At 45.2% G+C, this 144,179-nt stretch overlaps 3 protein-coding genes across 3 annotated transcripts; 2 read left to right on the top strand and 1 right to left on the bottom strand.

Moving 5' to 3' along the window:
* The first annotated feature begins 29,490 nt into the window (after positions 1-29,490).
* Positions 29,491-88,599, top strand: LOC311246714 (NACHT, LRR and PYD domains-containing protein 3-like). The gene is made up of 15 exons (XM_084336934.1): positions 29,491-29,623; positions 30,951-30,988; positions 45,601-47,398; positions 48,630-48,794; positions 48,926-49,294; positions 49,385-49,555; positions 49,811-49,984; positions 50,116-50,165; positions 51,240-51,814; positions 52,308-52,363; positions 63,039-63,253; positions 68,105-68,364; positions 76,823-76,939; positions 78,703-78,844; positions 86,080-88,599. The coding sequence occupies exons 3-15, from the start codon at positions 45,612-45,614 to the stop codon at positions 86,406-86,408; spliced, it is 4,410 nt and encodes a 1,469-aa protein (XP_084193060.1). The 5' UTR covers positions 29,491-29,623; positions 30,951-30,988; positions 45,601-45,611; the 3' UTR covers positions 86,409-88,599.
* An 18,440-nt stretch (positions 88,600-107,039) lies between these two features.
* Positions 107,040-118,758, top strand: LOC311246110 (serum paraoxonase/arylesterase 2-like; the record flags this gene model as incomplete). Its single annotated transcript, XM_084336190.1, has 9 exons — positions 107,040-107,113; positions 107,929-107,999; positions 108,899-108,954; positions 109,397-109,562; positions 111,658-111,784; positions 114,906-115,106; positions 115,884-115,965; positions 117,407-117,538; positions 118,597-118,758. The coding sequence occupies 9 exons, from the start codon at positions 107,040-107,042 to the stop codon at positions 118,756-118,758; spliced, it is 1,071 nt and encodes a 356-aa protein (XP_084192316.1).
* Positions 118,759-118,955: 197 nt separating this feature from the next.
* LOC311246160 (potassium channel subfamily K member 5-like) lies at positions 118,956-143,633 on the bottom strand. Its single transcript, XM_084336276.1, has 5 exons — positions 143,409-143,633; positions 136,738-136,849; positions 132,428-132,594; positions 130,656-130,824; positions 118,956-122,471 (listed from the first exon to the last, which is right to left on the bottom strand). The coding sequence occupies exons 1-5, from the start codon at positions 143,595-143,597 to the stop codon at positions 121,783-121,785; spliced, it is 1,326 nt and encodes a 441-aa protein (XP_084192402.1). The 5' UTR covers positions 143,598-143,633; the 3' UTR covers positions 118,956-121,782.
* Between the last annotated feature and the right edge of the window lie 546 nt (positions 143,634-144,179).

Raw genomic sequence — 144,179 nt, 5'->3', positions numbered from 1 at the left:
ACCTCTGAGGCGTCACTGAAGACGTGCAAGTCCATTTTACATGTCTCTGGCCTCACCGTGGGTGGGAAGTAGCTTCGGCGCATATTAACGCCTGGGAGTGAGTGGAGCTCCATCTCCCACTCTCTCCAGGTGGATGCAAGGTGTGCGGGAATGGGGTCGTCCCAGCCCTGGTCCTTGTCCCACAATGCTCGTACAATCATTTTTGCCCTGGTGGTGTACGGTAGAATACATCCTAGCGGGTCATATTGTCGGGCGAGTGTTGTGTACACACTCCGTCTGGTGGTCGGCGCCGCCGCCGGCCTTCCCTGCTCCGTAGTCAGGGGCTTGTGTCTGTAGTGAAGCGAATCTGTTTTGAATCGCCACACCAATCCCAGGGTCATCTCCTGGGCTTCTCCCGGGATTGTAGCCATCCAGGTCTCGCTGCTGGCTGCCTTGTCCTCGGAGGAGAGGCTGCGCAGTACTTGCGGATCGCTGCTGGCCCACTGCCTGAGATCAAAGCCGCCTTTGATCAATGAGGCGCGGAGTTTAATCAGGAGAGCCTCGGCTTCTTCCTGGGTTGAAAGGCTTTGTAGACAGTTGTCTACGTAGAAGCTGTTCTTTACGCTGTGTCGGACGTCTTCGTCCGCTGCTGGGTCCGCTGCACGTCGTTCCGAAGGGGAGGACTTCCCATTGGTAGATGGCTGGGTGCTCATCTCCTGGCTTCTCTCTCCATAGGAACCGTAACAGGGGCTTGTCCGCCTCTACTAATCTCACCTGCAGGAACATTCCTTTAATGTCCCCGCTGATGGCCACCTTTTCCTGGCGGAAGCGGAGTAGAACGCCGAGTAGGGAGGGGCCGAGTGTGGGACCGGGCAGTAACTCTTTATTCAGATTTTGGGATCCGATCTGGTAGCTGCAGTTAAATACTATGCGATCTTTACCGTTGTGATGGACCTTGTGGTGGGGCACGTACCACGCTTCAGTGGTCTGGTCAGCCTCTTTAATGTCCATCTTTGTGACGTGTCCCGCTGTGATGAGCTTCTCAATCTCAGCGCGGTATACACTCTCTTGGGCGGGGTTCTTGGCTAAGCGCCGCTCCGTGTTCAGCAGGTACCGTTCTATGGCGTCTGTCTTGGCGTGGAAAGTAGGCATTCCTTCTCGCCGCAGGAGTGGCGTGGCGTATCTCAACACGCCGTTGACCGGGACTCTCTTGGTCCCTGTCTCGAGGAGGTGAATGGCGTAAATGTCATCTTTAGAGCGAATGTCTTTCTTTCCATTCTTAAAGGGCATTTGTTCCAAGCTCCATAGCCGCTCTACGTGTTGCAGGAGTGCGGTTTCTCCCTCTGTGACTCGGGAGTGGAGACATCTAGTGGCTGTACTTCGGTTGAGAGATTTGGCGAGCGGGCCTTGGAGAGTCCATCCCAAACGGGTCTCGACTGCTGCAGGACAGCCCCGGGGTCCGGTATGAACCCGGTCTATCGGGACAATGAGGTCTGCATGGTCGGAGCCTATCAACAGGGTCGGCATAGCATTGTCTATGAGCGGGATCGGTAACTTGCGCAGATGTGCATATTTCTCCATCAGCTTGGCGACGGGGTATGTGTACCGCGACAGTCCTATTTCTTGGCTGGTGAAAGCGTCTGCAATCTGGTACCGTCGCTCAGGCTGGCCGCTTGCTGCGATAGAGAATGAGACATTCTCGCCCTTTATCGTCTTCAAATCTCGTCTTATTGTCCGAATTGTCATTTGGGTTTCGCTTCCCCGCAGCCCTAGCTGGGCCGCAGCGGAGGCGAGCAGCAGGGTCTTCTCTGACCCGTCATCGAGGACGGCGTAAGTGTCCAGGACTTTATTCTGGTAGCTTAGTGTCACACGCACTACTTTTAGGAGTACTCGGGCTCCACTGCTGCTGGCGGGATCGATGTACATGACGCTCGCTTTGCGGCTGGATGGTGCAGGTGAAGGGCGCCGTCTGTTACTGTCGTGAAGTATGTCCAGATGGGCTCCATCGCACTTGGTGCACCTTTTCTTTAAGCGGCATTCGGCTGCCATGTGTGAGCGCGCACAGCGAAAACAGCGCTTGTTGGACTTTATCCATTGACCTGCTTCCTCTGCGTTCAGCTTGGGGAAGGAGTCACATTGCGCTAGCCAGTGTTCTTTCTCACAGTAGGGGCACACTATCTTCCACTTCTCCGTTCTGGAGGGGGTACTGTGGCTCTTGCTGCTCGGTACTGACTCCGATTGGTGCATCACAGTCATCGATCTTCTTCCATCATTTAGTCGTCTGGTTCCTTCTCTGGAGCCAGGGGTGCTCCGTCCGAATGTATCTAGCCGTAGGCTGCTGACTTCTCTCGCCAGGAAGTCTGCTAGATCGAGGAGGTTCGGTTCGGGGCCATTCGGGTCTCTGTGGTCCCTCTGCCGCCTAAAGCGCTCCTGACGAGCGGGCGGCAGCTTCTCCAGGATCCTTTCCACATTTGAGTTGGCGTAAAGTTCATACTTCCCCTTCTCTCTTTGCGCTCCCAACATCCCTACCAGGGACTGCACTCTGATGGACAGGTCGTCCAGTGCTCGATTGTCTATTGCTGGGGGTAAGCGGTCGATGTGTCGGATCTCCTGGATCACGTAATCCCATATGCGCCCATACCTCTGGTCCAATGCTACCAGCGCTGCTGTGTATGGGGTGGTGGAAGTCGCGTAGGCGAGCGCTATATTATGTGCGCGGGGCACCTTTAAGTGCTGCAGTAGGATGGCGTATTTGTGGCGTTCATCCAATACATCCACCAACATGGTCTCCAGACACATGCGGAGTTCTGTATACTGGGCCCGGTTCTCTTGGGTGAAGTCGGGTACCATAGGCGTGCCAATGTATGACGCTGACTGTGGATACATCGGCGAGCGTTGGGGGAGAGGCCTCCTAGGCGAGTCTCCTCCCGCTCCTTGGTATGGGCTGGTACCGGCAGTGTACCATGGCCCGCTTGTCCAGGTGCTGTTCCTCGGTGCGGGTCGTGCGTCGTGCTCACCCGTGTATAGAGTCGGGGGTCTGTAGCGCAGCTCCGCGGGAGTATAGCCTGGGCTGTACCGGACCTCCTGGTCCGGTAGAGTACTGTGCTGTCTTCGGGCGCGGTTCTCCTCCTCTTCCTCTTCGTCTTCAGTTAGGTCATCCAGTGCTTGTAGTCTCTGGTTTAGCCTCTCCACAGGATATGCTGCTCCTTCCCGGTTGCTAGGTCTCGCTTGGACCGGTGGGGGGAGGTGGTCTGTGGGGGGTATAGACCTCGTCTGTTGGTCAAGTTCAGGGTTGTTTACTCGGCTAGGGGATGCCGCCCTGGAGGTGTGTCTAGACGAGTTCCTGGAGCCTCTGGCGGAGGGAGAGGGTGTTGTCCGTCTGATCAGCTGTTCTATTAGTTGCGCTTGCTGTCTGTCGCGCTCTGCGTCCCGTAGAGCACCAGCAGCTGCTCGCTGGCTGTCTGCTCGGTCTCGGGCCACATTCTCTTCCATCTGAATGCGTCTTATTTCCAGGCGTATGTGCTCTTCTTCGCTCCGTTGCTGTATCTGCAATCGATCGCGTTCACCCTGGAGTCTATCGCGTTCAGTAGAGGCTTTCAGGCTGACGAGGAATGCCTGCTGTAGGGTCCTCTCTGCCTCGCTGGGAGAAGGCGGTTGTATAGGGGAGCCTTCCCTCGGGGTACTCCTTGCGGAGCCTTGGAGCTCTATCTCCACGGTGCTCTCCCCGTCTTCTTCCGTGCCGAGTTCTCTCTCGGTAGCGTTGTATTCCTCCCGGGACTCATCGGGGACTACTTCTTCAGTACTGGCGGGGTGTGAAGTCATGTCTGGTTCCCACTGGTCCCCACCGTGAACTTGGTCAGTTACATTAGAGCCCGTAGGGGCCTCTATGGTCGGGGTAGTCTGGGCGTTGGGGTTAGACATACTTTTACTTTCTAGTTTTACCGCGTTTACTGTTAGTAGAAGACTAGGTTGTTGACTGACAGCGTAAGCCTCTAAGTACTGAGGGAGCCGTCGTTCGCGCTGCGGGCGTTGGTTAGGAGGATCGTTTCGTGGAGTGTTCATCATAGGCCATTTCAATATTAATAACACTATATTAATATTACACTAATTACCCTCCGGCTAGAAGGACCAATTGTAACTGAGGGGTACAATTCCCTGACTGTATTACTAGATATGATACTTACTACCACTACCTTTGTACTTAATATTCGGCCACCCAGTACACGGCATAAATATATTATCATGAACACTCTCACGTAGATGAAACGGATCCAACACAAATGTACGAATTAGAAACAGGTCTTTATTTTCCTACACAGCGATGGTGTGTAGAATAAGCACTTAATCACTTAATTACATTTATGAATTGAAATAGTATGCACTTTTATGGCAAGGAGTATTCGTCGGTATATCAATAGATAATGTCCAATCTCTGAAGGCGCAGGTGGTAAATATACGACCTGGAATAGTTAAGGAATAACAGCAATGATACTTTAATGATTATAGGCTGGATACACTAGAGGGGGTTAATCCGGTCGCTTGTAAGCCGACAGGAGTAGGAGGGGGGGGGGGGTAGAATCCAGCTGCCTCGTCCGGCCAAGGGTATCCCAGGAGAACCCACTGTAGTGCCGTTCAATGCGCCGGCGATCCTTGGACCACAGATGAAAGCAGGTGGACTCTTTGTGGGCCGGCTCTCTCCGGTCCACGGGGGAGAGATGTGGAGAGACCTCGTCTTGCAGAACGTCTCCTCACCTTGTGTCCTCTCCAGGGGGGGGGGTTCCAACACACGGTAGTGTCGGGGGTCTTTATCCATAGAATAATCAAAGTATCCAAAGCATAATCCGTGCCTGGGAAGGCGGGCTGTCGTCGGTAGAATAATCCGGTATACAGGTCCACTCGCTCGTCGGCTCTGGGGCTCCTCGGGTGCAGCTTCACATAGGGTCAACCACCCTGGGTAAGCAGCCAGTTCTCTGCCCGAAACGATGGGGTACTGACAGGGGAGGAAACTAACTTTTTGGCTTACCAGCCAACTGGCGAGTATCTGATTTTTTTTACCAGCCAAACAGATTTTTTACCAGACAAAAAAAATCGCTAAATGTGATAATTACTTCTTTGTATGTCAAGCCGCGTCAATGTTGTGTATGCATCTGGGTAGGCACACTGTGCCTTAAGACAGCACGGTGGTCTTACGACAGTGCTGTGAAGTACCGTCAAGTGTTGTGGTAACGTCAGTTGGGTTGGTGTGCTGTTGTGCACAGTGCACTGGTTGAGCTAGCCCCTTTCGTGACTGCGATGTGCAAGCCAGGGGCTTTTGAGCATGAAATAAAATGTCTAACCTTACGTCGTAGTCCGGTGCTTTTTTGGAAACATTATAGTCATAACAGATACACCTAGCTGGCTGCTTTGAGCACACGGGGCTAACGTTAGCTAGCAAGCAGCTATAGCTAAAACGCTAACTAGAAGCTAACCACTGTATACAGTTCCAGTAGACTAACATTACACCTCTGTGATTTAAATGTGTCCTTAGTAACTTATACTCGAGGGTTGTACTAGGGTTGGATGCAGTTCCCCGTTGGTCAGTCTGTCTGTTTTCCATCTTCTGCTGTGTTTAACGTTATCTGTTTGCGAGTGCTCCTGATGGCTAGCCTAGTACCGCGGGACTTTTATTATTATATGTCCGCGGGTTGGCCAGTACTGCGCAAACGTTTATTAAACATTATATGTCCGCGGGTGGTCTTGTGCAGTGCTCTCGTGGCACTGTCAACTAAAGCGAACACTCAGAAGACGCGCACCGTTTGCCAGTGCAGTGATTGCAGAATTTTTTATTTTTTTGTATACTCGCCAGCAGGGGAGGAAACTAACTTTTTGGCTTACCAGCCAACTGGCGGGTATCTGATTTTTTTTACCAGCCAAACGTAAAAAATACTAGCATTTGGCCAGTAAAGTGGCCTAATTTCCTCCCCTGGGTACTGACTACGGTAGTATTCTCACCGCACGAAGCACTATATATTAACAGACTATTATTAGCTTAATAGACTACGTCCAACTCGACGATATAGTGCCAAATATGACTATTCAAATATTAATATACACAATGTCTCAATACCGATGGTAGGCGAACTTGGCCTTACTCCCACACGTGGCATCGCGGGGAGGCTATTATCTGTGACTCTATTGGAGGGTAAGAAACTGGACTGAAAAGAAAGTCCTACTTTAGTAGCGCAGTATATATACGCACTATGAACAAATAGTCCCATTAGTGGTGCGGTAGCCAAATTCCTACGCGGAACTAGGACTTGTTCGTACATGTCGAGCGGTACGTTTGAACTGGGTCTGAGGGGTATGGCAGCCTGGCACCAAGGTCTCGACCAATAGTAGAATGGAGACTATTATGGGATGTTCAGTAGGCTAGAATGGATATTCAATGCATATTGTACAAGGAATATACAAGGGATATCAGGGAATATTAGAGAATATACAAATACAATTAAATATATATATATAAATAAATATATATATTCGGTTTAATCTGGCCCTTCACAACAACCACCTTTGGCATGAACGACCAATTTCCTCCCGAGATCAATGGAAGACGTAAGCTATTATATCCTATCATGAAAGAACATCGAAGCCTAAACAAACATGTCTGTGGATAGACTATATATCAACAACCAACTGTTTAGGGACTCCAGTATCACTCCCTGGTTATTCTGAAACCCATTGAGACTATTGCTTTATGGTCGGTAGGCCTACTGATACTTCCTGTATTAAGCTAGGCTTGCATAAGGGTTTGGTTATAGCTCATATCAATGTGTGTAGCCTGAGAAATAAGATACAACAACTTCCTTACAATAACCATATAATATATAAATAGCCAACTAATAGGAAATAGGAGTAATTCCAGATATTGATACATACATTGATGCAGGGGTTCTCAACCTTTCTGCTGCCAAGGCACCCCTGTGTTCAATAAAATATTCCAGGGCACCCCTACATACGATAAAGACTTTCCCGGTCCTGTCTTTTTTGCTACAATGATGATACAATGACTCTTTATTTGCCGTGCTGTCGTTGAGATGTTTTGTTGTTTGTTTGTCTTTGTTGCTTGTTGGTGAATCTGCAAATATGAAATGCCCCACGCGGGATCAATAAAGTTGTCTGAATCTGATGACAAACGTTTTTTTTTTAAATACAGAAAAGGATCACTAAAGTGCTATCTGTTGCAGCTGCACTGTTCTCCATAAAAATAGCATATTTGGATAAGTTTGACAATTTCTCAAAAACAGAATCATGTATTTTTTTTAAATACAGAAAAGGATCACCAAGTTACCATTTCTCAAAAAATATAAATAAATACAGAAAATAAGCACTCGTTCACTCAGTGGACATTTCTAGCTCAATGCGAGGTCCGCTGCTGCTGGCTAATAATACGGTCAATACGTGGGGAGATCTTTGACAAGGCAACACGCATGTCATCATCAAGGCTCAACTTGGCCCTATATTTTGTTTTCAGAGCTGTCATGGATGAAAAGCCAGCTTCACACAGATATGTGGGGCTGAATGGTATCAACACCTTAACTGCTGCATCATGAGATACTTGGTACTCAGCACCACACTCTGAAACTAGCTCTCCAGGTGGTATCAGATGAGATTTCAATGAGTTCTTCCAAGAGTTTGGATGGAGATGTGTCAGGAAGCTTTGTCTCAATGTTGTCTGTAAAGTATTTTTTTTATCCAGAGTAACTTGGTGATCCTTTTCTGTGTTTTATTAAATAATGATTTTCAGATTTTTAGAAATGGTCAAACTTATCCAGATATGGTATTTTCATGGAAAACAGTGCAGCTGCAACAGATAGCACTTTAGGGATAATTTTCTGTAATCCAAAAAGAATTTGGATTCACTATAAAGTGCCTGTTCACTATAAAGTGCCACGTTTTGATATATTGAGCTTTAAACTTTAAGTAATTTTTTTGGAACACGCAATCTAAAACACCTTCCTCTCCCAAACCGTTCCTGCAATTGTTTTATGTTGCATGATGATCATGGATACATTTATTATGTATTGTATTTTTTATGTTTAAATATCAACATAATCTGTCTGTCCACCCTCAGTACATTTACTATCAATATAATATAGTAGTCTGACTTCATCATCTTTTCAAACGCACACACATAGAGGGAGAATGCCCCCCCCCCTCCTTCCCAGTCCTCCTTCCAACTAGTCAATTCAATTTCAATTCAATTCAATTCAAATGGGCTTTATTGACATGGGAAACATACGTTTACATTGCCAAAGCCAAACAAAACAAAACAAACCAAAACAATCAAACAGAGAAAACAAAAGAAATCAGTACATTACAGACGGAATTTCTTGTACAGTCTTTATGGTGGTTGTATTTTGCTAGTCCCCACCCTGCTGTTCTCTGTCGCTCTGAACAGGGCTTTTAGCTTGTTGTAGCTTATGCTAACGGGACATTAATTCCGGTCTTAAACACAACGTGGTCATAAAGGAATGGCAAGGATTGCAAAGCATGTTATATGCATTTGACCCGTTGCGGAATAAAACAGCAGGGATTTGTTTTGGGTCGCAAAAACACTACCCTTGCTGTGTTTCAATGTCCGCGTTCCAGATCCAGACGCTACTACTGCTGAGCTGAGAGACGCTACTGCTCAGCCTGCTGTGTGGAGATGCATCCTATTGGCTGTGTGCTGGAGCGGATATGAGTCACGACACCACGGATTTTCAAAATAAGAGTATCATAATGACCTTAATGTTGCTAGCTTTCGGAGCCTAGTTATTATAGCTGGAGCTGCGCGTGGGCATAAATGAGACCCGCTATAGGATTTTCAAAATAAGACTGTTGTCATTCTATATTTTTAAAGAACACTGCCAGGCATCTCGCGGAACCCCTGGCAGCTCTCCGCGGAACCCCTGTGTGCCGCGGAACCCCTGTTGAGAACCGCTGCATGATTGATGAATACAAAAACAGGGCTAATTGTATGGCAAAACTTTTATTTTATAAACGGAAAGGTCAAAATAAACACAACACATGATGTATTCTTAATCTTACTAATAGGCTACATAAAAGCCTAAGAACAGTTTAATAAACCAATCATATGGCGAATCGACATGGGTTTAATGCGTACACCCCCCCCCCCCCCAGTATCGCTGCAGCATACGATGAATCACGATGGCGTTTATTCTTTGAAAACAAAACAAAGTTTCATCTATTATTATTACACAGTAATTAAGATAAATAATTTAATCCAAGCGGCGTGTAATCCTCTTCCGTTCACATCGCACTTTCCCCTCGAAGAGGGCAGCAGGAGGTCGCAGAATTCAAGAGAGACGGATCGGTTCCCCGTCGCCGTGGTCCAGAGAGGAAGGGAAGGTGTGCGATGTGGACGGAGGGGGTTCAGTCCTGCGTCAGAAGAAGCAGCGGAGTGCGTGTAGAGTAGAGGACAGGGCCTGCAGTGCTACTGATTCAGTTTAGTAGTATACGCCATATTCCTGGTGTTCCTCTGTCCAGCGATGGCCTTCTTGGTCATCATCCCCCGATATTCCATCACACATCAGCTGTTCTCTCTGAAACCTTAAAGAGGAAAACAAAAAAAACATTTAGTTTGAAGGTAGAATCTGTAACTTCGCCAAACAGTGACCTCTTCAAGTTCAAGTTTCAAGTTTGTTTATTAGTTGTCATAGTAAAATACAGAATACTTTATCATGAAATGCTTTTTCCTGTATGAGCCCCTGGGAGTGTGCTAGATAAAAATAGATAAAAAGTATCAAATAGAAAAAGTCAAAAGTACATGAAATAAAGTGTTCAGTCAATATATACATATATACAATATACAATACAGAGTAAAAAGAGTAACAGTGAGGTACAATGCAGAAATGGGATGAGGTAAAACTTAGGGTAAGGTGCAATGAGGTATGAATTGTAGTGCAAATCTCTTTGTTAATAAATATAAATTAAATTGTGTTAAAGTGTCTAAAGTGGGTGTTAAGTGTTTATTAAATTTTTTTTAATTGTGTTTTTGGTAGGTTTTTATTTGTTTGTTCCACCGGGCAGTCTGGCAGAGGGAGAGAGAGAGGAAGAACGGGAGACAGAGCGGGGAGAAGACATTCGGCAAAGGACGCCGGGTCCGGGAATCGAACCCGGGTCGGCCGCTTCGCGACGCAGTGCGTTAGATGGGTCGCCACTTGGGTGCCCAAGGTGAGTGTTTATTTAAAGTGAGTGTGTGCATGTGGATGTGTGTGCTGTGAGTGTAGTCATGATGGGTTGTTAAATAGTGTCATTGTCGTTGAGCATCCTGATGGCCTGGGGATAGAAGCTCCTTCTGAGTCTCTCTGTACTGGCCATGAGACTCCGGTAGCGCTTGCCTCTACTGTATATTATTGCAAGGTGAATTTCTCCAGACCTCTCTTGGCAGAGCCTGAGGTGAGGCCAGCAATGGGAACACCCCCCCCCCCCCCCCCCCACCAGTCAACTCCAACCCACTCATACAGAACCAAGCATTTCACTGTAATGTACATGTCAGTGTTGTAGTCGAGTCACAAAATCTTGAGTCCGAGTCGAGAGTCCCCAGTGTTCGAGCACGAGTCCAAGTCCCGAGTCACCAAAGAAGAGCCCGAGTCAAGTTCGAGTCGACTCCCCATTACCCTAGTCCGAGTCCGAGTCATCGAGGTTGAGTCCACTCCACTCTGGCAGTCAAAGAGCTGACATGCAAATAAAAAAAGGTCTACGTTAAACATAAATGACACAGCGGTCACCGTTTCAAAGGGAGTTTATTTACTTTGTGACACAATAGCCAAACAAAATGCACTAGCCATCAATATCTTATGGCAAATGATTAGGGCCTATTACAATAATTTTTTTTTAATATAAATAACTATTTATCAATTAACAAGTCTCAGTCCTCGTCTGCACCTTCCAAGTCCAAGTCTGAGTCATCAGTGCTCAAGTTGAGTCACGAGTCCTGAAAATCAGTCCAGTACTACAACACTGGTATGTACCTTATATATGTGTGACAAATCAAACAAAACTTGATTTCTGATTCCTGACCCCTGACCTGCATGCTGCTGTAGAGGACGAGACGTGCGGTGACCGGAAGCCCGCTCTTCGTCAGCGCGTCGTAGCCGCCACCCCTCCACCAGGAGTCTGAGGGGCGACGTGCTCCTCTTCATCATCGCCACCACCTCCTCAAAGAACTCCCTCTCCACGTTGCGTCCGTTCACCTCCACCACGTCCCCCTCCCACAGCCCGGCCCTCTGGCCCGAGCCCGCTGGCACCACCTGGTGGACGGAACACAGAGCTGCACTCAGAGCTGATTGATTGAAAATGTTATTAACAGGTTGCAGAATGGGTACAATACAGTACGGCTCAATACACACAATTGTTAACACTATGGTCGCCAAAAATGCCGTACCACTTCATTCCCCGCCATGCTCATTCTGCCAAAGACGCCGTACCACGTCTTTGATATCAATATTTCTAAAATCTGTGATCGCAATCATATTTCTCCCCCGGAGACTTGAGATCTACTGTTGATCCCCTCTCAACTCTCCAACGGTTCAAGAGCGCCATCTGGTGGCGGATCGGCGGATCGCTCAAACCGGAAACAGGAAATGGAAGCTGGTGCTCATTCCAATTCGGTCCGATCACTCGGTAATAGTCCCAGGACTCGAGCTAGACACAACGGATAGCAATCCGTTACCAATAACTCGATAAACAACATGATTTGGACATATATACTATTATACAACCTGGAGATGGATCGCATATTTCTACATCCCATAATAGGAATATTTCTGCTCCACGCTCATCGCCCAACGGCCCGAGGAAGCTACGGTAAGATTCAGCGTTATTTTTTAACGTGTTCGATACTAACTGCTATAATGATCATATCACCCACACTAGATGAATCATCTAACGTTGGCCACGGAATTATAAACGACCCCCCCCCCATCCGGTCATCATCAGATGATAAGTAGTAACTTCTAGAAGCACGTCCATTTGAAATTTTTTATCTTGCGCCGATTGCTATCAAACTGTATCCAATCATCAATATAATGCATTTGGGGCTATAAATCACGTTCTGAAGAAAGCTGCAGAAAACGATAAAAACATACTTATACTTTAGACCGTATTTTAGTATGAATATGTGAATGAAAAAGTATAACGTTGCTACACCCTGAACAATAGATACTTTTTAGCACCCTCGTACATTTTTGATCTCCTGTTTTTTTATGTCCCCTCACAAGCCCTAAGGTCCTCCACAGCTGGTCTTTTAAATGTTCCTGGGGTGCCCCAAGGGAAGATTGGGGCATCTGCTTTTAATTTCTTTCTATTCACCACAGCTGTGGAACACAATCCCAAAAAATAGGCTGGCTCAGTGGACATTTTTAAACAGTTGAAAACATACCTTTTAATAATTTTTTCATCTATTTGATCCATTTTCTTTGCTTGTGATTTTATACTGTGTGGTTTACTTTATGTAATTTCTTTTAATCTGTTATTATTCATTGTTTTATCTTTCTTTTATCATGTAATGTGAAGCACTTTGTGCTGCATCTTGTATGAAAAGTGCTATATAAATAAAGTTATTATTATTATTACTACTATGCAATATACTATACAATATACAGTTATACTATATCTAGCTATGCTATACTAGCTATACTAACTATACTATACAAAAACAGTTATGTTTTTCTTTTCTTTTTTGTAGGGAAGGAGGCTTGACCACTGTTATTGTGATGTAAATCTGATTCTCGTGGATTCCTGATGCGTTATAAAATAGATTATACAATTAATTCTTTAAAGGGGAACTATTTTACTATTTCTTTCACTATTTGGGCACTTTTACACAATTCCTGTGAGTCTATGGAACACCTCTGTTTTTTTTTTTTTTTTTTTTTTTTTTAATTCAGTGTTTTGTATTTCTAATCAAGTACTCAAAAACAGCATTTTTCTACCTCAAGATCTCGAGCCGTTTTGAGGCTGGGCTCCAACCACTGTGGGGCCTGGTGCCTGAGGAGCCACATTATCATGCAGCTGAGTCTCTCTGACATCACAAATCAGCACATTTTCAGATGACTCAGTTTAGTGAGTGTTACAAAGGGTCAGATTAAACCGAATATATATATTTATTGCCTGAGATCCCATGTATAATATTTGTATATCGTTTGATATCCCTTGTGTATTCTTTGTACATGTACACTGAATATCCCTTTAGTCTACAGGACAGACCATAATATTCGTTCTCCTATTGGAAGCGATCCCCTAGGCGCCAATGACTTACCCCCTAGACCCGACTTGAAAGGTGCCGACGAACATGTCCCAACTAGCCCCGGTTCCGCGTAGGAATACGACTACTGAAATACGAATGGTACTATTTGTTCACCGTGCATATAAATAGGGCGCAAGAAATGTAGAACTCCTCTTAGTCCCTTGTCCCGTTCAGTCTCGTTCAGTTCCAGTTATCCAAGTGACGTCTCTCCCCACTACGCAACGTGGGCAGAGTAGGGCTCGCATCGCCCCAAGATAGAGTCTCGGGTTATCCTAATACGTTTGTTTAACGTATCGTTCGCTATTTATTAGTAAACCTTCATTACGAGTCAAAGACCACGTGAAGTGGGTAATTGTGCATCTACATAGAGCACTTATAGCCGCGTGCAGATAGGATAGAGTAACGTCAAGTTCAACTGTGAACCACGGACCAACCGGAGGATTTACCCCGGTGATTGCAGTGCCACTTTCGGGCAGGAGTACTATTATTATTCTTCATTCTTCACCAAGCTGCTGGAGCAGAGAACCGCCTACCCCGCTGCTACTGTGGGATCTACACCTGCCCGTGAGACCATCACTCGAGCCCGTCTCTGTCGTACCAGAGGCTCCACGGCTTTCATCTGCGCGGAGCGCACCCTGGGATTACCACTGCCTCTCCCCGCTGACTCAGGGAGCAATATACCGTCTCCACAGGTGCCTATTGAAGCTCCCTTTGGAGCCATTGACTTTCATAGAGCATTGCCCCCCCCTGCTGGCTTACAACCGGTAGTACACCCCTTTCCCAGAGTACCCTAGATCTAATTACTTAATATTCATTATTGATTTGCCTGCACATTCTTTGCCTTATAAGCGCATCTAAAGTGAACAAAGTAATGTAATATCATATTCTTAATGTAATAAATATTCTAAATGAGTATTTGTGTGGAAACCGTGTTATTGTGGAAGTGTTCTAATCTGATATACCTTTGTACGGTATTGGCCAGTAATGTACAGGACGGTAGTAGTTTAATGATACTAATACTTGATTAATACAGTCAGGGAATTGTACCCCTCAGTTACAATTGGTCCTTCGAGCCCCGGATAATAATTAGCGTAATATTAATATAATATTAATATTGACATGGCCGATGACGAACACTCCACAAACGGTTCTCCTAAGCTAGATCGCCCGCAGCGCAGACGGCAGCCACCTCCCTATCTAGAGGCATACGCTGTCAGTCCAATACCTAGCTTTAAAGGGAAGTTAAACGCGGAAAAAGTAGAAAGTAAAATTATGTCCGACCCTAACAACCAGGCTACCCCGCCAACAGAGGCCCTAGTGGGTTCTAATGTAACTGACCAAGCTCACGGTGGGGACCAGGAGGGAACTGACACGACTTTACCCCCAGACAATACAGAAGAAATAGTCCCCGATCAGCTCCGGGAGGAAGACAACCCTAAAGAGACGCGCACCCAGGAGACGGATCTCCTCGGTACGCAACAGGAGAACGGATCTCCAACAAGTACTGCCGGGAGCCGATCGCCCCGAACGGCGTCTTCCCCCAGCGAGGCGGACAAGATGCTGGCGCAAGCACTCATCGCCACCCTGGCAGCCTCCACCGAACGCGATCGACTTCAAGCGCAACAGACGTGCGAGCGCGAACATTTTGCAGGCGAGCGAGAGCGCTTCCAGGCGCAACAAAGGAGTGAAGACGACCGAATAAGACTGGAGACCAGACGCCTCCAGACAGAAGAGAACATCGAGAGAAGCCGCGCCGACGTCGCAAATGCACAGCTCCACGCCGCCCATGCCAGCGCCAATGCCCAGCGCGACGTCGCCAACGCACAGCGCGACGCTGCCCAGGCCAGCGCCAATGCGCAGCGCGACATCGCCAATGCCCAGTGCGAAGCCGCGCGCGACGCAGCCCATGCCCGGCGCGAGGCAGAGCGCGACCGGCTGCAGGCGGAGCTGATGGACAAACTGGTTGCCATGGCGACACCCCCTCACTCCACACGGAGCTCTCAGAGATCGTCAAGACATGGGTCTAGGACACATTCCCCTACCCGACGAAGCGACCCGGGACCCCGCCAACAGGAGGATCCTGTCCACGTCTCCGAACCCCCTCCCCAGCCGGTCCATACGAGACCCAGCAACCGGGAAGAATCGGACCACGCCGAGAGACTGAACAGAAGACTCCAGGTCCTAGCAGAGGGAGAGGAGGAGGAGGAGGAGGAGTGTCAAGCCGACCAGCAGCAACGTGCTCTGGCCCAGGAGGCCCAGTACAGCCCCGACCAGCAGCAACGTACTCAGGACCAGGAGGTCCAGTACAGCCCAGAAGTCAGCCCCGAGGCCCTGCGCTACAAACCCCCGACTCAACTCACGGGTGAGTTTGACGCACCGTCAGCCCCGAGGAACAGCACCTGGGTACCCGACCTTCGGTACCCACCAAGTACCAGCCCAAGACGACACGCAAGAGGAGACTCGCCTAGGAGGCCTCTCCCCCAACGCTCACCGATGTGCCAGTCATCCATGACATCATACATTGGCACACCGACGTTTCAAGACTTCACCCATGAGAATCGAGCACAGTATACGGAGCTCCGGATGTGCTTAGAGACAATGATGGTGGATGTCGCTGATGAACGCCACAAGTATGCAATATTACTGCAGCACCTGAAAGTGCCCCGGGCGCACAATATAGCGCTAGCCTATGCCACCTCTACGACCCCATACACCGCGGCTCTAGCAGCGCTGGACCAGAGATATGGACGTATATGGGATTACGTAATAGAAGAGATAAGGCATATTGACCGCTTACCCCCAGCAACAGACAATCGCTCACTAGACGACCTGTCTATAAAAGTACAGTCCCTGGTAGGGATGCTGGGAGCGCAACGAGAAAAGGGTATGCACGAGCTATACGCCAACTCTAACGTCGAGAGGATTTTAGAGAAGCTGCCGCCCGCCAGACAGGAGCGCTTCAGGCGGCAAAGAGACCACCGTGATCCTAACGGTCCAGAACCATCCCTCCTAGACTTGGCCGACTTCCTGGCGAGAGAAGTCAGCAGCCTACGATTGGATACGTTCGTGCGGAGCACACCAAGCTCCAGAGAGGGACCTAGGAGAGTAAACGATGGCCGAAGATCGGTGACTGTTATGCACCAAGCCGAATCAGTACCGCAGCACCAGAACCACAACACCCCCTCGACGAAAGAGGACCAGTGGAAGATTGAGTGCCAGTACTGTGAGGGAGAACATCGGCTCTATCAGTGCGAAGATTTCAAGAAGCTGACCACGGATGATGTGAGCCAGTGGGTCAAGGACCACCGCCGCTGCTTCCGCTGCGCGCGCAGCCACCTAGCAGCTGAGTGCCGCTTGAAAAAGAAGTGCAGCAGGTGCGGTGGCACCCACCTGGAGGTCCTGCATGACATCAACAAGCGTCAGCCAGGACAACCGAGTGGGCCCGTCGCGGTAATGTACCATGCTGAGGCGGTGGCACCAGAACCAAAGTTCCACCAGACCGCTCCCTGGTGTCCCGACTGCCACGGCAGACACTGGGAGTCAAGGTGCGACTCGCACCATATAGAGTCTACGTCACCACCCGAGACAGGAGTGCTCCACATTGACCAGCACAGCGGGACCCCCCGTGTGCTCCTCAAAGTGGTCAGAGTGCTCCTGAGCCACGAGGACAAGGTCCTGGACACTTACGCCGTCCTGGACGATGGGTCCGAAAAGACTCTCCTCCTCGCTTCCGCAGCAGCCCAGTTGGGCCTGCGAGGTGTCAAAGATACGATGACCATACGCACCATCAGAAGGGACCAGAAGACCATAAAGGGTGAAAAGGTCTCCTTCGAGATAGCAGCGGTGGACAAGCCCGAGAAGCAGTATAGTATAAGTAACGTCTTCACCAGCCACGACATAGGCCTGTCGCAGTACACCTACCCCATCCCACAGCTGATGGCTAAGTATGGGCACCTACGTCAACTACCTATACCGCTTATCGACGGCGCCACACCGACCCTGCTCATCGGCTCCGACCACGCGGACCTCATTCTCCCAATTGAGGCGGCCCACGTCGGACCCAAAGGATGCCCGGTCGCGGTTCAGACCCGACTGGGATGGACGCTCCAAGGCCCCCTCTACGGACTTGACAGTCAACCCACGTCTACAAGCTGCCTACACACAGAGGCGAGCGACACCGGCCTCTCCCCCGTACAGCAGAGGCTATTGACATTAAGCGAGAGGCCCGTGAGAGAACCGTGGGTACCAGAGGGAGTTCGGAATTCCACCCCCCTCAGCTGCGCTCCAGACGTAGCTGACCTCGAACCCAGCACCCCAAGCGACTCCTTGACGGGGCGGCCGGGACCGGCCCCTCCTCACACGGGGTACAGAGCGAACAAGAGAAACAGACGGAGGAGGAGAAAGCACAGCCAAGCACAGACCAAAGCAGTCTCAGGCCCGCTCCCCCCTAAGCCCCCCTTCATCCAGTCCAGTCGTCATGACCATAGACCAGTCACCACCCCGAGCTGCGTGGCCGGCCGGAAACCGTGTGATTTTATACTGTGTGGTTTACTTTATGTAATTTCTTTTAATCTGTTATTATTCATTGTTTTATCTTTCTTTTATCATGTAATGTGAAGCACTTTGTGCTGCATCTTGTATGAAAAGTGCTATATAAATAAAGTTATTATTATTATTACTACTATGCAATATACTATACAATATACAGTTATACTATATCTAGCTATGCTATACTAGCTATACTAACTATACTATACAAAAACAGTTATGTTTTTCTTTTCTTTTTTGTAGGGAAGGAGGCTTGACCACTGTTATTGTGATGTAAATCTGATTCTCGTGGATTCCTGATGCGTTATAAAATAGATTATACAATTAATTCTTTAAAGGGGAACTATTTTACTATTTCTTTCACTATTTGGGCACTTTTACACAATTCCTGTGAGTCTATGGAACACCTCTGTTTTTTTTTTTTTTTTTTTAATTTTTTTTAATTCATTGTTTTGTATTTCTAATCAAGTACTCAAAAACAGCATTTTTCTACCTCAAGATCTCGAGCCGTTTTGAGGCTGGGCTCCAACCACTGTGGGGCCTGGTGCCTGAGGAGCCACATTATCATGCAGCTGAGTCTCTCTGACATCACAAATCAGCACATTTTCAGATGACTCAGTTCAGTGAGTGTTACAAAGGGTCAGATTAAACCGAATATATATATTTATTGCCTGAGATCCCATGTATAATATTTGTATATCGTTTGATATCCCTTGTGTATTCTTTGTACATGTACACTGAATATCCCTTTAGTCTACAGGACAGACCATAATATTCGTTCTCCTATTGGAAGCGATCCCCTAGGCGCCAATGACTTACCCCCTAGACCCGACTTGAAAGGTGCCGACGAACATGTCCCAACTAGCCCCGGTTCCGCGTAGGAATACGACTACTGAAATACGAATGGTACTATTTGTTCACCGTGCATATAAATAGGGCGCAAGAAATGTAGAACTCCTCTTAGTCCCTTGTCCCGTTCAGTCTCGTTCAGTTCCAGTTATCCAAGTGACGTCTCTCCCCACTACGCAACGTGGGCAGAGTAGGGCTCGCATCGCCCCAAGATAGAGTCTCGGGTTATCCTAATACGTTTGTTTAACGTATCGTTCGCTATTTATTAGTAAACCTTCATTACGAGTCAAAGACCACGTGAAGTGGGTAATTGTGCGTCTACATAGAGCACTTATAGCCGCGTGCAGATAGGATAGAGTAACGTCAAGTTCAACTGTGAACCACGGACCAACCGGAGGATTTACCCCGGTGATTGCAGTGCCACTTTCGGGCAGGAGTACTATTATTATTCTTCATTCTTCACCAAGCTGCTGGAGCAGAGAACCGCCTACCCCGCTGCTACTGTGGGATCTACACCTGCCCGTGAGACCATCACTCGAGCCCGTCTCTGTCGTACCAGAGGCTCCACGGCTTTCATCTGCGCGGAGCGCACCCTGGGATTACCACTGCCTCTCCCCGCTGACTCAGGGAGCAATATACCGTCTCCACAGGTGCCTATTGAAGCTCCCTTTGGAGCCATTGACTTTCATAGAGCATTGCCCCCCCCTGCTGGCTTACAACCGGTAGTACACCCCTTTCCCAGAGTACCCTAGATCTAATTACTTAATATTCATTATTGATTTGCCTGCACATTCTTTGCCTTATAAGCGCATCTAAAGTGAACAAAGTAATGTAATATCATATTCTTAATGTAATAAATATTCTAAATGAGTATTTGTGTGGAAACCGTGTTATTGTGGAAGTGTTCTAATCTGATATACCTTTGTACGGTATTGGCCAGTAATGTACAGGACGGTAGTAGTTTAATGATACTAATACTTGATTAATACAGTCAGGGAATTGTACCCCTCAGTTACAATTGGTCCTTCGAGCCCCGGATAATAATTAGCGTAATATTAATATAATATTAATATTGACATGGCCGATGACGAACACTCCACAAACGGTTCTCCTAAGCTAGATCGCCCGCAGCGCAGACGGCAGCCACCTCCCTATCTAGAGGCATACGCTGTCAGTCCAATACCTAGCTTTAAAGGGAAGTTAAACGCGGAAAAAGTAGAAAGTAAAATTATGTCCGACCCTAACAACCAGGCTACCCCGCCAACAGAGGCCCTAGTGGGTTCTAATGTAACTGACCAAGCTCACGGTGGGGACCAGGAGGGAACTGACACGACTTTACCCCCAGACAATACCGAAGAAATAGTCCCCGATCAGCTCCGGGAGGAAGACAACCCTAAAGAGACGCGCACCCAGGAGACGGATCTCCTCGGTACGCAACAGGAGAACGGATCTCCAACAAGTACTGCCGGGAGCCGATCGCCCCGAACGGCGTCTTCCCCCAGCGAGGCGGACAAGATGCTGGCGCAAGCACTCATCGCCACCCTGGCAGCCTCCACCGAACGCGATCGACTTCAAGCGCAACAGACGTGCGAGCGCGAACATTTTGCAGGCGAGCCAGAGCGCTTCCAGGCGCAACAAAGGAGTGAAGACGACCGAATAAGACTGGAGACCAGACGCCTCCAGACAGAAGAGAACATCGAGAGAAGCCGCGCCGACGTCGCAAATGCACAGCTCCACGCCGCCCATGCCAGCGCCAATGCCCAGCGCGACGTCGCCAACGCACAGCGCGACGCTGCCCAGGCCAGCGCCAATGCGCAGCGCGACATCGCCAATGCCCAGTGCGAAGCCGCGCGCGACGCAGCCCATGCCCGGCGCGAGGCAGAGCGCGACCGGCTGCAGGCGGAGCTGATGGACAAACTGGTTGCCATGGCGACACCCCCTCACTCCACACGGAGCTCTCAGAGATCGTCAAGACATGGGTCTAGGACACATTCCCCTACCCGACGAAGCGACCCGGGACCCCGCCAACAGGAGGATCCTGTCCACGTCTCCGAACCCCCTCCCCAGCCGGTCCATACGAGACCCAGCAACCGGGAAGAATCGGACCACGCCGAGAGACTGAACAGAAGACTCCAGGTCCTAGCAGAGGGAGAGGAGGAGGAGGAGGAGGAGTGTCAAGCCGACCAGCAGCAACGTGCTCTGGCCCAGGAGGCCCAGTACAGCCCCGACCAGCAGCAACGTACTCAGGACCAGGAGGTCCAGTACAGCCCAGAAGTCAGCCCCGAGGCCCTGCGCTACAAACCCCCGACTCAACTCACGGGTGAGTTTGACGCACCGTCAGCCCCGAGGAACAGCACCTGGGTACCCGACCTTCGGTACCCACCAAGTACCAGCCCAAGACGACACGCAAGAGGAGACTCGCCTAGGAGGCCTCTCCCCCAACGCTCACCGATGTGCCAGTCATCCATGACATCATACATTGGCACACCGACGTTTCAAGACTTCACCCATGAGAATCGAGCACAGTATACGGAGCTCCGGATGTGCTTAGAGACAATGATGGTGGATGTCGCTGATGAACGCCACAAGTATGCAATATTACTGCAGCACCTGAAAGTGCCCCGGGCGCACAATATAGCGCTAGCCTATGCCACCTCTACGACCCCATACACCGCGGCTCTAGCAGCGCTGGACCAGAGATATGGACGTATATGGGATTACGTAATAGAAGAGATAAGGCATATTGACCGCTTACCCCCAGCAACAGACAATCGCTCACTAGACGACCTGTCTATAAAAGTACAGTCCCTGGTAGGGATGCTGGGAGCGCAACGAGAAAAGGGTATGCACGAGCTATACGCCAACTCTAACGTCGAGAGGATTTTAGAGAAGCTGCCGCCCGCCAGACAGGAGCGCTTCAGGCGGCAAAGAGACCACCGTGATCCTAACGGTCCAGAACCATCCCTCCTAGACTTGGCCGACTTCCTGGCGAGAGAAGTCAGCAGCCTACGATTGGATACGTTCGTGCGGAGCACACCAAGCTCCAGAGAGGGACCTAGGAGAGTAAACGATGGCCGAAGATCGGTGACTGTTATGCACCAAGCCGAATCAGTACCGCAGCACCAGAACCACAACACCCCCTCGACGAAAGAGGACCAGTGGAAGATTGAGTGCCAGTACTGTGAGGGAGAACATCGGCTCTATCAGTGCGAAGATTTCAAGAAGCTGACCACGGATGATGTGAGCCAGTGGGTCAAGGACCACCGCCGCTGCTTCCGCTGCGCGCGCAGCCACCTAGCAGCTGAGTGCCGCTTGAAAAAGAAGTGCAGCAGGTGCGGTGGCACCCACCTGGAGGTCCTGCATGACATCAACAAGCGTCAGCCAGGACAACCGAGTGGGCCCGTCGCGGTAATGTACCATGCTGAGGCGGTGGCACCAGAACCAAAGTTCCACCAGACCGCTCCCTGGTGTCCCGACTGCCACGGCAGACACTGGGAGTCAAGGTGCGACTCGCACCATATAGAGTCTACGTCACCACCCGAGACAGGAGTGCTCCACATTGACCAGCACAGCGGGACCCCCCGTGTGCTCCTCAAAGTGGTCAGAGTGCTCCTGAGCCACGAGGACAAGGTCCTGGACACTTACGCCGTCCTGGACGATGGGTCCGAAAAGACTCTCCTCCTCGCTTCCGCAGCAGCCCAGTTGGGCCTGCGAGGTGTCAAAGATACGATGACCATACGCACCATCAGAAGGGACCAGAAGACCATAAAGGGTGAAAAGGTCTCCTTCGAGATAGCAGCGGTGGACAAGCCCGAGAAGCAGTATAGTATAAGTAACGTCTTCACCAGCCACGACATAGGCCTGTCGCAGTACACCTACCCCATCCCACAGCTGATGGCTAAGTATGGGCACCTACGTCAACTACCTATACCGCTTATCGACGGCGCCACACCGACCCTGCTCATCGGCTCCGACCACGCGGACCTCATTCTCCCAATTGAGGCGGCCCACGTCGGACCCAAAGGATGCCCGGTCGCGGTTCAGACCCGACTGGGATGGACGCTCCAAGGCCCCCTCTACGGACTTGACAGTCAACCCACGTCTACAAGCTGCCTACACACAGAGGCGAGCGACACCGGCCTCTCCCCCGTACAGCAGAGGCTATTGACATTAAGCGAGAGGCCCGTGAGAGAACCGTGGGTACCAGAGGGAGTTCGGAATTCCACCCCCCTCAGCTGCGCTCCAGACGTAGCTGACCTCGAACCCAGCACCCCAAGCGACTCCTTGACGGGGCGGCCGGGACCGGCCCCTCCTCACACGGGGTACAGAGCGAACAAGAGAAACAGACGGAGGAGGAGAAAGCACAGCCAAGCACAGACCAAAGCAGTCTCAGGCCCGCTCCCCCCTAAGCCCCCCTTCATCCAGTCCAGTCGTCATGACCATAGACCAGTCACCACCCCGAGCTGCGTGGCCGGCCGGAAACCGTGTGATTTTATACTGTGTGGTTTACTTTATGTAATTTCTTTTAATCTGTTATTATTCATTGTTTTATCTTTCTTTTATCATGTAATGTGAAGCACTTTGTGCTGCATCTTGTATGAAAAGTGCTATATAAATAAAGTTATTATTATTATTACTACTATGCAATATACTATACAATATACAGTTATACTATATCTAGCTATGCTATACTAGCTATACTAACTATACTATACAAAAACAGTTATGTTTTTCTTTTCTTTTTTGTAGGGAAGGAGGCTTGACCACTGTTATTGTGATGTAAATCTGATTCTCGTGGATTCCTGATGCGTTATAAAATAGATTATACAATTAATTCTTTAAAGGGGAACTATTTTACTATTTCTTTCACTATTTGGGCACTTTTACACAATTCCTGTGAGTCTATGGAACACCTCTGTTTTTTTTTTTTTTTTTTTTAATTTTTTTTAATTCATTGTTTTGTATTTCTAATCAAGTACTCAAAAACAGCATTTTTCTACCTCAAGATCTCGAGCCGTTTTGAGGCTGGGCTCCAACCACTGTGGGGCCTGGTGCCTGAGGAGCCACATTATCATGCAGCTGAGTCTCTCTGACATCACAAATCAGCACATTTTCAGATGACTCAGTTCAGTGAGTGTTACAAAGGGTCAGATTAAACCGAATATATATATTTATTGCCTGAGATCCCATGTATAATATTTGTATATCGTTTGATATCCCTTGTGTATTCTTTGTACATGTACACTGAATATCCCTTTAGTCTACAGGACAGACCATAATATTCGTTCTCCTATTGGAAGCGATCCCCTAGGCGCCAATGACTTACCCCCTAGACCCGACTTGAAAGGTGCCGACGAACATGTCCCAACTAGCCCCGGTTCCGCGTAGGAATACGACTACTGAAATACGAATGGTACTATTTGTTCACCGTGCATATAAATAGGGCGCAAGAAATGTAGAACTCCTCTTAGTCCCTTGTCCCGTTCAGTCTCGTTCAGTTCCAGTTATCCAAGTGACGTCTCTCCCCACTACGCAACGTGGGCAGAGTAGGGCTCGCATCGCCCCAAGATAGAGTCTCGGGTTATCCTAATACGTTTGTTTAACGTATCGTTCGCTATTTATTAGTAAACCTTCATTACGAGTCAAAGACCACGTGAAGTGGGTAATTGTGCGTCTACATAGAGCACTTATAGCCGCGTGCAGATAGGATAGAGTAACGTCAAGTTCAACTGTGAACCACGGACCAACCGGAGGATTTACCCCGGTGATTGCAGTGCCACTTTCGGGCAGGAGTACTATTATTATTCTTCATTCTTCACCAAGCTGCTGGAGCAGAGAACCGCCTACCCCGCTGCTACTGTGGGATCTACACCTGCCCGTGAGACCATCACTCGAGCCCGTCTCTGTCGTACCAGAGGCTCCACGGCTTTCATCTGCGCGGAGCGCACCCTGGGATTACCACTGCCTCTCCCCGCTGACTCAGGGAGCAATATACCGTCTCCACAGGTGCCTATTGAAGCTCCCTTTGGAGCCATTGACTTTCATAGAGCATTGCCCCCCCCTGCTGGCTTACAACCGGTAGTACACCCCTTTCCCAGAGTACCCTAGATCTAATTACTTAATATTCATTATTGATTTGCCTGCACATTCTTTGCCTTATAAGCGCATCTAAAGTGAACAAAGTAATGTAATATCATATTCTTAATGTAATAAATATTCTAAATGAGTATTTGTGTGGAAACCGTGTTATTGTGGAAGTGTTCTAATCTGATATACCTTTGTACGGTATTGGCCAGTAATGTACAGGACGGTAGTAGTTTAATGATACTAATACTTGATTAATACAGTCAGGGAATTGTACCCCTCAGTTACAATTGGTCCTTCGAGCCCCGGATAATAATTAGCGTAATATTAATATAATATTAATATTGACATGGCCGATGACGAACACTCCACAAACGGTTCTCCTAAGCTAGATCGCCCGCAGCGCAGACGGCAGCCACCTCCCTATCTAGAGGCATACGCTGTCAGTCCAATACCTAGCTTTAAAGGGAAGTTAAACGCGGAAAAAGTAGAAAGTAAAATTATGTCCGACCCTAACAACCAGGCTACCCCGCCAACAGAGGCCCTAGTGGGTTCTAATGTAACTGACCAAGCTCACGGTGGGGACCAGGAGGGAACTGACACGACTTTACCCCCAGACAATACCGAAGAAATAGTCCCCGATCAGCTCCGGGAGGAAGACAACCCTAAAGAGACGCGCACCCAGGAGACGGATCTCCTCGGTACGCAACAGGAGAACGGATCTCCAACAAGTACTGCCGGGAGCCGATCGCCCCGAACGGCGTCTTCCCCCAGCGAGGCGGACAAGATGCTGGCGCAAGCACTCATCGCCACCCTGGCAGCCTCCACCGAACGCGATCGACTTCAAGCGCAACAGACGTGCGAGCGCGAACATTTTGCAGGCGAGCCAGAGCGCTTCCAGGCGCAACAAAGGAGTGAAGACGACCGAATAAGACTGGAGACCAGACGCCTCCAGACAGAAGAGAACATCGAGAGAAGCCGCGCCGACGTCGCAAATGCACAGCTCCACGCCGCCCATGCCAGCGCCAATGCCCAGCGCGACGTCGCCAACGCACAGCGCGACGCTGCCCAGGCCAGCGCCAATGCGCAGCGCGACATCGCCAATGCCCAGTGCGAAGCCGCGCGCGACGCAGCCCATGCCCGGCGCGAGGCAGAGCGCGACCGGCTGCAGGCGGAGCTGATGGACAAACTGGTTGCCATGGCGACACCCCCTCACTCCACACGGAGCTCTCAGAGATCGTCAAGACATGGGTCTAGGACACATTCCCCTACCCGACGAAGCGACCCGGGACCCCGCCAACAGGAGGATCCTGTCCACGTCTCCGAACCCCCTCCCCAGCCGGTCCATACGAGACCCAGCAACCGGGAAGAATCGGACCACGCCGAGAGACTGAACAGAAGACTCCAGGTCCTAGCAGAGGGAGAGGAGGAGGAGGAGGAGGAGTGTCAAGCCGACCAGCAGCAACGTGCTCTGGCCCAGGAGGCCCAGTACAGCCCCGACCAGCAGCAACGTACTCAGGACCAGGAGGTCCAGTACAGCCCAGAAGTCAGCCCCGAGGCCCTGCGCTACAAACCCCCGACTCAACTCACGGGTGAGTTTGACGCACCGTCAGCCCCGAGGAACAGCACCTGGGTACCCGACCTTCGGTACCCACCAAGTACCAGCCCAAGACGACACGCAAGAGGAGACTCGCCTAGGAGGCCTCTCCCCCAACGCTCACCGATGTGCCAGTCATCCATGACATCATACATTGGCACACCGACGTTTCAAGACTTCACCCATGAGAATCGAGCACAGTATACGGAGCTCCGGATGTGCTTAGAGACAATGATGGTGGATGTCGCTGATGAACGCCACAAGTATGCAATATTACTGCAGCACCTGAAAGTGCCCCGGGCGCACAATATAGCGCTAGCCTATGCCACCTCTACGACCCCATACACCGCGGCTCTAGCAGCGCTGGACCAGAGATATGGACGTATATGGGATTACGTAATAGAAGAGATAAGGCATATTGACCGCTTACCCCCAGCAACAGACAATCGCTCACTAGACGACCTGTCTATAAAAGTACAGTCCCTGGTAGGGATGCTGGGAGCGCAACGAGAAAAGGGTATGCACGAGCTATACGCCAACTCTAACGTCGAGAGGATTTTAGAGAAGCTGCCGCCCGCCAGACAGGAGCGCTTCAGGCGGCAAAGAGACCACCGTGATCCTAACGGTCCAGAACCATCCCTCCTAGACTTGGCCGACTTCCTGGCGAGAGAAGTCAGCAGCCTACGATTGGATACGTTCGTGCGGAGCACACCAAGCTCCAGAGAGGGACCTAGGAGAGTAAACGATGGCCGAAGATCGGTGACTGTTATGCACCAAGCCGAATCAGTACCGCAGCACCAGAACCACAACACCCCCTCGACGAAAGAGGACCAGTGGAAGATTGAGTGCCAGTACTGTGAGGGAGAACATCGGCTCTATCAGTGCGAAGATTTCAAGAAGCTGACCACGGATGATGTGAGCCAGTGGGTCAAGGACCACCGCCGCTGCTTCCGCTGCGCGCGCAGCCACCTAGCAGCTGAGTGCCGCTTGAAAAAGAAGTGCAGCAGGTGCGGTGGCACCCACCTGGAGGTCCTGCATGACATCAACAAGCGTCAGCCAGGACAACCGAGTGGGCCCGTCGCGGTAATGTACCATGCTGAGGCGGTGGCACCAGAACCAAAGTTCCACCAGACCGCTCCCTGGTGTCCCGACTGCCACGGCAAACACTGGGAGTCAAGGTGCGACTCGCACCATATAGAGTCTACGTCACCACCCGAGACAGGAGTGCTCCACATTGACCAGCACAGCGGGACCCCCCGTGTGCTCCTCAAAGTGGTCAGAGTGCTCCTGAGCCACGAGGACAAGGTCCTGGACACTTACGCCGTCCTGGACGATGGGTCCGAAAAGACTCTCCTCCTCGCTTCCGCAGCAGCCCAGTTGGGCCTGCGAGGTGTCAAAGATACGATGACCATACGCACCATCAGAAGGGACCAGAAGACCATAAAGGGTGAAAAGGTCTCCTTCGAGATAGCAGCGGTGGACAAGCCCGAGAAGCAGTATAGTATAAGTAACGTCTTCACCAGCCACGACATAGGCCTGTCGCAGTACACCTACCCCATCCCACAGCTGATGGCTAAGTATGGGCACCTACGTCAACTACCTATACCGCTTATCGACGGCGCCACACCGACCCTGCTCATCGGCTCCGACCACGCGGACCTCATTCTCCCAATTGAGGCGGCCCACGTCGGACCCAAAGGATGCCCGGTCGCGGTTCAGACCCGACTGGGATGGACGCTCCAAGGCCCCCTCTACGGACTTGACAGTCAACCCACGTCTACAAGCTGCCTACACACAGAGGCGAGCGACACCGGCCTCTCCCCCGTACAGCAGAGGCTATTGACATTAAGCGAGAGGCCCGTGAGAGAACCGTGGGTACCAGAGGGAGTTCGGAATTCCACCCCCCTCAGCTGCGCTCCAGACGTAGCTGACCTCGAACCCAGCACCCCAAGCGACTCCTTGACGGGGCGGCCGGGACCGGCCCCTCCTCACACGGGGTACAGAGCGAACAAGAGAAACAGACGGAGGAGGAGAAAGCACAGCCAAGCACAGACCAAAGCAGTCTCAGGCCCGCTCCCCCCTAAGCCCCCCTTCATCCAGTCCAGTCGTCATGACCATAGACCAGTCACCACCCCGAGCTGCGTGGCCGGCCGGCCGCGTAAGCAAAGTGACCACTGGTGCCGACGGAAAGGTCAGAGTGGCAGAAGTGCTCGGCCAAGGGCGGATCTACAACCGACCCGTGGCGAGGCTGATAGAGTCGCCAAGGCTCCCCGACTCGCCTAATGACGACCATGACCCCTGACTTTGTGAACTGCCCGACCCCTCACAGACATTGAGTAGTGGACAGTGCGGTTAATCTGTCTCTGCTTAGCTAATTAGGTGGGACTAATTAGGGGGCGGCTGTTACAAAGGGTCAGATTAAACCGAATATATATATTTATTGCCTGAGATCCCATGTATAATATTTGTATATCGTTTGATATCCCTTGTGTATTCTTTGTACATGTACACTGAATATCCCTTTAGTCTACAGGACAGACCATAATATTCGTTCTCCTATTGGAAGCGATCCCCTAGGCGCCAATGACTTACCCCCTAGACCCGACTTGAAAGGTGCCGACGAACATGTCCCAACTAGCCCCGGTTCCGCGTAGGAATACGACTACTGAAATACGAATGGTACTATTTGTTCACCGTGCATATAAATAGGGCGCAAGAAATGTAGAACTCCTCTTAGTCCCTTGTCCCGTTCAGTCTTGTTCAGTTCCAGTTATCCAAGTGACGTCTCTCCCCACTACGCAACGTGGGCAGAGTAGGGCTCGCATCGCCCCAAGATAGAGTCTCGGGTTATCCTAATACGTTTGTTTAACGTATCGTTCGCTATTTATTAGTAAACCTTCATTACGAGTCAAAGACCACGTGAAGTGGGTAATTGTGCGTCTACATAGAGCACTTATAGCCGCGTGCAGATAGGATAGAGTAACGTCAAGTTCAACTGTGAACCACGGACCAACCGGAGGATTTACCCCGGTGATTGCAGTGCCACTTTCGGGCAGGAGTACTATTATTATTCTTCATTCTTCACCAAGCTGCTGGAGCAGAGAACCGCCTACCCCGCTGCTACTGTGGGATCTACACCTGCCCGTGAGACCATCACTCGAGCCCGTCTCTGTCGTACCAGAGGCTCCACGGCTTTCATCTGCGCGGAGCGCACCCTGGGATTACCACTGCCTCTCCCCGCTGACTCAGGGAGCAATATACCGTCTCCACAGGTGCCTATTGAAGCTCCCTTTGAAGCCATTGACTTTCATAGAGCATTGCCCCCCCTGCTGGCTTACAACCGGTAGTACACCCCTTTCCCAGAGTACCCTAGATCTAATTACTTAATATTCATTATTGATTTGCCTGCACATTCTTTGCCTTATAAGCGCATCTAAAGTGAACAAAGTAATGTAATATCATATTCTTAATGTAATAAATATTCTAAATGAGTATTTGTGTGGAAACCGTGTTATTGTGGAAGTGTTCTAATCTGATATACCTTTGTACGGTATTGGCCAGTAATGTACAGGACGGTAGTAGTTTAATGATACTAATACTTGATTAATACAGTCAGGGAATTGTACCCCTCAGTTACAGTGAGGGTGAATATTGTGAGAGGAGAATTGGAAGAATGCGCCAATATGAGAATTAGAGACATAGATCCTATTAATATAAGTCCATATAGCTAGGAAACAATGCTAAACACTGAAAAAGGCCATTTATAAGATAGTTCCCCTTTAAATGATCATATTTCATATATTTTTTTTATTCTATTTATTTTTGGGCTTTCTGTATTTTTTACCCATCCCAATTTAGTCGTTATGCCAATTCCCTTCCTCGTTTAGGTTTTGACAATTGCATACCCAAAGTCATTTGCGATTTATTATACTTTATATCTATAGCACATGCATGAGAAAAATCACTGAGTGCTAATTAAATAGAGTAACAGAGGTTTGAACACAAATGAAGTAAAAGTTTTGTGTACTAATTTCTTTTTACTGGTGGCCAGATGCCGGTTTTTAAGTTCCAGCTGAGAGGTAGGAGCTGGAAAACATAATGGTTACATAGCCTGAAGTATTGTGTAGTAGAGGTCCAAAGTTTATAAAAATCCCACGGAAAAGGAATGTTTCACAAAGGTTTTTGTAATGTGTGTGTACCAGTAAAAATGTTGCATGATTATCCAAAATGGCCGTCCACTGCCATTCATTTAGAATATGAGCCGTCCGATCCTTAAATGGTTCCAAGTAGTGGTAAATATGATGACAAGAAAATGATTGTCTTGGAGAGACTGAATTAATTTGATACTCAACCATTAATCTGCCTAAGCTACTTGATAAACACTGAACAAGCAACAAAAGAGAGGTTAGTGTCACCCAATATGTCGTGGCCCCACATACCATCTGGTCATTACGTTCTCCAATCTTACGTGTTTATATACGTATTATGTTTGTCTTGCCCCTCTTACTGTACATTTATCAGTTTGACTACATACTGTGCTCTACTGAGCACACCTTTCTAGTTTCCCTAATGTTTTTCCTGGTTCTTTCCTTGATACAGATTGAATCCGAAAGACCCCACGGCTACAGAGAGGAGAGGTGAGAGCAATTATAGAGTCAGCTAAATGACTAAATGTAAATGTTATCACCCTTCCTAAGCTTCCTAAGATGCTTCCTAACACCCTTCATGTGCTCCCTTACATCCTTCCTATACTACCTAACATCCTTCCTATCCTTCCTTTCTTCTTTACATCCTAAAGTAGGAAAACTCCCTCACGAAAGAAGGACCTGTGTGAGTATAAAGTAGGAAAACTCCCTCACGAAAGAAGGACCTGTGTGAGTATAAAGTTGGACAAACTCCCTCACGAAAGAAAGCCAGAGGAAAGAAGATTTATGAATGAATGAATGAAAAAAAGTTTAGTTTTCTCCATATTCCTCCAAACAAATCACAATATCAAGCTCTGTTATACATAACAATCATAATGAAAAAGAAATTAAACAAAAAGTCAAGAGCAATGTAGTTCTATATCATACTGGCTCCGCTCAGCGTCATCTGCACTAACCTCACTTTGTGCACAGCACTGAATAAAAATACCAGCATCTGTCTGGCCACACCCCTATCCGCTACCTTCATAAGCAGGTGTGTGGTCACCTACTTGCCTCCTTCTTCACTTTCACCACAAGGAAGTGCCTGTTGTATACCCCACTTGACGAGGTTGTTTTAGCTGAAGAAAGTTGAGTTACGTGTTTACATTTTTTCTTGCTTTTTTCTTTCTCTCATACATTTTAAAAGAAAAAGCTAAGTCATAATGTTTACCTCGGAGGGTCGCGCTAGCAACGTTACCCTTCACCAGCGGTTCTCCATTGCCTCCTCTGTCGTGCGTCTTGGAGCGGGGTTGAGGCCTCTTTCGTGGTCGGCAGCCGCGCCTGGTAGGCGTCCGATAGATAGTTTGCCTCTCCAAGGAGCTGGTGCACCAGCGCCGTCCCCTGTGCGATGGCCTGGTTCCGGCTCTGGTTCCTTTGCCTCCGGAGAGTCGTCCGCTGTTGGGCGGCCGGCTCCTCTGGTGGCGGAGGATTTGAGACGCAAACTTTTTGCGTCGGCTCGCTCCCGTCGTAAGATGGTGGCTTGTAGACGCGAACGGCCTGGTTTTGGTGAGTTGCTGGAGCCGGATGAGGATGCGTCTGATTCTCCATGGCCAATGGAAACAGAGGACTACATGGTTGAAGCGGACGGGTTCTTGTTCGACGCCCCGGTGGAGACATGTCCGCCGCCCGTCCAGGTAACACTGGAGGGGGATGATAGGTCTCCTTGGGGTTCCTCGTACGCGGATGTTGGGTTAGAACCTCCGACTCGGCGGCGGGATGCCCTGCTATCAGCCACATCAGAATGTGGCTCCTTAACCGGTAGTCTGCTGCATGTGAGGGACGCAAGCTCGATGGGGGAAAGTATGCAGGGGGAAGTGCGTGCTTTGTTCCCCGAGCTCATGGCGGCGGCGGCAGTCGCAAACGGCGTGCCGCTCGCGCAGCCACTGCCTGTTCCTGTCCCTGATGATCTCATAGGTCATCTATGGCAACGCCGTCCTGTGAGAGAGATGTCCATTTTTCCCCTCGATGGAGGCCTACGTCCGTCAGGGACAGGTGGTCTCCCACATCATGGGCCTCACCCCCGCCTATGTGCGAGTCACAAGGGTGGTGGGTTTGGTAGACGGCATGAAGGAGGGGGTGCCTCGGCTTGATAGGCCGATGGCAGCTCTCCTTTGTCCTGAGGTGGTGTGGGAGCCGTTACGGAAGCCGGTTCCCCAAGGGAAATCGGCGAGGCGGTTGGCTTTCTGGAGTGACCAGTCATTTATCTCCGCGACTCAATCTCTGGCTGCCACTTCTAACATTGCGCAGCTGGCGAGATTCATGTCCGGGATACTGACGGGCGGTACGGAGCTGACTGATTTGCAACATGATCAGCTCGCCCAGTCGGCAGGAGCCATCCTGCATCTGATCCAGCCGCAGGCCATCGCCCCTGGGAAAGTACGCGCCCTGGCCACTCTAGTCCAGCGCCACCTTTGGCTGGAGCAGGCGCGTGTGCCGGAAAGGAAGAGGACTCCACTTCTGACGGCACCCCTCTCCGATGCTGGACTTTTCGGGTCGGCACTGCAGTTGATGACCTCGACCTGCAGGGAGATGCAGGAGGAGCGTTCCGTGCTCCAGCCTCATTTCCCCCCGCCCGATGTCGCCGGTGGAGTCAGACGGCAGGCTCGTCGTCGGGGTTCCGCCGCCGTAGCCGCCACTGCTACCACCGCCACTGCTGGACCTTCGGCAAAGAAGGCCAGGAGGAGAGAGGGCGCCTCTGCCACTGCAGCCGGCCCATCTACGCCCGGAGGTGACGGTAGGGATCGTCGTGACCAGCCTCCTATCCTTTACCGTCCCTCCGGGGCTCCCCGGGGTGGCAAGTCCCGAGCGGCTCGTGGCAGGCGTCGCTGAAAAAATGACCTTTTCCCTCTGTGGTCCCCCCCTGTTCCCTTCCCGGCCCAAATATGATTTTGTTTATGAGAAATAAAGAGTCCCTCCTGATTGTTGTTACAAACTGTGTGTTTATTCACTAAACATATGATGGGGATACGACGTGTGAACCTTTCGCTAGTGTGGGTTTGATAGGAGGGCTAGACTTTAAGTCTTGTTGGTCGCTACATTCATGTTAGAGCTTAAGCAAGGCCTGCAGCTTACACTCGGTTGAAAAAGGTTTTTTCTGCCTCGACCTGAAGGTTAGGTCTTCACATAAAGGTAGAGGTTAGTTGTGTGCTCTGTTGCTTAAACAGTGATATTGAGCCGCAACACTGTTGTGTTGGTCTGCAGTAATGCTCGTGTGTGAAAAGATACCGCGGTTCAGGCCGCTCTCTCTCTCTATCAGATTTTCTGTGTCTTGCAACATAAACACGGGTGTCGGGTTCACACATACATAACTTGGCCTTGTTATAAACCCTGTTCACAGACTTGTCTGTGGCTAGCGTGCATTGAATTAGCTTTGCGCTGTTCATTAACATACTGGCTACTTAAAGTGGAGATGAAGCAGTGAGCAATGTGATCCTAGTTTGTTTGTTGTGTACCTTGTGTAAGACAGGGTTCTATAATCAAATGTGAAATCTATCTTATTTGTCTGAAAAATATAATATAATATCCCTGTTTTCAACATGGGCGCCGCCATTTTGTTGCTGACGTCATGGCTGACGTCATGCCGTGGGTTGGGTGTATACACTCTGGTTAGCTGCCTATAGTGAATGGGTCAGTCAGCAAATAAAATGTTGCCTACAAAACAACGGGACCGCGGTGGTTCTGTTTGTATTGCTCCTGGCTGTTCAAACTAATTTTACCATGTGAGAGAGAGGAAAGTTGGTTAATTTCCACAAACTACCAGTGAAAAAAACAGTGTTGTTGACATGTTGGCTCGGGCTGGCTGCACTCAGGCGGCGCGACCAGCCTGTTGGACAGGGAAGGAGGATCTGCAGAGAACACTTCATTGCCTCGGATTATGTTGTTGGGGTGGGATGTTTGTCCAGAAGACCACTAATCAGCTGAAGCCGGACGCGGTTCCCTCGGTCTTCGACAGACAGACCGGCGTTAGCTCTCGGGAGCAATCGCTAGCTAGTTGGCACCAGCCTAGACCCACTTCAACCAGCGTCGCGGAGCATTCAGCCTGCTGGCTACACAGCTTGTCGGTGTGCTGGAGCCTCTGCAAGCTAACGGTAGCTGGCTCCAGGCTCCAGCACACCGACAAGCTGTGTAGCCAGCAGGCTGAATGCTCCGCGACGCTCCGGTTGCTAACGCTAACTAGCTAGCGAGAGCTAACGCCGGGCCCCGGCTGGTGCCAACTAGCTAGCGATCGCTCCCGAGAGCTAACGCCGGTCTGTCTGTCGAAGACCGAGGGAACCGCGTCCGGCTTCAGCTGATTAGTGGTCTTCTGGACAAACATCCCACCCCAACAACATAATCCGAGGCAATGAAGTGTTCTCTGCAGATCCTCCTTCCCTGTCCAACAGGCTGGTCGCGCCGCCTGAGTGCAGCCAGCCCGAGCCAACATGTCAACAACACTGTTTTTTTCACTGGTAGTTTGTGGAAATTAACCAACTTTCCTCTCTCTCACATGGTAAAATTAGTTTGAACAGCCAGGAGCAATACAAACAGAACCACCGCGGTCCCGTTGTTTTGTAGGCAACATTTTATTTGCTGACTGACCCATTCACTATAGGCAGCTAACCAGAGTGTATACACCCAACCAACGGTATGACGTCAGCAACAAAATGGCCGCGCCCATAATGCTAAATGCTTCAGAAATGTACACAACAAATCGTTTTTTCTTAGAAACTGCTTATTTTTATAACGTGACTTCTTCTGTGGCTTATCTAAATACTAATGTGATGCTATGAATATGTATTTATCGCACTGCTTCATTTCCACTTTAAGGTATCATATGGCTATTTGTTGTTGTCGTATGCAAGGGTTGGGCTTGCGAGGGGGTATCGGATAAACCCCTCCTTCCCTCTTCTGATTGGTCGGGGGGTTTCTTGGACTCTCTTTTCATTCGGTCAGGGCCAAGCTGTTAGGCAGCTTGGCACGGGGGGGGGGGGGGGGAAGGGTTTCCCTGACTCCGCACCTATCACGGGTGGTTGAGTCATGGGTTTCCCCCCGTCATAGGAAACGTCACTAGGCACGTTTCTATTGGACGACGGCTTCCGTGAGTTTTTTCAGACCCGTATGTAGGGTCTGTCATTATCAAGTTGTCGGGGCAGAGCGTAGGAACTTACTGTTCTGCTACGCTCGATATACGTGTAACTTGAGTTTGTTGGTCACATGGCTCAATGTTACCGTGACTTTTCAATCTGTGGCTCACGTGGGAAGTCTCTCTGAGGATTCCCATCTCCTCTCTGTGGTGAGGGTGGCGGGATGTAAGAATGTAAACCATTTTTACCCTCAGCCGCGTCACGTGGGATTCATGTCAGTCGGTGTTTCTTTCTTTTTAATAATAAAAAGAGTGAAGAATATGAAGCACCTTGTCGTTCTCCCAGGCGACTTGAAGGACCAATGTCTGGTGTCTGGTTAGACTATCCATTGATGTGTTTGGGTCTCAACGCGTACATAGTGCTGGCTCGGGGTGTTTCTGATAAGAATCACGCAGGAGGCTAGTACGCCTTGGTTGCTCGTTATTAAAACAGTGTTTTTATAGGGCAACTGGGATGGAGGTTTTTCTCTTCCGAGCACCTGTTACTGGGTCTCGACGGATTCTCGTTCATATCTGGGGGATGTTAACGGAATAGATCAGAACATAGGTAGAGGGGTCTCACGCCCTTGGGGTGGGCCACTGAGCGCGGTACGAATGGGACCGTCTGGGTGGCGCCCTCTTTTCATGTTTTAGATCGGCACGCGTACCTACCCCCTCTCTTGGAGTGGGGATGTCGGCGTGGTTAGGGCACGGGACTGGTTCTGGTCACGCTGGTCCAGGTCAGTTAACCCATTGTCCGCCGGGCACGCTGATCTGCTGTTCTGGTACCCTGAGGGACTTGTGCTTTTTTCGGGGGGGAAAATGCCGGGTCGGCCTGGGTGTCACAGGGTTGGGTGTTATGGAGACCCTTTGTTGGGTACATGTTGTACCTGGCACTATCATGAAGGGGCTGGTTCTCCTTTCTTTTCGCTCCTCTCTCACGCATGGCGAAGAGGGGGCTGTTGGGGTGGTCTCTTGGACCTCCTCTGGTGACCCTGTGTGCTTCCTGAGCCGCCGGGCCTGGTCCGAAGTAATGTTTCGTCGACCCGTAGGCCTGGAATAACCCTTTTTGAAAACTGAAACACTTGTACTGCGGTATAGCCAGTGTATACCCGCAGGTGTGTTTTGGAGGTTTTTCTTGAGGGGTTATAGGAACAACCACCGCATGTGGTACCAAGAGGGTGGTTGATTCCCTGGTGTGTTGGAGCAGAGTCAACTCCCGGGTTACCCGGTTGAGTGTGCCCCTGCACGTTCATGACGTCTGCCAATCGTGTCAGCCTTCTCTTCCTCGACCCCTCTGGGTCGGGGTTTTTTTGGTGGAGGCTTTGTCATGGTGCGCAACAATGCCAGCATATGCCCCTTCCGCCGGGGTGCTGTTTTCAGTTGACCCCTTTGGCGCCTGTCTCGTCCGCAGTGCTCCAGGCTCGGGTCAAACGCCTGCTGCCTGGTTTAAGGGATCGACCCCTCTGGGGTCGTCTCCCCGGTGCGCTGCCTGCTTCCGCTGTAGTATAGCCTTTTGAGTGCTTCAAGTTACGGCCATGCTGACTGCCTGTGTTGCAGGGTCAGTGTGCCAGGCGGCGTACTAGTGGGGGAAAGGGCCCGCTCTTGGAGGGGCCCTGTCCGAATACGCTGGCGATGTGGGGGGCGGTGTCACTAAGTGACCGCCTGGTGAGGTCTTGATGCTTTGGCGTCATTGACCTCTCCGGGCCCCCTTTTTCCGGGGGATCCAGTCCCTTCAGTGGGTCTGGGTCTTCCTTCGCGCTCCGCTGCTACGGCCTTGCCACGGGGTTGAGTTTGCTCTTGACCTCGTGATTTTGGGGGCAGTAACAAGGGTTGTTCCTTCCGTTCATTCCCTGGTGGCATGCGGGTTGTGCGTGTGCGTAGTCGTGGGGTCAAGCCACGGTCTGCTCACCCTGTGCGTTGAGTTGCTCGAGTTTCTCTTCGCATGGTCGGATCCGTCTCCCTCCCGTCCTCCAATAGGGAGGGTATCCACCATTAGGGAGGGTCGGGGGCTCGGTCCTCTCCGGTCTGATGGTTGTGGGGGGCCTCAGCGGGGTACATTTGTCGAGCTTCAGGCTCCCGCTCAGCTCCTGTAGTGCAGATGACGCTGAGCGGAGCCAGTATGATATAGAACGTAAGGTTATGTATATAACCAAGTTCTATGAATACTGGTGACGCTCAGCGTCGAGATGCCACTGCGGCCCTTGACCTCGCCTTGTGGTGAAAGTTTGGGAAGGAGGCGAGTAGGTGACCACACACCTGCTTATGAAGGTAGCGGATAGGGGTGTGGCCAGACGGATGCTGGTATGTAAAGGTACATTGTGGATTTTTATTCAGTGCTGTGCACGAAGTGAGGTTAGTGCAGATGACGCTGAGCGTCACCAGTATTCATAGAACTTGGTTATATACATAACCTTATGTTAGTTAGTTAGTTGACATGTTCAAAAAAGGAGTAGAGGGAAGCTAAGCTTATTGTTCCCTACCCCCTTACATTTACATTTTTTTCTTCCATTAAATGTTACTTGATATAACATAATTTAGTATAATACATTATATAATATACTTTTACTTATAGTACAAAAAGAAAAAACTTGAGTCGCTTGACAGCAATAAATACAATACAACACTGCATAACACAATATAACATAACTTTGTTTATCCGCATTACTCATTTCTGTATTTCTCTAATGTGTATTTTTTAAGCTGCTAAACAATGTTTTTATTGTAAATTTTTTCTTTTCAGTACCTGATTAGAAATATAGAACAATGATCCTCCTACTTTCCTCTTTTTTCTTTTTTTTTCAAACCTTTCAGAGGTGTTCCATAGACTCACACGAACTGTGTAAAAGTTCCCACACCGTGAAAGAAACAGCAAAATAGCTCTCCTTTAAATTACCTACAAGAAATCACGGAAATATCAGCACAAAAAAATAAATAAAAAATAAACCAATATAAAAATACAATACAAGATACACTAATAAAATAACATAAAATGATTAAAAAAAAAAAAGAAGATAAAAATAAACAACTGTCCTTCGGCTTCTCTACCTCCATCCACTTTTCTTCTTTATTTGTATTTTTTTCTTCCCCTAAACCTTTCTCCCATTTTCCCTTTCCTCTCCCTTACCTTTCATGTTTCCTATCTCTCTCCTTTCAGATTCTTACATTTTCCAGGAAGTGTATAAACGATGTCCATGTCCTTTCAAACTGCTCTGTTTTTCCCTTCTGTATGTATGTTAGTTTCTCCATTGCTAAGTTTTCTGACACTTCCTTTAACCACTGTTTAGCTCCTGGTCTCTGTATCTCCTTCCAGTTCAAAGCTATCACTATCTTGGCCTGTAACAAACAAAAATTAATCAATTTCCTCTTTCTAATATAAGCTGGGAACTTCTCCGGGTATAAGTGTAGTATACATAACTTAGGATCGGTCGGGATTTCTATCTCTGTCATCTCCGATATGAGTTCCAATATCTCCTTCCAATATTCCTGTATCTTCTCACATTCCCACATACAGTGGTACACTGGTACAGGGTCCCCACCTCTACCCCACACCTAGTACATTCATCCGGGATCATGGGATAAAACTTGTGTAATTTCTCTGGTGTCATATATGCTCTATGTATCCACTTATATTGTAGGAGTTTACATCTGGTATTGATTGAAAGTGTCTGTGACATCTCACATGCTTGTTCCCAGTCCTCTTCTGCTATTTCTACCCCCATGTCCCTCTCCCATGCCCGCAAGCTGCTCAAAGAGCTCTCTTCCGATCCTGATAACACATCATAAAACTTGGATAATTGTCCTCTTCCCACCATATTGTTCCTCGTAAGTCTTTCTATTATGGATGTGGGTGGTTCCTCTGTGCCCCCGTTCTTTGAGACTACGTAGCTCCTGATTTGAAAGTATTTAAATCTATGTGATCTTGGGATTTCAAATGTGCTTACTATCTGTTCGAAGGTCATCAATTCTCCCTCTAAGTATACGTTTTTAATCTTACCCAAACCTCTTTCTGCCCAATTTTTGAATCCCCCATCATTCCTTCCCGGTTTAAATTCCTCATTTACACCCAGATTGGTGTATACCCCGATAACTTATCTCTTCTACCTAAGTGTAAGTGCGCCTTGTGCCAGATCCTTACTGTATTATGGAGGAACGGGTTCTTTGTATTTTTTATCAACAAGTTACTCTGTCGTGAATATATATATGCGTCTAGTGTCATCTTTGTCTCTTCTTTTTCTATCTCCATCCAAGCCGGTATATCTGCATGTTGAAAGTAGAACATTGCTGTCCTGAGCTGTGCCGCCCAGTAATAAAGCCTCATATCTGGAAGTCTAAGCCCTCCTCTGTCATACGGGAAGTAAAGGAGTGTCAGTCTCAACCTGGGTTTTTTATTGTTCCATATGAAACGTGTAAACATCTTTTTCAATCTCCGAAAGAAAGTTTCCGGTAAGGGCATTGGGATTGACTGGAATAGGTAAAGGAATTTAGGCAATATAGTCATTTTAATAATATTCACTCTGCCTATCATTGATATTGGTAATTTGCTCCATCTTTCAAGGCTATTTTCTACATCTGTCATTATTGGATCGTAATTGCTTTGTACTAAGTCTTTAACCTCCGGGGTTATCTTTATCCCCAAGTACGTAAACCCCTTGGGGGAGCTCGCAAACTGCGTGTGCACCGGCGCTTTTTCCCTTTCTCTTTTATTAAGTAACATAAGTGCGCTTTTATTTTGATTCGTTTTATATCCTGAAAATACTCCAAATTTCTCTAGTATTTTGTTCGCATTTCTAATTGAGGTATCCAATTTTGTTAAGTATAGTATTATATCGTCCGCGAAAAGCGATAGGCGATGCTCCATTCCCCCTATTCTCATCCCTGTGATTCCCGGGTCCTGCCTAATCGTCATTGCTTTTTTTTTTTTTTTTTTTTTTTTTTTTTTTTTTCCTCCATTTTCCTCCGATTTTCTCCCATCCCAATGTTAGTCGTATGCCAATTCCCAGTCCCTTCCTGGTCGCTGCGCTTTACCCCCCACAGTCAGATCATTTGGGAGAGTGGAGGCTACCACGTGCTTCCTCCGACACACGTCCAGCCAATCACCGCTTCTTTTCACCTGGCAGCGCGGATTCTCATTGAGAGGGCGTAGCGTGTGGGAGGACCACACTATCCCCCTCACGTCCAATCCGCGCTTAGCAGGCGCCCCGACCGAACTGTAGGAGTCGCTGTTTACAACGACCCGGACCCACCCCGCCAGCTTCTCCCACCCTCTGATACAGCCAATTGTATCAGTGCAGACGGCCAGCCAAGCTGGTGACAACCCCGGAGCTGTGAGCTGGATTCGAACAGGCGAACCAAGCTCACAGCTCCGGGGCTGGTGACGAACGCATTCTCCGCTCGACCACCTAACCGCCTCCTAATCGTCATTGCTAATGGTTCGATTGCGAATAAAAACAGCAATGGAGAAATCGGACATCCCTGTCTGGTAGATCTCTGTAGTTTAAACGGTGTCGATATTTGGTTGTTTGTAGTTATTTCGACCAAGTGTTTCAAACAGATATCCCCACTCAATCCTGTCAAATGCCTTTTCGGCGTCCAATGACAGAACTGCGTGGTCTTTTTAGTTTTTCTTAGTGTGAAGAACATTTAGTAATCTCCTAATGTTATGAAATCCCTGTCTTCCCAATACAAATCCGTTCTGGTCATTTTTTATCAGATGTGGAATCGACTTCTCTATGCGTCTAGCTAGCGCCTTACATACATCGTTTAATTCTTCTATTGTTAGCTTTTTGTCAAACTGTTTCTGTTCCTCCTCCGTTATTTTTGGGAATTCTAACTTGTCCAGGAATTCATTTAGTTGTTCTGTGTCCTTTGGGTATTCTGATTTATATAATTTTTCATAATATTCTTTAAAGGCGTTATTTATTTCTATTGGGTCATTCGTTTCCACCCCATTCCCTAATTTGATCGTATTTATCATCCTTTCCGTTTGTGCCTTTCTAATTCTCCATGCCAGTATCTTGCCTGCTTTTTCTCCTTGGTCGTAGTATGATTGTTTTAGCCACTGTAAGTCCGATGTTATCTTTGTAGTGGATAGATGCTTGTACTGGGCCTTTAATACCCGTAGTTCTCTCTGTTTTGCTGGGTCTTCTCCCCCATTTTCTATATTTTCTCCCATCCCAATTTCGTATCATCCAATTCAACCCTCCCCTGTCACGGACGCTGTTTCTTGCCTCCCACAAGCCGGCTGCAATGTGGACTAAGTCATACATAGCACAAGTCCCCTCCGGTACTTGAGGTAACAGCAGTCGCATCTTTTCTTTTCACCTCTCAGTGGCGAGGAGTAACGCGTGGGAGGCTCACGCTGCCCCCGACACTTCCTGATTCTACTGCGCAGGCGCACCAACCGACCTGTAGGAGTCGCTGTCCACAACGCCCGATCCCCACCCATCAGTTTCCCACCCCCTAATACGGCCAATGTGTATTAGTACGGACGACCAGCTAAACTGAAAGCAAATGTGGAGCGCTGGGCTCGAACTGACGAGCCCAGCGTCTCCAGCATTTCGTGGCGAGTGCCTTGCCCACTACACCACGTAGCCGCCCTATGGGTCTTCTCCCTTATATAGCTGTTCTTCCACTTCTTTTACCCGTCTTTCTATGTCCTCCATTTGCTTATAGTGTTCCTTAGATTTATGTTTAGTATAGCTTATCATCTCTCCCCTTATATACGCCTTAAATGCCTCCCATCTCATCGTTGCACTTGTCTGGTCTGTATTTATGGGGAAGTATATGTCTATTTTTTCATCTATAAAAGTCATACATTTCGGGTTGTTGAGCCACTTGGTTTGGAGTCTGAATCTAGGGGGTGCCTTCGCTATTTCCGGCATGTTCATAGTTAACGTCATCGGAGAATGGTCAGACAGTAATCTACTGTCATATTCACTTCCTGTAAATTTAGATATCAAGCTTGTCGAAACAAAAAAATTGTCTATTCTAGAGAACGATGGCCTACTTAGTCATTTTGAAGCGCACGAATATTCCCTCTTGCCTGGGTTTAGTTTTCTCCATATCTCAACCAAGTCGAGGTCTCTCATAAACATATCTATCACTTTCCTTGTTCTTCCGTGGGAGGTATCCACTCCCCCTGATTTATCTATTTCCGGCCTCCTCACGCAGTTAAAGTCTCCCCCATGATGAACTGGCCCGTGAGATATGACATTTTCATAAACAGTTCTTGGGTCATCATTGTTTGGTCCATATATATTTACTAGCTTCACCTGCGTGGAGACTATAGTACCGCTTAATATTATAAATCTCCCTCCCGGGTCTACAATTTTACTTCTTAAAGTAAATGGTATCGACTTGTCTATTAGTATCATTACTCCTCTAGCTTGTGAGTTGAATGGCGCCGAGTATACCTGTCCCTTCCATCTATTCTCGACCCTCTTGAGATCTTCCCCAGTGCTGTGTGTTTCCTGTAAATAAACTATTTTTGCTCCTGATCATTTTATCTTCCCTAGAATCTGTTTTAGCTTAATAATGTGGCTCATCCCCCTCACGTTCCAGCTCATATATTTTATTTCGTTCCTACTCATCCTTATGTCCTATGTTGCCCATTCTCTTCTTGCCCTCCTACCCCCTCTCTCCTCTATTTTTGTGATGTGGTGATCCAGCCGAAGTGTCCTGTAATAATAAATAAAAAAAGAGAAAAAACACAAGTACCCCCAAACCCCACATATAAAGCTAACGTCCCCCCCTATTGGGCACGGACCTCTGACCCTCCTCTTTTCTGACTTCCTGCAGGTCCCTTCCTGCTTCCTTTTGACAGGATGCATCTTACCTGCCTTTCTCCCTTTCCTACCGCTCTTCCCTCCTAGTATGCTCTAACCACATGCTCCCTTTTTCTCATTTCTGCTATTTAAAGTCTAATTTGACTAAACTATCTTCAACTTGATCCTGTATCCCTACTTCCCCCCCTTCCTCCTCTCGTAACCATCTCGAGGAACCCTCTATTTCAGCCTCTAAACTCCTGGATCTCTATCACCTTAAAACATTGAAACATTGAATCAAAACCATTGAAACAAAACCAAATCCGCCACCAACCGGGCATCGACCATATCCAATACCTGTTAAGAAAGGGGATATGACCTACAAAAACCTCTAAGCTATACCCTTTACCTGTTAAGAAGGGGGGTATATTTTGTAGAGTTAAATCAGAACTTGCTGCACCTTTATGTATTATACCCTTCCCCTTCCTCCCCAAATCCTAATTATCCACTCCTCCTCACGCCTATGTTGGGTCCCACAAGGAAGCATACTAGGACCGCTACTATTCCTAATTTATGCAAATGACATGTCGTCAGCTTGTGACTGCAACTTGTTCCTGTTTGCGGACGACTCAGCCCTGCTGGTCTCTGACAAGTTACAGGTTGAAAAAGCCCTCAGCTCGGAACTAGGCAAAATCTGCATATGGCTCGCCGACAACAAACTATCATTACACATGGGCAAAACAGAGTCCATTCTCTTCGGTTCAAATAACAAACTCCGCAAGACCGACGGCTTCTCGGTTACAGTGGGTGACAATATTGTCACAAGGAAAGATGAAATTACCTACCTGGGTTCCATCCTAGAGGCTAATCTTTCCTGTGACAAAATGGCATCCAATGTAATAAAAAAAGTCAACCAACGAACTCGATTCTTGTACCGGATCTCCTCTCTGGTAAACAGGAATACCCTGAAGACTCTAGCAGGAGCACTCATTCAAGGGTACTACGACTATGCTTGCACCTCATGGTACCAAAGCACCTCAAAGGCACTAAAAAACAAATTACAAACATCTCAAAACAAGCTAGTCAGACTACTGCTTGACCTGACTCCTAGAACCCACCTCACCCCTGCCCACAACCTAGGATGGCTTAGAGTAGACGACAGAGTACAGCAACTTGCAATGGGCCTGGTCTACAAGATACACTACGCGACCAAGGTACCCATGTACATGTCAAAATACTTCCCAAAGGTCAGTGAATACCACGATCACAACACCAGAGGGAGCTCCACAAATCATGTTAAACCCAGATTCGGCTCAAACAAGGGACTAAACACGTTTTGCAATTATGCCACATCAATGTGGAACGCCCTACCCAAAGCTGTAAAGGAATGTGAATCACTACCCACTTTCAAAGACACTCGGGAGACTGCAATTAGAAACTGGCCCCTGTAAATGTCCTAACACAACCCCCTCCAATGTACAATAAATTACCAAGTATGGTCTTGTCAATATTCCAATGTACAGTTTTGTTTGTACAGTTGTACAGTGTCCCCCACCCACCTCTCCTACCCAACCTCCCCCCCCTCACTCCTACCCAACCCCCCCCCCCCCCCCACCCACCCAACCACCTCCAATGTACAGTCCCCCCCCCCACCTACCCCAATGTACAGTTTCTACGTCAAATGTATATACTTTTTTTTCTGGACTCTTTTTGTATCACAAACCGTACTGTATTTGCAAATCTGGTATGTCATAAATATATAGATGTAGCAGTACTGTCTATCTGTATGTCATGTATGTCATATATGTTACGATGAATTGAAAATGGGGGACCCTGATGTAAACAAGACGAAAGTCTTTCTCTGGTCTGCATCCCCTTAACAATTGTATGTATTGAGCTGTACTGTACTGTACCCATTCTGCAATCTGTTAATAAAGTTTTCAATCAATCAATCAATCAACACAATCGCGGAGTGACGAGCGGCCACTACACTTCCTATGCTTCCTAACACACTTCCTATGCTTCCTAACATGCTTCCTATCACCCTTCCTATCCTTCCCATCACCCTTCCTAACATCCTCCCTATGCTTCCTATTGAGGGGATGAGAGAAATGGATGACAATGAATGAATGTGAGAGTGATTTAAAGTCCAAGTAAGTGGAACGTGATTTTGATTTCCGAAAATAGTTTTCTTCTAGTGCAAGACGGCATGGAGAGAGTTAAAGGCAAAGCCAAAGGCCGTCTGAGGAACAAGTTCACATGTGTCTATGAAGACACAGCGGCTGGTCAGTCCCCCCTGGAAAAGGTCTACACACGACTTTACCTCAAACGGGACAGTGGCGAAAACGGTCAGGACTTCCACGAGAACCTCAACAAGTTCAGGTCATCAGACACACCCGTCAACGGGAGAAGGCTGTGGCACATGGGTGATGAACAGATTGACTGCATTGGCATGTTCGACCCCCAACCTGGAAGTGAATTACCCGTCAGAAGAGTGATGATGAAGGGCATTGCTGGAATTGGGAAGACGTTTGTCATCCAGTGGTTCTCCCTTCAATGGGCAGAGGGAAAGTCCAACCAGCATATTGATTTCATCTTTGTGCTTCCTTTTCGGGAGCTGAACTTGCTGAAAGAGGGCGAGCACTCTCTGTTTGAACTTCTCTGTCACTTCGCCCCTGATCTGAGAGAGCTAGGAGACGCAAAGTCACTTGTTGACAAGCAAGTGCTCTTCATCCTTGATGGTTTGGATGAAAGTAGGTTTTCATTGGATTTTGCTAACAAGACTGTTGGCAATCCAGACCAGACATCGACCATGGATGTGCTGCTGACAAACCTCATCAAGGGGAACCTGTTTCCCAATGCTCTGCTCTGGATAACCTCTCGACCTGCAGCAGCCAATCGGATCCCTCCTCAATACATTAACCAGACGATGGAAATCTCTGGTTTCACTGACCGGCAGAAGCAAGAGTACTTCAGGAAGAGATTCAGCGATGAAAACCAGGCCAACAAAATCATCTCTCTCACCAAAGGAAGCTTATCCTTCATGAGCTATATCCCAATCTTCTGTTGGATCATTGCTGAGGTGTTTAAGAAAGAAGAGGATGAACAGAAGAGAGTAAACATCACAACTGTGACTGAGTTGTACATTCAGTATTTTCTGATTCAAACACAACGGGCAGTAAAGAAATACGAGGAGAACAGGACGGAAGAGATGGATCACAATTTGATTTTGGAATCCAGGACTTTTGCCATGTTTCTTAAACTGGCCCAGTTCGCATTTGAAGAGCTGCAGAAGGGGCATATTATATTCTACGAAGAGGACCTGAGAAGATGTGGAATTGATGTTGACAAAGCATCAGTGTTTTGTGGACTGTGCTCAGAAATGCTGAAGGAAGAGTGCGGCCTCTATGAGAGGAAAGTGTTCAGCTTTGTGCATCTGAGCTTTCAAGAGTTCCTTGCTGCTGTTTACATGTTCCACTGCTGTCTGACCAAGAACATTGCTGCTCTGAAGTCCATCGTGGAGGACGTGTCTGCAGATCTGCCCTGCCATGAACTGATGAAGAGGGTTGTGGATAAATCCTTACGGAGTAAGGACGGACAGCTGGACCTGTTCATCAGCTTCTTTCTCGGCATCTCCCTGGAGTCCAACCAGACTCTCCTACAAGGCTTTCTGCCACAGACAGAGAACCGTTCTGAGACGGCTGAGGAGATGAGGAGATACCTCACAAAGCCACATGGAGGGAACATCTCACCCGAGAGGCAAATGAATCTGTTCCTCTGCAAGTACGAGATGAAGGCACAGAGAGTTCAGAATGAAATACAAATGTTCATTAACTCTAAAGTGATGCTGTCACCCATATACTGTTCAGTGCTGTCCTCCATGTTGCTGATGTCAGAAGAGGTGTTGGGTGAAATCAACCTGGTAAATAGTAATATACCAACACTTGAGGGGCATGAGAGACTTTTGCCAGCTATAAAGAACTGCAGAAAAGCCAAGTAAGTATCAATGGGAGATAACACTTTAAATGCATAAAAAACACGTTCATAACATCTCAATAAGTGATTTGTAGACAGCCACCTGTCATTTATGGCACAGGTGTATGTCGTTTTGAAGATAAGATGCAACTGTGAAATAAGTAACTAAATGCACCTTGATTATACTAGCATGCTAGCCTCAGTACTGCCTACCATCCTCATGCTGTAGTTACTTTGGGGCATTGGGACTTTGACCAGATCATTGAGTAGAGTGTAGAGCTATTTAACGCTTATTTTAACAAAAAGAATACCACTTACAGCACCGTAATAAACCAGAATCCATTTGTGATAGTTTGAAATGAAGACCATTGTAGACTCACTCAACCATAAATAATGTAATTGTTGAGTCAACACAGTCCTCAATGTTATGGGTCGCCACTGTGGACTGTGTAGAGTAATTAACGCTTATTTTAACAAAAAGAATACCACTTACAGCACCGTAACAAACCAGAATCTAATTCACTACTATGTAAAAATGTTATCTAAACCTAGGATTAAATTTGGTGGCATAGATGGAATAGAATAGAAGTACTTATGTTTCCCCTGAAAAAAAAATCAGTTAATTATTAATCCCGTAGACTCCCGCTAAATGACATGGTCACGGTTGAGTATGAACGTAAACGAATGGGCAGCCCCAGTGCCAAAAAAATTATAAATGGGAACATAGACATATTTCCATTATCTAGCTGACTGACAGCTCTTGATACAAGGTCTAACGCTAGTCATTGGGTAAATATGAGTTTTAATTAAATGTATTATATGGCTGTAAAAGTTGGTTTGTTAAAGGAACACGCTAACATTTTGGGAAATGTTAGAGAGAGACAAGAAGATGGATACCAGTTTCCTCTCTGTGCGTTCAGTAGAAAGCTAACTGAAGCGGCCATGTCTGCTTCCATTCATTGTGCTAAGCTAGGCTAACGTGCAGCCAGATAGCTTCTGGAGAAGACGATAAGCGAATTTCCCAAAATGTTGCTGTGTTCTTTTAAGTTGTTGGTCATGTTTGTAAACACTGGAGCAGAACATATTATCTATGTACTTATTTACAATGGGTTGAGAAAGTCCAAAGTGGCATATCCACCTACAGATCAAACTCTTCAAGAGTGAAGGAGAATATACCCCACATTGATGTGGTAAAAGAAAGTCACAGATTTGGGGATTATAATGTTTTTTTGTTTTTCTTTTGCCAATACAGACTGTGGACCTACACATGTGAAGATAAGGATGTTCTGACCTCCATTGTTCAGTCAGCAGACTCCTCTCTGAGGGACCTGCACCTGGTGTATGCACGTAATAGCTTCCATCTTGGACCCGTCCTTGCTACTCTTAGAAGTCCTGGCTGTAAACTGGAGACACTGAGGTCAGATGTAGATCAGAGTCTAAACAAACCATTTCTCTTCTATTCGTATAACTACACATCATAATTGCTGTTCATGCTGTCTGACACTACACCCGGTTCTTTACCAACGATGCACCATCCTGTTTCTACAGATTGTCTGGGTGTCCTCTAGGCCATGAGGAATGTGTGTCACTGGCCTCTGTCATCCAATCAACACACTCCCTTCTGAGAGAGCTGAACTTGAGATACTGCTTCACATGTGATTACGATCTGGGTCAATGCGAGGCAAACTATGACGATGATGGCGATGAGAATGGTGATGACGAAGAAGATGATGATATCGACGAGGATGAGGAGGATGATGATGATATCGACGAGGATGGTGGTGGTGATGAGGAGGAGGACGACAACAGCAATGATGATGAGGATGATGGTGATGATGGCGCTAATTGTGATAACAGCCTTTTGACTGTTCTTCCTGCTGCACTGAGAGGGCCAACCTGTAATCTGGAGACATTTACGTAAGTGTCTTTGTTAGTGGTGGTGGGGTCCTCTCCAGTCTTCTCCAAATATTACTCTGCATTTAACAATGTATTTTTGTCTCTTTTTAGGATGATTGGCTGTCGGCTAACACACGAAGACTGTGAGCTGTTTGCCTCAGTTCTCAGTTCAAACTCCCACCTGAGAGAGTTGGATCTGAGTGACAATGACTTGCAGGATTCAGGAGTGAAGCTTCTCTCTGCTGGACTGGGGAGTCCAGACTGCAAACTGGAGATACTGAGGTACTAACATACAACCATTCACAGTCCAATATTTATTAGCTGCGACCAGCAGCTCTATAGCTTGCTCGCTCGGTCCACCAAAGTGTCCCCGCCCTCTAGTGGACACGTCTTTCCCCCTAAGGAGGCTGAAATTTGGCACGGTGGTCAAGTGTCTGTGTCTGTGGATGCATGTGCGTACGTGGTCGCAGCTATCGCAAATTTGCATTTGTTTATAAATGTTTCCCTTCATCGGAATCACATCCCTTCATTCTGCAGGCTGTCAGGCTGTAGGATCACAGAGGAAGGATGTGCTTCTCTGGCGACAGCTCTGAGCTCCAACCCCTCCCATCTGAGAGAGCTGGACCTGAGCTTCAATCACCCTGGAGACTCGGGAATAAAGCTGCTCTCTGACAGACTGATGGACCCAAACTGCAGACTGGAGAAACTGAAGTTAGTACAATGCACGTACTGTTACTGAAAGGGAATTGTTACTTTGGTCAATTTATTAATGTAGACAATACCACTTTTCATAGCCAAGCTGAAGGTCCCTGGTTCATTGTGCGATTCACTCTCTCCCACAGTGTGGACCATGATGAGGAGCACTGGACTAACCCACAGCTGCTGAAGAAGTGTAAGGATTTGATGAGTTGGATTTTTTCTTACCCGTCAACATTTTTAATTGGTATACCAATGTATTAAGTATGGCTGCCCCCATTAACAATGTCACTAAGTCCTCCTAATCTACCCCACAAAGCATCTAAATCTAAGTATCTAATCTATTTACTGCATATATATATATATTTATCCATATCTGTCTGAATATACCTGCATATAATCCTCCTATATACCTACTTATACACCTGCATATAACCAATATAACTCTGTATGATGGCATGTACAATAATGCTGTATATACCATATATTTATAATTACCGTATATATCTATCCACCTGTCTGTACATACCTGCACATAATCCTTTTACATATCTGTAGATAAGATACTATATCTATATCTGTACATATCCCTTACCTACTCCTACTAGTTACGCTGCTGGCCAGTATGACCTACTACTGTAGTGTCTTCCTGTATCACTGTACATATTAATACTACAACTCTGTACATACATCTGATTAGCACTACACCCAGTAGTACTAATTTATATATTTTATATCCAGTTGAATCACCTGTGCATTGTATATTACTATTGCACTTTACTGTTACATTTGCACTCTGGTTGGATGCCAAACTACTTTTCGTTGTACTGTACTTGTGCTGTATAATGACAATACATTTGAATCTAATCGAATCCTCTTTTGCTGTTAGCTAGTGTTAGTACTAAGCTATCAACATTTGAACTAATGTCAGCTACCAAATGCTGGAGTTACTGTGCTACACTAATTAGCTGTAACATTTGGTAGCTGACATAGCATATCTAATGTTTGATAGCAAATGTTAGCGCCAATGCTCACTAACGGCAAAAGAGGATGTTAGACACTTTGCATTGTGGCATAGATTGAAAATCTTTGACGACGTAAAACGTGGGGGCAGCCATACGTAATACAGTACTCCATTTTGGTACAACAACGATAATATGTGGTAGAAGTGTAGATGAATATCCCTTCAACAGCATCAAAACATCCCTGTGTCCTTGCACACACTTCTGATTAATTAGCACTTTTTCTTTTTTTCTTTTTTTCTTTTTAGATGACTGTCAAATCACAATGGATCCCAACACAGTACATAAAAACAACTTGCTGTCTGAGGGGAACAAACGAATCGATTGGGTATCAAAGGAACAGCCATATTCCGATCACCCAGAGAGATCTCCTTTCACTCAAGTGTTGTGTAGAGAGAGTCTGACGGGACGCTGCTACTGGGAGGTAGAATACCCAAGAGATTCTTCCTCAGAGACTTTTCTAGGAGTGGCATATAGGAATATCGCAAGGAAAGGACAACCTCTCATTGGTTACAACAACGAGTCCTGGTGTTGTCGAACTGGATATGGGAAGCTTAATGATGAGTTTTCTTTCCTGCACAATTGTGAAGGCGATTGTGTGTCTATCGGGCAATGCGAGGTCGGTGGTCGGCTCCATAGACTTGGAGTGTATCTGGACTGGCCTGCTGGCATTCTGTCATTCTACATGGTCTCCGCTGACGCCATGACTCACCTTTATACATTCAAGACCACATTCGCAGAACCCCTCTACCCAGTGTTTTTCGTGGGCGGTGCCTTTGGCCATTTGACCTTGTGCAGAATACACAAGTTCACAGTTAATGAAGTGAGTCTTTTTTTTGGTACCTTCCTAGCAAAAGCTGACCCGTGTAGAATATATCATTGTCAAATAAATGTTGATAGCATGGATTAATTACCGCGAAGAAAATGCTAGCATTACTGAGAAATTTGCAAGCATAAAATATAGTATGGTACTTCATGGTTTAGGTGTCTCAAGCGATAATCTCCTGTGCAATAATATACATTTCCTTAGGCGTTTCTCTTTTCTTTAGAAAAACATTTGGAACTTCATAGGTGATCATACCTGGAGACAACTGAATCAAACCAAAAGATAAGACCGTTGCTGTTACATGTTACAGTGATGCTTGCATGTCATGAAGATAATAAACCCACGCTATCAAAATACATTTGTCTTTGATATATGGAAATTATACTTTGGTCAGCTTTAAGACACGATTGATTGATTGATTGATTGATTGATTGGTGTCATTGGTGTCTTTAGAAAAACAAAACGAATTCTGTGCCTTTCTGTATTCCAGACCAAGACGAGCTTCACACCTGAAATGTCAATGGACTCCTATACAACTGTATACAAGTAACCACATTCTAATACATACTTTTGTATTGCCCTTGACCTTCGAGATGTCAACATCTGTAATTCTAAATAACAATTTACTTTGAATTGCTGTACTTGGTTAAATTATAGTTGTATGGAAAATAGAGTATAGATACACACTTTAGAGTCAACATAATTGGTGTTAGAATCTCTAATACTGTTACCACCATTGTGCAGCCCCAGGTTGGTTATACTATTAAAATAAAAACATATATATATGGTTATGCTATTTACCAGTAGCGGAGTCGCCTTGCCTGAAGCCTAATAAGCCTAATATCTCCCCTAGACTGAAGTCTATAAGACTTAACATCTCCGAGGCTTCCGGTTTAGCTGCAATATGTAGCGCACGCAATTGGTTACAGCTCCGCTCCCGTTATCGTTAATTTCGTTTAAAAACCTTATTTGGACAATACCAAAAGAGATTAGACCACATCGTATGTATTGATGAGACCCTCTACTAACTATATCAAAAGACAACATGGATAAGGATAAGAAAAAGGGTGGAAAGAAACAAGACACAGCAATTCTAACGGCGCCGATTGAAACACGTTCAAGGAAAATGACAGGCGACGCTGTGGCAGATCCGTTGGTGACAAGCCCCGACGCGGGGAATATAGAGGAGAATACACAGGCACCAAGGACAACTGGCCCCGAGAGGGAGACAATAGATGACAACATAACAGGAACATCAGAAAAAAGTACTGTGAAGGATAAAGCAGGCGATTTTGAGAAGATAATAGCAAAAACATCCATCGGATCCCTCACTGCTCCAATAACATCAACTGACACAAGCAGTTCAATTACACAACCCGACTTCAACTCTCTGACTATCCTGATAAAAGAACAGATGGTCGCTTTCAAAGCACACGTTGAACACATCGATACTAAATTCGAAGAGGTTATGAGAGCGGTCGCTTTACAGTCCATGCGAATCACGACAGTGGAGAATACGGTGACAGAAATTACACGGGCAGTCAAGGCGAACGAAGGTGGCATGACAGAGATGGGAAAAGAGATGGAAAGTGTGAAAGAAGAATACCGGAGGGAAATACAAGGGCTTAAAAACGAAGCGACGGAGAGGCTACTAGAATCCCAACGCTACCACAGGCGGAATAACATCCGCATTGTGGGGCTTGATGAAGCAGTAAACTGCGAAGATCCCAACTTTCCAACAGTGTTATCAACGATTTTGGGTAACATCGATCCAAACACAGTGCCAGAAGTGGACCAAGTTTACAGAATCGGTTCTCGGGGGCAAAGAATCAACGGGCCAAGTGTCATCATTGTCACTCTGCGGAAGACTACAACAAGGGATGACATCATCAAATTTGCTCGCAACCAACGTGGGAATCTGAATTATGGTGATAAACCAATATTTATCTACGAAGATTTGAGCAAAGATGCCATCATCCGACGTCTACCATACAAGGAGGTGATGCAAAAGCTGTTCAAAGCCGGTTACAAGCCAAGGCTATCATACCCGGCGCTGTTATCATTCTTGGGCAGTGACGGCCGCAGGTCAGGTGTATACACACCTATTGAAGCTGAGGATTTTCTGAATCGAAATGGAGCAAATAACCCAAGGCAGGACGAAAATGCCGGAAACAGATAAGCCTCTTTCTCAATGTATACCAGTGTTAGAATGACTTTATTGTGTTCATCAAGGTAGCAGACGATATGCAAGCCGTCTATAACAATGTGTACTGTGTATAATACGATTCATAATACATTATAATTTCAGTCTCTGGTCTCTGAGGAGACAAATACATATCATTGCAAAAAGATCTATCTGGAATATTCTGGGTTTATCGCTCAAATGCCCTGGGTCTCTTAGATCATTCTGGAACATAAAATAGTCTAGGCACTAGTATACTCTACAACCTTCTAGAATATAAGGCACCATGACAACGAAGCCTACAACTCTAACAATAAACATCCGGTGTGTATACACATAGCAGATAATAAATTAAATGAAGTTCAATCAGTCCTTAATAATACTTAAAAAATTAACCACACCTAAACGTATGAACACTACAAGGTTATTCTAACAATTTAAGTAATCACTCCATTGAAGGCACATTGAAGCTCTAAAAGGCGCTGCTTTTCTATCTTATCTAATCTGTTAATTCGGTTCTAGTGGCTTCTCCACGTTGATAATTATTCTATCTCTCATTCCTTATCTATATCTTTCCTTTGATTTTTATTTTATTTAATTTTCTCTTCTCATTACTCTATATTTTTTAAATATATTTTAACTTACATTGTTCTTTTCCAACGTTCTTCACATTAAGGTGTCAATATTGCTCTACAATCTTTTCCTTTTTTCCTTTTTTCCCACACGTTAGTAGAGGGTTCAAATGAATATGTCGATGAAAGTTTATTCTCTTTTTTTATTTTTTATTTTATTTTTTTGTCATTTATCACAATACTTCATTACAGTAAGGGAAGGTGCAAGACCAAAAGCGACATTCTATTGCAATAGAATGGAAATGTTAGATCCTATGGCAATTAGCATAGGAAGATTAAGATTACAATGCTCAGTTTGGGCAATCCGGTGGACCATGGGAGAAAGTCAATCGCGGAGGATGTGTTCTTGGAACACAGGCCTGTACGACTTTCTGGGTGAGGGGAAAATAGGGTATTTTTATTTGTATATATATATGTTTTTAAGCTCAGCTCTCAACGGGACCTCATTAATTGGATGTACATCTATTGTAGCTTCACACTCCAGAAGCATTACCAAAAACTACACAAAAACATGCATAGATTATGGCTAGTTTGAATATAATGGTATGGAACACCGGTGGGATAAACAAACAACACAAACGCAAAAGCGTGCTCACACTGATGAAAAAAGAACATGTGGACGTGGCTCTATTAAGCGAAACGCACATTTTAGAGGAAGACATAAATACGTTAGCGGATAACATATACCATAATATTAGTCATTCTTCTTTTGTTACGAGAACTAGAGGGGTAGCCATAGTCGTCAGACGCAAATTAAATATCGAATTGAAAGGGGTATGGTCGGATGCTGAGGGGCGCATAACTATAGCTAGGATTATACACAATAACAGGAAAATTGCATTGGCAGCGGTATATGCCCCAAATTTGTACGAAGTGGGTTTCTTCACTTCACTAACCGGAGAAATGTTAAACCATCCCGAGTACTCATATATAATAGGTGCGGATTTTAATGCCATTTGGAACCCAAGGATGGACAAAACTTACCTTACCTTTTCCAGCGAACAAAAAAATTCATCTAAAGCATTAAAAGATTGGTCGAAATCAACAGGGGTAACTGATTTATGGCGTTCACTTAACCCCATGACCCGCAAGTACTCCTGTCGTTCGGCGAGACACAACACACTATCCAGAATTGATTACGTCTTTGCATCCCCGAGAATATTTGATAAATATGAAGTGGAAATGACACCCAATGCGCTATCAGATCACTGCTACTTAATCCTGAAAGCAACATTTGGTACACTATCTTCCCGGGCCCCAAGATGGCGTTTTAATTCTATGCTGCTTAACAACAAGGAATTCATTACACAAATTAAAGAAGCTCTCACAGTATTCCTACGGGATAATGCTAACTCGGTGCAAGATCCCAGAATATTATGGATGTCGGTAAAGACTATGATCAAGGATTTCACGGATAGATTTTCCTCCATATTGCGCAAAAATCAAAACACAAAACTGTCTGAAATGGAAACGCTTTACTCAACGCTTTTTAATTCTTTAAAATACAACAACTCTACTAGACTAGAAAACCAAGTTAACATTCTAAAGACAGAGATCAAAGCAATATACAGACAAAAATCGGAATTGCAAATACGCAGCACAAGACAACAGCAGTACTTCCAAGGCTCTAAACCTAGTCACCTATTAGCCATGCGACTAGTTTCAAGTTTCAAGTTTCAAGTTTCTTTAATAGTTGTCATACAGAAGTACAGAATACTTTTGTACAAAATGCTTCTTACTGTTGCGCTCCAGAGACTGTGCATGACAAGATAAGTATGAAATAAAAACATAGTAAAAATTAGAAGTAAAAAAAGAGGTCACAGTGTTCAGTTTAGACATATGTACAATGTTCGTAGACGTAGTTACCATACAATATACAATACTGTGCAGTGTACTAATATACAATACTATATAGTGCAAGGCATAAATGGACGAGGTGCAGTTTAGGTACAATTCACAGTAGGTGTACGAGTTGTAGTGCAAATCCTTTATCAATAAATATAAAGTGTAAGTGTGTTTGTGTGATCTAAAGTGTGGAGAGTGGGTGCTGCAGTGTGTTGTTTGTTTGAGTGAGTGTGTGCGTGTGGGTGTGTGTGCTGTGTGCATTTGATGGTTGTTGCATAGTGATTATTGTTCGTTTAGCGATTATTTTCGTTTAGCAGCCTGATGGCCTGGGGATAGAAGCTCCTTCTGAGTCTTTCTGTGCTCGCCATAAGACTCCGGTATCGCTTGCCTGACGGCAGCAGTTCAAAGAGGCAGTTGTTCGGGTGGCTCGAGTCCTTAATAATTCTCTTAGCCTTCCCCTTGCACCGCTTGTTGTAAATGTTCTGGAGGGTGGGAAGCCCCCCTCTAATTGTGCGTTCGGCTGAACGTGTCACTCTTTGTAGTCTGCTACGGTCTTGTGCAGTGCTATTCCCAAACCAGGAGGTGATGTTGCCGGTCAGGATGCTCTCTATTGTACATGAGTAGAAGTTCCTAAGGATCTTCTGACTGACTTGGAACTTCCTTAGGCGCCTGAGGAAGTAGAGGCGTTGTCGTGCCTTCTTCACAACACTGTCAATGTGTGTGGTCCATGTCAAGTCCTCGGATATGTGGGCTCCGAGGTACTTGAAACTGTTCACTCTCTCAACTGGTGCCCCGTCGATGCTGAGGGGGCTGTAGTCCTTGACCCCCGACCTCCTGAAGTCCACAATCATCTCTTTTGTTTTGCTGACGTTCAGGGAGAGGCAGTTCTCCTGACACCACTGTGACAGGTTCTCTACCTCTTCCAGGTAGGCCCTTTCGTCGTTGGCAGAGATCAGGCCCACCACTACTGTGTCATCAGCAAATTTGATGATGGTGTTGTTGTTCCGCTGTGCTACGCAGTCATGTGTGTACAGGGAGTAGAGGAGGGGGCTCAGAACACAGCCCTGGGGGGCCCCTATGTTGAGCGTGATGGATGAGGAGGTGCAGTTGCCGGCTCTTACCACCTGGGGTCTGCCCGTCAGGAAGTCCAGGACCCACTGGCACAGGTCATAGTTCAAGCCCAGGTCCCTGAGCTTGGCTATGAGTTTGGAGGGGACTATGGTATTGAATGCTGAGCTGTAGTCGATGAACAGCATTCTCACATAGTTCCCCTGCCTCTTGTCCAGATGTGATGCTGCTGTGTGCAGCACATGGGCTATGGTGTCCTCCGTGGACCTGTTGGGGCGATATGCAAATTGCAGAGGGTCCAGGTTGATGGGGAGGGAGGAACAGATGTAGCCCTTCACTAGCTTCTCAAAGCACTTCATGGCTATGGAGGTGAGGGCTACAGGGCGGTAGTCGTTGAGGCAAGCGGGCGTAGATTTTTTGGGTACAGGGATGATGGTGGACTTCTTCAGACAGGTGGGGATGACGGCCTGTTCCAAGGACAGGTTGAAGATGTCAGTGAATACCGGGGCCAGTTGGTCGGCACAGACTTTTAGGACGCGGCCGGGGATGCCGTCCGGTCCTGCTGCCTTCCTGATATCCACTTTTTTAAAGATCCGTCTCACCTCATGCTCTGTTACCCTGAACACTGAGTCTCCATCAGCAGACCCCCCCCCCCCCATTGCCGTGGTTTGTAGGCTGGTGTTGTTATTCACAGCCTCAAACCTCGCATAGAAGGAGTTGAGATCATTTGCTAAGAATTAATGCAAAATTTGCAGATATAACTACCATTAGGAAACAACAAGCTCTAGTAACAGAACCCAAAATAATAAACGATACATTCAAAGAATTCTACTCCGATTTATATAATTCAGAAACGACCTTTGATCAAGACAAATTAGACACATATCTTAATCAAATTACTCTCCCTAAACTTACGGAGGACGACGCTAAACAGTTAGAAGTACCGATCACATTAGAAGAACTCAAGAAGGCCATATCCGGAATGAAAAACGGCAAGGCTCCGGGAATTGACGGTATCCCATCAGAAATGTACATTTCTTGCTGGGACATATTTGGACCCTTATTACTAAATATGATCTTATACTCAGTCAAAGAGGGAAGCTTCCATAAACACCAAAATATCGCACTCATTTCAGTTCTTCACAAAAAAGACAAAGACCCCACTGAGTGCGGTAGTTACCGTCCTTTAAGCCTCCTCGGAACCGATGTCAAACTGTACTCTAAGATATTAGCCATCAGATTGCAAAAGCATATGACGTCTTTAGTTCATCCGGACCAAACAGGCTTCATAAAAGGTCGCCTGATCAATGATAACATAAGGCGAATACTGCACGTACTAGATGCAGACAAAGAGGACACCACACCTAAGGCGATACTATCCCTGGATGCTATGAAAGCATTTGACAGGTTGGAATGGTCGTTTCTATGGGCAGTATTAGAAAGGATGGGGTTAGGAAAAGGATTCATTGATATGATTAAAGTACTATACAAGGACCCATCGGCCAGGATTACAACAGGCACATTCATCTCCGATATCTTTCCGGTATCACGCTCAGCCAGACAGGGTTGCCCTCTTAGTCCCGGACTATTCGATCTATCATTAGAACCTTTAGCACAATTTATAAGACAATCCCAACACATAGAACCAATAGTAATCAAGGGCACACATCATAAAATTAGTTTATATGCGGACGACGTAATATTGTTCATGCAAAACCCCAACAACACATTGCCGCATATACTCAAGTTGATAGAGAACTTTGGTGATTTATCGGGATTTAAAATAAATTGGCCTAAGTCGGCTTTTCTTCCTCTTAACACCAGTGCAAAAAAAGACACGACCCTCCCAGGTGCGATACCCATGGTCAAACATTTCAGATGCTTGGGTGTGGAAATATTTCCCACCATAAGACAAACGGTGAAGCACAATTACACAAAAATACAGAACAAAATCAAAGACGACCTGGACAGGTGGGCAAAACTTAAAAACTCAGTACAGGCAAGGGTATCAATAGTTAAGATGGATGTATTACCAAGAATCAATTTCTTCAGCTCAATGCTTCCGTTACCTCCTCCAGAGGGCTACTGGAAAAGATTACAAACCTCCACATACAAATTTATTTGGAATAACAAACCACCTCGCATAAAAAGATCCACCGCACAGAGAAATAAAGCAGACGGTGGCATGGCAGTCCCAGATTTTTTACAATATTTTAAGGCCTTCACATTAAGACCATTGAAGATATGGTTTGACCCCCAGGCTTTGGTATCTTGGAGAGAATTAGAAGAAAACATAGTAGCCCCACAGAGACTGAAAGACATAGCACACACTAAACTTTCAATCAAGCATTGTGAGCGAGAATTTGGCCCAATAATTACCCATGCAATCAGAACATGGCGGGAAACACAAAAGAAATATCCTAACCCTCAAGAATGGCATAATCACACTCCCATATTCAATAACAATGCACTCTTAATGGGAAAACGACCTATAAGATTCCCTATATGGGAAGAGAAAGGCATACACTCATTAGGGGATATTTTTAATAACAAGGGCCTCTGTAGTTATGTCGAAATATGCATAAAGTTTAACCTCACCGAGTCCACATGGCTTTTTTACATACAGTTACGACTTTGTATGAGATCTCACGGTGTTCCATTACTCATACCAATTGAACACCACAGATACCACAAATTTTTCTATGAAAGAGATACATTGGGAGGTTTTGTATCAGGTTTTTATTATCAATTACTAACGTCCTCGTATGAAACCCTTCAACTAGACACTGTCTGGAGGAGGGATATACCAGACCTGGAATATGACTTTGATTGGCAAGGAGCCTGGGCAAATGTCCGACTTACATCAAGGAACCCGGATCATCAACAAATCAATCTGAACTATATTCACAGGACATACTTGACTCCTATAAGGCTGTGCAAAATGGGGCTTATACAAGACTCCAAATGCTCCCAATGTACAAATGGGGACGAAGGAACATTTATGCACATGTATTGGGACTGCCCACCAGTTAAGGCATTCTGGAAAGATGTGTCCCAACAATTATCAATACTCGTATTTTGGAATATACCTGTACACCCCGCGGTATTACTATTGAATGATGTTTTTGAGTTTGCAGTGAATCCACAACTAAAAAGATTGGTTTTATCGGGTATCACAGTAGCTAAAAAACTGATCGCATCACGTTGGTTTCAACCGGAAAAAATGTGCCGAAAAGTGTGGTTTCTTACATATCTCGATGTGATATATCAAGAAATATCTACAGCAAGAATTCTGGGGCTCAATGAATCCAAAATGTCAATGTGGTTAGAAGTGGTGGAGAGAATAAAAGCTAGCTTATAATGGTAGTGTCTGGTTAGGAGTGAGGGATAATGGAGGTACTATCCAAGAGGGGGTCCGGGAGGGGGGGGTTTGAGCTGGAGCATATGTGTGTAGGGTTTTAGAAAATAGGTATTAGGGGTATATTATATACTAACATTTATATAATTGTAATTTCGCTGGATATACACTGTATACGGTTAAAATGTTATTATAGACTATTTTTGTTTTATCCTGTTTCTGTACTTGCATATATTTTAACCACCTTTACTGAAAGTTTCATTATGCATTGTGTGTTGAGTACTGACTTTTAATAATTTTTTGTTTTGCAATAATAAAAAAAATATAAAAAAAAAAAAGACTTAACATCTCCTTTTAGTCTGAAGCCTAGTAAGCCTAATATATCCCTTAATCTTAAGCCTAATATGTCCCTTAGCCAGGGGGAAATTCCCTTTTGAGTGACTGGTAGATGTTTAGTTTCCCATCTGGGGGACCCAGGTTCAAATCCATGTGGGTTACACACAGACCCACGGCAAATGTATAAAATGTAATATCTGTATCTTTCTCATCAGAATTAAATAAGTAGCATCATTTCCACATCAATAGCATATGCTATAATCATAAACCAGACAGCATGGAATCATTTCACAAGAGGCATACTTGAGTAAGATACAAAATATTTTGTTTTAGTCACCAAACATGAATGAGGGTGGATGTACAGCTCTGCTGTTACGAAAAATAGCTAATCAGATGCAGTGCTAATCTCTCATGGCTTCATAGGTGCAGAATTGGGGGGTGTTGCAGGGGACATATCCCCTCAATAATGAGAATAGGTGAATGTGTCTCCCTCAAAGATTATAGCTAATATGAAAGACAATCCCCTCCACAAAAGAGGTTAAAAAAAATAAGGGGGTCAAAACATTTATATATCCTCCTTACCTCTAACTATATATTAACCAACCATTTCAGACACCCCTACAGGACCATACCACCTCAACCCCCAAAACACATGTGCAGAAACGATACAGGAGAATACATATTTGAAAGCAATACAGGATGCCTGAGAGCCTTACTGCATTATATTCCACTATATTTGTGTCAGCGGGTACCTGAATGTTGTCTTTTCCTTTACATAAATAAAGACATTTCCACCATAAATTGATGTAGAAAAGTACACCAGAATGCAGGAAATTAAGTGTTTGATACACACAACTTCTTGGAGGAGGACCCCCTTACCCCCCACTTAAAATTGTTGTCTCATTGTTAAACGTCACAGAGGGAGTGAGTGAACTACAGGTACCAACACACCGACCGACCTGAATCTGCAGTATACCTGGCACTGCTGCAATGTTAATTATGTTTAGGGCAAGAAATAATACACTGCCAGAAAAATTACAAAATATTTTTCATTTAGAAAGTGAGTTTAGTAGGAGGAAATAAAATGTTAAACATCAGTTTGCACGTACCACACTTAAACAGATGTGTCCTTCAGTTATTGGTGTAAAGTTGTGGAATTATCTCCATAGCGAGCTTAAGGGATGTAATAGTGTTTGTCAATTCAAAAATAATTATAAAAAAAAATTTAGTCAGTATGAAAGTCAAATGTGATCTGAATAGTGAGATTTTTTCTTTTTTTTCTTTTCTTCTTTATTATTATTGTAAAAAAATGTCTTGTTTAATCTGTGGATTGTATGTTTCTTTGTATATGGTATAAATTATAATTGTTTTAAATTAGGTTGTATGCCGACCATCAAGTAATACTTGTTTAGTTTAGGAATAGGGGGCAGGTAACTATAAGAATTATTCTTCTTCCTGCTCCTTTTGACCATGGTATGATATTTATGATTTTGTATGAAAACTCTATGATTGTATTGCTTCCATGTGGCAAATAAAACTCTGAATCTGAATCTGGATAACCGATATTAATATAAATCAGATATTTTTCTAATACAGGTGTTCCTACCTATGGTGTCTCAGGTTCAGGTTATATAAAACACATAATACTACAGAGCCAACATTATAGTCGTTTGAATCTCCCTAATACAGTTGTTCATATTGTGTGTGTGTGTGTGGCCCAGGTTCAGGCAGGTGGTATGAAGCAAACATCATAGTTGATTTAATCTCCCTGATACAGTTGTTACTATTGTGTGTACACAGGTTCAGGTTTCCCAGTGAAGGCTTGTTCCAGTGTGGTTTGACTGGGCTGGTGTTTGGAGTGGAGGGGGAGGGGGAGGTGCAGTACAAGACTGTCCAATGGGATGAAAGCCTCCTCCTGTCAGCTGGCAGGACTCCTGCAGGACCCCTGTTCAGCATCCAGTGTCCTCAGGGCTCTGTCTCCCAGCTACAGATCCCGCACTGTGCAACTTCATCCGGTAAGTGTCAAAGTGTTTGTTGATGACATTACCGGTATGCTAATTATTTGCACACTAATAATCGTATAACCTTTTATAAAACCGTCTTATCGCAGACACTTTGGCCAACGTTGATGACATGACCTTTTTACGTCTGTAAATTATATAATGCCCCAAGTCTTTATACAGTCCACTCTGCAACATTTGAATAGGCGAGATTCAAAACACAATGCCAATAATGAGAAAAGTTTGACACAGTGTTAGTTTGATACAGCTCAAATGAATCTACAGCTCAGCTTTCTCATGGTGTACATATTCTGGCATCAACTATTGACCTGTCCTTGACCCTCCCCAAGATCCCCTGCCCCTACCCCCCAACTACTTAAGAGGAGCTTAGTCCTCAGAGGTTTAATTGATATTTGGTCATCATTTGTCATCAAATCAATAATTGAATGAATACATTTTTGCCAATGCAAGGAATGCACTGGAATTTGCCTTGGTGATATTCAGTAGATGTACAACTTAGTACAACAGATAGGCCTACTGTTACACATGCACTCCAAGCTTGATCAGCTTGTTGTAAGCATTAACTAGTGATGCACGGCTTTGGGACTTCTGGAGTCAACCCTGACTCCGACTCCTACTAATTACAGTTAAGTGAAGTTGACTCTTCAAATCCATCTTTCAGGCATATTTTGGCCTTTTTGGGAACTGAGCTGACTAACCCGGAGTCGACTCCGGCACTTAAGACTGGTGAAGATGGAGGAATCTTTTGGAGTCGACTCTCCATTTGATTGATTGAAAACTTTATTAACAGATTGCAGAATGGGTACAGTACGGCTCAATACACACAATTGTTAAGGGGATGCAGACCAGAGAGTCTTTCGTCTTGTTTACATCAGGGTCCCCCATTTTCAATTAATCATGACATTTATGACATCCAGACATCTATGACATACAAGATATACAAATATACAGTACTGTTTAAGAGACAGAGTTTCTAAAAGAGAATATATACATTTGAGGGGGATGAAACTGTACATTGGAGGGGGTTGGGTGGGGGAGCGTTTGTACATTTACCGGGGCCAGTTTCGAATGGCAGCCTCCCGTAGGTGCTCTTTGAGAGCGGTTTTGAAGGTGGGTAGGGATTCACATTATTTTATGGCTGTGGGTAGGGCGTTCCACATTGTTGTGGCATAATTGTGAAACGTGTTTAGTCCCTTGTTTGAGCCGAATCTGGGTTGAACATGATTTGTGGAACTCCCTCTGGTGTTCTGGTTGTGGAATTCACTGACCTTTGGGAAGTATTTCGACATGTACATGGGTATCTTAGTGGTGTAGTGTATCTTGTAGACCAGGCCCATTGCAAGTTGCTGTACTCTGTCGTCTACTCTAAGCCATCCTAGGTTGTCAAAATGGGCAGGGGTGAGGTGGGTTTTAGGAGTAAGGTCAAGCAGTTTGTTTTGTGATGTTTGTAATCTTGTTTTTAGTGCCTTTGGGGTGCTTTGGTACCATGAGGTGCAAGCATAGTCGTAGTACCCTTGAATGAGTGCTCCTGTTAGAGTCTTCAGGGTATTCTTGTTTACCAGAGAGGAGATCCGGTACAAGAATCTTGTTCGTTAGCTGACTGTCCATCACTAGCATTAGCTAGCTAGTTTCCTAGCTTGATTAGCCTAACTACTTATACAAAGAGAGTGGCCATTTCTGCATCACTGGAAAATAATTTTGGACTCAATTCTTCTCTGTACTCCTGTCCTTTATCCTTTTCGCTCTGGTCGAGCTGCTACTGTTCTTGGGTCTGTCATTGCAAATGAACCCTCTGGGGGGGGCGACCTTTCAAGTAGGCGAGTGCCATGTTAAATATCAGTCTGTGTAATAATAATAACAACTTTATTTGTATAGCACCTTTCATGCAGAAATTGCAGCTCAAAGTGCTTCACAGCTGTAAAAAAGACAGGCATAAAAGGAGCAATGCATAAAGTGTAGCAGCAAAGTTTTTTCACATTAGGATCTAACATCCCAATAGGCCTCTTTGTTTACCGTTTGATTCCATTTTTAAGAGTAAAATAGAATAGACGAGTAAAATAGTGCAATAAAATAGTTAGTAAAATAGAATAGACAGTAAAATTATGATGGGTACCGAATTCGGTACTTTTGAGGTACCGAACCGAAACACGTCGGTACTACCGAGTATCGATTCAAGTGAGATACAGAATTTTTATATTTAAAAAAAAAAAAAAATGTTTTACCTTTTTTCTTTTCATGTCAACGTTCACACGCACAATATATGCTTACCTAGGATTTGACTTGATTCAACAACAAAGCAGTCGGAGCAATGGCAAGCCGAAAACTGTCGAAATTAGACTAAAGTACCGAAAAAAGGTACCGTTGGGTACCGGTATCGATTCACAGGTACCGGTACCGTATCGGTTCAAATGTGAAAGGTACCCATGCAGTGCAATAACATAGTTCAATAAAATAAAATAGCCCTCATTTACGGTACAATAATCATCGTTTTTTTTTTTATCCACTTTTTCTCCCATTTTCTATTTTTATCCCATCCCAATTTCGTATCGTCCAATTCTACCCTCCCCTATCTCGAACGCTGTTTCATGCCTCCCACAAGCCGGCTGTAATGTGGACGTGTAAGCCATACATTGCACGAGTCCCCTCCGGTACTCGAGGTGGCAGCCATCGCATCTTTTCACCTGCGCAGCGCGATCTCTCAGCATCAGGGGTCTGCGCTTTGGAGGGACGCCGCCCCCATCGCTTCCTGATTCTACTGCGCAGGCGCACCAACCGACCTGTAGGAGTCTCTGTCCACAACGTCCGATCCCCACCCATCAGTTTTCCCACCCTCTAATACTGCCAATTGTATTAGTACGGACGCCCAGCCAAACTGAAAAAAATGTGGAGAGCTGGGCTCGAACCCAGCGTCTCCAGCATTTGTGGTGAGTGCCTTGCCCACTGCACCACCTAGCCGCCCCCAATAATCATAGTGTTGATGTAATGAGTCTAGGCGGCACAACAGAGCAGTGCATCGCTCTTAACTTTATAGAACAACAGAGCAGTGCATCGCTCTTAACTTTATAGAACAACAGAGCAGTGCATCGCTCTTAACTTTATAGAACAGAGCAGTGCATCGCTCTTAACTTTATAGAACAACAGAGCAGTGCATCGCTCTTAACTTTATAGAACAGAGCAGTGCATCGCTCTTAACTTTATAGAACAACAGAGCAGTGCATCGCTCTTAACTTTATAGAACAGAGCAGTGCATCGCTCTTAACTTTATAGAACAACAGAGCAGTGCATCGCTCTTAACTTTATAGAACAACAGGGCGGCTAGGTGGTGTAGTGGACAAGTCACTCGCCTCCAGTGTGGAGACGCTAGGATTCGCGTGTTCGAATCCAGCTCTCCACATTGTTTTTCAGTTTGGCTGGTCGTCCGCAGTAATACACATTGGCCGTATTACGGGGAGGGAAAACTGAAGGGTGGGGATCGAACGTTGTGAACAAGCGACTCCTACAAGTCGGTTGGTGCGCCTGCGCAGTAAAATCAGGAAGTGTCGGGGGCAGCGTGAGCCTCCCACGCGTTACTCCTCGACACTGAGAGAACGAGCTGCGCAGGTGAAAAGATGCGACTGCTGTTACCTCAAGTACCGGAGGGGACTTGTGCTATGTATGACTTAGTCCACATTGCAGCCGGCTTGTGGGAGGCAAGAAACAGCGTTCGTGACAGGGGAGGGTTGAATTGGATGATACGAAAAATTGGGATGGGAGAAAATATAGAAAATGGGAGAAAAAGTGGATCAAAAAAAAAACTTTATAGAACAACAGAGCAGTGCATGCTTTTGAGTTTCTTTACAAAGTTCAGTTCTAAATTACAACAGAGCAGTGCATCGCTCTTAAAGGTGACATGTACTATAAATGTCATTTTTCAGTCTCTAGCATTGTATTATAGTAATAGGAGTTCGTATCAATGTGTTTTAGTGTCTAAATACCATATTGGCGGATTGCTCTGATTCAGCTCAACCCCTTTCCTCCTCCAGTAAATCAGGCCATTTTGATTTGAACAGCTGATTTACGTCATTCGGCCGCTGGGTAGCAGACAGTGATGTGATTGGCTCTGTGGTTGTAGCTAATGCCCGCCCACATTCTACCTAGACTGACTGTACACAGCGAGTGGAAACCATTTCCTCATACTCTGCATGGGGAGAGAGAGAGAGAGAGATAGAGAGCACTTGGGGGGGGGGGGGGGGGGGACCTGCCTGCCACGCGCCACACACCCGCAAACGGGAGATTGAAAGAAAGGGGGAAAAAAAACCACAAGCTGCCGCGCGGACTCTCATCACCGAGAGGGAGAGAAAGGAAGAGAGAGGGAGGGAGGGAGAGAGGGGGCCTTGTCAATAACGGCCTGTCTTTTTTTCTCTCTCTCTCTCTCTCTCTCTCTCTCTCTCTCTCTCTCTCTCTCTCCCACCCCTTCCCTCTCTCTCTCTCTCTCTCCCACCCCCTCCCTCTCTCTCTCTCTCTCTCTCTCTCTCTACCAGACCAGTGCAGACTGTGTGGACTGACTGTCACTCAAAGTGCTTATGGGCGGAACCAGGCCATAACAGCCTGAAATCTTGAGGCTGAAAAATGATGGTTTTGAGTACTTGATTAGAAATATAAAACAATGCATTTTTTTGGGAAAAAAAACTTACAAATGTCTTCAATAGACTAACAGGAATTGTGTAAAGTTGCCCAAATAGTGCTAGGAATAGCAGTACATAGCCCCTTTAACACTTTGAGTTTGCAAAGGTTTCCGAAATAAGAGAATTCCATGCGATCACACAGAGATACGAAACAAACAACGTTTTTTGTTGTCCTCCACAGCTCTGTCCTGTGACGGCCTGTCCGTCGTCCACATCACCGATGACGGGTTGACCATCTTGGAGCCACTGCGGATTACCCAGACTCACGTGGTTGTGAATGTACAACACCTCTCAAGCTTCGGTTTGACATGGCTCCTCGAATGTATGTTCCCCTCGACCAAAACTGTCAGCAGCCAGGTTCTGCTTCTCCTCCGGCCGCCGGGGAGGCGAAGACGAGTCCTGTATGTGTTCATGCTAGCGAGCAACGTGCCACAACAAGAGGTAAACCTGATCACCCGGGTTTTCTTTCTTTCAAAGGTGTTTGTATTGTTCAGTAGGAGTGAATAGAAACAAACACGTCATTTGTAATTATTTAGTGGCAAAGTTGTAGCCATTATCTCTATGCAATTATCTAGTGGCGAAGTTGTAGCCATTATCTCTATGCAATTATCTAGTGGCAAAGTAGTAGCCATTATCTCTATGCAATTATCTAGTGGTAAAGTTGTAGACCAAGTTTAAAGCTGTGGATATTCTTTAGTTAAAATAATTGTTAAATAGCTCTATATTCTAACAGCCAGCACTGATATACTGTGTAGAGTGTTTGGTCAGTAACATGGGTCTCCCAGTCCCTCCACTCTGCAGTAAATAGAAAATAGATTTTCTGGTATCCCTTCCCACTTTATCCAATCAGGAGAGAGAACCCTATATCTTTTTTGTTTACCCATTTCAAGAAATCTTGCCAAGCCAAATGTGCTTACTGCACTGGTAGATTATTATGCTTGTTTCAAGGACACATTGCTTAAAACAATATTTGAAAATGTTTGCAGTGTGGAGTTCTCTCTCCTGATTGAATAGTGAGAACTGGATACCAGAAAATATATTTACTGCAGAGTGGAGGGACTGGGAGACCCATGTTACTGACCACACACTCTATATCAATGGCTGTCGGAGAGAGGGGCGTAGCTGTAGATTCTGGGCCCCATGAAAGAATTTATTAGTGGGCCCCCAAGTAATGCGAGCGCCATTTATTTATTGATGAAAACGCATAATATGGTTTTTACCTAATACATTCGGATCAGCAGTTCAGCACCTGCACTGTTGGTGGGTGAGCCTAGTAAAGGATGTCGCATTGCGTTCATCTTCAATGAATGGACCAATGCAATAGTCTACCAAAGAACCTTGAGTCGCACTAGGCTGGGAACAACCCTGGGTCAAGTGATAGTAAACTGGACTGGATGAACAACATCGAGGCCCTACAGGAAGGGACAGAGCAGACTGTTCTTCCTGAGAAGGCTCAGGTCTTTTAATGTCTGCAGAAAACTGCTGCAGATGTTCTACCAGTCTGTGGTTGCTGGTGCCCTCTTCTTCGCTGTGGTATGCTGGGGGGGCAACACCAACACACACAAAATAAACAAACTGGTCAAAAAAGCAAGCTCTGTGGTGGGAGCGGACCTGGACAGTCTGAATCACATTTTTTTCTTTTTTTATACCTTAAACATATCTTTTTCAAGTTCCAAGTTTTAATACTCTTATCAACATGCGAGTCAACAAATGCTTGCTTTATGCAGCCATTTAACACAAAAGGATGACCCTCATGCATTGCAAATTTGCATCAAATTCAAAACAGAGTGATGCACAAAATAACTTAAAAGAAAATAATAATTTAAAACAATGAATAAAGTGTGCATGAAATAATAGGGGAAAGAAAACGTTAGGAACTTGTTACATTCACCCACACAAGGGCTGAGTAATCACCCCCCCCCTCTCTCTCTCACACACACTCTCCCAACTCTCTTTCTCTCTTACCCCTTCCTCATCTCTCTCACCCCCCTCTCTCTATATATCTCACACACACACACACACACACACACACACACACACACACACACACACACACACACACACACACACACACACACACACACACACACACACACACACACACACACACACACACACTTCAGAAACAAACATAGTATCAATGAGAGCATCAATCATACACCTGAGTGATGTCTAGTAAAAAAATAAATAAAAAAATGTTGGCCCCCCCCCCCCCCCCCCCCCCCCCCCCCCCAGTGCTGGGCCCTTGGAATCATCCTAAGCTACCCCCCCAGCTACACCCCTGAGTAGAGCTATTATTTTAACATGTAACCAGAAACCGTGGGTGGATAGTACTATCAGAGCAGCTCTGAAATCCCGTACCACTGCCTACAACCTGGGCAGAGAGTCAGGAAACATGGAAGAGTATAAGGCTACAGTCTATACTCTGCGCAAGGCTGTAAAACTTGCAAAACGGACATATGCTGATAAACTGGAGACACAAATGGCACAAAATGACACAAGAGGCTTATGGCGGGGACTGAGTGAGGACAATAACTGACTACAAAGTCAGCGCCCCCTCAATGGGGAGCGACGACGCCTCTCTCGCGGACAAACTCAACTCTTTCTACACTCGGTTTGGTGTAGACAGTGGCGCCGCTAGCTCAACGGCTAGTGACGTCACTGGCGCGCCGGCTGTTGTCGAGGGGGGGGGGCAACCGCGGGGGGGCGGGGACGCTCTCTCGTTGTCGGTACACAGTGTGAGAAGAGCATTTATGCAGGTGAACACCAGAAAAGCTGCTGGCCCAGATGGTATAACAGGACGCATACTTAAGTCCTGTGCCAACCAGCTAGTCCCTGTGTTCACCGCCACATCAATCCCTGGCGGAGTCAGTGGTCCCTGCCTGCTTCAATATGTCTACCATCATCCCTGTACCAAAGAAACCCTCCCCAACATGTCTCAATGACTACAGACCGGTGGCACTCACCTCTGTGGCCATGAAATGTTTCGAGAGGCTGGTCAAGGATCACATTTGTGCCTCCCTCCCCAGTGATATGGACCCTATGCAATTTGCATACAGGCCAAACAGGTCCACTGACGATGCGGTCTCCCAAGTACTGCACAGCACCCTCTCTCACCTTGACCGCCAGAAGTCATTGACTACAGCTCAGCGTTCAACACCATAGTCCCCACCAGACTGGTGGACAAGCTGATCGAGCTGGGTCTGAGCTCCGCTCTGAGTGCCTGGATACTGGACTTTCTGAGTGAAAGACCCCAGGCGGTCAGGGTGGGGGGTCAGACCTCCAACACCATCACCCTGAGCATCGGGTCCCCCCAGGGCTGTGTTCTGAGCCCCCTGCTGTACTCACTTTACACACACAACTGTGGGGCCAAGTTCAGCTCCAACTCCATAGTGAAGTTTGCGGATGGTGGTGGTGGGGCTGATCTCGGACAACGACGAGAAGGCCTACCGGGAGGAGGTTGAGGTACTGGAACGCTGGTGCCAGGACAACAGCCTGCTCCTGAACATTGGTAAAACCAAGGAGCTGATCGTGGATTTTAGGAGGAGACAGCAGGAGACACATACACCACTGAGGATAAACGGGGCTACCGTGGACAGGGTGAGCAGCTTCAAGTACCTGGGGGTCCACATCTCAGAGGACCTGACATGGACAACACACATAGACTCAGTCGTAAAAAAGGCGAAGCAGCGCCTCTACCACCTGAGACAGTTAAGGAAGTTCAGAGTATCTGGGAAGATACTCCAGTCCTTCTACTCCGGAGCTGTAGAGAGCATCTTGACTGGAAACATCACTGCCTGGTATGGCAACAGCACGGCACAGGACAAGAAGGCCCTACAGAGAGTGGTGCGCTCAGCCGAGCGTACCACGGGTATTGCACTACCAACCCTGCAGGTCCTATACAACAAGAGGTACAAATCCAGAGCCTGCAGGATAATGAAAGACCCTCACCACCCCAACAACAGCCTGTTCATGCTGCTGCGGTCAGGCAAACGCCTGCGAGCACCAGTAACGAGGACAGAGAGACTTAGGCTCAGCTTCTTCCCCCAGGCCATCAGAGCCTTGAACACTGAACTCTCCACGCACAAGCACACATGAGCACACACACAACACACACACTGTACACGCTCACACACTAGCAGCCACTTTAACATGAGCACACACACACTCATGCTGCACACGCTCACACTATGGACACTTTACAGAAAGAAAGATCACTTTAAGAATAGTATAGCTTGAGATCGTATAATATAGCATGTATAGCAGTGTACATAAAGACCCAATGCCTCATCCGTAGCTAACAGTGTACTGCACTGCCACAGGACCTGTGGCATGCTCTGTAAATAGCCCATGTACAGATACCGATATGCCTACTTTGTTTACTTGTTTTTTGCACTATGTCGCTCTATTGGTTGGACTCTTATATTATTACTTGTATTATGCACATCGTTGCGGGCGAGACCCCCCGCATTTCACTGTATACCTGTATGCCGTGACAAATAAAACTCTTGTATCTTGTATCTAAGTTGTACATTTTGATCTTTGATAAAAAAAATTATCTAGGATCATGGCAAGTTTGTGTACTGTTTATTTTTGTGAGTAGCGCCACCATGTGGCCGAACGACACAAGACTTGGCACTAGTGTTGTCACATTACCAAAATGTTCACTTCGATACCGATACCAGCCTAAGTATCACGGTACCGGTTCTAAACGATACCACGGCAGAAGCCTAAAATATCAGGAACAGTAATGGAATATAATATTATAACTGAACATGACAAATTATTAGAGAGAGAGATTCGGGGATGTCTATTCAGCTGACGCTGGTTGCTCAACTGCATCAGGCTTGTAAAGGCCGATCCATACTTACTCCCGCTAGTCGCATCCGCGTGTGCGCATTGGTGCGCGTGATGTCATTTGTGTAATTCTCATCGGCGTGCTCATCCGCGCGCATCAGGCGCGCGTGGCCGCGTGCAGCCCAGATTTTGTAACCGCGCGGATACCGCGCTTCTGTCGCGTGCCGACTGCGCATGTGCCAGCTGTCAAAACAAAGGCAGTCCTCGGCGCGCCGCTTCCGGACGCCTGTATCCTTTCGGCAACAAACCTTCCCTTCCGCGTTGCTCTGATTGGCCAGCGATCTACGCTCGTTTCGCCCCTACGCCGGTAACGCACGCATGCGCATTTAGTTTTTACCCCACACGCTCATTTTGCCCCCACACGCCCACACGCTCACACACACACGCAGGTTTAATAATGCAGGTTTTTCCGCCACGCCGGTAGACAGGGACGCGAGAAGTCCGCGGGGAGTGGGGGTGCTGAGATATCGATCGTTTTTGATTACTTTTTTTTTTTTTTATATAATTTTTTTATATATAAAATATATATATTATATAATTATACTTGTAGTTGTATTGTCTGCGAGACATCGCCACCACGCAACACGTCAAAATGCTTGCTATCTGCAAACAGCTCCACTGTCTGTCACGTCATAACCAACACTCTCGTTCACTAGAGGATACTATGATGAATTGAAAATGGGGGACCCTGATGTAAACAAGACGAAAGTCTTTCTCTGGTCTGCATCCCCTTAACAATTGTATGTATTGAGCTGTACTGTACTGTACCCATTCTGCAATCTGTTAATAAACTTTTCAATCAAACTTTTCAATCAAAACTGCTGCCCAACTCCGCGCTCTGAGCGTGCGAGACAAGTAACCGTTCTGATGCACACATCACAGCCCAGCTTACCCCACCTGGCTGTTGCGCCCTCCCTCTGCAATTCGTTCCCTGCATACATGATCGCCTACATGCAAAAGGTCTTTGATCACCCTCCCGGGGGCTCGGATAGTTCTGCTGGCTTGTTCATATATTCCTTTACTGCGAATTCACCGTCCCAAAAGTTAACTATCCCAGGCAGGGCGCAGCCGCTGTGTCTATTTTTTTTTACCAACGGATTTCCAGTTCCGCGTTGACGCTTCCAGGCCGCTACACGCTGTTAATAACACTGCATTATCGAGACAGCGCCCCTATGACGATCTGAATGAATTCCAAGAGTAGGGTAAATCTGCAGTGCCGTTCCGCTCTGTTACAGATTGACAGGTGGTGACAAAGCACAAGACTGGGCATTTATTTAAAAAACCCTAACCACATAACAGATATTTAAAAGGTAATTAACAGGCATGTTCTGCAACATATATCCACTCTTGAACAATGAAAAACTCCTTTTTCTTCTATTTACAAATAAGAGCAGCTCTGAAGGCTCACGGAGATGAACGTTATTTCGATTGATATGAATAGCTAGTTACGTTAATATAGAGAGATGATAAATTAATTAAACGTAAAAAAAAAAAAAAAATTGAACTAAGAGTGATTTGAACTTGTGACCATAGGCTCCACAGCAAGCTGGTGAACGAGTTGAGCTAAGTGTGTCGATGTTAAAACTGAGTGACGAATGTATAATTTACACTTGTGCCAATTGCGTGCGTTTGTCTAAGTATTATTATTCTAAATATTATTATTATTATTATTATCTACCGGCGTGGCGGCAAAACCTGCATTTCTAGGCGTGTTCGAGATTGATTTCGGCTCGCCTCGAAAGTAGACGAGAGTAGCATGCGCGCGCTCGCACGGGCGTAGGGGCGAAACGAGCGTAGATCGCTGGCCAATCAGAGCAACGTGGAAGGGAAGGTTTGTTGCCGAAAGGATACAGGCCTTCCGGACACGAACACAGAGTATGAACAGAAGCGCGTGCGCAGCGTGTCCGTGTGCGCATGCGCGTCACTTTCCGAGTATGCCAGAGGCCTAAAGGGCCAAAATGGATGTAATTAGGTGTAATGGATTTATGTGACCATGGGGTGGCGCTTCTGTTATTTAAGCGCCAGGTACATTGTAAGAGGTAGGAGTTTGACCTGGAAAGGGCAATGGTTTTTGACCGCAACACGCAGGTTAACGCAGGTTGTAGGTCACAGGTCGCTGTTTGAACAAGCCGCAGGGCGAAATGTTTGTATGCAATTAGTTATTATATTAAATTATTTATCTGTTTATGGAGCCCAATATATGCTGTTTTGCACAGTGAAGCAAAATAAATATATATCGTTTTCCAAGAAGAGCAGCCTGCATCCGAACACTGACACACAGCGAGCTGACGGTTTGGTATCAGACCAAACAGATATAACGGCGCGTCAGCCAGGTCCATCTACAAGATCAAATTGCTCAGTAGCTCCGTATAAGACGGGAGCTCCTTTAACCCATTCTCCGCCAATCACGTGTTAAGGCGGGTTTCTCCGCCATGCGTTGTCTGCCAATAACTCCGTAAGGCGTTTTTGAGATCAATATTTCATATTTTCGTCATGGTATTCATATTTCACCCACGGAGTCTTGGGTGATGCTGTCTGAGCCATCACAACTCTGCAACGCTTCAATACCGCCACCTGGTGGCCGATCGGCGAGTTGCCAAACCGGAAGTGCCCATTGTAGCTCGGTCCGTCCCCTATTTTCGTCTGGCCACTTGCTTATCGTCCCGGGGCTCAATACAGACACCGTCGATATGGATCTTTGCCATAACTCAATAATCAACATGATTTGGACGTGTATTAGTAATATACAAACCGGAAATGGATCGCATCGATCAACATCCCATAATTGGGATCTGTTTGCTCCACTCTCATCGCCCAACGCCACGAGGAGACTGGGGTGAGTTTCAGCGTTTTTCTTTACCATTTTCGATACAAACTGCTCTGATCAATATATCACCCATACTACATAAATCATTTAACATCATAAGCTTTCACTGACACATAAGGGGGATACACATGTATATAGGAGACACACACATACGTAGCTGAGACGCACATATATATACACATCTGAGATATACACTCACATAGGGGGCAGAGGCGCACACGGATACGAAACACACACAAGAGATAGGAGTACAGTCACATACCAGGAAGATGCACACACACACATATGAGGCATGTACACATGCTTACGTGATACACGTACCCACATACATGTGTCGGAGACATGCGTGCATGCATGTTATCATGCACAACTGCATATGTCTGGGGCGCTTTCTCTCACATGCAATATGGAGAAGGGTGGCATCCCGATAGAGGATGCAGCACATACCTGCTCGAAGGTAGTTCGGTCTACATGCAAGGTATATATATCAGGAATGTATACGCATATTGTATAGTATAGTATGTTTCTTTTTTCGTAAGTCTTTTTTTATTTTCCATGTCAGTTATTAATGTATTTGTATGAGTCCTTTACATGTTTTGTATGTTCTTACAAAAAAGAAAGAGGCAAATCCTGGAAATTGTATATGATGATGTGGAAAGAGGTGTTTGGAATGTTGGAGAGATTTGTGCAAAAAAAAAAAATATTAAAAAAAAAAAAATCATTTAACATCGGTCATTGAATTATAAACGACCCCCCCCCCCCCCACGCCTTCTCAGGAACTTAGCATGTCTTTTTTTTTACCATGCATATCTTGTGTCTTACCTATTTAATTTCTTTCTATGCCTATTTGTATTATTGTATTTTGCACAATCAATGCGGGCATGACCACCCGCATACCACTCTATGCCCTGGTATGTAACTTACAGTATGTGACCAATAAACCTCTTGGTTCTTGATTCTCAGATGGGATGCCACAGTGTCTGGTGGGGCTTCCTGGTAACATATTGGATGCCTTGAAGCTCTTGAAACCATGTGATTTTTGCCATTTGGAGCTTGCAACACCTTAAATGTGCTGGCGCACTTGTGTCTCTTGTGAAGTACAAGCAAACAATTGTCTTGCTAACTCGTGATAGTAGAATAATGTGAAATGTTCTATTTCTGTTAACTGAATAGTAATAATACTAAACTATCTGATCCACTTGTTCTGATTTGAAGGTAAAAGCACAACATGAGAAGACAGAATGCCTCACCACCACATCCAACTGTGTTCTGACCATCGGCGAAAGATACAGCCTGCGCTGCACTCCAGAGACGTATGAACTACAACCTGAGGTAAGGATTACACACACATGCACACATATACATACACACACACACACACACACATACATACATACATACATACATACATACATACATACATACATACATACATACATACATACATACATACATACATACATGCATACATACATACATACATACATACATACATACATACATACATACATACACATACACATACACATACACATACACACACAACACATATACACACACACACACATATACATACACACATACACTTAAAATCTTTATTTATGTCCACATAAATACAATGGCAAATGGCTGCTTTTTATATAGCGCTTTTATCCAAAACGCTTTACAATTTGTTACTCACATTTTACCCATTCACTCACACATTCACTCACACACATGCACACACCGACGGCGGAGGCAACCATGCAAGGTGCCAACCTGCTCATCGGGAGCAATTAGGGGTTAAGTGTCTTGCTCAAGGACACATCGACACGCTGCCCGGGAGGAGCGGGAATCGAACCGGGTCAGTGCAATTGGACATGGGTTATTCTGTTACATTCGCGGCCAAATTGGCAATGGCAATCAAAGTTACACACACACATAGGATGATGAATCAGGCAAGTAGTATACAGCACACACATACACACACACACATATATACATACACACACACACACACACACACACACACACACACATATACAGACACACACATACACACACACACATATACATATACACACACACACATAAATACACACACACATACTGTACACATACAGTACACACACACAAACACGACACATTACGATCACAGTTTAAATTGGATTGTAGACGGTTTCAAAGTGACAACAGTAACATTCTAAAAGGACCCATGTTTATTTCCTGTTGCAATGTTTGCTGATGCAATAACTTGCAGAAAATACTGTTCCCTAGCAACATAATTCCAGTGAAACCATGGTTACCGCATCGCTGGTCCCTGGCTGTAACATTTAACACTATGCTATGCTAGCTACCTATCACAGCCGGGCAAATGAAGATCCGTCAGACAGCATACAACAGGACATACAATCATTTATACATCAAACTACCATAATACATATTTGTAAGGGAATATTACTTTGAGCTCATTTACAAGCTCTCATTTAAAAAATGCATGTTTTTGGATCATTTGGAATGAGGACCATGTATGATTATGTGGAATAAGTGTAATTTATGGCAATAGGGAACACAGACTAAATTCTGCATTTATTCTGTGTAATTGTACATGGGTTGTGTCTAAGCGGTCCTCATTCGAAGCGATCAAAATTCATTAGTGCATCATTAACTCATTGAGCGCCACGCTCTTTTCCCATCTGTACTGCCTGGCGCCAGTTTCTTTTTTACCATTTTCACGATATTTCACGATCTTTGCGGAGCTATTGTATATTATAGCTATGGAGACAATAGTATATATAATAGGCTCATTTGACAGACACTATTTAAATTTTATAGTCCAACATGTAAAGAAAGAGTTTGTTTCTACATACCCTCGTTCGTTCACAATCCCAAGATAAACATTGCCCTGTTTCAAAATAATCCAGGCTGGTTTTCTAGATTGTGAGATAAAGTGTGTTTTTTGCAGCGTATGCGCAAATCTTGCGGCTGCTCGCTTGAAACCTATATTATTGCCAGGTGAAAGGTAAACACATGACCTTGAGTTAAGGAATATTAATTTATATAAAGAAATCTTAATGGTTTTGGTCTATTGCAATTGCTTTGTCATCTGTTCTTAGAGTGAGCTGTTTGATCTGAACTATGGACCAAATTTCCACCCTACATTTGAAGTGTTCCTGGAACCAAATGCAGATTATCTTGGCATGTCGCTAGAGAGTCTGCATGGGAGGATTCCTTGGCTTCGGAGAATTGACCTGACAGGTAAACCTGTACTCCTTGAATGGAAGGATCAAAATTATCACTTAAACAAAATGTTCAGTTATAGTTTGATTCGTAGAATTGCAGTCATATCTACAGTGTCAGTAAATAATAATGTATTCTTAACTCTATATAACTGAGCATCTGATAATGACACGGTTCATATTCTTTGCACAACACTGCACAATTGCACAGCCCTGTTCTGTATCATTAAGGGGTTCCGCTTGGCATCACTCATGCACTCCCTCGCGTACGTGCATGCGCACTGAATAAATTCCACAAATGTACCTTTAATACCAGTATTAGTCTGACCACACCCCTCATCAGCTTACCTTCATAAGCAGGTGTGTGGTCACCTGCTCTCCTCCTTCTCGCTTTCACCACAAGGAAGTGCCTCGGTAGTACCCCACTTGACGTGTTGATTAGTTGAAAAGAGTTGTGACAAGTCTACATTGTGCTTAATTTTTTCTTCTCTCATATCTGTTGTAAAGAAAAAGTTTGGGTCATAATGTATTCTGCGGAGAGTAGACCCGCTAGACCTATTCTTCACCAGCGGTTCTCCATTCCCGCCTCCGTCGTGCGTTCTGGTGCTGGGCTGTTGCCACTTTCGTGGTTGCCGACCCAGCCCAGGAGACAGCCGATGGATAGTTTGCCTCTCAGAAGAGCCGAGGAGTCGGTGCCGTCGCTCCGGCGATGGCCTGATCTCGACTCTGGTTCTTCTGGTTCCAGGGAATCATCCGTTGGTGAACGGTCGGTTGTTTTGGAGCCGGAGGATTTGCGACGCAAACTTTTCGTGTCTGCCCGTTCACGTCGCAAGATGGTAGCATGCAGGCGCGAACGGCCTGGGTTTGGGGAACTGCTGGAGACCAGCGAGGATGCGTCCGGCTCTGGATTTCCGATGGAAACTGAGGAAGAGGCGGACGGATTCTTGTATGATGGTCCCGTGGAGGAGAGTATCCCTCCTCAGGAAACACCGGAGGGGGGAGAAATGGCTCCATGGGGCTCCCTGTTCGAGGATGTCGAGGAACCACCTTGGCCTCATCAGCAGGATGCCCTACTGTCGGCCACATCAGACTGTGGCTCCTTGACCAGTTGCAACCTGCTGCATGTGAGGGATGCGGGTTCGGTGGAGGAAGGTCCGCAGGGGGAACTGCAGGCTTTGTTTCCCGAGCTCATGGCGGTAGCCGCCGCCGCAAACGGCGTGCCGCTGCCGCTGCCATTGCCTGCACCTGTCCCTGATGATCTCATAGGTCATCGCTGGCAGCGTCGCCCAGTGAGAGGGGTGGACGTTGTCTACCCATTTTTCCCCTCAATGGGGGCCTATGTTCGTCAGGGTCAGGCGGTTTCCAACATCATGGGACTGACCCCCACCTACGTACCAGTTACGCGGGTGTCAGGGTTAGTCAAAGGTATGGGGGAGGGCGTGCCTCGGCTTGACAGTCCGATGGCCGCTCTCCTCTGTCCGGATATGGTGTGGGAACCCTTATGCAAGCCGGTCCTCCAGGGGAAATCGGCTAGGCGATTGGCTTATTGGGGTGACCAGTCATTCATCGCTGGTACACAATCGCTGGCTGCGGCGTCTAACATCGCCCACCTGGCTAGATTTGTATCGGGGATTATGACGGGCGGCACGGATCTGAACGAGGTAAAATGCGATCAGATCACCCAGGCGGCAGGAGCTGTCCTGCACCTTTCCCAGGTGCTGGCCATAGCCATGGGGAAAGTGCGCGCCCTGGCTACCCTGGGCCAGCGTCATCTTTGGCTGGAGCAGGCCCGTGTGCCGGAACGGAAGAGAGCCCCTCTTCTGACGCCCGCCCTCTCCGACGCTGGTCTGTTCGGGAAGGCCCTGCGGTTGATGACCTCAACATGCAGAGAGATGGCAGAGGAGAGATCCATCCTCCAACCCCATTTTCCGCCTCCCGTCCTTGCCGGTGGAGTCAGAAGGCTTCCGCGACGTCGAGCTGTCTCCGTCGCCCCTACCACTGCCTCCGCCGCCGCTGCTGGCCCTTCCAAGAAGGCCAGGAGAAGAGACGGCGCTTTTGCTACCGCCGGCCCATCCACGACCGGAGGAGACGGTAGGGAACGTCGTGACCAGCAGACTGTAACCTACCGTCCCTCCGGGGCTCCTCGGGGTGGCAAGACTCGAGCGGCGCGAGGTGGCAGACGCCGCTGAGAGTGACTTTTCCCCTCTGTGTCCCCTCTCCTTTACACCCTCCCCGGCCCCTCTATGATTTTGTGCCTTAAAACATTATGATAAATAAAGAAGTTCCCCGACATAAGGGGGACTATGTTTTGGCCGAACAAACTGTGTGTTTCTTCAACAATTCATATGGTGGGGTTGTGTAAATATGAATCTGCACTTTTACGTTGTGAGATGAGTCGTGTTGTGTTACGAGGTTAAGCAAGGTCTGCAACATACACTCAGTAATAGGTTCTATTAGCTTGATGCTCCACATGCAGGTAGAAACTGGTGTTATTCCATTGCTTGAACTAAGTATATGTGTCTCACAATGCTGTGTTGTTAAGTTGCAGTAATACTCGTACACGCACGTTCCACGGCCTAGCCGTTACTCTCGGTCAGCGTTTTTTGCTATGTACGACATTGAATCCTGTAGGATTCACACACATGCGACTTGTTTTTGTTGTAAATCCTGTTCACATTTTGTGGGTAGCGGGCATTGTATTAGCTTACGCTATACATTAGCATTCTACCGGAGGTTTTCAAAATGGCTACGGTTGTTTTCTGTGTGTAGGGAACGAAGGGTTTTTTGTGAGGGGGTGTCGAATAAACCCCTCCTTCCCACTTGATTGGTTTAGGGGATTTTTATCTCTTCTGCTGAGCCAGTCAGGGCCGAGCCGGTGAGACGTCTTGGCGGGGGGGGGGGGGGGGGGGGGAGGGTTATCCTGCCAACTCCTATTACAGAGAGGAGTCAAAAAGGCAGCATTTCCCCCCGTCATAGCGGTGTTGCTATGGCGATGCCTTCCATGAGTTGGGCTGTCTTAAGGTGTCGAGTTAGAGCGTAGGGCTCACGGGTCTGCTGCGCTCGATTTATGTAAACCTGAGTCAGTTGGTCACGTGACTCACGGTTTGCATGTCTTTCTCATGACTACCACTTGTGTGGGAAGGTTTTCTGGGAGGGTCTAGTCTTTACTCTCCGATTAAAGAAGAGTGACTGGATGTAAAATCATATGAAAACGGGTTTTTTACTCCCAGCTGTGCAGTTGGGTTCATACGGGCGATGCTTCTTCTTTATTATTATAAAGAGTTGGATGTGTCTAGATGAATTGGAAATGGGGGCCCCTGATGGAAACAAGACTAACGTCTTTCTCAGGTCTGCCTCCCCTTACCGATTGTGTGTTTTGAGCCGTACTATGTTGTACCCTTTCTGCAATCTGTTGGTTAAAGTTTTCATTCATTCATTCATGGAGTTGGTTGCATCCCGCCCTCTTGTCGTTCCCCTGGGCGTCTTGGGGATTCAATAAGATGGTCTAAATAGCCTATTATTGATGTGGATATGCCCAATGCACACATAGTGCTAACTCAGGATGTTCTGTTGGACATTAGGTAACTGACTGGCGCGCCTTGATTGCTTGGGGTTAAAACAGCGTTTTTATAAAGCAATCGGGATGGGGGTTTTTCCTCTTCCGACGCCCTGTGTGGTTGTCGACGGGTTCTCGTTCATATCAGGGGATGATGACGGAATGGATCTGAACATATGTGGAAGGGTCTCACGCCCTGGGGGTGGGCTGCCGGGCGCGGTTCGCACCGGAACGTCTGAGTGGCGCCTTCTTTTTATGTTTAAGATCAACACGCATATCTGCCCCTTCTCCTGGAGTTGGCATGTCGGCGTGGTTAGGGCACGGGACTGGTTCTGGTCACGCTGGTCCGGATCAGTTGAACCCGTTGTCCGCCGGGGATGCAGATCTGCTGTTCTGGTACCCTGAGGGACTTGGCTTTTTTCAGGGGGAAAAATGCTAGGTCGGTCCGGGTGTCACAGGGTTGGGCGCTATGGAACCCTTGTTGGGTACATTGTATTCTACTCTGTCGTAATGGCTTACGGCTGTGCCGGCCTGTACGCGTCCGATCTCGTCGGATCTCGGCCGCCATACAGGTTGGTCTTGGTTAGTACTTGGTTGGGTGACCTCCTGGGAATACCAAGTACGGTGCTGGGGCTGGTTTTCCATTCTTACGCTCTTCTCTTACGCATGGCGAAGAGGGGCCTGTTGGGGTGGTCTTGACCTCCTCGGGGGACCCTGTGCTCCCCGTATCACCGGGCCCGGTCCGAGGTAATGTTTCGTTGACCTGTAGGCCCGGGATAACCCTGTTGGAAACTGGAACACGGGCTGCGGCAGCGCAGGTGTGTTTTGGGTTTTTTTCCTGAGGGGTTATGGGACCAACCACCGCATGGGGTAACACCTGGGTGGTTGGTTCTCTGGTGTATTGCTGCGGTGTCAACTCCCGGGTTAACCGGTTTGAGGGTGCCCCTGCACGTTCATGACGTCTGCCAATCGTGTCAGCCTTCTCTGCCTCGACCCCTATGGGTGGGTTTTTTTTAGATGGAGCCTTGGTCATGCAACTACGCCAGCATACGCCCCTTCCGCCGGGGCGGCTGTGTTCAGCTGTCCTTTCTGGCGCCTGTCTCGTCCGCAGTCTCCGGGCTAGGGTTCACAGCCTGTTGCCTGGTTTTCCTCGGTGCGCTGCCTGCTTCCGTTGGTTAACCTTTTTGTGTGCTTACGGCCATGCTGACTGCCTGTTGCAGGGGCAGTGTGCCAGGCAGTGTAGGCAGTGTACTATCGGGGAGGACTGGGCCCGCTCGGCTGAGGGGCCTTTGTCCGAATACGCTGGCGATGTGGGGGGCGGGGCACTGCGTGCCCACCTGGTGGGGTCTTGATGCTGGCATCATGGACTTCTCCGGGCCCCCGTTCCAGGGGGTCCAGTCCCTTTGGTGGGTCTGGGTCTTCCTTCACGCTCCGCTGCTACGGCCTTGCCACGGGGTTGGGTTTGCCCTTGACCCCGTGATTCTGGGGGCAGTAACGAGGTTGTTTCCTCCGTTCGTTCCCGGGTGGCATGCGGGTTGTGCGTGTGTGTAGTCGTGGGGTCAAGCCACGGTCTGCTCACCCTGTGCGTTGAGTTGCTTGAGTGCCTCTTCGCACGGTCGGGTCCGTCGCCCTCCCGGTAAACCTCTAATAGGGGGGGTGCCCTCCATTAGGGGGGGTCGGGGGGGCTCGGCCCTCCCTGTTCTGTTGGTTGTGGGGGGCCTTCAGCGGGGTGTATTTGTCGGCCAGTGGCTCCGCTTGGCCTCCCTTTGTGCATGAGTGATGCCAAGCGGAACCCCTTAATGATACAGAACGATAGGTTATGACTATAACCAAGTTCTGTTAATTAGGGGTGACGCTTGGCATCCGACGCCGCTGCAGCCCTTGACCTCACCTTGTGGTGAAAGCTTGGGTAGGAGGAGAGCAGGTGACCACACACCTGCTTATGAAGGTAAGCTGATGAGGGGTGTGGTCAGACTAATACTGGTATTAAAGGTACATTTGTGGAATTTATTCAGTGCGCATGCACGTACGCGAGGGAGTGCATGAGTGATGCCAAGCGTCACCCCTAATTAACAGAACTTGGTTATAGTCATAACCTATCGTTACCAGTGATGGGAGTAACGGCGTTAGTTTTTTCAGTAACGAGTATTCTAACGGATTACTCTTCCAATCTTAACCCATTCTCCGCCAATCACGCCTTAAGGCGTGTTTGAGATCAATATTTCATATTTTCATCATGGTATTCATATTTCACCCACGGAGTCTTGGCTGATGCTGTCTGAGCCAGCACAACTCTGCAACGCTTCAATACTGCCACCTGGTGGCCGATTGGCGAGTTGCCAAACCGGAAGTGCCCGTTGGAGCTCGGTCCGTCCCCTAATTTCGTCCGGCCACTCGTTTATCGTCCCGGGGCTCAATACAGACACTGTGGATATGGATCTTTGCCATAACTCAATAATCAACATGATTTGGACGTGTATTAGTAATATACAAACCGGAAATGGATCGCATCGATCAACATCACATAATTGGGATCTGTTTGCTCCACTCTCATCGCCCAACGCTACGAGGAGACTGATGTGAGTTTCAGCGTTTTTCTTTATCATTTTCGATACAAACTGCTCTGATCAATATATCACCCATACTACATAAATCATTTAACGTCGGTCATTGAATTATAAACGACCCCCCCCCCCCCCTCCGTTCACCCGCAGATGATCAGTCATGACGTTTAGGACCATGTACAGTTGACATTTTTAATATAGCATGGATCGGTATCAAACTGCATTTGATAATCTAATATATGCATTTATGCCTATATCTATATATGAAATACTGCAGAAAACGATAAAAACATATTTATACTCTAGACGGTATTTTAGTATGAATGTGTGAATGAAAAAGTAAAACGTTCCTACATCCTGAACGATAGATAATTGATGTTGAATGGGCCATAGTAATGTCAATTTAGCAATACAATTAAAAAAGTTATAGCCCTGCAAAGAAGATCTCCATAGACAAATAGCGCTGGCAGAGGATGGTTTAGGATGATCAAAGTGGTGGCAGAGAATGGGTTAATAACGCTGTTACCGTTACTGCAAAAAAATGCGGCGCGTTACTATGAATGAAGCTCTTTTTTTTCATCAGAAAGGTCTCTGCGCCGAGAGGCATTCTGTCCTTCTCAGCCAACCTCAGCGCGCGATTGGCTGAGGTTGAGTAAAATGTCATGGTAAGCCAATCAGAGGTAGAGGTGGGCGGGTGTCTAAAGCATCCAGAGTCTGACACACAGCGTGACAACACAAGCGATCAGTCAGCGTGAGACCGCGGTCCATGGAGTGTACGTTTTGAGCCCAAATAATCCAAAACGAATCCAACGAACAACACGAGCGACTCAGTCAGCGTGAGACCGCGGGTCCATGAGCGTTTTTTGTTCACTCTTGTTGTGTTGCAGCGCAGGGCACTATACAGTAGTGGAGGCTACTGCTGACAGCCTTATCAACAGTGCTGCACTTCCTGGTTTAATAGCACAGTCTGGTGCTCAGAGATATATATCTGTATGTCATGCATGTCTTAAATGTCATGATTAGATTAGTTTAGATGATTAGATTCTTATATCTGTGTCATGTATGTCATAAAAAAAAACTGGTGACTGAATTAATTTGTGCTTAGCTGGTTTCTTAATAAAAGTCTTTGTCCAGATTGTCTTCTAGATGATGTTCCAAGTGGACAAAATGTGCAGACACAGATTCTCTCATCAGAGAAGAAACTGCTTTCCGTGAGGACGGAGTTCATCAAGAGAGTGTCCGATCCTGTTCTCAACAGCTTGCTGGATGGACTTCTCGCACAGCGTGTCATCAATGACGAAGAAATGGAGTCTGCAAAGGAGAGAATCAGGCAAGAGAAAGCACGGGACGTCATTGACATGGTTAGACGAAAAGGAACCAAATCAAGTTGGATAATGTTACAATTGCTTCATCAGTTGGATTCTAACCTATATGAACAACTGAACTTGATGAACTTGTTCTGACACGGAAATGAGAAAGCATTTGTTAATGATGATGACACCTGTCTAGAAGACCGGATTGGTAGAGTGATTCACATAGTGAAACAGACAGGGATTCAGCCTGGTATTCCTGCTCTTTATGACAGAGGGATACTGTATTAAACAAACACTGGTATTTGTTAATTGTTAAGGCCCTTATTGGGAAGCTACTTCCTTATACTACATTATTGGAAAGGAATTCTGGAACCTATGGAACCCGTTCTAGTAACTGGCTGGTCCTTAACACTTTGCATGCCACGCCCGAGATTTCTCGGGTTTACCCCCTGCGGGTTGAATGCCCACTCACGAGAATTCTCGTATTTTCTCTTTTTTTTTTTTTTAGCGATCTGAAAGCATATTTCATCAACCAAGTCTACCGTTGGAAATTCAGCTACCTCAGGCGCTCAGATGTGAAAAAAGCGCCCCCTATCGTCTCCCAGGTGGTAATTCACCCTTTTGGATTGAACTCAATGAAAATGAGAAAAAAAAAACCGCACTCCACATTTTACTTCTCACTCACGCAGCCGGCATCTACCAGCTTCATGCTGGACTCTCGGAGCCGCGGGGAATATGTGTTTTACTGTATACACGGTGAATCAATAAAAAGATCGATTTTTTCGAATGGCGATCAGGAATTGGAATAATCCATTTGGATACCATCTGATCTCAGGTAAGGAATCTATGTTACAAGTCTAAGGATAATCAGACTCGTTTTCACGGATATATAAGCTTTTATGTGATTATGTGATATGGCTGTTTGACTATGCGCGCCGTCAGGAAATAGGAGAAGCGATTTTCAGCGCGCGCCACGAGCGTGCACATATACTATCGATAATCTAGCGTTTATTTGAAAACGATTCATAAATAGGCCGAACAATGACAACGTTCTAGAATATTCCAGTAAAAGGCGATCATCATGGAAACCTCTTTTCTCCATGAAAACGAGGGTTTTTCTAAATGCTATGAAACGGAAATGAACCGATAAAAAAAAAATCTGCTTCGACAATGTTGACTGGAAATAGGTCATTGATAATGCAACGGGCAGATTAGACACATAATTTAAAACATAGATTAGGCGATATTAACGTTAACATTGAAGTGGCCTTGGGCATTCAAGGGGGTAAAAAGGAATTAAGCTTGGGCAAGTGTTAAGGTCTCGTTGAGTTTGCTCAGAACAGGGTAAATCTGCATTTTGCTATGATGCCCCTCTAGCTCATGGAATTAACTCAACAGTCCTTAAAGCTTGTGGTTCAAGTCAAGTCAAGAGTTTTAATTGTCACGGCATACAAGTATACAATGAAATGCGGGTGGTCTTGCCTGCAACGATGTGCAATACAGTGGTACAACATATAATAGAATCCAATAAAAAAACAACATTGTGCAATAAACAGGTAACAGGTAACATGGTGTGACATCTCGGTATCTGTACAACTCTGTTGCAGAGTTTAAGACCTTGATCTCCAACATTTGTCAATCAAGTTCTACCCGTTTTAATTTATTTGTTATCCTTACTTTTTGCCTCATCTTATTGTTCTGATTTTATATGCTTTTTTGTTGCTTTGCTTATTTCTGTATGTACACTTGACGTGACTGTAAACGAGGGAAAACTCTGTTGCCTTTCGAGTTTAAATAAAGGTTTGAAATTTGATTATTATGGCTTCATTGGCTTACTACTAATAGTATTTCAATTTGTACTGTATTTTGGGGGAAATGTTTGAATGGCTGAATAAATTGGTTTAAATGTATAATCTGTTACAAATGGGAAGCTGGGACCGTTATCAGGTAAACATGAACCGAGGAGGAATCTTGTGACAAATAGTTATGCATAGTGAATGTATACCATTTTTAAAGTAAAAAATATTCAAGTTAACTGATCTTGTGGAATTCAAACGGCACAAATAATGTATAAAGCAAAAGGTAATGTACTTCCAGGAAACATTAAAAAACTGTTCTTTGATAGAGAGGGGGTTATAATCTGAGGGGAGAACTAAATTAAAAAAAATCTTAGTGTACGTACTACCAGGAAAAGTCATTGCATTTCAATATGTGGAATGAAACTGTTTAGATTTTTATAAAATTGTCTTCATGTTTTACATATATCTTTTTTATGTTTTACATATGTGTATATATATATATTTGTTTTGTAAGGATTTAAATCAGTAAGGAATTACATTAATTTTGAGTAGTGGAAAAGGGGTAGGATTAAATAAGTACTTCTTCCTACTCCTTTTCGAACATGTAAATTGATTAATAGATCAATGATTAGTTTGTTTTATTTGTTCGAAATAAAGATTTCAAATCGAATGTATTCTCTATACAGTGATCTATAAGGGTTTAGTTGTATAGATAATGTACTGTATACACTCATGTACAGTATGTAGGCTATACTGGCGCTGCACTGATGGCTGCCTTTCTGATCGCTCCGTCGAGACTGTGCTTTCTTTTGTTAATTTTTATAGTATTAGGAGTTTTATTTGCACCAACTGTTGGTGCATTATATGTGTATGACCGTCAGTCAATCATTGACATTGGATTAAGGAAAATTTACCGTTTGGATTGCTCTCTGGATCGGATCGCTGAACAGCAGAAATGGCCTGCCGAGATCCTTTGTTGTGGCCATGGCCAAGACCAGGAGAAGCCGCCGCGAAGACGTGGAAAGAGAGCCGGGGTCCGAAACAGACTGAGGTCCAAACGACACAGAACCACATTGCCCAGCATATTGTTGGCCAATGTGCAATCGATAGGAAATAAACTGGATGACATCAGAGCACGGATCCAATTCCAGAGGGACATTCGGGATTGTAATGTCCTCTGTTTCACAGAAACTTGGCTGAGTCCAGATGTCCCGAATCACGCAATAGAACCGGCAGACCACTTCTTCGTTCTCCGCAAGGACCGGACGGCAGAAGAGTCACTAAGGGCGAAGGGAGGCGGCATTGCCTTCATGATAAACAAGGAGTGGTGCGATTTAGGCAACACAAAGGAACTGTCTAACCACTGCTCCCCAGACCTGGAGTTTATCACGATAAAATGTCGACCCTTCTTCCTCCCAAGAGAGTTAACGTCCATCATCCTCATCGGAGTGTACATTCCACCACACGCGAACACTGGGGTCGCACTTTCAAAACTTCACGACGAGGTAAACAAACTCCAGGCAGCTAATGTTGACGCTGCCATTTTGGTTTTGGGTGATTTCAACAGCGCGCGTCTTAAAAAGGTGCTGCCGAATTTCTATCAGCATGTGACCTGTCCCACCAGAGGCGAGAACATATTAGACCATGTATACTCGCAATTTAAGAATGGGTACAAGTCACAGGCTCTTAGTCCATTCGGTAAAAGCGATCACGCCGCAATATTTCTTTTGCCAAAGTACAAACAAAGTCTCAAGCGAACGCCGGTGGTCTCGCGAGAGGTTAAGCGTTGGGCCGTGACGTCAGAGGAGTCACTCCAAGCTGTACTGGAATGCACAGACTGGAGTGTATTCCGTGATAACACAGCCAATATTAACGAATACACCGAAACGGTGATTGACTATGTCTGTACTCAGGTAGAAGAAACAATCCCCTCCACCAAAATTAAAATCTACCCAAATCAAAAGCCCTGGGTAGACAAATCCGTCCGTGAGGCTCTGAAAGTGCGCACATCAGCATACAACACCGGGCTGGTGACAGGCAACATGGAAGAACACAAGATGGCAAGATACAACGTCAGGAGAGCAGTAATGGAGGCAAAACGGCGTTACAGGGATAAAGTTGAACTTCAGTTTGAACAGGCTGACTCTAGAGGCATGTGGCAGGGCCTCAGAACAATGACAGACTACAAAGGCACCCCCCTCAAACTGAACAGTGACATCTCCTTAGCAAATGATCTCAATTCCTTCTATGCGAGGTTTGAGGCTGTGAATAACAACACCAGCCTACAAACCACGGCAATGGGGGGGGGGGGGGGTCTGCTGATGGAGACTCAGTGTTCAGGGTAACAGAGCATGAGGTGAGACGGATCTTTAAAAAAGTGAATATCAGGAAGGCAGCAGGACCGGACGGCATCCCCGGCCGCGTCCTAAAAGTCTGTGCCGACCAACTGGCCCCGGTATTCACTGACATCTTCAACCTGTCCTTGGAACAGGCTGTCATCCCCACCTGTCTGAAGAAGTCCACCATCATCCCTGTACCCAAAAAATCTACTCCCGCTTGCCTCAACGACTACCGCCCTGTAGCCCTCACCTCCATAGCCATGAAGTGCTTTGAGAAGCTAGTGAAGGGCTACATCTGTTCCTCCCTCCCCATCAACCTGGACCCTCTGCAATTTGCATATCGCCCCAACAGGTCCACGGAGGACGCCATAGCCCATGTGCTGCACACAGCAGCATCACACCTGGACAAGAGGCAGGGGAACTATGTGAGAATGCTGTTCATCGACTACAGCTCAGCATTCAATACCATAGTCCCCTCCAAACTCATAGCCAAGCTCAGGGACCTGGGCTTGAACTATGACCTGTGCCAGTGGGTCTTGGACTTCCTGACGGGCAGACCCCAGGTGGTAAGAGCCGGCAACTGCACCTCCTCATCCATCACGCTCAACATAGGGGCCCCCCAGGGCTGTGTTCTGAGCCCCCTCCTCTACTCCCTGTACACACATGACTGCGTAGCACAGCGGAACAACAACACCATCATCAAATTTGCTGATGACACAGTAGTGGTGGGCCTGATCTCTGCCAACGACGAAAGGGCCTACCTGGAAGAGGTAGAGAACCTGTCACAGTGGTGTCAGGAGAACTGCCTCTCCCTGAACGTCAGCAAAACAAAAGAGATGATTGTGGACTTCAGGAGGTCGGGGGTCAAGGACTACAGCCCCCTCAGCATCGACGGGGCACCGGTTGAGAGAGTGAACAGTTTCAAGTACCTCGGAGCCCACATATCCGAGAACTTGACATGGACCACACACATTGACAGTGTTGTGAAGAAGGCACGACAACGCCTCTACTTCCTCAGGCGCCTAAGGAAGTTCCAAGTCAGTCAGAAGATCCTTAGGAACTTCTACTCATGTACAATAGAGAGCATCCTGACCGGCAACATCACCTCCTGGTTTGGGAATAGCACTGCACAAGACCGTAGCAGACTACAAAGAGTGACACGTTCAGCCGAACGCACAATTGGAGGGGGGCTTCCCACCCTCCAGAACATTTACAACAAGCGGTGCAAGGGGAAGGCTAAGAGAATTATTAAGGACTCGAGCCACCCGAACAACTGCCTCTTTGAACTGCTGCGGTCAGGCAAGCGATACCGGAGTCTTAAGGCGAGCACAGAAAGACTCAGAAGAAGCTTCTATCCCCAGGCCATCAGGCTGCTAAACGAACAATAATCGCTAAACGAACAATAATCACTATGCAACAACCATCAAATGCACACAGCACACACACCCACACGCACACACTCACTCAAACAAACAACACACTGCAGCACCCATTCTCCACACTTTAGATCACAAAAACACACTTACACTTTATATTTATTGATAAAGGATTTGCACTACAACTCGTACACCTACTGTGAATTGTACCTAAATTGCACCTCGTCCCATTTCTCCATTTCTGCCTTGCACTATATAGTATTGTATATTAGTACACTGCACAGTATTGTATATTGTATGGTAACTACGTCTCTTTTTTTACTTCTAATTTTACTATGTTTTTATTTCATACTCATCTTGTCTTGCACAGTCTCTGGAGCGCAACAGTAAGAAGCATTTTGTACAAAAGTATTCTGTACTTCTGTATGACAACTATTAAAGAAACTTGAAACTTGAAACTTGATATACAGTATAATTGTGTAATTGTATGGTTAATGTACTGTATTGCTAGTACTCAGATCGTAGACATCTTGGTTCCAAACAGGTGATTGTAATCAAATAGCAGGTGAATATCATTAACAACCTTGGCCAATGAGCTGCTGCATTGTGCCATATTGTATGTCAAAACACATCATGAGAATACTGAATATAAATGTATATAATTCTGAGGCAATGTTACTGCTTCCTGGAAATTAGTCCTCACTTTTCTTATGGTCAGGGTGTTTGTTTACATTTACCTGTGGTGGAACCGGACTCATCCAATATGGTTGTAGAAGGATCTTCATAAAATAGGTTTAATAGTGAAACGCATAGTACAAATGTAACCTTAATGGTTGACTATATAGAAACTGCGCCACTCTCTGTTAAGGGGAGAGACCCTCATTCATTGTTACACATTTATGTTCTGAGTTCCCAGACCACACAGGGTTTCTAATAAAATAACAGGCGTACAACAGGTTTTTGTATTCCCAAGATTTGACACATTAAAATAAAAACACTAAAAAGGGATCATACCCAACTGGACCAATCTAGACCACCATTACTAGTAATTAAACATCACTGCACTGCTGGATAAAATACACAATAAAATAAAGCGGTCAGATGGCAGAGGTAAAAATGGAAACTAATTAAAACTCTACAAAAATTACTTGACGCACAGAGAAGTTAAAAAGAGGAAAAACAGTGGCTGCCCTACACGCCGTGTCGGTCCAGCCTAGAAATACAAACAATTGTTAACATGTAATACTGAATGTGCCACACAAACGCATCAATTAACAATTAAAATGTCACGTCCACCTCAAGCTCCCAATTGCCAGCCAGCAACTGTGCTCCCAGACACCAGGATCAGGCACGTGCACACATAGAGGCCAAGGGGTGCCTGAGCACCTGCCTTTTTGAGCCTCATCAAAAAAGTGCCCTTTTTGAACTTTTTTTTTTTTTTTTTTTTTTTTTTTTTTACCGTTACGCATATAGACTGCCCTTCCAACTGAAAAATGTCAGGATATAATCAAAATATTAGGTAAAGAGAGAGATGCCCCATATTCCATTGCAGTTTGCACGGCCTCCTCAGCGTGCCTCTCCGCGGACCTATATATTTTATGCATAGCGTGGGTGGTGATGATGATGATGATAGAAACCGCTGTTGAATGCTGGTATTACACTTATTGAGGGACACGAAGAAGTCAAGTCCGATGGGATTTGGGAATCTCAAATACAAATCGGGATTGGAATAAAAAATGCATTTATATTAAACAATACAGAATATACAGCACTTCTTGGGGTCTGTAGGGTAAGCACTTATTCCCTCCCCCCTGAACATTTATGGAGATGTGTGGGCCTTTTAAGTCAGTGATAAAAGTGTCTTTCAAGGATAAGTGAGCTCCTGCACTGATTATTATAGTTCAATATTCAATATTTGATCACCAAAAACCCCCAAAAAGCATAAAAAGGGGGCTCCCCGCCCGGAAAGGGCCCTTGAAAATCGCCTGCGCGCGCTACGTGCGCTCGGTTTATATATACACACAAGTGTAGTGCCCTTTTCAGCCTTTGAGCACCTGCCCCTCTAAAGTCCTGTGCACGTCCCTGCCTGCAGGGGTGGTAGTGCAATACCCGTGGTACGCTCGGCTGAGCGCACCACTCTCTGTAGGGCCTTCTTGTCCTGTGCCGTGCTGTTTCCATACCAGGCAGTGATGTTTCCAGTCAAGATGCTCTCTACAGCTCCGGAGTAGAAGGACTGGAGTATCTTCCCCGATACTCTGAACTTCCTTAACTGTCTCAGGTGGTAGAGGCGCTGCTTCGCCTTCTTTACGACTGAGTCTATGTGTGTTGTCCATGTCAGGTCCTCTGAGATGTGGACCCCCAGGTACTTAAAGCTGCTCACCCTGTCCCCGGTGGCCCCGTTTATCCTCAGTGGTGTGTGTGTCTCCTGCTGTCCTCTCCTATAATCCACGATCAGCTCCTTGGTTTTACCAATGTTCAGGAGCAGGCTGTTGTTGTGCTTAGTTCTGCTTAGTATCACATAGTTCAATATTCAATATTTGATCACCAAACCCCCCCCAAAAGCATAAAAAGGCCCCTCCCACCCAAAAATGTTCAATGTCCCAATGTTCAGGAGCAGGCTGTTGTTGTGCTTAGTTGTGCTTAGTATCACATAGTTCAATATTCAATATTTGATCACCAAACCCCCCCCAAAAGCATAATAAGGCCCCTCCCACCCAAAAAGGCCCCCCGAAAATAGCACAGGCCCAGTGCCCTTTTCAGCCTTTGAGCACCTGCCCCTCTAAAGTCCTGTGCACGTCCCTGCGTCCTACGCCAACTACACTGGCTTCCCATTAAACACAGCATAGACTACAAGATCCTCCTCCATACATTCAAGGCCATCCACAACCTCGCCCCTCCATACCTGTCCGACCTCCTCCACATCAACATTCCCACCCAGTCCCTCAGGTCTGCCTCCTCCATCAACCTGACCGTCCCCCCAGCCCGTCTGTCCCCATGGGGTCAAGAGCCTTCAGCCTTTTAATTGTTGTACGGCGACCTTGAGTGTCTTGAAAGGCGCCTTATAAATAAAATGTATTATTATTATTATTATAAAGACATATGGTCAGGCACTCTACTACTGGCCCCTGAGCAGCTAACACTGGAGCGGTTAAAGCTGAGGTGCCTTGCTCAAGGGCACAGCTAGCAGGCACGTGCACACATAGAGCCCAATGGGTGCACAAGCACCTGCCCTTTTGTGCCTCATAAAAAAGTGCCCTTTTTATGCCAATTATTTTTACCATTTTTTCTTTTTTACCTCCATATAGAGAGAGTGATCTGCAATCTGCTTGGGTTGGGGGTGCAATTCCTAACAGGCTCAACCATATGGATAAAAGTTCCCATATTATGTGCAAACTAAAAACAGATATTACATTACATTACACAAACTACAAACAGATATTACATTACATTACACAAACTAAAAACAGATATTACATTACATTACACAAACTACAAACAGATATTACATTACATTACACAAACTAATGCACCACCTTTGGCTGATAGTTCAGTTCAGTAATTTTTTATTTCGGGCTTTCGACACATAACAACGGTCATTCCATAAATCACCACACTTTTACCAGCTGCTATTGCAGCATTGTCCAATTGTCCGAAAAGGGCTAGGGAGAAGCACTAGGCTTGTCGGGCCCTACCCCTGAAGACTTACGCTTAAAAAAAAAAAAAAAAATTTTTACATACATACATAGTAGATACATATAGTACACATTTCAGTGCACACATATAGTACACATTACAGTACACATTACAGTATAGTATACCTGCAGTATATAATAGTATATATAATAGTATATAGTACATAATAGTGTATACAGCACATATATAATTTGATGTGAGATATAAAGTACATGATATATACAATACAATATAGTACCATAATAGAATAGTACATACTGCAAATATAGTTCAATATAATATACAAATGAATTATAATATGATTATATAATGTGATATGATATAGCGCACAATACAGTATCATACGTATTTATTAGTTTAAGTTTCAAGTTTCTTTAATAGTTGTCATACAGAAGTACAGAATACTTTCATACAAAATGCTTCTTACTGTTACGCTCCAGAGACTGTGCTAGACAAGATAGTATCAAATAACATAGTATAGCATGTAATTTAGAAGTAGAAAATGAGTGTTCAGTATAGACATATGTACAATGTTCGATGCAGAATAGACGTAACTGAGTTACCATATAATATACAATACTATGCAGTGTACTAATGTACAATACTATATAGTGCAAAGCAGAAATGGGATGAGGTACAATTTAGGTACAATTTACAGTAAGGTGTACGAGTTGCAGTGCAATCCTTCATCAATAAATATAAAGTGTGGGGAGTGGGTGCTACAGTGTGTTTGTTTAAAGTGAGTGTGTACTATAAAGTGTGTGGAGTGGGTGCTACAGTGTGTTTGTTTAAAGTGAGTGTGTGCGTGTGGATGTGTGTGCTATGTGCGTTTGATGGTTGTTGTTGTGTGGTGTTCATTGTTATTATTAATTGTTTTAAATATGCCATTAAAGCTCTTCTTCCCTTCTGTAATAGATTTTTTTAGTCTAGATTTGAATTGATTTATGTTTTCACAGTATTTTTGCTCATCCTGTAGCCCATTCCACAGGGTGGCTCCGTAAGAGGAGATACACATTATTTTCAGGTTGGTTTTCATCACAGGTTTTTTTAAGTTCAATGGTCCTCTGAGGTTGTATCCCCCCTCTTTATCCAGAAATGTGCTTCTTACATTTACCGGTAATTGATTATTTCTTGCTTTGTACATAACTTGCAGAGTTTTAAAGTTTACCATATCAATGAACCTCAAAATGTGTGACTGTAGAAACAGTGTGTGTGTGTGGTCCCGATATCCTGCATTGTTTATTACTCGTATTGCTCTTTTTTGTAGGATAGTCAATGTATTTATGGTTGTTTTGTATGTGTTACCCCGTACCTCTGTGCAGTAATGCAGGTAAGGCAAGATCATTGCACAGTACAGAGTGTGCAATGAGTTGGGATTGAGTACATGTCTCACCTTACTAATAATTGAGATGCTCTTTGCCATCTTAGCCCTCACATATTCTATATGGGGTTTCCAGCCGAGTTTATTGTCTAAAATCACTCCTAGGAATTTATTTGCATATACTATTTCTATTATATTATTATCTATTATGGCTGATAGTAATTTATTAATTTCTTAGGATTTATTTTGGTCTAATAAATGTTTAAGGTTCTTAGATGGATCCCCTGCTGCCTCCTCCTCCTCTTCCTCCTCCTTCTCATCCTCATCTTCCTCCTCCTACTCTTCCTCCTCTCCCTCTTCCTCCTCCTCCTAATCCTCCTCTTCCTCATCCTCCTCCTCCTGCTCCTAATCCTCCTCTTCCTGCTCCTCCTCCTGCTCATAATCCTCCTCTTCATAATCCTGCTCTTCCTCCTCCTCCTCCTCATCCTCCTCCTCATCCTCCTCCTCATCATCCTCCTCATCCTCCTAATCCTCATATTCCTAATCCTCCTCATCCTCCTCCTCCTCTTCCTCATTCTCCTCATCCTCTTCTTCCTCCTCCTCCTGCTCCTCCTCCTGCTCCTCCAGCTCCTCCTCCTCCTCCTGCTCCTGCTCCTCCTCCTCCTGCTCCTCCTCATCCTCCTGCTCTTCCTCCTCATCCATCTCTTCCTCCTCCTCCTCCTCCTCCTCCTCCTCCTCCTCCTCCTCCTCCTCCTCCTCCTCCTCCTCCTCCACGGGGAGCAGCGTACTGGCTCATGTAAAATGGCAGGCCATGAATTATGCAGCAGTTTAGGGCAAAGCGCTGGGTCTTCATGTCCTCGGCTACAGTCCACTTGTCGCTGCTCTGGTCGTAGCGCTCCACTTTGGAGATGGTGCTGAAGTCATCAGTGAAGCCTCCGACCACGAAGAGCAGGTCGTCCAGCACCGCGATGCCAAAGTATCTGCGGGGGGTGAGCATGTCGGGCAGGGCGCTCCAGGAGTCAGTCAAGGGGCTGTAGGCCTCCGCGCTACGCAGGGCGTGTCCACCGTCTGTCCCTCCCACCTGAGGACAGGACACATGAGAGGAATGTTGTAGTGTGTGGTTAAGGCAGGCAGACACTGTATTAATCCATTTAGGGAAATGAGGGCATCACAGAAGCATTGAAAGTCAAATGATATATCTATACAAATATCTAGTATAAAGCATTTGTCTCCGTGTGCACCTACTGCATAGACATGTCCTCTGTATGCTGCGACTCCCAGTCCCTCACGCCTGCTGCTCATGGGGGCGATCAGAGTCCACTGGTCGGTGTCTGGGCTGTAGCACTCAGCTGTGAAGCCACCACAGATGTAAACCTGTAATAAGAAATAATATTCTAATTTAAAGACATTTCTGATTTCTGATCTAACGTTCCTTGTGTTCATCTAGCACCCTGTGTCCCTCAGTTCCACCCACCTTGCCCTGGAGGGCTGCTGCCCCGGCGTAGATCCTGTGCTCCAGCATGGGTGAGATCACTGTCCACTGGTCGGTTTCAGGCTCGTAGCGCTCGGCGGTGTTCAGTAACACGCGTCCATCGTTCCCTCCCATGGCGTAGATACAGCCGTCCAACACGACCACGCGGAGCCGCCTGCAGCCAGCTGCGAGTGACGGGGTTGAACCTGCGCACACTGCTGAGAGCCGAGTCTACACCGTCCGAGCCGCCGACGCAGTAGACCAGACCGTGGAGATAAGCGGTGCCATGGCCCCACCGGGGACTCTCCCCCTCAACGCTCACGTCCATCCATCCACCGGCTCGGATATCGTAAGCCTCCATGGTGGTGCTGCCGCCACACCAGCCTCCGATGGCCAATAGGACCTCCTGGGGCAGGCGTGGGCGGGTCAGGGGGTTTGGGAGCCTGTCGGAGCCAGAGGGGTTCAGGACGCTGAGGATGAGGGCCCTGCAGTCGTGGCTGTCCCTCACCACAGGGTTGTTCTCGACGTTTCTCCTGAAGTAGTCAGGCCTCATCAAGCCCATGCGAACCTGGGAAGAGACAAGCAGACAGCGGGTACAACTTAGACATCGGTTGTAGACGGTTTCTGTTGCTAGGGAACAGTTTGGACCCAAATGTTTGAGAACCACTGTACTAGGGAACCTAGTGTTGTTTTAATGTAATGCACAGTAATACAATTAGTTTATTAAAAAAAATTTATAAATGTTTTTATTTAATTTTCATACATAAAACAGAACATAACAGTACAACAACAATAATAATAATAATAATAATAATAATAATAATAATAATAATAATAATAATAATAATAATAATAATAATAATAATAATAATAATAACAATGACAACAGCGACGACAACAATAATAACAGTAACATGAATCATAATGACCTTGGCAAGAGACAGACAAACAAGGAAAAGTAAAATAATAAAAAAAAAAAAAAAAAAAATGTGGCTCAGGCAATAGCAACCATGTTTGCGTATCCATAATACAATTAGTTACCTTGGGCAGCAGCAAAGGGATGTCTGCTTTACGCTCCTCACGGGAGTGGTCGATCCAACGGAGGACGGCCTCGAACACCGTCTCCTCGCTCTTCACGTTCAGTTCATCCCTCTCGATGATGTCCACCAGTTGCTGCAGGGACAGCTCCACAAACTCCTGTGAGACGTGCAACATCTCCTCAAAGTGGCACACGATGCAGAGATGGGCCTTGCGCCTCAGGTCAGGGCAGCAGTAGATGTCCGTGAACCTCCAGATGCCGACACAGTTTTCCAGAGACAGCTGGCCCTCTAGGAAGTCAGAGCATGCTCCTACTATGCCAGTGACGTGAAGCTGGTCTGCAGCCACCAGAAGCTCTTCCACGTTCTCTGCTGTCACCAGCACAAAGCGTGTGTAGGAGTACTCTATGATGAGCTGCATCATACCCGGGGACACCCCAGGGATAGTGTGGACTGCTTTCTCTGAGTCGCTCCAGCGAGTGAAGAGGACTCTGTGGGACGCAGAGTATAGAGATATCTGATGAGTAAACAGTAAGCAACATTCTGTCCTGTGTAGTAATATATTTTCACTGTAGAAATATAGTGTCTTAGCACAGTAGAAGTATAGTATCTTTTTAGGGTAGAAGTACAGTATAGTATCTGTTTACAGTAGAAGTACAGTATATTATATGTTTACAGTAGAAATACAGTATAGTATATGTTTACAGTAGAAGTACAGTATCATATATGTTTACAGTAGAAGTGCAGTATAGTATACGTTACAGTATAAGTACAGTATAGTATATGTTTACAGTATAAGTACAGTATATTATATGTTTACAGTCGAAGTACAGTATATTATCTGTTTACAGTAGAAGTGCAGTATAGTATATTTTACAGTAGAAGTGCAGTATAGTATATGTTTACAGTATAAGTACAGTATATTATATGTTTACAGTAGAAGTACAGTATAATATATGTTTACAGCATAAGTACAGTATTGTATATGTTTACATTAGAAGTACAGTATAGTATCTGTTTACAGTAGAAGTGCAGTATAGTATATGTTTACAGTAGAAGTACAGTATAGTATCTGTTTACAGTAGAAGTACAGTATATTATATTTTTACAGTATACGTACAGTATAGTATATTTTTTACAGTAGAAGTACAGTATATTATCTTTTTACAGTATATATACAGTATATTATCTGTTTACAGTAGAAGTACAGTATAGTATATGTTTACAGTAAAAGTACTGTATATTATCTGTGTACAGTAAAAAGTACAGTATTGTATCTGTTTACTAACCAAGCTAACCTGAACCAAGCTAACCTAAACCAAGCTAAGCTGAAGCAAGCTAACCTGAACCAAGCTAAACTGAACCAAGCTAAGCTTAACCAAGCTAACCTGAACCAAGCTAACCTGAACCAAGCTAACCTAAACCAAGCTAAGCTGAACCGAGCTAACCTGAACTAAGCTAACCTGAAACAAGCTAAGCTGAACAAGCTAACCTGAACCAAGCTTACCTGAAATAGTCGCTGCAGTCACACAGGAGGGCCTTGTGGGCATTCAACTCAGTGCTGTTGACTTTAATAACCATCACAGAGCCTTCCCTCCAGACGCAGCTCATTAAGGATTGTACAGGACATTGTTTCCTTTTCCATGTGGGGATTTTAAATTGTATCTACAGAATATATTCAAGCTTACAGACAAATAGCCAGGAACAACAAGTGAGATCTTCACTTGTCTTCTGAAATCTGAGAATTGTTGAATATATACTTTATACAAATGTTCTAGAATGTTTGATTATGAAATCATACTGTGACATCACAAATGTTCTAGAATATTCTATTATGACATCATACGGTGCCATCACGAATGTTCTAGAATGTTTGATTATGACATCATACTGTGACATCACAAATGTTCTAGAATGTTCTATTATGACATCACAAATGTTCTAGAATGTTCTATTATGACATCATACTGTGACATCCAGTGATGGGAATATTTTTCAGTAACGAGTAAACGGATTACTCTTCCAATCTTAATAACGCTGTTACCGTTACTGCCAAAAAATGCGGTGCGTTACTATGATTGAAGCTGTTTTTTTCAGATCAGACAGATCTCTGCGCTGAGAAGCAATACTTTTTTCCTTGGTTAGTGGGCAGTGCGCGATTGGCTGAGGTTGAGTAAAATGTCATGGTAAGCCAATCAGAGGTAGAGGTGGGCGGGTGTTCGAAATAATCCAGAGGCTGACACACAGCGACAACACAATCGACTCAGTCAACGACAGACCGCGGTTCCGTGTACGTTTTGATAGTTTGTTTGGCGAGCCCAAATAATCCAAAACGAATCCAACGAACAACACAAGCGAGCAGTCAACGACAGACAGTCCATGAGCATTTTTTGTTCACTCTTGTGTTAGTTGTGTTGCAGCGCAGGGCACTACAGTAGTGGAGGCTACATTTACATTTACATTTACATTTAGTCATTTAGCTGACGCTTTTATCCAAAGCGACTTACAAGTTCTGTACGACAAGCCATCAGGAAGGGCACAACTCTATCAGCTGAGTAACAATGTTCATCAAAGTGTTGAGTGCTACAGTGTAGGTTAGTTTATTAGGACAAGTGCATGACAGTATGGTTAGTTAGGGTTAGGGTTTTTTTTTTTTTTTTTTTTTTTTTTATTCAGATAATGGTTGAAGAAGTGCGTCTTTAGTCGACGGCGAAAGATTGGACGTGTTTCGGCTGTCCTAACTGGGGTGGGTAGTTCATTCCACCATTGTGGGGCAAGGACTGAGAATAGGCGACTTCTCTTTGATGACCCTCCCGGAGCTTGGATAGGAGTAGGTCTGAGGCGGCCAGAAGATGCAGAGCGTAGGGGTCTTGAGGGTGTGTAGTTAGAGACCATTGACCGGAGGTAGGCGGGAGCAGTTCCCTTTGCCGCACGGTATGCTAGGTCGAGGGCCTTGAAGCGGATTCGTGCAGCAATGGGGAGCCAGTGCAGGTCCCTAAGAAGTGGGGTGACATGGGCCGACTTCGGTAGGTTTGAGATCAGGCGGGCCGCTGCGTTCTGAATGAGTTGAAGAGGCTTAGTGGCAGTGGCCGGGAGGCCAGCGAGCAGTGCGTTGCAGTAGTCGAGGCGGGAGATGACTGTTGATTGGACGAGGAGTTGGGTGGCTTCTTTTGTCAGGAAGGGGCGGATCCTTCTGACGTTGCTCAGGAGGAATCGGCAGGTTCTGGTTGTCGCTGCGATGTGAGCAGAGAAGTTCAACTGGTCGTCGAGGACAACACCAAGGTTCTTGGCGGTCGGGGACGCGGTCACAGCTGCATTCTCGACTGTGATGGAAAGGTCGGTCAGGGGGGAGGATTTGGCCGGCAGGTGGAGCAATTCTGTTTTGCTTAGGTTCAGTTTGAGGTGGTTGGTCGTCATCCAGGCGGAGATGTCGGACAGACAGGCCGAGATCCGCTCAGAGACGTGGATATCTGAGGGAGGGAAGGAGAGGAAGAGTTGAGTATCGTCGGCATAACAGTGGTAGGAGAAGCCATGAGACGTGATAATGTTACCCAGTGATTTAGTGTAGAGGGAGAAGAGAAGGGGTCCTAAAACCGAGCCCTGGGGGACACCCGTCCGCAGGGGGCGGGTGGCCGACAGGGTCCCTCTCCATGACACTTGGTAGGAGCGGTCATTGAGGTATGATGACAACCATGTCAGCGCAGAGCCAGCCACTCCCATTCCTGCGAGGGCCGCGAGGAGGATCTGGTGGTTGACTGTGTCGAAGGCTGCAGATAGATCTAGGAGAATCAGGACAGAGGAGAGGCCTTTCGCTTTTGCTAAGTGAAGTGCCTCTGTGACCACAACAGCCTTATCAACAGTGCTGCACTTCCTGGTTTAATAGCACAGTCTTCAGGTGCTCAGATATATATATGTATGTCATGCATGTCTTAAATGTCACGATTAGATTAGTTTAGATGATTAGATTAGATTCTTATATCTGTATGTTGTGTATGTCATAAATGTCATGAATTGAAAATGGGGGACCCTGATGTAAACAAGACGAAAGTCTCTCTGGTCTGCATCCCCTTAACAATTGTGTGTATTGAGCTGTACTGTACTGTACCCATTCTGCAATCTGTTCATTAAAATGTTCAATCAATCAGTATATATTTGTTATTTATTTTTGGTATAGTGCTTAACAAGCATAATTTAATGTTGCCCAGTTGTGGCCTGTTGAGGGGCAATACATATCAAAAGTTCCAAAACATCTATTGTGTTTGTATTTGTATGATCCACTATATAAACATAGTAATTATAATATCTACATACATGACATTTGATTGGAGGCTAGTCTCACTTTGTCCCACAGCAACATTAAAATAGTTTAGATTTGTGTATGTTGTTTATGTAAAAAATTTACTTGAAAGTAACACAATAGTTACTTTCTGAAGTAACTAGTTACTTTTATAATTTGTAACTGAGTAAGTAATTTAGTTACTTTTTGGAAGAAGTAACTAGTAACTGTAACTAGTTACTTTTTAAAAGTAACTTGCCCAACACTGGTGACATCACAACGGAACATGTTTGAGTACCATTTGAATAATTTAAATAATATGTTGACATTAAAAAAAGAACAAATAAAATGGAAAAAGAAACTACATAAAACAATGATACACATTATAATAAAATATTTAAGTAAAATGTATAGAAATAAAGAAAAATAAGACAATGAAATAAAGATAATAATTCATTTAAAAGCTATTTTAAAGAGGTAAGTTTTGAGCAGTGCCAACCGAGTCTGCTGTCCTAACAGACTTGGGGTCTGTAGGGTAAGCACTTATTCCCTCCGCCCTGAACATTTATGGAGATGTATGGGCCTTTTAAGTCAGTGGTAAAAGTGTCTTTCAAGGATAAGTGAGCTCCTGCACTGATTATTATAGTTCAATATTCAATATTTGATCACCAAACCCCCCCCAAAAGCATAAAAAGGCCCCTCCCACCCAAAAAGGCCCCCCAAAAATAGCACAGGCCCAGTGCCCTTTTCAGCCTTTGAGCACCTGCCCCTCTAAAGTCCTGTGCACGTCCCTGACCAGGATGGTTGGCCACACAAAACACATCTACACAAAAGATAGATAGGATAAATGATAAATGATAAAAGATAAATGGAAGTGGGCAAGGGTGCACAGATCTATCAAATTATAGTGTTTTAACCTGCTCATACCTTAAAAACCCATGGGGCAGCTGAGCACAACCTCCTCTGCAACTGTAATCAGAGTGTAAATGCCAGCTGATGAGAACAAACGTGAGTTTGGTCAAAGTCTCACGGGACTTCCTTTTTAAGGCTAGCAGTACCTGGCCAGAGAACTCCTGGGTCCTAGTGTACCTCAGGTTACACAAAGTATAGAGAAAATTAGCTTTGGCTGAGAGGAGTGATCCTGGCTGCAGCTGGTAGAACACTGAGGTGGAGAAGGGGATCCAGCTCTTGTGGATAGAGATGAGGGGGGGGTTGGGGACATTGGTCCTCATTCTCGATACAGACTTACAAGAAAAGTTACTAGCAAATTTCATCATAATTGTTTCGACCCGATTTGGCATTCTCGAAAGGTTCCTTTTCGAGGATTTGATCGTAGCTAAGAGCAGGATTTACGAGCGCGAAAGGCAGTCGTAAGTCGGACAGACTGGTGTGCGGTGTGTTCTTAACTGCTTCATTTGGGAGAAATTGTTGGTGATTGCATTCACGTCAATTCTACAGACATCCTCGGATTTTAATAATAATAATAAATACGACAATATGAGTCATTCCTCAACGCGGCATTGTGATGTCCGAAAATAAATAAAAGTACTACAGAAACACTGCAAAATACAGTGAATAAATAACACTAAACTCAATTGCGAAGATAAAGGTATAGTGGAATAGAATGGTGGACACGTCTACATTCTGCTCTCTGCACATCCCATTCCTTTCATGTAGGCTATATATTTAATATATATTATATATCTATAGTTTATTAGCAACTACACAGCAGCCTGATGCAGGCGGCTTGGTGAGGATGCATACTATACTATACGGAGCTGCATGCTCCTGGGCAGCTGCGTTCAGCACACACACACACAATATTGCATATCTACTGCTGCTGGAAGATATAGCTGATTGTGCAATGAGGACCAGCACCGCGACCATGCGGACCTATTCGCAGAGAGCGATGAGTACCAACCGAGACCTGCAGCAATACTGAGGAGCCGGACCAGACGCTCAAACCCTGTGCCACCACACGTCCAGGTACTGTCCACTCTGGAGCCAACACCGAGGAGCCGGACCAGACGCTCAAACCCTGTGCCACCACACGTCCAGGTACTGTCCACCTTGGAGCCAACACTGAGGAGCCGGACCAGACGCTCAAACCATGTGCCACCACACGTCCAGGTACTGTCCACCTTGGAGCCAACACTGAGGAGCCGGACCAGACGCTCAAACCCTGTGCCACCACACGTCCAGGTACTGTCCACCCTGGAGCCAACACTGAGGAGCCGGACCAGACGCTCAAACCCTGTGCCACCACACATCCAGGTACTGTCCACCTTGGAGCCAGCACTGAGGAGCCGGACCAGACACTCAAACACGTCCAGGTACTCTTGGGCACATCATCTCTCTCAGTGTTTTGCTATAATTTTTTTGGACTTTGATTTCACATGAGCCCATTTCAGCCGCTGTGCACTCCTCTCCTGACACCACGTTAACTTCACCTGTTAACTCGTCCTATGCCGCTTTTTCTGGGTATTGACACTACTAAATAAGATGTCACGCTAAGATGTCATGTTCTACGGTATATGGTCTTTATACTGGTATGTATACATACATGGTATGTACAGTACACTGTATGGCGCGACTCTACAGGGTGACTGGATTAGGAGGTAGAGCAGTCGTCTGGTAATCGGAAGGTTCCCGGTTCGGTTCCCGCTCCTCCCCGAGCGTGTTGGCACCTTGCATGGTTGCCTCCGCCATCTGTGTGTGAATGTGAGTAACAAAATTGTAAAGCGCTTTGCATAAAAGCACTATATAAATGCACCATTTACCATTTATATTAATACGACAGCTGAGCTCTCGCTCTCTCTCTCTACCCTCTCTCTCTCTCTACCCTCTCTCTCTCTCGGCTCTCTCTCTCTCTCTCGTGGTCTCTCTCTCGCTCTCTCTCTCGTAGTTATGGGTAATTCTAGTTTCAATAATTAATCTACAGTGTGAAGTTAACAATACAAAAATGTGAAAGTGTTTCTTTTTAGTTTTTCACCTACAATAAGGGTACAGTCGTATACTACTTGATGTTTTCAGATTACAGTGATAACCTTCATTTCTCATTGTAAAATAGAATATCATATTTTTCATGGTTTGATGATTAGTCCTGCTTCTTGAAATAGCCTCGTAATAAAGCATATTTGAAAATGTAACTTTCTTTCTTCAGTATAACATGCTTTGTGATCTTGAGAAATTTGAAATGTATCATATATATATAATATTATTATATATATTATTATATATATATATTTAGTTTTTTGTATCAAAGTTTTTCTTTTACAAATTGAAATGTACACACTCAATATCTTTGTGTTTAATTGAGAGTAATAATACAAATTTTATACTCATTACTTCCTCCTTGGTTCAGCTGGTTCAAACCAGTTTGTTTGTTTGGTCATCGACCTTTGACCTCGTCTTACATAGCCATATATACCTCCAACAAGGTGGCCGGGGTAGAGTCTGGCTTTGAGCAATGAAGAAAGGACTAGTTGCTGTTTTCATCGCTGCTTTGGCAGCTTTCCTTGGACAAAGATTTCTAAAACTGAGGTAGGCTCTAATGTCAGAAGTTCTACAGATAACATAGCCTTACTGCTCATTTGAAATGCAATGCTGTTCCAGGTCAAATCCAGGCATGTCTGCACTGACCTCATACTTACCCATACTCTGTATGATAGCATGTACAACAGTGCTGTATCTACCGCATATATACATTTAGATTTAGATTCACTGCACATATATAGGTATATATATATATCCATATCTGTCTGAATATACATGCATATAATCCTTATATATACCTACTTATACTGTACACCTGCATATAACCCATATATGATAGCATGTACAATAATGCTGTATATACCGTATATTTTTATATATTATTACCGTATATATCTCTACTCACATCTGTCTGTACATATCTGCACATAATCCTTTTACATATCTGTATATGCTGTATACATATCCCTTACCTACTCTTACTAGTTACGCTGCTGGCCAGTATGACTACTACCATACTGTCTTTATACATGTATCATTGTACATGTTAATATTACAACTCTGTACATACATCTGATTAGCACTACACCCTGTAGTACTAATCTATTTGATACCCAGTTTAATCACCTGTACATTGTATATTACTATTGCACTTTACAGTTAAATTTTTGCACTCTGGTTGGATGGCAAACTTATTTTCGTTGTACTGTACTTGTGCTGTATGATGACAATACATTTGAATCTAATCTAATCTGAACAATGTGGACAGATATCGAACAATGTTATTGATACAGACAATATAACATCAAAATGCAAAATTTCTGGTGTATCTTTGGAATGATTTTAAGTTTGCCCTTTTGCAGGGAAATGACCCTTGGCTACAGAGAATTGCCTCTGAAACACCTTCCCAACTGTCACCTGTTAAAGAATATTGGTAAGCAGCATGCCCTGTATCTGTCCATTTAACTGGCAGTGGGCCTACCCCTCCCACCCACTATACACAGACTTAGGTTCAGTGCTAGACTAACAATTGTGTGTATTGAGCCGTACTGTATTGTACCCATTCTGCAATCTGTTAATAACATTTAAAATGTTCAATCAATCAATGAATCACCCCTTAACCACAATTGTTAAGGAGATGCAGACCAGAGAAAGACTTTCGTCTTGTTTGCATCAGGGTCCCCCATTTTAAATTCATAATGAATTGTAAGTAAGGGTGCAATTAGCACCGTGCAATCCATTCTTTGTGGATCCCGCCCTAAGACTCCCAAGATGTAGCACTGAACGGTAGAGGAAGTCTTTCATTCCGACAGCCATCAGAATTTATAATGCATCACTGTGCCTCACTGCATCACTGAGCACAGGGTACCATCTTCCTGGACTTTTACTTTTAAACCAACATTGTACAATTTTACACTTTAAGTCTGTACACTGTATATTTCTGTATATTTTTACTGTATATTTTATATTAGAATGTATATACATAACATAGGAAATGTATATCCCAGACCGTATTTTATTCTTAGGCTTATTTTAATTCTTATTCGTGACTTTGTTTTTGTCTACCTAAATGTTTACTGTGAGCGATTTGTAGTGCCAAATTTCCCTCGGGATGAATAAAGTATTTCTATTATATTCTATTGAATCAACGTGTGCTACAAACACAAGCTGGAGTTACACTCATTCTTTCAGACAAGGATGCAAAGGTATAATATTAAGAGCTCAAGTCAACTGAGATAATAATCAGTAGATCAAGTGCCAACTTGCCACACCTTAGTATTAGTATCTCATTGTAATAGAGTGTCTAAACATCACATTTCTCCTTTTGTGCAGAATATGGTTCAGAGGATATCACCATACTCCGAGATGGACTGGCCATCATAAGCACAGTATGTTATCCTGTTCATCATGTGAAGTGTAAGACTGGTGGTAAAATCATACTGTGGTTTAGTAATCCCTGGCAATTGAAATAACTCACAGAATCTTCCACAATATATTACCTTCTGAATTACTTTACATTTTGGCTACGTTCACACTGCAAGCCTTTAGTGCTCAATTTCCAATTTATTGCTCAGATCCGTTTTTTGTTTGACTGTTCACATAATTTTTTAAATATCAGATTCCGGTGTGAACTGGTCACGTCACGCTTCTGAACTGAAAAAAATCAGATTTTTGCCTGCAGTGTGAACGTAGCCTTAGTCCATATGTGTTCTGAATTTTTCAGTCACGTGCACGTATGGATTCCACAGTCACTACTGCGCTGAGTCAAAAGACCCTATGATGGCATACAGACAATGCATGCCTCAATACGTCAAGTATTTTCCTACACAGGGGTTGAAATATCCTGGAATGACTTCCTTCTCTGATGAGCCAGGGAAGATCTACACTTTGGACCTACTAGACCCCAATCTGACGCCCGTAGAGCTGCAGATCAAAGGGCAGCTTGACCTCAACTCTTTCAACCCACACGGCATCAGTGTGTACGTCAATGCTGAAGGTGAAGTATAAAAACCCATGACATCAAATTCATTCAGGTACTTGCAATACTACTAAGGGAAATCTGTAAAAAAAAACGTCAAGTAAACTGTTCAGCAGGGAGGGGATCTGGGGGAAATAGCTTGAACCTCCGCACGCATTACGTTCCCCCAGTGAAACTCCTCGCTGTCAAGTGAAAAGAAGCGACTGGCGACTCCACATGTATCGGAGGAGGCATGTGGTAGTTCTACACCCTCCCCAGGCCAACAGTGGGGCAATGCGCGCAACAACCAGGAAGTGAATTGGCATAACGAAAAATACAGAAAGCCCAAAAATAAATAGAATAAAGAACATTTAAAATGTTTTAATTCAAGTAAAACGAAAAGTTAACTTATAGCGCAATAAACGCACACACATAAAACACATATAAAACACACATGTACAAAACAAACGTACACACCCCACACACAGTCTATCAGTCCACTGGGTGCTATCATTGGCCAGGAGCCGACTCCCTAATCGCCACCATTGCTATATACATTGTATAACATATGAAGCCATCTGAGCCATGTTTTTGTTGTTTGTCCTTTGTCATGTCTGTTAATGTACTTTCATAGTTTATATTATGTATTTATTATGCTTATTGTCATTATTGTTGTTATTGTTGTTAGTGCTAGTGTTGTTAGTGTCTTTGTTATTAAGTCTACTGTATTGTGATGTCTTGTTCTATGTATGTTTTGAAAAAGGAAAATAAAAACATTTATAAAAAAAAGAAAAAAAAACGTATAACGCAATTACCACATTCCATAGCAGATGAAGATCATGTGGGGTTTCATAGAAGTGGGAACTGTAAACACGATTCACAATCGGCTACTGGAGAGGGGGGGGGGGGGGGGGGTGCATGCATGCAACATGTGGACAGCAGCATTCATTTTGGACCTGCAAATAGTTTTTTTGATCTATTAATTGGTCCGCAATTATTTTGGGGGGAAGGGTCGGTGCTTTTGTTCCGCGCCTTTCTGGGAGCTCAGTGGATGTATTGTTTTAAAGAAATGATTACTCTACATGACGATGTTGTTTATAGCACCTTTTAAGTATTGCAAACTAATTTGCAATACACATTTATATACTGTACTTGTTTTTATCTCTGTCTATTATGTCAATCCGTTTTCATTATTCTATTTTGTATGTTGTCTTTATATATATTTAAAATCGTATTTTAAATTTGTCAACTGTATGTCGCTAACTCTGAAAACCCCAATAAAATGTTTTATTAAAAAAAGAAATAATAATAATGAAAGAATAATGAAATAATACTATGAAAAGACATAAAAGGAAGCTTCTCAGAATTACTGAGGAATCGAGCTAACATGACATGTGTCCAAACAAGAAATGATAAATCAGTCGGACCTGAGACCAGTTATAAAGTGTCTTTCTTTCATTGTTAATTATAAATTATGCTTCATGAACTGACTGGAGGATATCTTAAGAAGGTGTTGCTATGACTATATTTGTACTGTTTTACCTCTGATGAATTTTTTTACAATTTCAATAAGCTACAATCTAAAACTCATCTTCAATTTATAAAAAAAAAAAGAATTGCAACAACTGGACCTAATTAATCCTAGTGCATTTTGGCAAGCTTAGCCTTTTAAAGTGGGTTTCTTTGTGTGGTGGGTTCTACAGGACCAAGTGTCTGAAAGTTACTAACTAATTTCTGTGAAACTCTTCTATTATAACTATTGTTGTATGTGGTGTATGCGTGTTGTGTGCAGTGGAGCATAGTCCCTCTAAGTGATTAAGTGTTATTGACCATATATTTATTGTAATGTATAATATAACTGACAGGGCATACAGACCCTCATCTGCACCTTTGATTACACTGCCTGTGTATGTGTATATTCAGAGTTAATTATATTTTTTACACTGCCTATGTATTACTTTCCTACTGTACTATAATTGTATTGCCTGTATCTATATCTTCTACTATTACCATGCCCATAGCTGTACCCCACCCCCTCCCCCATGCTGCTATGATGCCTGAATTTCCACAAGGGGATCAATAAAGGAATATCTTATAAAGAACATGCATTCATTGCAGTTCCTTAATTATGCAGATGAATCTGTATACCTGTTCGTTGTCAACCACCCTCAGCATAACAGCCAGGTGGAGATCTTTCGATTCGTCGAAGAAGAAAATGCAATTGTGCACCTGAAAACGATCAGTCACAACCTCCTTCATAGGTAGGTAAAATAAGGTATTTACGGTATCTTACTTAAAGGAACACACCAACATAATGGGAAATGTGCTTACTGTCTTCTCAAGAGTCAGACGAGAAGATGGATACCGATATCCTCTCTGTGTGCATTCAGTAGCTATCCGGCTGCAAGCAGCCTAGCTTGGCACAAATTAATGGAAGTGGATACGGACCTCATTTATCAATCGTGCGTAGTGCTTACAATAATTTCTAAGCAAAGTGTGGGACTTATCAATTTGAACGTGTGCTTGACTTTGTGCGTATATATACGCACAGCTCGGACCATGCGTACCTGGCGCCCAGCGGTAGAATATGGAGACTGCAGACGCGGAAATAAGCTTTTGTCCATTAGTTTGACTGACGTGTTCAGTATGACCCCCCGTAATTCATTATAGTTAATTGTAAAATAGCGACAGTTGTGTAATTATTGTCAAAACCCTATAAATAGCATTTGGAATAGGTCTTTCTTTCCGAATGAATGCAGCATGGTTTATATATATATAGCGTTATCGGAATACTATGGGGTGTACTGACTGCGCTCCGCGTAACTCAACTCGTTATTATTTTGCGCATAGATTGCAGAAATACGGGAACGTTTTGATTATATTTAAAAGGCTTTGCAACTTACAACTTCGAAATCCCACTTATTTCGTTTTACAATGTCAAAGCCTTTTAAATATAATCAAAACGTTCCCGTATTTCTGCGATCTATGTGCAAAATAATAACGAGTTGAGTTCTAACAAAGAACGTATTACATGCTGGGTAGGATGATAGAGTAAACTGTAAATAAAATAGCCTATAACATTATAAAAGATGGCTATAGCAGGGGTTCCCAACCTTTATTCCCCAGAGCCCCACGATTCCTTGGAGACATAATTTTTTTTTTTTTTTTTACTTTATTTTTTAGCGTTTATCGCTTTTCTGGTCAAGCATGACCGACAGAAACAGGTTGAAATGGGATGTAGAGCAGGGGAAGACATTCTGAGAAATGACGGCGGGTCCGGGAATCGAACTCGTGTCCCCCAGATCCGTGACGAGCACGGTTTTCCCCGACGCAGAAATAGCGCCGAGATATGCGGTGAGCTACGGGAGCTCCCCTGGAGACATAATTTTTATAGGAATATGATATGATATAAGGTATACTGGTCCGTCCGCGAGGAGATAGCCCACAGCGGATAGCCATTAAATGCCATTTGAGAATATAGGCTATTAAGGCAAATCAGCCTATCGCCTATACATATTATTTAATGTTTTCATAAGCGTAAAGATACAACAGCTAGATTAACGATCAAGTTAGTTTACTGTATGCAGGCTTCGCAGGGCTGTGCCATGTGCTAATATATATCTGCAAGTTACGTAAGGGATAATGTATAGCTACGAGGTCATTGTCGCAAAATAATTGACCGACACAGAGTTTAGAACACCGAGGCGCAGCCGAGGTGTTTTAAACGTCAGTGAAGGTAAATTATTTTGCGACAATGACCGAGTATAGCTATACATTATCCCGCTTATTACATGGCTAACTTACTAACGATATACCTAATTCATCGACAAGACGAGATCAAATGCAGACGCAGTTGTTCTGTGGCTCTGTCAGCCCAAATAAAGTGATTATTATTATCGGCAGCCGGCAGGTCTGTGGTCTGATTGCAGGACTGAGTGCAGCTGTGCATATGCTGAGCAGCACTGATACAGTGTGTGTAGTGGGCTTGATTGGTCCAGCTGCGCACAGCGGTCATTATTGTTCGGCAGAGGTCCATTATCGAGTAATATCGGACCTCTGACGAGCGCTATTGACCAATCACAAGCAAGCATTTCGGCGAATGTGAAAACGCCATGTAATAATGTTGCATAATGTAGGCTATGGCTGCTATTATATCTAATTTATATAGGCTACATAATACCGACAACAAAATAGATTGTATGCCTCTACAAATCATATTATACCCGGTAGCCAATCGAACGAAACGAATAAAGGCATATTCAAGCATGGTTATAATGACACACCAACGCCAAACAGTGGTTAACGGTCTTTATTAGTATTTTGAGCTGTCCAGGCAGAATTGCAGCAATGGTCTTAGGGAGTCGTTGATATCTGACATCACCGTGTACAAGTCCGTTAGCCTGTCGTGTATTTATCCCATAACACGCGTTGTGTCTTCTTGGTTGGACAGCGCGTTGAATTAGTTGCTTATGCCGCGTTCACGTTACGTGGGAAGAAGCGGAAGAACCAGCTTCCGACTGGGAAAAACCATTCACGTCAGCCTCCTAGTGGTAATTCCTACTAGGACATATGGGATTTTTTTATAGACCCCGATATCTCCCACTTCGCGGCACGAATTGCGGAAGTATGGATGTGGGCGTTTCATCGAGTCAACGCGTGAATGCTTCCTAGTTGTAGCAACGAGATGTCCTCTGGTTCTTCCGCTTCTTCCCACGTAAAGGCGAACGCGGCATTAGACCTCCGTGAACAATCTCGCTCGTGAAGTTTCTCAGAGTTCGCTCGGGTTAGTCCATTATTTCACATCCCATGGGGGTGTTTCATTACCTTATATGGATAATCATGCACGGGCATTGACGGTAAGAACAAATGGTATTTATCAACACGGAGTGTGGTACGACCCGTGTACGCACGTGTGATGAATCCAGATTTTTCTGTACGTACACACATTCTAAATTCTGTGCTTAATTTTAAGAACGAAAATAGAACACTTTCTAAGAATTGTTGATAAATGAGGGCCCGTAGCCTATAGCTTAAAACTCTTGAACAAATGAACTTCCAAACAAATTAACTTCCATTAATTTATGCTAAACTATGCTAGCTTGCAGACGTATAGCTTTCCTACTGAACGCACAGAGGGGAAATTGGTATCCCATCTTCTTGTCTTGAGAAGACGGTAAGTGCATTTTCCATGTCAGCGGTTTCCTTTCAACTATTTTACGACGATGATGATGATGATGATGATGATGATAATGATCATTGTTGTTACTACAATATTAATAATAATAAATGAATGAATAATAAATTGCCGTTGTTATAATCATTACTCTTGATATTATCATAATCCGACAACCACTGTATGCTTTTTCCTCTCACCTCTATCAGTGTGAATGACATTGCTGCGGTTGGAGTGGAGAGCTTCTACGCCACAAACGACCACTCCTTTCCCAGTGAAGGGCTGCACCTCCTCACTGTGCTGCTCGGTCTGCCCTGGTGTGATGTGATCTACTACAGTCCACAAGAAGTACGGGTGGCGGCGAATGGCTTCCTCTCTGCAAATGGCATCAACATGTCACCTGACAAAAGGTACTTGTTATTTCATTTCTCATGTCTTTAAACTAATCCGGAATGTTCAGTCTCTCTCTCTCTCTCTCTCTCTCTCTCTCTCTCTCTCTCTCTCTCTGTATATCTATGATTCTATTTTTTTTTTTTTTAACTTTTTCTCCAGTTTTTTTCTATTTTTCTCCCATCCCAATTTCGTATTGTCCAATTCTACCCCCCGCTGTCTCGAACGCGGTTAGGCCATGCCTCCCACAGGCCGGCTGCAATGTGGACGAAGCCTTGCATCACGTGCACCTCCGGTACACGAGGAGGCAGCCGTCGCATCTTTTCACCAGCACAGCGTGATCTCTCAGCGGCGAGGGTCTGCATGGGAGGGACACGCCGCCCTTGTTGCTTCCTGATTCTGCTGCACAGGCGCACCAACCGACCTGTAGGAGTCGCTGTCCACAACGTCCGATCCCCACCCACCAGCTTCCCACCCCTAACACTGCCAATTGCGTTAGTATGAACGGCCAGCCAAGCTGGTAGCAATGCCGAGAGCTGGGCTCGAACCCAGCATCTCCTGCATTAGTGGCGAGCACCTTGCCCACTGCGCCACCACTTAGCCGCCGTATATCTATGATTCTCTAAATTGATCACATAATATAGACAAAAGACTTAATCAAGGGTGTCCTATCTCACTGGGCTAAGGCGAATAGGCTACTGTGTACTCACAGGGTTGTGGTCTCTCTCTCTAAATTGAGTTTGTATACCGAAACATGTCCCGATACAGTAATATAACAAACATGCTTTTGTGTTCAGGTATGTATATGTTGCAGATATCCCAGATCACGAGATAGAGGTTTTTGAACGACGAGAAGGGGAACAATTAACACATGTTAAGGTGAGATATTGATCCGTCTTTTCTCATTTTGTAACGTGTACCGGAATGGCGGAGATAACGCTGCACTGTGGTGTGCAAGTACATGATTATTGTTGTCATGACTTTAAAGGCCCCATATTGTTTCAGATCTTTTGTATACCATTTCCTTGAATGTATGGAACACATTTGTTACCATAGGCGGTCTTAAGGTTCAGGGTGCCCGTTTCAAGGTCAAACATGGGGCCCTTATCTTATAGACCACCGCAACACCGGTATTCTGAAATCATGGGAGAGAGAGGGGGGGGGGGGGGGGGGGGGGGGCGAAAATGAATGAATGTGGAATCTATATGCCCGGCTCTTATAAAAGTCTATTGGATCATGTCTTCAGCACCCCCACAGCCGTAGCTACAACCACTTAATGTCAAGGCTTTCATCCACATTCATTCATTTTCTCCCCCCCCCCCCCCCACTCTCTCTCCCATGAGCTCAATGTAATGCAGATGTGCAGTGGTCTATATCAACAATATTTACATGACTTGTGACTTGGTTTATGTCAGGAGCAAGGTTTCTTCTACAAGGTGAGAGACTTTGTCAGTAAACATCTTTCTGTGTTGGTGAAGTGCCTTTTAAAGTGTTTCCACCGCGCATCAGTTATCTACATTGACACAGTGCGCGCATTAGCTTTATCGGTGCAATGTGTGTTTTCCTGCTAGCAAGTGGGTAGTAGATTAAAGTAGGCAGAGTTCGTGGCTCCAAAAAGGACTAATTGATTGTTTGTGTCTAGGTATGCAATCACAAAGGGTAAGGTGTAGTGGTTAAAACCTCACCGCAAGAAGGTCCAGGGTTCGATTCCCGCTTGGGGACCAGGTTTCCATGATGCTAGTTACCCAGGTGGGGTATCTCCCAGGCCTTTCTGTGTGGAGTTTGCATGTTCTCCCCGTGCTCGCAAGGGTTCCCCCCCCCCCCCCCCCGATAAGATAAACCCAATGGAAAAACATGCACAACAACAAGATCGCTAACGCTGTGGCGTCCTTGACGAAGACGGACAGGAGCACTTGGATTAGTCCCCTGGCGCGGCTCACGTTGCGCCTGTCTGCTCCCGGCTGCCCTTGGGGGGGAAGGACGACGGGATGGGTTAATCGCAGAGACGAATCGCATACATGCATCGCATGCATGCCGATTAATGACCTCTGAGCACGTCCTAAATTATTATTATTGTTCTGATTTGCTTGTATTAATCAGAAGACTTTTCTGTCAGGTGACAACCCTGGCCACGGCAAGCAGGACCAATGTCATTGTTCTCCCATGCCTATACAACACTTTAGACTGCTAAATCCACACCAATAGTTTTTGATCAAATGGGAACTTTAAAATAAAATACTTCTCCTCTGGATAAACCCTGGAAATGACATTTGAATCCTTCGATCAGTCCTCATGTTTGTAATGATGTTTTTCCATCCAGTCTGTAGCTGTTGGTTCACTTTGTGACAACATTGAGGTGGAGCGTGAGACAGGTGACTTATGGCTGGGTTGCCATCCTAACGCCATGAAGCTGACTGACCCAATTGACCCAAAAGACCCCCCTGGCTCTGAGGTACATCTTCTGTTTTCAATAAATCAATCATTTAAAGTCCTCAACGTTAAGCGTCCTCAACTTTGTCCATTTGCCCTTCTAAATATAGTGCTTATGTATGGCCAGAGCCCATGTAAACCCATGAACCCTATAAGCCAGCTAGCTAATTTGATGCTTAATGAAACATTTTACGAGTAGAATGTACGACTCTGAACTCTGTTGCCTATACTCAATTTATACCTACATACTGCTTTCACTATCTACAACTGCCCTACACTGTAATCATAATAATCTTAACTACCCACCTCATACTATAGTCTACCCATATACTCTGTATGATAGCATGTACAACAGGGCTCTATATACCGCTTATATACATTTATATATAAGGATTATATGCAGGTATATTCAGACAGATATCATATAATCCATATAACTCATAATAGCATGTACAATGCTGTATATACTAATGCTGTATATACCGTATATATATGTATTCTTACCGTATATATATCTATCCACATCTGTCTACTCTGTACATACCTACACTTAATCATAATCCTTTTACATATCTGTAGATAATATATATCTGTACATATTTCGTACCTATTCTTACTAGTTACGCTGCTGGCCAGTATGACTTACTACCATAGGCTACTGTCTTTATACCTGTATCACTGTACATATTAATACTACAACAATATTAATACAATACATTTTAAATAATCTAATCTAATTATTAACCATTCTTACCATAATGGAGTGGCTGTGACTGTAGCAATATCAATAAGGTGTGAACAGGGTGGAAAGGAATCCTAACCTGAGCATGACATTAGAGCAAAATGGCCACTGTGTGTACAGACCCTCATCTGTACCTTTGTTTATACTGTTTATTTTTCTCCTATTTTTATATTCAGATCTAATTTGATTGCCTATATGTATGTCTTTCTACTATTACCCTGCCCATACCTGTTCCTCTCCTCCCCCATGCTGCTATGACACCTATATTTCCCCAAGGGGATCAATAAAGGAATATCTTATCTTAATATGGTCAATATCGTGCACATTTTCCTTTTTAGGTCATCCGCATCCAGAACATCCACTCCGAGCAGCCGGTGGTGACCCAGGTGTACGCTGACGACGGACATGTGATCATGGGCTCCTCTGTAGCAGCTCCCTACGGAGGAAAGCTGCTCATTGGGACGGTCTTCCATAGAGCCCTGTACTGTGATTGGAAATAGTTGATGATATATAAACTATGATCACCTTGTGTGATTGATTGATTGATTGAAAACTTTATTAACAGATTGCAGAATGGGTACAGTACAGTACAGCTCAATACATACAATTGTTAAGGGGATGCAGACCAGAGAAAGACTTTCGTCTTGTTTACATCAGGGTCCCCCATTTTCAATTCATCATAACATATATGACATACATGACATACAGATAGACAGTACTGCTACATCTATACATTTATGACATACCATATTTGCAAATACAGTAGTTTGTGATACGAAAAGAGTCCAGAAAAGAGAGTATATACATTTGACGTAGCAACTGTACATTGGAGGAGGTTGGGTAGGTGGGGTGGGGGGGGACTGTACATTGGAGGTGGTTGGGTAGGTGGGGGAGGTTGGGTAGGAGGGGTGGGTGGGGGACACTGTACAACTGTACAAGCAAAACTGTACATTGGAATATTGACAAGACCATACTTGGTAATTTACTGTACATTGGAGGGGGTTGTGTTAGGACATTTACAGGGGCCAGTTTCGAATTGCAGTCTCCCGTAGGTATTTCTTTAGAGTGTTTTTTTTATAAATGGGTAGTGATTCATATGTGGATAGAAAACTCTTGACATAATGTAATTTGTTTTCTTTATGGTAACCGTGTTGTATTATTACACTGTGAACACAATACAAATCTTCACCGTTTATAAAATGAAAGCAAAATGTGAACCGGAACATTAACATAACAACATTAGCTTGTAGATATGTTTTTTTTTGTATCCACTTTTTTTCCTGCTTTTCTCTGATTTTCTCCCATCCCAATTTCGTCATTATGCCAATTCCCCCCTCCCCTTCCTGGTCTTTGCTCGCATGTGCCCCCCACTGGTCGGTCTAGGGAGTCCTGAAGTCTAACAGATGCTTCCTCCGTCACATAGGAGACAGCCAGCAACCTCTTTTCACCTGCCAGCACGGACTCTCATTGGTGAAGTGTAATGCGTGGGAGGTCACACTACCTTCAACATATCCCTTCTTTGCTGTGCAGGCGCCCTGACCGACCTGTAGGAGTCGCTGTTTACAACGACCAGAATACCACTCCACCGGCTTCCCTTCCGCTGACTCTGCCAATTGAGCCAGTATGACGGCCAGCCAAGCCGGAGGCAACGCTGACAGCCGGGTTTGATACCGGTGTCTCTTGCGTTGGTGACGAGCGCTTAAGGCTCCCACATACTTCCTTCCGCAAGCTGCATCCGCATGTGCGCATGCGCGTGACGTAATTTGTGTAATGGCCCCAATCAGAGCCGGATGCGAGGTCCGTGCGGACGAGCGTGCTGACGAGAATTACACAAATTACGTCACACGCACCAATGCGCACGTGCGGCTGCGGCTTGCGGAAGGAAGTATGTGGGAGCCTTTAGACCACTGCGCCACCCAGCCACCCTAGCTTGTAGATATGTTATGTTAGATATGATAACTTGTTTTCTGTGGAAAGGTCAAGCCTCTTTTACACTACACATGTTGTCTAGAAAACAAAAGTACAGAACAGTACTCGTGAAATAAGGACTACTAGCATTGACAATGTTATACATCAGGGGTATTCAATTGAAATTCAAAGAGGTCTAGTCAGAGAAAATGTCCTCAAGCAAAGGTCTGGAACATCATGTCTAACTCGAGTTGTGGTTCAGTGCCATATACAGTACATATTGAAGTAGCCTAGTAGTTGTATCAACGTCTGTATGTAGTCAACAACTGACTATATGTAGTCCGTTTTCACATTGAAATGGAGGGACTGAAGTACTAATAATGAAATAAGGGTTGCATTTAAAAAACAAAATATATAATGGAGAGCTTTTGAAACGTGCAATTTTAAATAAATTCTTAATTTTTGAAAAATGAAATAAGTTTCAACCAATTTTATAATAAACCATCTCAACACATCTTAACAATTGAACAGCTTTGACGCTTCGTTTTCTTTCTTTCGCTCTTATATCAAACTTTCTCATGTTCAGTGAGGTTTTAAATCTGGGCTAGAATGTCTCGTGCACATTATGTAGGTGCTGACTAGTGAGTCTGGAACGATATTTGGTTTTAATGTCCATAGTGGAGAAAGCTGCCTCGCAGCATATTGATTAAAAGCTGTTTTCGCTGACTACTTTTCTCTTTTCAGAGCACGCCATGTGAAATTACTTTCCTCTGACTATTTCTCCGACAGTTGTCTGTCTCGTCTCTCTCCCCGACCCCTGACTGCCTGTGTGTCTCACTGACTCGAGTCGCAATGCTAATGAGAATGCACTGATTTGATTAGTGTCACGTGAGAAGATTCTGAGTCTAATAGACCATTGCACTTACGCGTTACATTGAGCTCATGGAGGAGAGCGCTGGGGGAGAAAATGAATGAATGTGGATGAGAGCCTCGACATTAAGTGGTTGTTGCTAAGGCTGTGGTGGTGCTGGAGACATGATCCAATAGATTTTTATATGCCTGGCTGAGTCTCCTGAACACGGAGTGACCAATCCCAAGTCGATCGGCACTTTCTCGGCCGAGCTATAGTCGCTTTTTCGCACCTACTCCCGAACTACGCATGTGCAGATTGATAGCCCTAGACTCCATGGGCAATCTGCAAATGCGTAGTTCGGCCATAGCGACAACCACTTAATGTTGAGGCTCTCATCCACATTAATAAATTTTTTCCCCTGCTCTCTCTCCCATGATTTCAGAATCCCGGAAGTGTTGCAGTGGTCTATTCCCTGGGCCGCTTAAAATAGAAACGCTCAGCCTGCGGTCTGCCTATTGTGGCCTGTGTTATACATGAACACAACTTCATCTGGTTGTCGTATAAAGAACATATTACACACTAAACTAGGCTCTTGCATTAGCCCTCACCCTTGTATATGGCAAATATAATCTGATGACGTCACACCATGATGTGTATTGGTAAACACCAGTGGTGGAAGTATCTCTACCTCTTGTCTGCCTGGTGCCCTCAAGGAGCTTTGTCAAACGTGGTTCCAAAAACTCTGCAGTTTCCATAAAGATGTTTACCCTTTCTCATCTTTATCCTCTTTCAAACCCCCCTCCACCACCTTGGATATTTTAAACCGAGTCTGTCCACCGTCCGGATGCGGAACACTGTCCTCTTCTTCGGTGTTCATGACGGGTCCAAAGACGATGCCGCGGTCATCTTCTGAGTCCGTGCTTTCCTTACTCTGAGATCCTACCAGTGTGGGTTTCCCATTGCCGTCTTGGATAAGTGGTTGGCCCTCCTCTCCTCCGCCAGTCTGGCCCAGTGCAGCCACGGGCCTGATGAACACCTCACCGACGCTGATCCTGCGTCTCTGCCGCGGCGAGTGGTCCAGAGTCTGGATGCCGGCCGCCAAGATGTCACTGCAGCTTTTGGAGCGGCTGACATCCTCGATGGGCCTCCTCTTCGCAGCGTCTCCGATCTCCTTGATGACGGTGCTGTAGTCTTCCTCCTTGCCGGACATGAAGTTGAAGATGTCGATGACGGTGGGCCGTGCGTCCGGGGTGTCCCTGCCGTCCACGGGCAGGAGCGACTCGTCCGGGTGGAACCTGTGTTTATGCCTCCTTTTCTTTAGCACCTTGTGGGCCTCCACCACCATGTGGACGTTCCAGCTGAAGAACAGGGACAGCCAGGCCAGGCCCATGTAGATCCACACCTCCGCAAAGAATCTGTATAGCCGGGGGTACTCTATGTTAGGGTTGACACCTGAAGGAATAGAATAGAAATACTTTATTTATCCAGAGGGAAATTTGGCACTACAGATCGCTCCCAGTAAACAGTAAACATTTAGGTAGTCAAAAACTAAAGTTACGAATAAGAATAAGAATAAAATACTGTCCGGGATATACATTTTCTATGTTATGTATATACATTCTAAAATATAAAATATACAGAAATATACAGTAAAAACTGTAAAATTGTACAGTGTCGATTATTTTTTAAAGTCCAGGGAGATTTGATAGTACTGTCACCCTGTGTCCAGTGATCGGTAAATTCCTGTTTTCTTTAGTACTAAATCAAATAAAATGTTCACACACATTGTGAAATCTGTGAAAAAACATGTGATTACCCCAAGACTGGTAAAATAAAGTCCTTACCTCACATCAGATGTTCTGCAAAAAGATTAATCCAATTCCTGATCGCCATTCCAAATATCGATCGCGTATATTGATCCAACGTTAGACCTCGAAACAGATAATCCACGCTGCTTTCGGTTGCCTCAATGAATGCAATAGTCTCAGGTTACATGGCTCAGAAGTCAAATGTGGAGCCCGGAGTTTTTTTTTCTCATGCATTTCCATTGACTCCATTCCAATGGGTGCAATACCATCCGAGAAACGATAGGGGGCGGTATTTGCCCTTTTCAAGCTCAGAGCCAGTCCCAATGATAACGTGAGGCTGGATGGATGAAAAATGTATGGATATCGCTAATAGAAGAAATAACGATTAAATAACGAGATTTCTCATCATTGGCACTCAACGCATGGCGGCCAACCGACGAGAAATCTTGTTTTTAATTGGTATTTTTTCGATTTCCATTAATTTTTCATCAATCTAGCCTCACGTTACCAGTGGGGAACTGGGAAAATACCACCCCATATCGTCTATCCAGATGGTATTGCACACCATTGGATTGGACTGAATGAAATAGATGGGAAAAAAGAGTCCGGATTCCACATTTTACTTGTCAGGCATGTAATCCGAGCCAAACCCACTCATTGCCGAGCCGCAGAACAGCGTGGAATATGTGTTTCGACCACCCAGCGTTGGATCAATAAACGCGATCGATATTTGGAATGGCGATCAGGAATTGGAATAATCTTTTTGGAGAACATCTGATCTGAGGTAAGGAATCTATTTTACCAGTCTTGGGATAATCAGAGCTGTTTTCACCTATATATCAACGTGTCCCATATGTGTGTGTGTGGCTGTGAGTGTGTGTGTGCTGATCAGGAAATAAGATAATCGATTTTTCAGCCCGCTTCTATAGCGTGCATAAGTACACATATACTATCGATAATCTAGCATTTATTTGAAAACTATTCATAAATAGGCAGAAAAATGACAACGTGTTTTGTGTATTACAGTAAAGGGCGATTCCTGCCGAATCTTTTCTGAAAGTTTAAAAAAACGAGCGTTTTTCAAAATGGTATAAAACGGAAATGAACCGATTAAAAAAACAATCCGTTTCGACAATGTTGACTGCAAACAAGTCATTGATAAGCGACGGGCGTATTAGACACATAGCCATAATTTAAGATATAGTTTATGCGTTCGCAAATATGATCGCCCTCCATTGACTACAGCGTTGGCACGCAAGCGCCTATTTCTGGCACCCCCTGCTGGCACGGAAAGTGTTAAAGCTTAAGATCCTCCCCTCTGTTGCAGAGTTTAAAACCTTGACCCTTTGTCAATCAAGTTGTACGTGTTTTTAATTGATTTGTTATCCTTGCTTTTTGCCTCGTCTTGTTGTCTTATTGTTATTATTGTATATGATTTAGCTTATTTCTGTATGTACACTCGACGTGGCTGTAAATGAGGGAAACCTCAGTTGCCTTTCGAGTTTAATTAACATGTTAAGCTGTAGCCCTATTTTCTGAAATGTCCCCTTAAGGTACATGCCTAAGTAAATGGAAGATTGCTCCACTTCTACAAGGTCAATTTGCATGCTCTTGGTATCTAGGAACATCTAGGGACCTGGGGGTATGTATTTCCAGTGTCAGAAATATTGTGTCTGTTACTAGGCTTGAGTAAATTGTAATGAAAAAAACCTAAACCCTATATTATGATTTATTTTTGCATCTGTGCCAGTGAATAACACCATGTTACAATTGAGCCGTAACCGAGGTCGCTCACTGAGCTCATTCACCACCTTCTTGAGATCAAGTGTACAAGAAATCTAAGCAAATGAATAAAGGGAAGATGATTAAACAGGAGGATTTGTAGATACAGTAATAAATGATAATCCATTTTAATTATAAATTCATATTTGATCTTGACCTTATTATGGCCAAATCATACATCTATGGATAGGGGAACTGCTCCTCTTTCCAATGGCAGGGTTAAACCTGGATTTAGTAATTTCCTCGCGGTTTTACGATAAAAGAGATATAATTAGCATTTTTCCGATAAATTCTTATTTTCAGTAAATCTTATAAAACATCGGTAAAAATGAAAATATACACTTTGACTGCTGTTTTGATAGGGTTATGGTATTTACTCTTGGCTAAACATTAACGCCCTCATGAGGACGATTCGCGACGCGCCACTTTGCCGACCTCTAGGGGCTCGGTGTGCATTTATTTTAATACAATATATAGATAATTCTAGCCCTATTTGTTGCCTGTCAATTGCCCTTTCAGGTGACAAAATCCGTTCAGCGGTTCTCGAGTTACATGCCGATATGTGAGGCGTGCGCAAAAGTACACATTCCCACCCCCGAACTCTGGGGGCTCTAGCTCCGTCAATCATTTGGCGATCTCAAACATTTTGGACAGGGTTGTAGCCAATGAGTGTGGCTTCCCAATGATACCCCATGATATGATAATTGGGGATCTAATACAGTCTCTATTGATCGATTTATGATAAAGAAAAGCAGGGTCCCCCAATTGGGGGACCTTACGGCTTAACAGGTTTTAAAGGTTTGAAAAAAGAGTGTGTTATACATCAGACCACTTTTGGTGCAAGACACAGACAAGATTCCTATTGACCGCCATTGTATTCAGCCTGTATAAGAACTGTCTGCAGAACGCTTACATTGTTTGAAATGTTTGTTTTGTTAGTGCATCAAGTTAAGTCAGGCAATTACTTTAACACTTTGAGTGCCAGCAGGGGGCGCACGATTTAGCGCTTGAGTGCCAACGCTCTATTCAATGAGAGGGCGAGCACATTTGCGAACGCATAAACTATATCTTAAATTATGGCTATGTGTCTAATACGCCAGTCGCTTATCAATGACTTGCTTGCAGTCAACATTGTCAAAACGGATTGTTTTTTCATTGGTACATTTCCGTTTTATACCATTTTGAAAAACGCTCGTTTTTGGACATTTACAGAAACATTTTTGATTCTGCAGGAATCGCCCTTTACTGGAATACACAAAAAACGTTGTAATTTTTCGGCCTAGTTATGAATTGTTTTCAAATAAACGCTAGATTATCGATAGTATATGTGTACTTATGCACGCTAGAGAAGTGGGCTGAAAAATCGATTATCTTATTTCACACATACACACATAGGGGACGCAGGATTAACGATCTTTTTTCTTTTTTTGGAGGCCCCTCGTCACTAGAGGCCCCAAATTTTGTTTAATTTTTTTTTTACTTAAATTTTTTTTGCGGCCACTCGTCACTAGAGGCCTTTTGGAGGCCCCTTGTCACAAGAGGCCCCAAATTTTTTTAAATCTTTTTTTAACTTTTATTTTTAATTTTTTTTGGAGGCCGCTCGTCACTCGAGGCCTTTTGGAGGCCCCTCGTCACTAGAGGCCCCAAATTATTATTATTATTTTTTTTACTTTTATTTTATTTTATTTTGGAGGCCCCTCGTCACTAGAGGCCCCAAATATTTGTTTATTTTTTTTTAACTTTTATTTTAAACATTTTTGGAGGCCCCTCGTCACTAGAGGCCCCACATTTTATTTAATATTTTTTTTCTTATTTTGGAGATGTCATACTGTGACACTGAATGATTGGCACTGACTGACGCTCTCTGATTGGCCACTGACATGTTTGCCCAATCGCGTGACGAGCTGTGTCTTTGCCCATTTCCTCGTCAAACAGCCTGCAAACTACCTGCCGTTCTATCGCCATGCTCTAAGACAAACTCTAACCTTAAAGGTGCTATGCATTATAAATGTCATTTTTCAGTCTCTAGCATTGTATTATAGTAATAGGAGTTCGTATCAATGTGTTTTTGGGCCTAAATACTATATTGGCGAATTCCTCAGCTACAGCCCATCCCCTCTTTGCCTCTAGTAAATCAGGTCATGTTGATTTGACGACCTGGTGCACGTCACAGGGCGCTGTTTATAGCGCACGGTGATGTGATTGGCTCTGTGGTTTTAGTAATGCCCGCCTCCATTCTTGCTACCTGCAGGGTGGAAGGCTTGTCCAGAAGATCACTAATCAGCTGAAGCCTGATGCGGTTCCCTCGGTCTTCGACAGACAGACCGGCGTTAGCTCTCGGGACTCGGGAGCGATCGCTAGCTACTTAGCACCAGCCGGGGCCGGCGTTAGCAACCGGGAGCGTCGTTGAGCATTCAGCCTGCTGGCTACCTAGATCCACTTCAACCAGCGTCGCGGAGCATTCAGCCTGCTGGCTACACAGCTTGTCGGTGTGCTAATAGCCTCTGCAAGCTAACGGTAGCTGGCTCCAGGCTATTAGCACATCGACAAGCTGCTGGAGCTCCCGACGCTCGGCTGGTTGAAGTGGATCTAGGTAGCCAGCAGGCTGAATGCTCCGCGACGCTCCCGGTTGCTATCATGTGCAGGTCCTCTTCTCAGACCTGTGTGGCAAAGCACTGCACACGCATCATGCAAGCTACACATCGCTGCATGTTGATCAATGGTGGCCCACTCGGTGCATCACAGTGGGCTACTATTGTGCTAACAACAACCGCGGTGTCCGGCTTGTCGGCCGGCATGAGTGCTCGATTTGGGGTGGTTCTCTCCTCCTTGTGTGCCCCCGTTCTCGCGGGTGTCCTGCCGGGGAGCTTGTGGACGCGACAACAGCGGCGGCCGTAGCGTTAGTTAGCTCATAGCTATTGTGTACCACTAGCGTTACGGCGGGCTCGAGCACCCTACGGCTGCCGCCGTTGTCGCGTCCATGGGCTCCCCGGCAGGGTACCCGTGGGGACGGGGGTGTACAGAGAGGAGAGAACCATTTTGTGTCGGGCGTGCATGCCGGCCAGCGAGCCGGACGTCGGGATATGTTGTTAGCACAATAGCTACCAAGCTAAGCTATGTTAGCTTCTAACGGTGTATACACAATATGTACAACGACACAATGATTTACATTATTACAAATATGGTAACGTGGTTGTGGCTTTTACAAATAGTGGTAACATATATATAGATAGACAGTACTGCTACATCTCTATATTTATGACATACCATATTTGTATGTAACCTGAAACCTAATCTCTGACGGGGAGATGGGCGGAGCTATTTGGTGGGTGGCTGTCACTCAAAGCATTCTGCTAGTATGGTTGGAGCCAAGCCAATAATAGCCTGCTTTCATGAGGCTGAAAAATGCTGGTTTTGAGTACAAGATTAGAAATATAAAACAATGATTATTTTTGGAATAAAAATTACAGATGTGTTACATAGACTCACAGGAAGTGTGTAAAGTTGCCCAAATAGTGCTAGGAATAGCAGTGCATAACCCCTTTAACCAACTTCGAAAGAGTGCCTAAGCTTAACCGTCGAAAGAACTTGCCGTCAGCCCGTCACGCTCTAAGACAAACTCTAACCTTAACCAACTTCGAAAGAGTGCCTAAGCTTAACCAGTGTAGAAACAGGCATTGGCCAATCAGAGAGCGTCTTGCCAGAAATGCGGCTAGGTTTAGAAATAACGCGACTAGGGGCCTCCACACTACACACTAGTACTAGTACTAAATACCAATATGTCCCTATGCCATAAATGTCATGTATGTTGTGTATGTCATAAATGTCTATATGAATTGAAAATGGGGGACCCTGATGTAAACAAGACAAACGTCTTTCTCAGGTCTGCATCCCCTGCCTTAACAATTGTGTGTATTGAGCCGTACTGTATTGTACCCATTCTGCAATCTGTTAAATAAAGTTTTCATTCATTCATTCATTCAGTAAAAAAAATAAAAGAGATACGAAAATTTGAAATATAGGCCTCTCTCTTATACATGCCTCCTCCTAATACAAGCCTGGTATCCACTACAGTTGAAACAAATACAAGCCGGGGTTACTATTAGAGGAATTACGGTATTCTATATATTTTTTAAAGTGACATATAAAAACGCCACTGTGCGTGCGTGCACGTGTGTGTGGGGGGGCCTCCACAAGAATCTGGCCCAGGGGCCTCTGAAGTCTTAATCTGGCCTTGGTTGAACGCCAACAACAAGTAAACTCGTTATTTGGTCCGTTTTTCTTTTTTTCGATTTTAATATTCTATTCAATGTCACGGACCTGTATGTTGCCGTTAAAAGGCATACTGGGACCCCGAGGGTGCAGTACCGGCTAGATCTGGCTAGGTGGCAGTATCGAGAATGCAGTAAACCCTGTTCCAGACGGGGCGCCCAAGTGGTGAACCATGTAACGCGCTGCGTCGTGGCACGGCCGACCCGGGTTCGATTCCCGGACCCCGCGTCATTTGCCGAATGTCTTTCCCCCACTCTGTCTCCCGCTCTTCCTCTCTCTCTCTATCTCTCTCTCTCTCTCTCTCTCTCTCTCTCTCTCTCTCTCTCTCTCTCTCTCTCTCTCTCTCTCTCTCTCTCTACTGGACTGCCCAAAAAAAAAAAAACGATAAACGCTAAAAAATAAATCTAAAAAAAAAAAAAAAACTGTTCCAGACCGTGTGTTACGTTTAAATCCCTCCGGGTGCTAAATTTAGATGGAGCCGAGTAAATCGCTTCATCCGACCACTTTGAAACGCATCTGGTTGTGCCAAATTATGTCCGGGATCAGATGGACACCAATACTGGAAATCGCGATCGGACAATTGGAATATTCTTTTTGGAATACCCCCGACCAAAGGTAAGGACTATCCGACATCAATTTCAGCTTGATCCAACAATGTTTTCATATCGATCCAGCTGATCAGCGTCTGTAGTGTTCAACAAGAAAGCAGTTACTTGCCATCAAAGCATAAAATAACTACCCCCCCCTTCATGCATTCATGATGAAACATAATACCTATTATATACATTTGATTTGGAAATAGTAGCGTGTCCAGGCAAGAAACGCCAACGCTTATAGTACATGTAGTGCCCTATAAACCAGCTTTTCAGGAATTATCCCGGATCGCTCCTAAACTATACTTATATTCACCACGGGATAACGCACGAACGTATGCATGAAAAAATATCTCTTTTTTGCATGTTCGACGGAAGAAAGTCGATGTCAAATGACTATAGTATTGTCTCCATAGCTATAATATAGAATATAGATATAACTCTACAAACAAGGTGACGCATTCCTATCTTTAAAGCGTGGCATAGCTAGAACGGGGCCAGGCTAATCCCTGGCGCTGAATGAGTTAAAGGACACGACAACTTATTTTGAGGTGATGAAATCACTGCACTCAGGCATCAGTGATTCGGCAAAAAATAAATGCAGAGTATATATCTGCTTAGAAAACGAAAATGTCTTAATTTTTTTTCTTTCTTTTTCCACATGGTAAATACACAGGTCACAACATGTTTACAGGAACGTTTTGGAGTTGTATTTGGAGTGTATTTCGTGACTGTTTGGAAATAGGCTACACTGGCACACCTACTATGAGCCGTACTATATCGTGTTGAGCCGTACTGTATTGTACCCATTCTGCGATCTGTTAATAAAGTTTTCAATCAATCAATCAATCTGACTAGTGAGTCTGGAATGATATTTGGTTTTAATGTCCAGAGTGGAGAAGGCTGCCTCGCAGCATATTGATTAAAAGCTTTCAGTGAATGACGCTAAGCTAGGCTAACGGTGCGGCTGTTCCCTAAGCCTAATGCATGCACAGAGAAGAAAAGGATACAGTATGTATCTGCTTGTCTAACTCCAGGGTAGATGGCAAATAAGCTAATTCCCCAAAACGTTGGTGTGTTCCTTTAAGATAGATGAGCACAAAATAAGATAGTGTTAAAAATTGCACATTGATATCACAGATTGGAGCTTTGGTGTGGGAACTCTGACTATTCCAACCTACCTGCCACGTAGTCCCCAAAGCCGACGGTGGTGAGGGTGATGAAGGAGAAGTAGAGGCCCTCCAGGTAGCTCCAGCCCTCCAGAGACATGAACACTAGTGGGGGAATTACCAGGTGGACAAACAGGCCCCACAAAAGAAACATGGCTGTGCAGGTAAACTGGACCTTTTTCTGGCAAAAAGGAGAAAGGAAATACAATGTACTGCTATTTTATCAATGTTTATGTTTATGTTTATTTAGGATCCTTAGTCGTTTCCTTACAAACAACTCTTCTTCCTGGGGTCCACACACAAAGGACAAAATAAAATATAACCATCCAGTGATGTACATTCACACAGTTACAATAAAAACAATTGAAATAAAAAATATATATAAAAAGAAGAAGAATAATAAAAGAAAGAATATAGGAAGTTCTCTCACCAGAATAAAATTGTAACATATGCTTAGCACCACAATTATAGTCAGCCATCACCTCAGAGAATATTTTTAAAACAAATCTTACTTGTAACCTGGGTTAAACACAGTGGTAGTCTGTATTTGTACTTAATGCACACAACGCACGTTGTGCTACTTCTCTGGTCAGTATAACAATCAATCATGCTTCATAGCACATTTCATAGTTTGACGCTTTAAACACATCAAAAGCCGGTAAAGCAAGTAGCAAGGCCAGTGGTAAAGCAGAAAATGTCAAATAAACTGGATTAAAAGAGGGTAGTAAAATAATCCCTACTGTATTCATGGTACTATGGTCTATTCCTATTGGACACTGAACACTTCCCTCGACAGCCACAGGTGAATGACCTATCTCAAGCCCCACCCTCTTTTCTTGATCCTCCAATCACAACGGTTGCTTCCCTCCGTCCGACACGAAGCACCGGCAATGTCACTCAGGGTTAGCTACTCTAGTAGCGGTTGACAGGTACCTGCCCTCATGCTTCATCATGTGAGGCTATTCGGACCTGTGTCTTGTGTCCAAATTCATCTAGATTGTGTTTAGATCCAGTGGAGATAACTTCTGAATTCAAATTTGGAGTGCAGCTAGCTCTTTCTAGTGTGTCCCTTAATGTAATCACGTTAAAATAATGTTGTGTTCCAAAAGATGGCCTTTGTGTTTGGTGACAAATAACAAGGGGTGCCTTGTGTATGCTCCCCAAAACTATGTGTTTCTCTCACCAGCATATGTATCTGTGATACTGTTTCCACGTTAAGCAGAATCACATTTTTACATCTACAATAAGATTACTACAGACAAAAGACTTAATAAAGGGTGTCCTATCTCACTGGGCTAAGGCAAATAGGCTACTATGTACATAATGTATATATGTACTCACAAGGTTGTGGTCTCTCACTGTCTCTCGTCCCAACTTTATGACATTAATAATGGTTTAGTGATTGCTTACAATCATTCGGCATGGGGCTACCGAAGGAGCGCGGCGAGAGCACATTGTAATAAAGGATTCTGATTACATAAAAGTTACTACACACAACTGGATTCGTTTTAACTTGATTTTCTAATATATATGCACTGTTGAATAAGACGGTCCTTAGAGATAGAATCTGTAATGCCGTCAAATAGCGACCTCTAGGCAAAAGAACCCTGCTTGGTATTGCACTTGTTTTGTTCTGAGCGGGTTGGAGTTGAGTGGGTACTGGAGAGGGGTTGCTACCGCTGGCCACACCTCAGGCTTTGCCAAGAGAGGTTTGAAAAGAGAAATGAGAGGTCTGGAGAAAATAATTTGCATACACACACTGCCAACAGAGTCCCGATTCTTACCACTGAGATGCCTCTGCGGATCAGGACCTGGGACAGACGCTTGGCCCGGTCCCCGAAGAAAGAGCCCAACTCGCTTATCCACACTAGACACAGCGGGATCCCACAGAGACCATACAGGATGCAGAACACACGGCCGCCGGCCGTCTTTGGAGCTACGTTACCATAGCCTGCAAATCATAAAGAGAGCCTGTTTGTATGTGAAATCAGAATCTACAAATCGCATCCTGCCTGACTGGAACAATTTACAAACATTTTAAACTGGACAATTTCATCTCCAAATAAGCTTTCAATGATACTATCATAGACATTTATACTGACACATGCAACTGATACTAAACTAGCACCTGTATCTGCCTGTGTGCTGTGGCTGTTTTGTTTTGCTCTGTTTGTCTTACCATGTTTTAACTTGTTTTAATCTTGTTCTGTTTTAACTTTGTATTTCTTTTACCCCCTGCCCCTATCCCTCAAAAGGCTGTGCCTTTTGCCAGGTCGCCATTGTAAATAATAATTTGTTCTTAATGACTTACCTGGATAGGGTGGCTACGTGGCGTAGTGGGCAAGGCACTCGCCACGAAATCTGGGGACGCTGGGCTCGCCTGTTCGAGCCCAGCGCTCCACATTTGCTTTCAGTTTAGCTGGTCGTCCGTACTAATACACATTGGCCGTATTAGGGGGTGGGAAACTGATGGGTGGGGATCGGGCGTTGTGGACAGCAACTCCTACAAGTCGGTTGGTGCGCCTGCGCAGTAGAATCAGGAAGTGTCGGGGGCAGCGTGAGCCTCCCACGCGTTACTCCTCGCCACTGAGAGATCGAGCTGCGCAGGTGAAAAGATGCGACTGCTGTTACCTCAAGTACCGGAGGGGACTTGTGCTATGTATGACTTAGTCCACATTGCAGCCGGCTTGTGGGAGGCAAGAAACAGCGTTCGTGACAGGGGAGGGTTGAATTGGATGATACGAAATTGGGATGGGAGAAAAAATAGAAAAATGGGAGAAAAAGTGGATAAAAAAAAATGACTTACTTGGTTAAATAAAGGTTAAATAAAATTTTATAAATGAAATACAAGTGAAAGGAAGAGTGGGAGTGAGGCAGGGAACTGCTGACAGAAGACTAAGGGACTAAGTCTTTCACAGTATAATCATGGAGGCCTGTGCATCCAGAAATGTCCCTATGCGAAGTGCATTTAGAATGTGGAACGGCCGTGCCCAAGTTCGTTACCCCACCCCATTTATGGCTTATAAAACAGCTACAAACCCATAGACGTATTTATTTTTATTTTGCTAGATTAAAACATGCCATACAATTTGTATGAATGGTTGGATCACATAAAATAAGTATAGTATTCACAGTAGTATTGTTTTAGACTGTCTATGTCTATCTATTTTTCTCGTATTTTTATATTCATCTAATTTTATTGCCTTATATTTATGTCTTTCTACTATTACCCTGCCCATACCTGTACCTCCCCTCCCCCCTTCCCCCTGTTTCTATGACGCCCAAATTTCCCCAAGGGGATCAATTAAGTATTCGGTCCACGGAGGACGCCATATCCCATGTGCTGCACACAGCAGCATCACACCTGGACAAAAGGCAGGGGAACTATGTGAGAATGCTGTTCATCGACTACAGCTCAGCATTCAATACCATAGTCCCCTCCAAACTCGTAGCCAAGCTCAGGGACCTGGGCTTGAACTATGACCTCTGCCAGTGGGTCTTGGACTTCCTGACAGGAAGACCCCAGGTGGTGAGAGCAGGCAACTGCACCTCCTCATCCATCACTCTCAACACAGGGGCCCCCCAGGGCTGTGTTCTGAGCCCCCTCCTCTACTCGCTGTACACACATGACTGTGTGGCACAGCGGAAAAACACAATTATCAAGTTTGCTGACGAATACAGTTGTGGTGGGCCTGATCTCTGCAAACGATGAGAGGGCCTACCTGGAAGAGGTAGAGGACCTGGCGCGATGGTGTCGGGAGAACAGCCTCTCCCTGAACATCAGCAAAACGAAAGAGATGATTGTGGACTTTAGGAGGTCAGGGGCCAGGGACTAAAGCCCCCTCAGCATCGACGGGGCACCGGTCGAGAGAGTGAGCAGTTTTAAGTACCTCAGAGTCCACATATCCGAGGACTTGACATGGACCACACACATTGACAGTGTAGTGAAGAAGGCACGGAAACGCCTCTACTTCCTTAGGCGCCTAGGAAAGTTCAAAGTGAGTCAGAAGATCCTCAAGAACTTCTACTTGTGCACAATAGAGAGCATCCTGACTGGTAACATCACCTCCTGGTTTGGGAATAGCACTGCACAAGACCGTAACAGACTACAGAGAGTGGCCCGTTCAGCCGAGCGCACAATTGGAGGTGGGCTTCCCACTCTCCAGGACGTTTATAACAACCGTTGCAGGGCCAAGGCTAAGAGAATAATCAAAGAATCTAGTCACCCCAAACAACTACATCTTTGAACTGCTGCGGTCAGGCAAGTGTTACCGGCAGCGTGGCTACATGAGTAGAGCTCCGGACTCATGATCGGAAGATAACCGGTTTGAGCCCCGGTCAAGGCTGCTGTGGGAAAGTGGTGTTGTTGTCCAGCAGGGGGCAAACTTGAAACTTGTCTTCAATCAATATCTTATCTTGGATGAAAGAAAGTAAATTAAACTAGACAATCTCTGTAGAAATTGTGAAGTGTGGTTCGTTGACTTTGTGGTCAACATGAAAATGTGTGAATGGGTAGGTGGTGTGGGTGGTGATGGCAGTGGAGCAGGAGGGGTGGTGGTAGTGACGGTGGTGACTGTGAACCTTGGGCTATTATCCTATTATTAAACTACAGAGAAGAGCTATTAGAATAATAAACAAAGCTAGTTACCTTGATTCGACAAATCCATTATTCATAAAGTCCTGCACATTCAAATGTGTAGATATGGTGTACATAAAAACCTTGGAAATAATTTTTCGTGCTAAGAGTAAAAGTCTACCAGTTTGTCTCTTTCAACCAAGAGAAGGAAATTATCATTTAAGAGGGTTATGTATTCTTAAAACATGTAAAAAGGTGGGCGCCCTCGTGGCTCATACCATAGTGCCTCGCGCACCTACGCGGCCGACCCGGGTTCGATCCCAGCTCCGGTCGTTATTTGTCGCATGTCCTCCCCACCTCTCCTCCTGTTCGCCCTCTCCTCTGTCGGTCCTGCCTGACCAATAAAGCTGTAAAAATGCTAATTTAAAAAAAATAATAATAATAATAAACATGTAAAAGGGTAAGAACTAATGTAAAAGCTAGATGTGTTTCAATTTTGGGAGTTAAATTATGGAATAGCCTTAGTGACAGGTTGAAGTTGTGTACTTCTCAGGGGAGATTTTAAAAAAGGATAAAATAATTCAGTACAGTTTTGAGTAAAAACATCAAACATTTGTTTTTTCTTTCAAAAAATTATATCTTGCAGCATATTTTACGTTTTTCTTTCTTATATTAAAATATATTTAGTTTTTAAGAATTTGTAAGGGATAGGCAAAAATAAGCATGTGCTTCAGCCTATTCCTTTTTTTCGGTCGTTGATTTTGGATTTTGTGTGTGAGCTTGCCTTGAATATGTACATTTGTGATTTTTTTTCTTTTTTCTTTTCCTTTTGTAAGTCCACACAGGTGTGTTTGATTTGTCTGTAAACAAGACCGAAAAATAAACATCATTCATTCATTCAAGTGGCCTTGATGTCAGAGATCAGATTGGGAATTTGGCCAGGAATGCCTTGGAACGCCCTGCTCTTTGCGCCCTGGACAACCAAGTTCAGTCGTGACCTCGGTTTAACGTTTCAAACGAAGGAAGGCACTCCCAACTGTACAGTGTCCCCATCACTGTAACAGGGGCATTGTTACTGCCATGTCCAGAGGACACACAGTGCTCCCTGCTGGAGGAGTGGGAAGAGTCGCGGGCCTAAATGTGGCATAATTGTGATGTGCATATAACTCAAATCAAATCAAATCTGTACATATCCCTTACATACTCTTACTAGTTAGGCTGCTGGCCAGTATGACTACTACCATAGTGTCTTTATACCTGTATCACTGTACATATTAATATTACAACTCTGTACATCCATCTGACTAATCACCTGTACATTGTATATTACTATTGCACTTTACTGTTATATTTGCACTCTGGTTGCATGGCCAAACTTATTTTCGTTGTACTGTACTTGTGTTGTATATTGACAGTAAATTAATCTAATCTAATCTAATAATTACTCAATTTGATTCCCAGGGCAAGCACACAAATTACGTTAATGTTCTATTTTCAAAGAATATGTCAGTCTCTAACCTATAGTAGTGACAATAGTAGCAGCAAAGATGACAGAGTTGCCCCAGTGCCAGTTGTTGATATGCTTCTCCCCTGTGATGGTCACACCTTGTCCAGCAGCCTCTGACACCACCTAGAGATGGAGTATGGCATATCATACAGTACAAACGTCAATATTCAACATTATCCTGACCATGCAATGAGACCGCATGAAGGTTACCAGGGTGTTAAAAGTAACACGTGTCAAAAAGCCATTATTGAGGAAAACTGAAATGTATAGGGGCATAAATACGTTCATTTTGGACATGTATTTGTAGTTGTAAGATCAATCCAACTCACATTGTCAATGTGATGAATCACAAGAAGGTACTCTTTAACTATGAATGAAAACATTGTTCCTCTGAATCATACATTCCAAAAATAAACATGTTCCCCCTTACCCACAGACACAGTAGAATGCTATCTATCCATCCAGATCGTTTTGTTGTGACTTGCCTAGTTTTCAATATAGCTGCTGTAGATATATCTGCCATCACCCATCACACAATGGAAGTGAATGGCACCCAGTTTGTGTCACTCCAAGTGCTAAAAAGCGTGAGTAGGCCTTGTTGTGAGCTATTTGATGTAGGAACTATTTTCTGCTAAAGAATGGGGGTGTACTTCTGTAGAAAATAGTTCCAAAATTAAACCGTAAACACCATGGCCTGTAGATGATCTTGAGTCTGGGGGGGGGCTGTTTTAGTGCTACAATATGCTACTGGGGTGATGGCAGATGTGTCTCTATATGAAAAATATCTCCAAAATTCAACAAATCACAACGAAACTATCTGGGTGGATTCTCCGGATTCCATACAATAGTTTACGAGTTGTGACGTTTCACTGACCCTTCACCTTTTGTGGCACAAACAAACTTTATTATGAACAGGAGTATCATGAGACATCATGTTGCCACGCTGGGATTGCTAAAAATCGCTCAAACCACCTGGATCAAGAAAGAAAGGTTGAATAGTGTGGTTGAAGCTGCTGGCTTGCATGATTAGTCCTGACCCACCCACCCCCTCCTAATGTACAGTCCCCTCCCCATCATATACTCTGTCAGGATCTATGAACAGTACTGTATATTTGCATATCGTATATGCCACAAATGTAACAGTACTAAATACCTGTATGTCATGTATGTCCCATATGCCATAAATGTATGTCATAAATGTCTGAATTGAAATGAAAATGGGGGACCCTGATGTTGTCATAGTATTGTTAACTGACTACAAGAGGAGTATACGTTACGACATGTTTACGACAGTTACAGTAAGTGGGAGTGGCGCGAGAGGCAGGTATTGTTGGGATTGAGGAACCACCTGAGGTAGTAATAAAGCGTCTTGTTTACCAACCAACTGTTCCGTTGTCCGTTAATATCTAAGATATTACATGGTGTCAGAAGTGGTCGAGGATGGCAAAGTTTCAACCACCAGAGAGTTTTTGTTTCGAGAAACCCGCCGAATGGTCAGACTGGAAGAAACGGTTTACACGGTACAGGACAGCTACTAAGTTGGACAAAGAAGAAAGTCCAGTTCAAGTAAGCACGCTGGTGTATGCGCTCGGGAAGGAAGCAGAGAACATTCTCAGCTCTTTTACCTACGGGGAAGAGGAAGATGACTCGCAGTATGATGTTATACTGGCGAAATTTGATGCATATTTCATCCCGAGACGCAACGTTATACATGAACGGGCGTGTTTCAACCAGAGAGTGCAGCGTGCGGGAGAGCGCGCAGAGACATTCATCCGCGCACTATATGAGCTGTCGGAACATTGCAACTTCGGAACGGCTCGTGAGGAAAACATAAGAGACAGAATCGTGGTCGGGATTCTAGATAAGGGTCTGTCTCAGAGGCTACAGCTGATCCCTAACCTCACTCTGGAGATGACTGTACAAGAGACGCGTCAATCAGAGGAGGTAAAAGCTCAAGTTAACCAGCAGGGGGAGCAGGCTTACGCTGTGCAAGAAGTAGCACAACGGCATAACAGAGGTGCAACACAGAAGTGGCGGCACCCACAGAGAGAGAGGCGCCAGGAGAGAGAGAGTGAGAATGACCACAGGAAGTGCTGGCGGTGCGGCAAAATGCCACACAGTCAGCAGGATGACTGCCCAGCAAGGAGGTCTAACTGCAATAATTGTGGGAAGAGTGGACACTGGGGAAAAGTGTGCAAAAGCAAGCAGGTGAGGGAAGTGACTGAGGGTGAGGGATCAGAAGATGGACAGTATTATTATCTGGGCTCAGTTAATAGCATACCTCAAAATGATAATGAATGGACAGTCACATTAGAGATTGGCAGCTCACCTGTAGAATTTAAAATAGATACTGGAGCCGATTGTTGTATCATAAGTGAAACTGTGTACAAAACACTGGAGCCAAAACGGGTCCTACAGAGGCCAAAGAAGGTGCTGAGTGGTCCAGGGGGTGGATTGAACTGTTTAGGGCAGTTTATGACTCAGACCAGCTACAAGGGGAAAACATACACATGCAGGCTCTATGTCATTAGGGGGCAGATTGTGAATAACCTACTCAGCAGGCCAGTAGCTGTAGCTATGGGGTTAGTAAAGCGAGTGGGCGAGGTCAACACCAGTGAACAGGAGTTTGGCCTACTGAAAACACAGCCTGTGAAGATAGCTCTAAAGGACAATGCCCAGCCCTATGCAGTATGCACAGCACGCCGGGTCCCCATACCGCTCCTGAGTGCAGTGAAAGAGGAGTTGGAGAGGATGGAAGCCAACGACATCATTGAAGCCGTGACTGACCCAACAGAGTGGTGCGCACCCATGGTGCCAGTCCCGAAAAAGTCTGGAAGAGCACGCATCTGTGTGGACTTAAAGAAGCTTAATAAGGCTGTCAAAAGGGAGAGATTCATCTTGCCGACATCAGAGGGGATGGTAGCTCAGCTCAGCGGCTCCACAGTCTTCTCATCACTTGACGCAGCGTCAGGGTTCTGGCAGATCCCACTGGACAAAGACAGCCAGAGGTTAACCACCTTCATCACACCGTACGGAAGGTACTGTTTCAAACGTCTTCCCTTTGGGATAAGCAGTGCACCTGAGATATTTCAGAGGAAGATGGTGGAGACGCTGGAAGGGCTGGACGGCGTTGCCGTCTACATGGACGACATCATCATCCATGGCAGCAACACCAGCGAACATGATGAGCGGCTGCAGAAGGTTCTGGATCGGCTAGAGTCTGCAGGCCTGAAGCTGAACGATGAGAAGTGTGTGCTGAGAAAGGAGGAGCTGCACTTCCTGGGTCAGGTGATCAACAAAGATGGTGTACGACCCGACCCAGCCAAAGTGTCTGCAGTCAGCAAACTGGAACCACCAGAAAACGTGCAGGAACTAAAGAGAGCACTCGGCATGATCAATTACCTGGGGAAATATATTCCAGACCTCGCCACAGTGGGCCAGCCACTATATGCACTGTTAAAAGCAGACTCAGTGTGGATGTGGGGTCCGGCGCAACAAGCAGCCTTTGAGCGAGTTAAAGAGCTCCTCACAACGTCACCTACCCTGGTGTACTATGATGTTAACAGGAGCACAGTGGTCTCAGCAGACGCAAGCAGTTATGGGATAGGCGGTGTCCTGCTGCAGCTCCATGGCGAGGACTGGAGACCAGTAGCATACTGCTCAAGGCGACTGAGCGACGCTGAAACCAGGTACGCTCAGATAGAGAAAGAGTGCCTGGCGAGCGTGTGGGCGTGTGAGAGGTTTCAGATGTATCTCTATGGCCTGCCAGCATTCAAACTGATTACGGATCACAAACCCCTCATCCCACTGATGAACTCCAGGGATCTCGACAATGTGCCACTCCGCTGCCAGCGACTCCTCATGCGGTTGATGAGGTTCAACCCGGAGGCTGAGTATGCACCGGGGAAAACGCTGGTGGTGGCAGACACACTGTCCAGGAGCCCACAGGCAGACAAAGGGCTCAGTAGGGACACAGACGTGGAGTGTTACGTAGCAGCTGTGATGAGCAACATTCCAGCATCGCCGAAAAAAGATAGACAGCATCCGCGCGGAGACGGCGGCGGACGAGCAGCTCCAAGAAGTGATCAGGTACATACAAGAGGGGTGGCCTGAACACCTAGCACATATAAACACCTGTGTTAGGGAGTACTTTCCCGTTAGGAACGAACTGTCTATGCACGATGGGGTAGTGACCAGAGGGAGTAGAATAGTGATACCAGGGAGATTGAGGTCGGATATACTAGAACGCATACATGAGGGCCATCAAGGTCTTAACAAGTGCAGAGACAGGGCCAACACTTCGGTGTGGTGGCCTGGCATAGCCACACAGATCACACACAAAGTTGAGAACTGCATGTACTGTCGTGAGCAGAGGAGAGCACAGAACAGGGAGCCTCTCCTGTCAACACCTCTCCCAGACAGGCCGTGGAAGAGAATTGGCATAGATTTATGTGAACATGAGAGAGAGAGTTACCTAGTCATAGCTGACTACTACTCTAGATACCTGGAGATACTCCACATGCCTACCACGACTAGTGCACATGTGATCTTGAAGCTGAGAGCCACGTTTGCCCGGCACGGAATACCAGAGGAGGTTGTCAGTGACAACGGACCGCAGTTCAGCAGTGATGTCTTCAGAGGCTTTGCCTGTGACATGGACTTTAAGCACACAACCTCTAGTCCCCACAACCCACAAGGAAACGGTTATGCTGAACGTGCAGTCCAAACGGCCAAGGGGATTCTGAGACAAAAGGACCCCCTACTTGCTTTAATGGTTTACCGTTCTTCTCCACACAGCAGTACGGGTGTCAGTCCGGCAGAGCTCCTAATGGGCAGGAAAATCAGGACGACACTGCCCACTCTGGCCAAGAACCTGCAACCAAGGTGGCCGAACAAACATCACGTCAGAGCTCGAGATGCTGCGGAGAAGAGCAAACAGGCCTTCTACTATAACAAACGCCATGGCGTGAGAGAGCTCACACCACTGCAGCGAGGAGACCATGTTCTCACCAGACTGGACAATCAAAAGACCTGGTCCACACCTGCAGTAGTGGCAGGTGAGAGCATTACACAGAGGTCTTATCTCATCGAGACAGAGCAGGGTGCTCTGTACAGGCGTAACCGTCGACATCTCCAAGCGGTGCCCGTAGCGGGGCCTCCAGCGAATGATGACACAAATCCCGGGAATGACACACCTGACATTCAGATGAGCCCAAACCATGGCTCGCCTGGTCCAACAAGGAACACTGATGGACTGATCCAAACCAGGTCTGGTAGACCTGTTAAACCTGTCCAGAGACTTGACCTGTGAGGGGAGAGTTCAATAATAATTTTTTTTGAAGGGTGTTGACATAAAAAAAAAAAAAAAAAGGGAAAAAGGGAGATGTCATGGTTATTGATATGTGTTGATACTGTTAAAGAGAAGATATCAAAGTTATTGATATGTGTTGATATTGTTAAAAGGAAAAAGGGAGATGTCATAGTATTGTTAACTGACTACAAGAGGAGTATACGTTACGACATGTTTACGACAGTTACAGTAAGTGGGAGTGGCGCGAGAGGCAGGTATTGTTGGGATTGAGGAACCACCTGAGGTAGTAATAAAGCGTCTTGTTTACCAACCAACTGTTCCGTTGTCCGTTAATATCTAAGATATTACAGATGTAAACAAGACAAACGTCTTTCTCTGGTCTGCATCTCCTTAACAATTGTGTGTATTGAGCCGTACTGTATTGTACCCATTCTGCAATCTGTTAAATAAAGTTTTCATTCATTCATTCACGTTACGACCTAACTGGCGCACACCCGAAAGGCGAAAGCTATGACCTCGTATTTGGTCACATGATAATTGTCCGACTTTACGAGTTGACGAGGACCTGCCGAATCAGTGCACGGTTACTCACGCGCACCGTGAGACGTGAAACAAACACCACACCCTCCGCAAATATTTGCGGTTGCATTGTGCGTGGCACGGGGGTAGGTACAGTAGGGAGTGGGCCGCCCTCAGGTAAAGCACATTTGGATAACTAGTGATATGCCTCAACTCTTACTTTTGTATACTACAATACAATTTTCCCCCCTGTTTTGGAGTCTTCATTTGTTAAGAATATATGTCTTATGCTTCAGCCTGTACCTTTTCAGTCACTGCCAAATCATAGACCGTTGAATGATTACATTATTGTGTTGTGTGTAATGACTCATTATGACTGAATAAAACTACTACTACTACACAACTACAACAACATACAACGTACAAATACAGGGACTGGTGCTCATTTGATTACTGCAAGCCCTACGACCTGCTTTACATAAAGTTTGAGTTATCTTTCTTTAGTCCATAACCAGTTAAACGTGTTCCTATTGTCCTGGACGACTGACAAGCACACAGGGTCTAAACTAGCCTATATACTTGCTGATTCTTTCCAGAACTTAACTTGTTGTTACCACGTAGCTCGCCTCTCTGTTGTTAACCAAGTTATGTTCATGAAACACTTTTGCTAATTGAGTTTCACTTCATCTAATGTTGGATAAGGCTGTGTAGCTGGGCACATCATAACATGCACACATGTATGTTATTAGCATGTAAATATATGTAGCCTACATGTGGCTATAATATAGGATACTATTAAATAATAATAATAATATATGAACAATATAAAATATATACATATTGTGTTCTTACCTCCAAAATGTTGTCCAAGTCTTCCTTGGTTAAGGAATATCTCTTCAAAATGATTTCCTTTTCCAGGGTATATTTTAATTTAGCAGATTTCCAATTGGGCTCTTCAAGTATCTGGAAAATTGCTGCCCCGATCGATAAATAGAAAATAATGCATGACGTTAAAAGTGGACCCTTATCAGATTCAGCCATGCTACTATTAGACTCATACCTTTAACATTTAAACGCAGAGCTGGCGCGGCTCGTGGAACGCCATTCCTTTCTTCCTGGTCCTGGGTCAGGCCTGCACTTGTTCTATTGGTTTACGGAAACGACTTTGAAGCGTCCTGGTTGTGCCAGCTCGTCCAGTTAACTACGAATGTTTTCCGTAGTGATTATTATTGTTCGCACAGTCAGTGCTTCTATTTTCTTATTGTCTTAATCATCATTTACGTTCCCTGCTTTTGTTGTTGGAAATCTAGTTAGGAGTCTATGAATTACTATGAATTGAAAATGGGGGACCCTGATGTAAACAAGACAAACGTCTTTATCTGGTCTGCATCCCCTTAACAATTGTGTGTATTGAGCCGTACTGTATTGTACCCATTCTGCAATCTGTTAAATAAAGTTTTCATTCATTCATTCATTCATTCATTCATTCATTCATTCATTCATTAATTCATTCATTCATTCATTCATTCAGTCTTACAGACTCAGAGAGTGTGGTGGAGCGGAGACTGGTGTGAATAATTGAATATATAATAATATATATAATAATCATTGAACATTTTAATT

Source organism: Notolepis coatsorum (genome assembly GCF_963971535.1).
Source record: "Notolepis coatsorum genome assembly, chromosome: 19".
NCBI lineage: Eukaryota > Metazoa > Chordata > Actinopteri > Aulopiformes > Paralepididae > Notolepis > Notolepis coatsorum.
Note: the sequence above shows the minus strand (reverse complement) of the source record. Positions and strands in the feature narration are given on the sequence as shown.

Bases quoted from the DNA above. Each gene is read 5' to 3' on its own strand.
- LOC311246714 (XM_084336934.1), top strand. From the start codon at position 45,612: ATGGAGAGAGTTAAAGGCAAAGCCAAAGGCCGTCTGAGGAACAAGTTC. The intron at 49,556-49,810 runs GTACTAACATAC...TTCATTCTGCAG, and splicing joins TGCAAACTGGAGATACTGAG to GCTGTCAGGCTGTAGGATCA. The intron at 63,254-68,104 runs GTAAGTGTCAAA...TGTCCTCCACAG, and splicing joins GCACTGTGCAACTTCATCCG to CTCTGTCCTGTGACGGCCTG.
- LOC311246160 (XM_084336276.1), bottom strand. From the start codon at position 143,597: ATGGCTGAATCTGATAAGGGTCCACTTTTAACGTCATGCATTATTTTC. The intron at 130,825-132,427 runs GTAAGAATCGGG...CCTTTTTGCCAG, and splicing joins TCCGCAGAGGCATCTCAGTG to AAAAAGGTCCAGTTTACCTG. The intron at 122,472-130,655 runs GTAGGTTGGAAT...CTATTCCTTCAG, and splicing joins CTTTGGGGACTACGTGGCAG to GTGTCAACCCTAACATAGAG.